The 144,179-nt window shown below is 37.1% G+C and overlaps 1 pseudogene; it reads left to right on the forward strand.

Moving 5' to 3' along the window:
• The first annotated feature begins 1,421 nt into the window (after positions 1-1,421).
• On the forward strand, positions 1,422-100,861 carry LOC149254320 (iron-sulfur cluster assembly SufBD family protein ycf24-like; annotated as a pseudogene).
• Positions 100,862-144,179: the final 43,318 nt, after the last annotated feature.

Genomic DNA, 144,179 nt, shown 5'->3' on the forward strand with positions numbered 1-144,179 from the left:
GAGTTATGAGTCATCTCGGCCACATCACTGCTATGGGCCACACCATTGTAAACAATGTAATGTAACGTGGAAGTCCAAGATACCCACATGTAAATCTGAAGAGTCATGTAAAGTTGAAGAGTCATGTAAGTCAAAAAGTCATGAGGGAATTCTAATAATCACAAGGGCTAGTTTTACCCTTGGCTATAAATACCCCTCATTTGTACATGCAAAAGACTTATCACCTTGGCTCCTCCCACATAGACTTGAGAGTCTATACTCTTTTCTTCGAGGAGTGAGCAATCACTCCAACACCCTGCTATCAGGGTTAGTGATGTATGGTGTACAAACGTATCATGGAAATTTTTCTTAATTTAGAAGCCTGATAAAAGGCCAACACATTTTCACACATGTATTGTATTTGTTTGTAAGACTATTCTTTCAACACTTGTAATGCATGTTTCTTTAATATGTGTTAAAATATTTGAACTATTTCAGTTTTTCTAATACATATTATTACGAAAATGTGTTTTATAAATTGTTAACATTGTCTTGCCCGTGTGGGTTATCTCGCCAAACACTTGACATAACCATTCCCATAAACTTGTTATAACGACGTTCACACTCATGTGGACTACTCCACTGGGTGACGTATGTGCTATCCGTTCACTGTGTGTTTGTGACTACCACATCCCTGTGGACTACTCTGATGGAAGTTGTACATGTCATGTTGTGTTTTGTATCTCTGATAGAGTTGGGACTATTCCCTTCCGACTTGAGACTTACTTCCACCCTATCCCTCTGTGGTGAAATAATCTTGACAAAAGTAACACGAAGCACTCACCAGGCATGCGAACCTCATTGTTTGAAGACAAACCATACCACTCTCATTTGCTAACAAGCAAGAGCTAGGGAAAAACTTTAAGATAATGGCAACTGGGCCATCGTACTAGATGGGACTCCTACACAAAATGGTGTGTGAGGTTTAGTTGGGAATTCATACTAGGGAGATCCCGTGAATGTTGGTGGGTGCAGCGCCGTCAACATTTCTAGCACTAGAAGGAGGGCTACTAGTTGTTTATGGTTGAATGTCCTCTCACCCCCACTCATCATCATCTAATAAAGGTAGTAACTCGCACTCCCTCTCACCTAAGTGCAACTCTAAAGTTGGTTATTCCTCACCTCCCAGACGTGAACACAAAGTTTTGTATCAACACCTCTACTCCATCAGTCCCATCACCCGTCAATTTACAAAAGAATTTAGACTAATCCTAGGAATATAACATCTCCCATACACATTAAGGAACCCAAAAGCCACTCCCACAGGAGTTGTTCTATCATCAGTGGAAGAAGGAGTTCTTTCCACACTTGAAGGTCTGGAAGAAGCTGTTGAGAACAGAGAGGAACCTCTGGTCTTCCAATAGGGAGAACGAGACACGCTCATGATCTTGGGCTCCTATTATGGTACAAGAGGTAGAGGGGAAGGAAGCAGACAAGGCGGGGGCATAGACAAACTGACAGACTTAGAGCTGGAACTGTTTTATTCTGAAGAAGAGGAGGAGGACGAAGAAGAAGAGGACATGGTTGACCAAAACTTAGAATGGATGACTCAGGGACCATTGGCTCTCCCAGGTTCTTTTTACGCGATACCAAAGCATTCAGAGAGAATGCTCACAGGGTATGACCCTGACAGCATAGTGAAGGCAGAATACCATTTAGACAAATTCTATCTACAACTATGGACACTCGAGGTACGATATGACAATGTTGCATGCATATTGTTTCCATGTACCTTGGATGGCCATGTAGAAGTATGGTATCATAACCTTCTTGTAAACTCCATCCTTAACTGGGATATGTTCAAATGCATGTTTCTGGAAAAGTTTGCTGATGACAAGACCCTAGCCATGCTACTCAAAGAGTTGGGAAGCCTGAAGATGGAGTCGAAACAAAAGGTAAAGGATTTCAATCAGACGATTTTTTTCATATTGAATAAGTCTGCATCGAACACAAAGCCTCATGAATCCATCACTTTTGACTACAAAACATCCATACTTCCATCCAACATTGCGCAGTTCATCAAGCAAGCTATGAAACCGACAATATTAGAAAACTGTGAAGAGGCAAACATTATAGAAAAGGAACTACACGCGATTGGATTCATCAAGGATGATGAACCATTGAAGGACTCTAGAGATGCAAGAAAGAATCCCTAGGATGTGATAAGTAAGGGTAAGGACAAGGAAGAAATCAATATTGAAACCCTTACTCTTTTTGTCAACAACTTGACAACAGAAATGTCCAAGCTCAAACAACGAACAATTGACACATCTGTGATTAGCTGACTGCCGAGACAAATACAATGAAGCATGTCATCAAGCAACATCGCTTCCGGGCTAAAACTTCTTATAGATCCAGCTCAATGTTCCTGATAGAACGATGCACAAATAAATATTTTTTCTCATTCCATGAAGATGATCACCCGGAAATGTCTTGCTTGGATTGGAAATGAGTTGCGGGCTTGGTGTGCAACCATATGCCAAACATAGTGAGTAGTACACAGTGTCAACTAAGAGACATAGATGACAATTAAGATGCTACACTTGATCAGGCACCCAACACTGGGTAGGTAATCAACACATATCAGTGCTCACAAGAAGCGTAGAAGACAAACACCGAGAAGTAGCCCCAAAAAAAAAATGGTCGTTACAATCTCAGGAGTCAAGGGGCTGCCCCTACACTTGGGAAAATGCAAGAAAGGCTTGAATTGTTGAGGAAGGTTGATCCACTAGCCGTCCAAAAGCAGAAAACAAAATGGAATCTTGGCAAAATAGTGGCGAACAAGAGTATGTTCATGAGCAGTAAACTGCAGAACACCCCGTCAGACAACACGAACACCAGTCTCACCCCAGACATCTCAGTGATTCTACCCACTTTGGATTACAATATCAGGGAAGACATGAAGAAAACATGCAAAAACATCATTTTGTTCGAGTTGGCTAAAATTCAGAGTCAGTGAGATATTCTGTTGCGTGCAATGGGGAAGACATCTATGGACAACAGAACCTCTACAAGAAAGGGAGCAATCACATCTCCTGGATCACCCACAAGTTTGCTCAACACACCTTGGATGGAAGAAGCAATTTCTTTTCCCTCCATCCCTGCTTTCATTTGAAATATTTAACTGTAATGTTCCCAAATGTTTGGTTGATTCTGGCACGTCAACCAACATCATGCCACTCTCCATTGCTAAGAAGATCAGTGCACAATGGAGCAAGACATTCGCGCATATCATCCAACTCGATCGGAAATGAGTACTAACCATTGGTGAACTCTGGGATGTGATCATCTGACTATCTCATGACAACCACATTCACCAATGCATAAATATTGTTGTTGTGGACATGTCAGAAGAATATGGCTTACTACTTAGTGGAGACTGGTCTAGCAAGTTGAATGGATACCTTACTACAGACTGGTCACACTTATGGCTTCTCTATAAAGGAAAAATCAATCAAATTTGGGTCTTATACGAGAGATACATGAGGCATAACATCACTCCCATCAATGCAAAGAACAAACAATTGGCCTTCGTAGAGCTCATGTTCGACAATTGCCTCTTGGACACAACGCTGGGGTGTTATCTCACATAGCGAGCTCCAACCCCACCAGACATGCAGTTGGGTATCCTTCCTTGCCCAACTAATGGAAATGAAACTTGTATATTGCATTGTAACACTAGTAGCAGTAGCAATAGCAGTAACAACAGTAGCAGTAGCAGTAACAACAGTAGCAGTAGTACAAACGTGTCGAATGGTCCGTGTACATATGAGTTGTGGACCATGTATTTTGACGAATCAAAGACAGAGGATGGCTTTGGAGTCGGGTGTGCCTTGATTGACCCAAAACACAAGAAACACTTGATCTTGAGTCACTTGGAGTTGTAGTGAATGAACAAAATTACTGAATATGAAGCACTCATGTTGCGCTTGCAAAAGGCCATTAGCCTTAAATTTGTTTCACTCAAAGTGTTAGGTGATGCAGAAATCGTGTTACGATAGGTACATAACACCATACAATGTTTATCACCTCATCTAAAAATTTACCAGTAATAGGTATGGTGGCTAATCTCTAACTTCCAAGAATTCAATATCATTATTGTGCTAAGAAATTGTAATGTAGATGCTGATACCTTAGTAAACGCAACTGCTAGCATGACACCACTTGGCGATAGATTTACTGTGGAAATTTTGTATAATCATTCTATCTTTGATAGCATAACTAATGTACACATTTTTTACGATGATCAATAGATACTACACTTCATTGATAGCGTTGATGCCTTCAAGGACACATTGACTGATGAAGATGAGCATGAGCAGTCCCTCCAAGATGCAGTTGATGATAACAAAGGAAACCTCATCCCCAAGGGTGCGGTTTCTCTCAAAAGGCTCTATGACTTGTAGGACAACTTTCAAGGATCAATAAATAGAAAAACCCATAGTTCCACAATGATGAACGAACAAATAAATCTCAAAACAAACCACAATCCAGAGTTCGTTAGTCTCAGTTCATTCTGCACACTGTAGGAGCGACAAATTTTTGACTGCTTATTCAAAACATATCAGGATGTGTCCACGTGGGAACATGATGGCCTGAGTACATATGACACACAAATAATCCAACACGTTATTTCAAACAAAGAAGGGGTCAAGCCATTACAGCAAAAACTAAGTAAAGTACATCTGTCACTTGAAAACCTTATACAGAAAGAATTGACTAAGTTGTTGGATACTCGGATCACTTATAGAGTTTGTTATTTTACATTGGTTTCTAGTTTAAGTTATGTACATAAACAATCTGGGGGAATCTACTTATGCATAGATTTGTGAAACTTGAATTGCTCCCAGAATAAAAACAACTACCCTGCGCCATCATAGTAACCTATGTTACCCGCAGTATCTGGAGTAGGAATCTTGTCTTTTCTTAATGGTGTTTCGGGATACCACCAGTTTCCAGTAGTGGAACCTAATAGTCTGATACTAGTTCAAGAGAAGCTTGGCCCACACACGTACCATCTACAATCACTCGATGGGAGGTTTGACAACCTTCTTATCAATGACCAAGATCTCAAACTTTGTTTTTAGTATGGTCGGGCCGCACCCCATGCCATGTACATAGTATGTTTACTGCTTGTTTTTTTGATTTGCTTACTATTTTCATTTGATTTGTTTTTCTTGTTTAGTATCCTCCTATTTTTGGTTTTGTAAATAATTTCTACCCTTTACTAATTTATGGCTTGTTAATGAGTATGTGGCTAAGATCAAAAGAGTCTTGTGATAGTGTAGCACTTGGATAGTCCTACGTCCATCTTCTCTGTGCTTGGGTGCAACCTTCGACTGATGAAGTCTTGACAAAAAATATGAGTTGTTTGCAAGGGAAGCTTGGGTCCAACCATGAACCCGTGTCCACAATGGGAAAACCCCATTCCTATTCTCAACCTTCTGCTCTGTGTGTTCAAGCTCATCCAACTAGTAGAAATGGAGAAGGGGAAAAATCTAAACGAGCAGACCTATGTCATAGGTCTTACATGATTCTATGAAGGAACAACCTCCTCTACTCTTAATAAGTTGGGATCCCTCCTCCACAGCAAAATAAATAAGTGCCCATGCATAGCCCTCTTTTGAAAAAAATATCTAAAGGCAAAAGAAGAGAAAGGCTTCCTACATAGAGAGGTGAAGCATGCAACCCGACCAGGGTACTGAATAGGCTCTCTGGCAGTAGAGAAATGTGTATATTCTGGCATGAATCCACCGGGGCATTGTCTAGGCCTAATGGTAATGGAGAAACACCATAGATGAAAGCTTATACTCTGAAAATTTTAGCTTTCAAATAAAACTACCGTTCCCGATTTCGAAACACTGTGATCAAGCTGAAACTTGTTGTTGTGTTTGACTGAGTTGGCAAAAGGTGAACCATGTTTGTCCATGGGGTAAGTCAGGAAGCCAAAGTGACCCACATAGTGATTCAATACTCCCTCAAAGACCAAGGTCTGTGCTGTCAATGGACCAAAACAGAGAATCTGGAGTTCAATGAGTTTGTCGCCAAGTGTTGTAGCGGCTACAACACCCTCCAAAATTTTGGATTTCATGTAATTTCGGAGCCTTCCTTCGGTTTTTCGTTGCTTTTTGCAATCACTTGTGCTCATCCCATGAGCCCATGTTGAGTCTTTGCACCCTCCTCTCTTGATCTTCATTGGACAAATTTTTGCATGTTGAGTCTTTGCACGCTCCTCGCTTGACCGTCATTGGACAAATTTTTGCCTGTTGGTCACAATGTCATGCTTGCAGTAATGTTCTTCCCATGCACAAGGCCTACCTTCATGTGTACATGCTGTGTCTACTGTCTAAGCATGTATCACGCTCACACACAAATTTTTATGCATTGGCGCGCAAGCGTCATCGTGGTCATTCAATGATTTATCATAAGTGTCGCGCTTGTCGCTCAAACCATCGGTCAGTTGCACTAACTGTATGTTTTCTTGATGGTTTAAGGTGTCTTGTCGTCAAGTCATGTTGAGTGTCTGTTCGCGAGGTCATGCATGTATGAAGTCACTCATTCACACACTTGGTAATTTTGACTGAAACTCTGTTGACAAGATCATCCTCCGACAATGGGACATCCGTTGAGCTGCATTGTGCAATTTCAACTCTTAGTGATCATGTATTATTGCCTAGAATTGCATAGAGCTTGAGTTTGCTTCTCAGGAAGTCTGCAGTGCGGAATACTGGAATCAACTTGACCGTTTGTCACCTAGAACAACGCAGAAGTTTCTGAGCAAGTCATCTCAAGCTGTGTTGCCTGCAAGCACATCAACCAAGCCTCCATCTAGTCAATTGGATGGTTTGACTAGGCAGTGACCCTACTCCTCACTCCAAAAAATTATGTAGAAGCTGCCAAGAATGCCCACCTATTTATACACCTCTCTAAAGGAACAACCTCTTCTCCTCTCAATAAGTTAGGATCCCTCTTCCACCTATAAAATAAATAAGTTCCTATGCATACTTCTCTTTAAAATAACAAAGACGAAAGAAGAGAAAGGATTCCTACGCAGAGAGGTGAAGTAGGAATCCTCACGGGGTGCTGGCCAGGCTCACTGGTAGTGGAGAAATTTTTGTGTTCCTGCGTGACCCTGTCAGGGTACTGTCTAGGCCTGCTGACAGCGGAGCAACACTAGAGATGAAAAATATACTCTGAAAATCATAAGCTCGTGAGCTAAACTACCCTTCCCAATTTGAAACATTGTGATTTGGCTAAACATTATGTTGTGTTCAAATGAGAAGGTGTCAAGGGATCCATGAATTTTATGGGGTAAGTGGAGAAACCAAAGTAATATGCATAGTGAACCAATACTTCCCGAAGGACCAAGGCCCTGCACTAAAAATGAACCAAGACAGAGAAGCTAGTGTTCAACCAATGTGTCACCAAGTGTTGTAGAGGTCACAAGACCCTCCAAAATTATGTCTTGCACTCAAATTTCAAAGCCTTCTTTAGTCTTTCCCTTCATTTTTGCAAGAACTCGAGCTCATTTCATGAGCTTTCTTAGAGTCTTTTCAACTCTTTTGCTTGCTTGAGTAATTGTCCTATTTTGGCATGTTGGAGTGTTTTATCATGCTTGTAGTCCTTTTCTGTTGAGTCTAAAGGTTTGTCTTTCTTTGTTTGATTTGTCCTAGCTATGTAAACATCAGTGACACTCATAAACAAAGTTTTAAGCATTTTCATACAAGTGTCATCATGGTAGTCCTAGGGCTATCTCAACTGTGGCACTAGTCGCTTTTTGTTCTAGACTGTCTCAGACATGGTAATGCTTTTACTTGTTATTTCGATGGTCTATGTTGTCGTGTTCTCAAATATGATAAGTTTGTGATCACAGTTTCAAGTCTTCACAAAGTTCACTTGCCTCCCACACTTAGCCGCTTTTCCAGAAATGCTCCTGACTAGGCAACTCTCTTTCACTCGACCCTGATTGAATTGCGCACTGCGTAGTCTTAGTCCTCTATGATGTAACTGTGCTGGCTAGAACTATGCAGTTCATAGTCACTATCCTCTGGGGCATTTTCACTGAGTAATTCAAGAGCTGAGAAAACTGCCTTCCTCCCCAGAATTGTGCAGTAGCTTCTTCAAGCCCAACCTGAACTGCACATTTTGCAAGATCAGTCACCAAGCTTCCTCCCTGCCTGTTGCAATTCCGCAATGCATGTATTATATATAAATATATATATATCCTATCACTATTACGTTTATACATGTATTATGCTAGTTTGGTGCTCTTGCAGATGAGGTATCCTCCCCAAATTATACGAAGGTATGTTGGTCTATTATGATTTGGTTTAGCTAACATATCATGCCTTGCAAGAAAGATATCAAAATAACTAGCAAGATGGTAGACTACAAATACTCTCCCTTTGAATCAGATGAGAAACATGTTGGGTACTATTCTAACTTAGAAGACACATTGAGAATCTTGAAGGAATAAATAAGGAGTTGTAAGGTGGAAAATGAAAAAATCATGCAGGAATAAGAGAAACAAGTAGATATTAAATGAATACTTCTTTAAAGTTTGTCAAAATTGTAGTGGCAAGGGCCGCTTCGGATCAGCCATGGATAGGAGGAAAAAACTAATGGGGCATATGGCAGTAGGTCTCGTTGTGGCCACAGGTCCAATAGAGATGACATAGTTAGAGATGAAGGATTAATGTTAGATACTCTGGATAGGAGAGGTGATAGATACATGTATTATTATAGTTATGATTCTGATATGAACCATGATTGTCATCATTATCATCCTTATAGGAGGAGTGATAGGGGATACTTTCCAAATGAGTTTAAAAAATCAAAGCCACCAACATTTGATGGAGATGTGAAGAAGGCAGAAGATGTAGAGGCTTGGATACCTGGGATGAAGAAGTTATTTGAGTTGCATGAGTATACAGATAATATGAAGGCCAAAATATATATCTTTAGCCTAAGAGGTAAAGAAGACATCAGGTGGGAAGATGTGAAGCGGGTTAGAGACATCAGGACATATTACTTGAATTGTAGTTCAAGAGTATTTTTAGGAAGAATTACTTGTTAGAAAGGTACTACGATAGTAAGGCCAAAGAATTCTATGAACTAAAGATGGGATTAATGAAAAATGAAGAGTACATGACTAAGTTTCTAGAGATATTTAGGTATTTACCATATCTTAAATATGATAAGGCTAAAGTTCAACGACTTATCAATGGCTTTCCATTAGAATTTAGAGATCGGATTGAGTATGATGAGCCTCGGTCACTTTAGGAAGTTATTGCGAAATTTAAGCATTTCTATGAACAGTCAAAGTGTAAGAATGAATATCAACAAGGATGGAAAGGGAAAGACAAAGGTAAAGGTAAATGGAAACCAAAAATAATAATGCCTTAGAACGCAGAAGAGAAAGAAAACAGGGCACCACAAAAGAGGTTCAATGCAGCTAGACAGGGACATGGGTCACAACAACAACATAGATGTGAGGGTACTAGTCGGTTGGAGTGTTGGACATGTGTTAAGGAGCACCTTAAGAGAGATTTCGATAGAATCAGGATGGCAGGCCTCCAATATATAGTGCACAGGAGGCACAAACTATTGGAGATGTTCGTAAGGGTGTTCCTCGTATCTATGCAACATTGAATAACAAATTGGTAGACCATCAGAAATCTATCATTGAGATGTACGATAAGCTTTGTGATCAATTTATTTATATTTTGATTGACCCTGGATCTAGCTATAGTTATGTTAGTCCTAACTTGATGGATAAGTGTGGTTTGAGTGAAGAAGTGCATGCAAAATCTTGGTTAGTGTAGTTGGCTATAGGTACAAAGAAGTGAGTTCATCAATGGATTGGAGATTGTGCATTTGATTTAAATGGTATGCCTACCACAACACATTTGAATGTATTACCCTTGAGATCATACATGATGTTGTTGGGCATGGATTGGTTATACCTTCATAGAACCAAGGTGGATTTTTATGACAAATCCATTGAGTGCTTTGATGGCAATGGGGAACCAAGAGTTTTGTGAGGTAAGAAGAAAACCACATCAGTTAGGATGGTGAAAGCTAAGTAGGAAAAGTGTAGTCGCAGAAAGGGGTGTGTGTTATTTGCAGTGCACATTTATAGTGACAAAGGTAAGGAAGCTGAGGATGCATATGTTTTGAGCATGTATCCATTTCTACAGTAGTTTCAAGATATATTTCCTGAGGAGATTTTAGAGTTTCCACCTCACAGGGAAGTAGACTTTTCTATTGATTTAGTGACAGGGGTAGCTCCAGCATCAAAATCACCTTGAGAACACCTCAGTTGTTAGAGTTGAATTTGCATTTGAAGGAAATGTTGGAGAAGGAATACATTAGGCCAAGTGCATCACCATGCGGCGCATTGATAATGTTTGTGAAGAAGAAAGATGGTACTCTCAGATTGTGCATTGACTATAGGTAGTTGAAAAAAGTGACCATCAAGAACATGTATTTGTTACCGAGGATTGATGACTTATTTGATTAGTTGAATGCAACAGCAATGTTCTCGAAGATTGATCTGAGATCCGGATATCACCAGGTACGCATCAAAGAGAATGACATTTACATGACAACTTTCTGGACCAGGCATGGGCATTATGAGTTTGTTGTAGTTCCATTTGGTTTGACTAATTCTCTAGCTAAATTTATGTGCTTGATGAATAGCGTGTTGCGTCCGTATTTGGATAAGTTTGTTATTGTTTTCATTGATGACATATGGTATATTCTAAAAATGAGAAATAGCATGCCTAGCATTTAGCAACAGTATTGAGGTTATTAAGAGAGCATCAATTGTATGTTAAACTCATCTATTGCACTTTCTTTTAGACTGAGGTACACTACTTGGGATGTGTTGTTTCCAACGAGGGAATAACACTGAATCCATAAAAGATAACGACCATCATGGAGTGGGTAGCTCCTAGAAATGTGGATGAGGTGAGATATTTCATGGGGTTTGCAAGCTATTATAGGAGGTTCATCAGGAACTTCTTGTAGATTTATTATCCTATCACATCATTGCAAATGAAATGTAAGAAGTTTTAATGGACAGAGGAGTGTGAGGCTAGTTTTGAGTAGCTTAAGTAGTTGTTGACACATGAAACGGTGCTACAGATTATAGATCCAGACAAAGAGTTTGTAGTATGTTCAGATGAATGCAAAAGAGGACTTGGTGGAGTCCTTATGTAGTATGGACATGTGGTATTCTATGAGTCATGACAAATAAATGAGCATGAGCAGAACTACCTGACACATGATTTTGAGTTAGAAGCTATCATACATGCATTGAAGACATGGAGGCACTATCTTCTTGGTAGGAGGTTTGTTCTAGAGTGATCACATTGGGTTGAGGTATTTGTTTGAGAAACCAAATATGAACATATGGTAGGCTAGATGGTTTTCCATGACCAATGAGTTTGACTTCAAGATTAGGTACATCAAAGGAAAGGAGAATAGGGTGGTAGATGCTATTAGCGGACAGATACAAGTAAATCATATAACGACTATTAGCTCCTATGGGACAGATTTATAGGATAGTATCTTGCAGGAAAGTCAACATGATCTTAGGTATATGGAGATTGTGCACAGGTTGCAACAGAGTACATGAATAGGTATAGTAGTACAAGTATAAGTACATGTGAAGGTGAACAAGATGTGGACTATTGTCCTACAGTAGATGGATTGGTTATATTTAGGGACATGTTATATGTGCCAAACAATAGTGAGCTCAAGAAGGTAATATAGAGGTATTTTCATGTGAAACCATATTCAGGCCATGCAGAATAATAGAATACATTGACCACGGTGAAGAAATTTTATTATTGGTTGAATCTGAAGGAGGGTGTACCAAAGTTTGTGGCTAAGTGTTTCGATTGTCAGCATGTGAAGGTAGAATGTAAGCATCCAGGTGGACAACTACAGCCAATTGTGATCCCAGAATGGAAATGGGAGGTCATTTCCATGGACTTTATCATAGGTTTTCCGAGGATAGTGAGACAACGCAATTCCATCATGGTTGTTATGGATAGGTTGAGAAACGTTTCAAAATTCATTCCAATGAATTATACATTATGAAATAGCGACATAGAACATGTATTCACTTGAGATGTGATAAGATTACATGGAATTCCAAAGAAGATTGTGTCAGAGAGGGATGAAAAGTTCACTTCCAAGTTTTGGAAGGGGTTTGAAGGTTTTGGCATAGAGCTGGTCTTCAGTACAACTTATCATCCACAGACAGATGGATAGGTTGAGAGGGTCAACAGGATATTGGAGGACATGTTGAGGATGTACACGATGCATCAACAATGAAAGTGGGAAGAGTATCTTCCACTGGTATAATTCACATACAACAATGGGTATCAGAAATATTTGAAGATGAGTCTATTTGAGGCGTTGTATGGGCAGAGTTGCAATACTCCCATCAGTTGGAGCGATGTAGTTAATACGGTGATGATTGGACCGAACATGTTGACAGACATGGAACAAGAAATGCAGGTTATAAAGAAGAATCTAAAGATAATGTTGGGTGTAGAGCATGATTATTTAGAGGTCTTTGTTTCAGCTAGATGTATACCTCAAGAATATTATACACCCCTCCACGCGGGGGGGTGCGGGGGGGACTTGTCCCCCCTGAGGGGCCAGCAATCCCCCGACGGGTGTTTCAAGGGTAGCGCCTCCGAAGCGAAAAACAGATGTAAAATTGCCTTGTAAAAGTATAGTAATTTCTAGTCAATCTGGCCGTTCATTAGGCAAATGATCTGACAGTAGAATTTATGTTTAGTTTAGGGTTTTTTGCCCTATAAGGAAACCCCCTCTCTTTGTATGAGGGTATTGTATTGAGGCTAGGTAATAGATGTGTATTCTTCGAGCGAGAAATGGAGAGGTGAGACTGTGAGAGAAAACAGAGGATATTACAGCGGATCTGTTGTAGGTTGTGTCTCTTCATTTTGATGGATAATAGAAAGGAAGGACTAGCTGTTCAGGGTGGATGTAGCCCAAACTGGGTGAACCACGTATATCTGTGTTTCTCTAGTTTTATTTGTTTTTGTTTTTCCACATATTATATGTCTTGCATTTCTCTATCATATATATAATTTTTCTAGCAGGCAACATAGGATAGGCATAAGAGCTATGCAAATCATAATAGGTTTTTCAAGGAGTTCCAGGTTGGGAAAAATGGGTGCTTGCGCATCAAACCAAGGAAGAGCTCATTACATATTCGATCATGTGCCAAGATGGCACCACGGTTTTGTGGACCCTTTAGTATTATTTAGAGGATTGGGAAAGTATCCAAACAACTTACACTGCCTCTGATAGTGAAATTCCATGATCTTTTCCATGTGTCATTGCTAAAGAAGTATGTTAAATATGTTGACCATGTGAGTGTCTGGTCTGTATTCCAGATGGAAGTAGATGGAGAATTCCACATGGAGCCTCAGTGTATATTGCGGAAAAAGGTGCTCAAGCTTCGGAAGTGAGCAATCGAGCAAGTTAAAGTGTAGTGGAAGAAATTTGGGCCTGATGAAGCTACATGGGAGATGGAGGATCATGTGCGTGATATGTATCCTTCATTGTTTGTTGGTTGAGGCAAAGCAATTTTGGTATGGTGTTTTGGTATATCTCGTTGGTATGTCTTTTGGTACATGTTTTGTGATGTTTTGATATATGTACATATGTTTATAGATTTAAATACCACCATGAGCTATGTTACAAAGCTCCAATAAGTGGTATGGGTGTCATGTCATTATGATTCTATGTTGTCATGTTGATTTGCTTTTCAACAGGGTGATCATTGTAAATACTGCATCAAACTATGTTATAAAGATCCATGGGTAGTATGTTTGTTTTTCAATGGTTTTGTTGCGTTATAGGTGTGGTTGAACATCGAGGATGGTGTCCCCCAAGGGGGATAGTTGTGTAACAACCCTCATGAAAATTCCATGTAATAAAACTTAATAAAAGAAAAAATAATAACCAAGATTGATGGGACACTTATTCCATGATGAATGTTGGGAAAAACATCCTAGTGGGTGCTCATTTGGTTTATTACGGCTAAGGAAATTGACAAAGGCAAAGGAAAAATGGCATTTTTGGCACATTTATTTATGAAAATAATGGAAATTAAGAGAAAAGGAAGGTGAAAGATCATAGGTTGCATGTGAGGAGGAAAATGAAGAAAATATGGGCCTAAGTGATAAAAAGGCTTATGAGGATCAGTTGGTACCTTTTGTGAGTTCATTTTTGGAGCTTTCTCATTATTCTCTCTCTCTCTCACTCTTGGATACATAGATTTTTCTTGGAGCAATTTGGCATTGGATCAAGAGAGGAAAAGAAGGCAAGAGGAAGGAAGGGGAAAGTAAGGAAGAGCAAGATCAAGCAACTACAATAGTATTCCTTGCAGGTATCGATTTGCATGTGTTTTTCCTTGCTAGATTTGGTATTCATGGTATTTTATGTGGTATTTTTCTATTATGGCATGGGTTTTTCTAGGTGTGACAATGTTTTCAGCCTAGCCTTGCCCTTTCCTGATAGCCATGTGTTGACGGTGCTGATCCTGCCAACATTCAGGGGATCTCCCCAGTATGAAGTCCTATTAGACCACATACCATTTGGTGTAGGAGACCCATCTGGTACGATGGCCCGGTTTCCATTATATTAAAGATCTACCTCAACTCTTGCTTGTCAGCATAGGAGAGTGGTTTGCTTTGTCTTTGAGAAGTAAGTTTGTGTGCCTAGTTAGTGTAAGTGTCACTTGTGTCAATGGTTCTTTCACTATTGAGGGAGAGGGTGAGAGTGAGTTCCAAGTCGATTGGGAGAAGTCCCAACACTGCTAGGAACACACAACACAACAGAACATGCACAACTTCCAGAGGATCAGTCAACATGGATGCAACAGTCACAACATACAAGGTAAGATAACACATACAACACTTAACGGATCAGTCCGAACGAGTGCGACGGTTGTTACAACAAGATTCATGCGAAAGGTCTCTTTGATGTCTTGGAGAATAGTCTACATGGGTGAGACAACATTAAAAACACATACAATGCATTTCCATTAATAGATTATGCATTACAACAAATGAAGCAGTTTAGATGTAGAACACAGGTTAAAGAAACATGCCTTACAAGTGTTAAAGATTAGTCTTATAATAGATACAATACATGTGTGAAAACGTGCTAGCCTATTAGCAGGCTTATGAATTAAGTGAAAGTTCCAAGACACATCGTTACACCATACATAACTAACATCGAGTGTGGGGCATTGGAGCCACTACTTTCTCCTCAAAGAAAAGGTTAGAGACTCTCTTGGCTATGTGGTTGGAGCTGAGGAGAAAAGTCCCTTACATGTACAAATGAGGGGGTATTTATAGCCAAGGGTGAAACTAACCCTTCTGGCTGTTCAGCTACCCTCATGACCGTTTGAATTCCATGACTTTTTGACTTACATGACTCAAGTTTGTTCAACAAGTGGGTCTCTTAGACTTCCACATTACATCACATTGATTGACAACAAGCCCATAGTGGAGATTTGGGCGACATGATTCATGATGTGACTTGTCATGACTTGACATGATAGTTCTAGTACATTCATGTTGCTGTTGAAGTGCATGTCGAGCTGCAATGCTACTAGGTGATGGATGTCTTCATGGTGTATTCAGAACTTCACCTTCGCATTGCGAAATTCACAGAGTCTTCGATGGTCCTTGGTTCACTTGATGAAGCTTTAACATGTTGTTCCTTTCTTGCATGTTGGAAGGCTTGACAAGCTCATTAGTTTGCGAAGGTGAACGTTAGTTGCATTTCTTTGTTTCACATGTATCATTTGGTCATCCGTTGGTGAACTTGTCCTTCTACATCTACTCCCTTTGTTCATCCTGTTCGTCGTCTTGCCATGTTTGTTGGTGTACCTGTACCTGCAGTCACTCATCATGAGACAACATGAAATCCAAAGCCTCCTAGTCTACCATGACACATGATCATTTCATATGCAGGTGACCGGGAGAGCCAACAAGGTTGTGTTGCGGTATGATGGTTCCAGGCATTGTTGATGAAAACTGCGCAAGAGTCATTGAGTGATGAAGAGAAGAAATCTGAGTTGACAGTGATTATCTGCGAGCTCTGACTCGGTTGGGAGACAAAATTGTGCAAAGTTTTGGAGGGACACTTTGGGCTACAGGAAGGCAAGATAGGTATTCTCTATGCATTTTTTGGAATGAATGGGAAGTAGGACTAGGCAACTTGATTTGCACAATTTTTGAGAGGAGCAAGCCGGGCTGCATGAAGGGTCAGCAAGCAAGGATTGCACAGTTTTTTGGGGGAACATCCCAAGAGACTACCAACAAAAATTTCCCAATTCCCAAAGGGAACTCGTAATTGTGGTCACTCGTAGCCAAAACATCACAATTCCAGGAGGGAACTAGTAGTTGGCTATTGGGGTCACTCGCAGCCAAAACTGTGCAATTCCTAGAGGGAACTAGTAGTTGGCTGGTCAGCAGAAACTATGCAATTCCTGGAGGTAACTGATAGTCTCCTGCTAGGAGCTATAGGCAGGGAAATTGGACTAAAACTAGGAAGCCAACCTACTAATCATCTTTGCGTAATTTCTAAGTTGAGCGGACTATTGGACAACAGAAGGCTTGCTCATGAAAACTGCACAATTTCTTGGATGAGCAGTTGGTCAACTGTTCGAATGACTGACTGGGAAAATTGCATAATTTTCTGAAGGAGACAGGGATGGGCACTTAGTGTCTGTATGGCCTGTCTACATAATTTCCTCATTTAGTTGAGCGAGTGAGGCAATGGCCTCTACGCAATTTTTGAAGGGAGTCAGTCCCAGGGTGACTGTCAGGTCTAACTATCTAGGTGGTCAACGTGGAAGTTTATTTGATTGCTTGCGAGCAGTGTAGCTTGAAAAAACTAGCTTGGTGCTTCTACACTATTCTTGTTGACAGTCGATCGAGTCGAAAGTTGGGTGAGGACCTGACTGTCAGAGGGGAGTCTGATCATAAGAACTTCAACAAAAATGACTAAGCGTGTGAACGATCGAAAGATACATAGGTGATCATAAAAACACACACTCACATGACATGACAATGAAACGACTCAAACCATCTAGATGCACATGTTCAACATGACTGACTAATGGTGCAAGTGACAAGAACGACAACGAATGTGACTTCGTGTGTGAGTGTGAAATATGCTTTGATAGTGAACATAACAAGCACATACAAAACAAGGACTTTGAGCATAACCAGAACATGGTCGCAAGCATGACTTAGACATTAGCATGCAGAAACTTGAATGTAATGAATAAAAAAGGTGGATGTAAATACTCACACAAGCTCATGGAGTGAACCCGAGTGTGTGTAGTCATACATTGAAACTCTTCAAGGGAGGCTCTAAAATTGGTGCAGGCCAAAATTTTGGAGGGTGGTTGTAGTCGCTACAACACTTGGCGACGCACTGGGAGTATTGAATCGTTGTGTGGGTTACTTTAGTTTCCCCACTTACCCAATGGGCATACGTGGTTCACACTTTGCCAACTCAGTCAAACATAATCAAAATTTCAGCTTATATCTCAGTGTTTCGAATTCAGGAAGGGTAGTTTAGCTCGCAAGTTGAATATTTTCAGAGTATAAGTTTTCATCTTTGGTGTTGCTCTGCTGCCAGCAGGCTTGGACAGTACCCCGATGGAGTCATGTAGGAACACATACATTCCTTCAATACCAGCGAGCTTGGTTAGTATCCCAGTGGAGTTGCATGATTCACCTCTCTATGCAGGAAGCCTTTCCCTTCTTTCACCTTTATATTTTTCAAGAGCACTGTGCATAAAAAATTATTTATTTTTTGGGTGGAAGAGGGATCCTGAATTATTGAGAGCAGAAGAGGTTGTTCCTTCAGAGAAGCATGTAACACCTTTAGCACAGGTTTTCTCGTTTAGATTTTCCCCTTCTCCATTTCTACTAGTTGGATGAGCTTGAATACACAGAGCAGAAGGTTGAGTATAGGCATGGGGCTTCCCAGTGTGGGCACAGGTTCACGGTTGGACCAGAACTTCCCTTGTAGATGGTTTGTATTTTCTGTCAAGTTTTCATCGGCTGAAAGATACAACCAAACAAAGATAAGGTGGACACAAGATTGGCCAAGTGCTAAAGTTTCACAAGTTTCTTACAACTTCAGCCACATACTCTATTCAAATTTGGAACATAGTAGTTGGCAACACTTATTTCCAGAAACAAAAATAGTAATATATCAAAAAAACAAAATGAACGTGAACAAAAAATAGTAAGCAGAATCAAACAATGTAAAAAAAAAGATAATAAGCATGATTGAAGCAAAAAATAGCAAGCAAACTATGTACAAGGCATAGGCATAGCCCGACCTACTAAAAATAATTCTTGAGATCTTGGACATTGGCAAGAAGGTTGTCAATCCTCCTGCCCAGTGACTGCAAATGACACGTGTGTGGGCCAAGCTTCTCGTGGACCAATGAAAGTTCACTGGGTTCTGCTACTTGGACCTGGTGGTATTCTAGAAGACCTTCAAGTGAAGACAACACCTCTGTTTGAGGTACTGCGTGCAACAAGGGATCAGATGATGGCATGGGGTAGTTGTTCTTATTCTGGTAAGGGTTCAAGTTTTTGAGGTCAATGTATAAGTGTATTTTCCCATATTTCTTATGTGTGAGATTTAAATTAGAAAACCAAGTATGATGAAAAACTTTGCAAGTAGTCCAATGACTTAAAATGTTAGTCAAATTTTTCTATAAAAGGAGTGCAAACAACATGTATGTGTCACCTGATCTTTGTTGTGATGGCTTGTCTCCTCATTTACCTGGAATCTCATTTTGGATTTCTCGTGAGCAGTGTGTACTCAGGTCATCATCAACCCGTGCAGACCTATCCTTGTACTGTTTGTTCAAGTGGCCAAAGATTTGTTGCTACTGTGGTGTGCAGTTTGCATTGAGATTGGCCATCTTTGAATCATGATAGGTTCACAAGATTCTTTGTTTGTTCATAGTGATGGTCCTTTTTATGTTCAACATGATAGCTTCATACTTAGCATTGTTGCTTTTGCATTCAAACTTCAAACAACTCGAAATCATGCATTTTCTGTTGTTTCGGATGACTGAGATACACTAGGTCCTTGAGCCATCATGTGTGTCAGATTTGTCAAGACTCATGGCCCACATCTCATTTGTAGATGGACCATTTGGAATTCTAGTACTATTTCTTATGTTGTTTCTACTACTACTGCTACTATCGGAAAAATAAACTATACAAGTTTCATTACCATCACTTGGGAAAGGAAGGAGTCCCAACTGCATGTCTAATGAGGTTGGGGCTAGCTGTGCAGGATAACACTCTAATATTGTTTCCAAGAGGAAGTTGCCAAACATGAGTTCTCTGAAGGCCAATGGTTCGTTCTCGCCGTTAATGGGAGTAACATTGTGTTTCATATACGTTTTGGTTAACATCCAGATTTGGTTTCATCTTCCCTTGTATGAAAGCCACATGTGAGACAAGTCTATAGAAAAATATCCATCTAGCTTGCTGGACCAATCTCTATTGAGTAGCAATCCATATGCTTCCAGTATGTCCACAACAAATATGTTGATGAATTGGTGGACTTGACTGTCATGAGATAGTTGGATGATCACGTCTCACAGTTCACCAATGGCTGCTATTGATGTTTGATCAAGTTGGATGATTCTCGCAGATGTTTTCCTCAATTGTGCATTGATATTCTTAGGAATGGAGAGCAGCATGACATTGGCTGCCATGGCAGAATCAACCAAGAAGTTATGGACATTGTAGTTGGAAAATTCAAATGAAAGAAGGAATAGGGGGCAACTTGGGTTCGTATCTTCCATCCGAAGTGTATTGAGCATAGTGGATAGTGATCCAGGAGGTGTGCATGCTCCCTTGCTAGTAGAGGTTGCGCTGTCTGTTTTCGTCTATCCCAACACATGCAATAGGATGTCTCAACTGAGTATAGACTTTGGCTAACTTGAACAAATTGATGTTTGCCTAAGTTTTCTTCATGTCCTCAACTATGTTGTAGTCCAGAGGTGGTAGACTCACCGAGGTGTCCATGGTGGAACAGGTGTTCGTGTTGTCTGGAGGAGTGTTTCGTAACTTGATGCTCATGGATGTACTCTTATCCACCATTATCTTCCTAGACTTGCTTTTTGTTTGTTCCTTTGAGGCGGCCGGTGGGTCAACCTTATTTATCAACTACCTCACCTTTTCTTGCATTTCCCCAAGTGTAAGGGGAGCCCCTCTACTCATAAGATTGTAACGATCATTTTTCTTTTGGGGCTACTTCTGAGTGTTCATCTTCGATATTACTTGCGAGCATTTGAAACACATTCACCACATACCCAAAACTTAGTGTTTCATCAGGTGAAACCTCTTTGTCATCATTAGTGTCTTCTGACTGCTCCTACATATCACCTTTTGCATTGAGTGTATGATTGCAGACAAAGCTAACAACTCACTTCCAATCTGAACAAAAGTTCTTAGGGCGGAACTCTTCGTGGAAGGAAAAGAAACTTAGGATCAGCGCACTGATTGAGTTGGAACACATGCTTCTCTAAAATTTTGGAAGAGAAACGGTTGTTGCTCGATGAGCTAGTTGATGATTTGTTTTCCTATCTCTGTCTGGGCAGATGAATTCTCACGAATGTATCCATTTTCCGTTGCTTGAGCTTGGACATTTTGGTGGTCAAGTTCTTGAAAATGTGAGTGAGGGTCTCAATATTAGTTGCTTCCTTGTCTCTGCCTTTTCTTTCCATTACTTGGGGCTTTCTACTTGCATCCTTGGAGTCTTTCATTGAGGATAAATCCTCACAGTGTAGGTGGATAAATCCAATGGCATTCATGCTTATTTTTCCTAGCGATCTAGTGGAGATCATGGTAAAGCATGTTATTACATGTTTATTATGTTGGCCTAGTGATCTGAGATGGATTACGGTAAAGCCTAGTTTCTATTGATGAGGGTGAGGTGGTTTAGCCTCAGGGTGCTCTGGTTGGTTCTTCTAGTTTGAGTCTGACATTCATGCTTGTAATATGGAACAGGGGTGAATGGCTAAAGAGAGATTTGGCTCAACCATTCTATGGTCGGGTGGAATGTGGTAGTCCCATCCCGAGTTTGGATTTTGCATCATCAATATGAGGTTTTTCCTCCTTGTATTTCTATGAGTATTATATTGGTTTATATGAGGATCATATGGTTGTGATTTCCTTGGTATTTTTTTTTCTATTATGTTGGTTATGTATATGTTTTATGACAGTGGCTATGTATAGCTCTCACCATGCTTTTACTTATAAATGAATAAACAATGTATTTATGAGCTAATAGATGTTAATGCAGCAAATGATATAAAGGAACAATGCTTCTTAGTGATTCTAAGATAAGTATGAGACCCTTATGCTTAAATATGTTGTTTACACCTGTAGATTATCTATTTGTGATATGTTTGATAAAATTCCTATCATAGCTAGTAGGGGTCGAGTTAAGGGTTTTTTCAAGTGTTCTAAGTTGCAACATCATTTCCTTGCTATCTTTCTGTTCTAAAGGTGTCATTCAATTTTGGGCAGTGACCTGCACTCAGGGCCTGAAACAGTGGCTCAAATCCTAGGGACATTGGCACAACATTGAACAAAATAGTCCCTGAACATTGGCATGCCTTGTTATGAGAATGTCCAAAGCCTCCTGGATGCTGTTAGGCCCATATCATGACAATGTCCAAGGGTCAAGTGGTCTAAAACCTCAGTGGGACCCAGGAGATGGTTACTACCAAGGTTGGGATGGTTCTTAGGAGTTCTGTTGATGATGTAGAAGGTATATATGATGTGTTTGCATTGATTCCACTTCCTTAAGGTCACATAGGAGGTTGAATCCAATCATAGTAGCTTTTCATCACATGTTTACCCTAGTTGGCCGGTTACTTGGGGAGGGTGTTACACAAAAATTTTATAGTTTTCATATTAGACACTACTGAGATTAGCCAAGATTTAGAAACTTTAAGATAAATTCCATCCTTAAAATTTTATGTAGTGTAAGAAATGCTCCTCTTGAACTCCCTTGAAGGGGGGAAATGATATGGAAGGTAAATTGTCCTTCCAAATATAAATTGTTCATGTGGTTCTAAAAACCAAGGTTGTTACTTGTGACAACTTTGCAAAAATGAGCTTTCATGACATAGGCTATTGTCCCTTGTGTAAGGCTGAATCAACATCAATCAAGCATATTTTCATACATTGATCTTCCTCAAAGGAATTATGCAAAAGAATTAAGCCAATTAGAAAACCAAAAATTCCTTTGGGATGTCGTTTTAGTTGAAGAAAATTTAAAAGGATGGTTTTAAGTCACAAAAACCCCAAAGCATAAAGTCCTCCCTCTTATGGTTGCTTGGAGAATTTGCCTCGAACAAAATCATGTCATTTTTGAAGACTAAAACCATATTTCCATCAGAGCAACCATAGTAGTTTTTCTATAGCTAGTTAATTAAAACATGATTCAAATGGAAAGGCCCATCCTCAAATGCAAGGAGTTTCCATACAATCTGATTTCCCTTGGTATTTTTTTGATTGTGCATCCCAAGATTCTCCCTTCGTGGGAGGGGCTGGTGGAATTTTTAATCTAAATCACAACTCATCCTTCGACGTATCAACAAACATAGGACCAACCACAAACAACTATGTAGAACTCTTTGCTTTAAAATTGATTTTTCAACTGGCAAGAGACCCGAGGATCTCAAAAGTTTATATATATGGGGACTCCCAAATAGTGATAAAATGGATGTTGGGAATAGCTCAACTGAAAAACTACTATACTTTACCTCTATTTCAAAAATTAAATTATCTAAAGGACATGTTCTTTGATATCTTGCTCGATATAGTTTACAAGTATTTTGAATCCCTTTGCAAAGTTAGACCACTGATTGAGGTGCATGTATGGTCACATAGAAATAGATAGGGCAGCTCCAAAAATATGTTCATAACCCTTGGCAATAATTGAAAATCTAGAAAATTTCACTTGATTCTTTTGCAATACTATGGTTTAAACATTGTTTTTTATATAAACATGGTATGAAAGTAAACAAACAATTCCTTGTTGGATGATAACTAGAGAGACATTTATGGTATAGATAAAAAGCTACTACATGGACTATGAAAAAGACACTTTTTGTTTTGTTTTATTGTAATGATAAAAAGAACCCACCTTTCTCATGGTATAAGCTATCTAATTACTAGATACCTTTTTAAATATAATTTAGTTTAGCACTAATAAATGAAATCACAATTTTTTCATTAAATTAAAAAAGAATAAATAATTTATTATATATCAGTAAAATCTATTATATATAATAGTTAACAATAATTTATCAATAAAAATAATTTTTAATTTTTAATTTTAAATAGGTTATGCCATTTAAAATTAATTGCATGACATATTCACACCCGGATTCACCCCTCGCATATTCTAATATATGTCATGTTTTCAGATTTATTATTTTCATATTATCATAATAACATTAAAAAGTTTCTTTATATTTTAATATGTTATTATGTTTCTTGATGTATTATTTATGTTATTATATTTGTTTATGTATTATTTTAGGATCTTTAATGACGAATGGTTGGATATTGGGCCCACTCTGAATGGTCACTTGATGCCAATTAGAGAAGGATGGGATTTAAAAACGCAACCCTTCAGTAAATTGCATGCAGTGTGTAATGACCTGCGTTCTCCCGGTTCGTGCGATGAGCGGTTCATCCCTCGGGCGCGTGTTTTGGTTGGAAGTGCGAGCTATTTTGAAGTGTGCGATGTCTTATGCGCATATGTGAGAGGGTGAGCTATGTTTATATGGCGTGGAGCATGTGTTAACATGTATGGAGGCCGACCTACATTGGTGAGGGAGCTGACGATGCGTTTGGAGACTTTGCGATGGCGTTTGGGGCGTTGGGTGAGTCGACTAGGCAGCTAGACTTCACCCTATGCTTGGATATATATTGTGGAGCGTTTGCTCTCCTTTGACAACGAACTCACTTGCTCTACATCTTCACTAAAGGGAGTAAAGGCGTAGGCTTGTGCGCAGATCTAAGGAGGAGGCATAGAAATAGTGATGCGCCCATTCTTGGGCTTGGTCGCACGGTGAAGGACTCAGTTACTCGATATTGGGTGAAGGTGCGGGTAGGAGCACCCGGCAGTTGGGTGAGGGCATGCACGGGTGTGTGGCGCCCGACAGATGATTGAGGCGTGCACGGGTGTGTGGCGCCCGGTTTGTGCGACGACTTGGCATGGGTGTCTTGGCGACTCGGGTGAGCGCTCGCCCGACGTGCAAGTGTGCACGACGACTTGGTGAAGTGTTGAGATTGTGAACAGAGGTGTGTCTCGGGTAGAGGTTCCCGTTTGTGGCGACTTGGAGATGCGCCCGAGTTGGGAAAACAACACGATCATGCGACAAGGTGAACGAAGGGTTGGAGAGTCGTGCGGGAGCCGTGCAGAGGTGCTAACGAGCTGGACAACCGACTTTGCCGAAGTTGTGAAAATTGGCTAAGTATAAATTTGGGGTTTCCCAAGGACTTAGTCTATACTTTGTAAAAGTGAAAATTATATAATATATTGATATTCAGGTAGACTCATATTGCAGGGAGTTGCCCCTCCCTTTATACTATTGTGCATTTCTATTGTATAATATTGTTTATGTGAATGTTATGGGCTTTCACTTGTATAAAGGAATATACATTAATAATACTTGGTTGTGAAACACAAACTAAGTAGGATAAGTGGAATGTTAGGCATAGTCCACGAACATAAGTATTGGTGAAAAGAAAATGTTCGGTGGTGTCGCACCTTGCTATAAGCGGTTGAAAGACTACAACAAGTGTAGGGGCGTGACAGGTGGTATTGGAGCTGATGATTAGGAAGCTGATCGTGTTGATGATGAAGTGCTGATCCCACTGCACTAATGTGACAGGTGGTATCAGAGCTGGTGAACTGAATCAAGGAGCTGATTCTACAAAGACCGAAGACTTGGCAGAGAGTTTAAGTTTTGCACGTGATAGGTGGAATATCAGGGTGAGTCAGGTGAATGGTGAAACAGGTTTAGTAGAGGTGAAGCATCGTGCTTAGACCAAGTTGAACAACAAGGCATGGTAGGTTTGGAAGAATGCGAAGGGAAGCTCTTTCTTACCATATACAGGTTGAAGTGGATGAAAGAAGAGAATCCCCGGATTCAAGAGAAGCTTGAAGTCTTGGAAAAGAATGTTGAAGACGAACTTCTTCAACTTGGTTGGACAATGGAGCAAGATGAAGTTGCAGATTGTGCTAACAAGGAAGAGGAAGCCGTGATGATTGACGATGTTGCAGACATGAAAACGATGGAGGATGAACTTGAGATTGATCAAGTTCGACCAGGATTGTACAGTTTGCAAACATGGATGAATGAGGATACTCATATGGAGGAGCCTCATGATGATGATTTAAGTATTGTTGACACTTGTGGTTCATTTGAGCATTTGGTAGATGGACCATATGCAGGGAAGGGCAAAGCCATTTTGCCGATGCTAGGGAGCATCTTACCATGGATATCTATGCTGAGACTTTGTATGGAGAAGCAAGGATTGTTGACTGTTCCAGGACTTGTTGGGGTTGTTTGTGACCTTATGGTAGAAGGTACAAAGGCCCGTGATAAGCGAGGAACATGATGATCGTTGTGGAGGATTGGGTCATGCTTTAGCCACATGGAGAATTGGGTAAGTGCCCAACATGACTCATGGACAGATTAGAGGGCACACACTTGAGGTATGATGATACTTGGGTGGACTTCTCATGGCCGAGAACAAGAGATAGTCTTGGTGGAACCTTCAGTGGGGTAGCTATGATGGAAGGGACTCGTGATGATGATGATGATATGGTTGGGTGACCGAGTTCACTAGACTGAAGATTGCAGACTTGGATGAGGATGACTGATTGTTGTGATGGGTCTACTTGGTTGGACTACATGGGCAACTTAGTCATGGACATCAGGTTGGAGACATGGAGCATGGCAGTCTTATGCAGGGACATTGTGCAGGAGAACTTATAGAGGTGTCACTTATGGACATCCAATGAGGAGTGACAAGGCAAGGATGTTGTGCAAGTGGATTTGCTGGTGTGACATGGAGACTTATTACTTATGAGCCGATGGAGAGGTTGTGCACTTATGTACAACAAGACCATGGACTTAGATGGAGTTGTCAGTAGACTATGGAGCATCCTATTACATGGAGAGCCGAGGAATCTTGCAGAGACCTTTGGGCTGAGACTTGTATGCTTGCTGAGATGTTGATTGGAGATGACTCATGGAGCTCATGATGACATGAGGTTGTGACTTCCAGGGAGACTTCATATATGGTGGGCTTGGAGGATTTGATGCATTGAGGAGTTGAGGTCAGAGACTTTGATGCAGGATGGGGTGCATACTTTCAAGTACATGTATGGGAATGGCTTGAAAGAGTGACTTGATGTGAAGGATCCATATGAGACACTTTGAAGTGATGGAGTTACAACGATGATGATTCCTTGGTGACTACACTTGGGCATGGGTTGAGTCGAGACTCAACTACTTTGGACACATGGGAGCTGATTGATCTATGATCATGGGCAGCAGATGGATAGATGAGGCAGGTGTATACTTGTTTCTATGGAAGACTTGAGGGATGGAACATTGCAGATATGATGGAGGTTGCTCCATGGACATGGATGTGGCACATCGAGAGTCGATTTGATGAGATGGTCTCTTCATATTGAAGAGATGGATGTCTTGCAGATGGATGATGATGTGGGGGTAGATGTGACTGATTTCATGCAGCACATTAGTACCAGACATCATGGACAACATGTTACAGATGGGATGAGGACAACTTCATGGACCTGGGCATGACTTACATTTATATGGAGATGGATTCTTGATCGAGTTGAGGATGTGACGGGATGTTCTGAGAAACGATTGATGGTAGAATGAGGATGCGCATTCTCATGGTTTGAGCATGACAGTTGGACTGATCACCCGACTAGCTCAAGACATGAGGGCTAGCAGTGTACGAAGATGTGTTAACATTGTTGGAGTATCATGGCAGCAGTTCACATGATGATGACACGTGATGAGGTCGACATGAGATGTTGCAGGAAGCATGTAGCTTGGATGGAAGGGCCAGCCTTCCACGGTGGGAGCAACATGTGGAGATTGTGACAAGGTGATCGATGGTCATGGATTGAGATGATTTCCGATATATAACATACCGACAGGTTGTATACCTTGGTATGGTGATCTTGGTGACAGATGGTTGCCAGGACGAGACATGATGGAGACGATGGTTCTACATATGTTGTAGAGATGTTTGCAGTATGTGGAGGAGTTGACATCATGGATGAGATAGTTGTTGATGATCTTGGTGGATGGCTACCAGGATGGTATGTTGTCGAGGATGATAATGATTTTAGGTGGAGGAGGATGTAACAACCTGCGTTCTCCCGGTTCGTGCGACGAGCGGTTCATCCCTTGGGCGCGCGTTTTGGTTGGAAGTGCGAGCTCTTTTGAAGTGTGCGATGTGTTATGCGCATATGTGAGAGGGCGAGCTATGTTTATATGGCATGGAGCATGTGTTAACATGTATGGAGGCTGACCTACATTGGTGAGGGAGCCGACGATGCGTTTGGAGACTTTGCGACGGCGTTTGGGGCATTGGGCGAGTCGGCTGGGCAGCCAGACTTCGCCCTACGCTTGGATATATATTGTGGAGCGTTTGTTCTCATTTGACAACGAACTCACTCGCTCTACATCTTCACTAAAGGGAGTAAAGGCGTAGTCTTGTGCGCAGATCTAAGAAGGAGGCACATAAATAGCGATGCGCCCATTCTTGGGCTTCGTCGCATGGTGAAGGACTTGGTTACCCAATATTGGGTGAAGGTGCGGGCAGGAGTGCCCGATGGTTGGGTGAGGGCATGCACGGGTGTGTGGCACTCGATAGACGGTTGAGGCGTGCATGGGTGTGTGGCGCCCGGTTTGTGCGACGACTTGGCGCGGGTGTCTTGGCGACTCGGGTGAGTGCCTGCCTGGTATGCAAGTGTGCACGGTGACTTGGTGAAGTGTTGAGATTGTGAACGGAGGTGTGTCTCGGGTAGAGGCGCCCGTGTGTGGCGACTTGGAGGCACGCATGAGTTGGGAAAACAGCACGATCGTGTGACGAGGTGAACGAAGGGTTGGAGAGTCATGCAGCGATTGTGCGGAGGTGCCGACGAGCTGGACAACTGAGTTTACCAAAGTTGTGAAAATTGGCTAAGTATAAATTTGGGGTTTCCCAAGGACTTAGTCTGTATGTTGTAAAAGTGAAAATTATATAATATATTGATATTCGGGCAGACTCATATTACTGCGAGTTGCCCCTCCCTTTATACTGTTGTGCATTTCTATTGTATAATGTTGTTTATGTGAAGGTTATACGCTTTCACTTGTATAAAGGAACGCACATTAATAATGCTTGGTTGCGAAACACAAACTAAGTAGGATAAGCGGAATGTTAGGCGTAGTCTACGAACATAAGCATTGGTGAAAAGAAAGTGTTCGGTGGTGCCGCACCTCGCTATAAGCGGTTGAAAGACTACCGCAGGTGTAGGGGCGTGACACAGTGGCAGTTGATTATTGTATTCAGCCGCCCATAGATGTATATTTTTTGTAAGCCTTGCTGCCACAATGATTCAATATAAAGCAACCGTGTTATGTATTTCGTCGTCAAGAATGGGAAAAAATTGCTTTTGCAGCGCTGCTTTCCAATTGCTCTCAGCAATTCTTCTCCCAGAAAACAACCGTGTTTTAAATTAAAATGGTTTGGAAATTTAGAAGAAAAACCAAAACAAAATAAAAAATTTGATGGTGAAATTCAATTGCAAGGCAGATATTGTTACATTTGGAATTTTAAATTAACTTAATCTTTCACAATGTTGATGATAAAATATTTCAAAGAAATAAAACAGTTTAACAACATTTGAAAAAACAATATTCAGAGGCATTTTTATGTCTATTACATATTCCATTGTGTACTGTTGATTCAATTGTTAATTTTTTAAGGCATTTTTATGTCTATTACATATTCAAGTGCATATTACATATTCAACTGCATATTGTAAATTTAATTGTTTGACTTCTCTTAGATTAATCAAATTTTAAGATATTTCCAGAATCTGTAACAAATATAAATTTAGCAAATAATAAAAAAGTAGTCTTTACATGTACTTTCTTTTCTTTAGCTAAACACAAAGACAAATATTTTTTTTTATTAACATTGAGAAACAAATCTGTTTCCTCAAATAGGACGAAATTGTCATGAATTATACACAACCTTGATAAAAATATGTTTCAGATAAATAAATTAATTTTCCAACGTTTAAGAAAACAATAATATTTCTTACTAATAACAAAGATAAAAAATAAATGTTTTCTGAATTTAGGTTTTCTTGATCTATAACTTGTATGCTAAAAAATATCTGGGTGAAAATCACATAAGAGAAATTTTTTGTTAAACTATAAGTGTGATTCATCTTTAGGACAAGATGGAGAACCAATTCTTGACATAAAATTAAATAAATGTTTAATAAACATTTTTTTTTATAACAATATAACACTAACTAAAAATTAAAGAATAATATGGTCAAAATAATAAAATAAATAATAAATTTAAAAATGAAATAAAATAAATAGAAATCATGAATTAAATTAATTTTATTATTATTATTATTATTATTTAAATAAAAAAGAAAGTCCTATCAAAATAACTAAAATTGAATAAGAATAATAAGACTTATTTAATTCATGTTTTCTGTTTATTTAATTTAAATTTGAATTTATTATTTAATTTTAGTTATTTCTATTTCAATTAAAATATTAATAATTATAATAATAGAATTAAAATAATTTAATTCATTATTTATAGCTATTGTCAACTATTATTTAAAAAAATTGTTTATTAATAAATTAGTACAAGCACATTAAAAATATTAATGTAGTTGATATAGGCAAAGGTTTCATAAATATAACAAAAAAACTATTGCAACTAGAAGAATGCCTTACCAGTGCATACATTTCTCTGATTAACCATGTCTAAAAAGGTTATGGGTCAATATATAAATGAATGTTACAAATAATAATGAGGAACTTATTATGGATGCGATTAACCATGTCTAAAAAGGTTATGGGTCAATATATAAATGAATGTTACAAATAATAATGAGGAACTTATTATGGATGCGCTTATTAGAATTGGAATAATCTGATATGCTTAGGAAATTGGTTGGCTGAAAGCCAACATGGCACGAATATAATTTTTAAAATTTATTAAAAGTGATGGACTATTTTGCTCAATAAAATTTGGTTAGTTATAAATAAATTTTATAAAGAATAATGAGGAACATATCATGAAAGGACTTATTAGAATTGGAATAAACTCAAATCTATGGGAAGGAATTGGTGAGAGGGGAGCTACATGGCAATAATCTAAATGTATTAATTTATTAAAAGCCAATACAACTTCACAGACTTTTTGACACTACAATCATTGGTAATAAACATGAAAAATATGCTGAACATATTCCTACCCATATTTTAAGCATATTCCCCTGAACCGTCCATTAAAAAAATAAATATTTAAATATTTTATTATCATCGTGAAATAAATATATTTGTGATTCTCCACGCCAGCCGGCCAATACAATAAAATAAGAAAAAATGCTCATGAATCATACACACAACCTCTTTTAAATAAATACATCATTATTTTACCATTTAAAAAAACAATAATACTGAAAACCTCAACTGTGCATGCACCTTTTAGATAAGTTTTTTAACATTCTGAAACAACCATATTTATGATTCTCCACGACAGCCAACGCGCCGATAATCAAATGAGAGAAAATCGTCATCAGTCACTTCAGAATCCATGTTTTCTGTAATTTTATTACCCCATGTCAAATTTTTAGTATGAAATTGAAATTCAATAATCAATAATAGATGTAATGCATTAAGGGGATTGAGAATAGTTTTGAACAGAGTTACAAATATATTTTATTAATATTTATTATCTTCCAATAATTTGCTTTATTGAAAATTGTTTTTTTTAGTAATTTTGTTGCGTTTGATATATATCACAATAATACATATCCCCATTTGATTGAGGAAAGGATCATGTTCCATCTCAGTTGTCATCCTCTATTACACACCGTTCCAGTTTTAAAAGTTTGTAAACTCATGCTTTATCTACGCAACAAAGAACTCATGCATGATCCGTGCAAGGAATACTTTTCTATTATTTAAGTAATTAAAAAACCCAAATGTGTTATTAGTGATCTGAACCTCATCTTCTTTCTTCATCCCAATCTTATCACATTATAACACTACTATACTAAGGGAAATAAATCTGAAAATCTGAAATAAATCTTGTCTTAAAGAGTTAGATTATTATTTTAATTATTTTAAATTAAAACTCATAATTATTTTCGTTTCCTTAAACATAAAATTTAAGACAAAATAACTGTGTGGATAGTTAGTTGCCTTTTAACCAGGACAGAGGTGCATATTTCTTAATAGATAGTGCCTAATTTTGGTTCTTATGAAATCTATGGTACGTGCTCAGTCGATGATTTCGAGGGTTGGTGCACCCCTAAAAAAGAAATCTGTCGCACCCCCATAAAGAGCCCGAGAATGGTTCCAGGTTCGTCTCTTCTATTTCCCGAAGATAAATTTTTAGCGTTGGTGTAAAAGAATGCCAACAGGCCTTACCTAGCGAGAGGGCTTTAGATTCGAGGATATGAATCTGAGCATGATTAGGGTTTAAGAGATGAATGTCTGAAGTTATCAATAGGTATAAGTGTCCATATTGACTTGTGAAGGGTTTCAACGGGAACACGCATTGCCAAATCATATCTTTGCATCATTTGTTAAGTCAATCAACAAGAAGTAACCCTCTTTGCCACGTATACGCAACAAATAATGTCACAGATAAGAAGGTAACATCCTCCTCTCTCTCACTTTATTCTCTTTGTTTTCAAATCGTTTTCTGGGTTTTAGAGGAGCTCCAGCAATGGCATCTCATTGATGTTTTTCATTTTATTTGTTGTGATTAGACAGAGGAAATAGTAAATGTAAATCCGAAAGCCAGGCTAGTGGCCGCTACAGAGCTCTACAGAGTAATAATAGATGTTGTTTGGGATGCATGCATCTAGTTTAGATCGTTGAAGAACTGTGCACATGAAAGTAACTTCATTGGCTACTACTGCAGTTATTTAGATGTTTATTTGTTTGAGGAGATGTATTGAGTGCGTGTTTTTTATGGCAGTTTTCAAGACACTGCAAAGGGGGTTAGCAGGCTTTGTTCTAATCGTAGTGGACACACAACGTTTGGACATTGTTCTCTATCTACCAACCTTGGCTAAAACTAAGGAAATATTATAGTTTTAATATTAATATGGGAATATGCTATTCTCTTTTGTAGACAGAAAGTATTGTATGTATTTGTGCCATCAAAACAAGAATTGGGCCATGCAGGTGGAGTAGTGTTTATTACTATGGTTTCTTGTGTTGTGAAATTGACAAATATAGGGAGTAAACTTGACTTCTAGATAAGCAAGATCAAGGTATGTAGTTGATCTAGGTAGATATTGGTAGCCATCTGCTTATTCTACTTGGACCTCAATATTGTTTCTTTCAGTTTCCTTAAATGTAGCACAATTTATTATTTTTGGTATTTTTTTGGGTCCTCAACTTCCAGAGACGTTTTAAGGCCCTAAACAACGTCTTTTTGGAAAATTGGCAAACTGATAGCCTCTGGTAAAACTATTTAGTCAAAAGTTGTACTACTCGGAATAGATATTTCTAACTAAGTATAGTATATGTCAAATGAAAATCACATGCCAAAGTTATAATGTTGTGAAGTTAATGTACCAATTTACTCCAAGAAGGCTCGCTTTTGCTACTTCATCTCGTAGGGTTAGGTTTTTGGATGTTTTGTGTTTTCCATTGTTTCTCAATAATAAATAAACCTTTGAGTCTCATTGTAATACAATTCATAAAGCATATAGCCACCAAATCTCTTTTCAAAGATAAGATACCATCACCGAAACTAGTTTATTTCCATTATGCATGTAACAATTTTCAGTATTTTGTTATTAATGAATTAAAGCTATGTTTTCGTTCTAGCTCTATATTGTTGTTTATATTTGTTTTTCATTTCATTTTTGCATAAATCCAAATTAGTGGTATGAAAGTGGTCTTCTTTTTCTCTATTTTTTTGTGCATGTCCCCAACAAGTTCGAGGTATAAGGTGTTGGGACCTGAATTGGTTGAACCCTTGAAAGACCATCCCCACTGACACTGATGACCACCCATGGGGTAAATATGATGGAGTAGGAGATATTATAAAGTTGCTACTAGAAGAATCCCTCAAGCGACAAAGGAATGAGATGATGGACAACTTTGCCTAGATCCTTTGGTGAATGCCAGCAGGTGACACATTTTCATCCAATAGTTACCTTGGAGGTGCCTCTCCCTTCATGGTACGCATTAACTTCTATATCCCTATACTTGAAGGTCAAATAGATGTAAATGTCATAGATAAATGGTTAAATATGTTGGAAAGTTAGTTTTTGGTTCATGATTTTTCCGATAGGGTAAAGAATACTTTTCCACTCTTGAAAGTCACCCCCCATGTCATGGACTAGATGGAAACCTTGTTAATTTTTGCAACTATTATCAAATTCAACATTGGACAACTCAAATGATCGAGATGATTCGTGCATTAAATTCCGCTTTTTGAGAGGACCAAAATCGACCTAAAGATCACCCTATTTGGTCAAGCGAAAGTTGATTTTTGAATGATTTTATTGATACATATATTATGGAATGGGTCGGTCCTAAGCACACGTGGAATTTGTTAGGTTGGCCTCAACCCCAAGTGGACACTTATGAAATCCTGTAAATAGAATCCACCTCAAGCTCACTTCATCACATTGATCAAATCACATTGATCAAACCATCTTCTGTTCTTCTCTTTTGTCTTGGTTTGCGTAGGTATGACAGAAGGAGTTCACACAAGGGTCCGAAATCATAGGAGTGAAGTTCGCACTCATCTAGAGTTTTTTTATTCCTGGATGTTGGAACATAGTTGTTAATTTTAGTCCCTTGAGGTTGGGATACAATGGTAAATATAACATCCAGAGATCCCTAGACGTTGAAACATAATCTTATGAGAGCATTTAGGGATTCGAAGGCATATCTAAAGGTGTCGGACCCCGGATTCTCACACATAGTGGTCTTGAGAGCGTCGAGGATGTCCCGAATGCACACATAGGAATTGGAAGAGAGAGTCTAAGAATTTTGGAGCAGATTTGGTGAGCTTGACCCAACACACACACAGGGTCTTCCTAAGAGTGTCTGAGCAGTTACAAACACCCTCACATAGTGGCAGAGAGAGCATCCAAGGTGTTCCGGATGCACACAATCAATTTTTCTTACAACGTCCAAGGTTTTCACTTTGGGTTTGACAATTGGCTTCAGTTGGCTTCAATGATATGATAGATTTTGGTTTCTCTCTGCTAGTATATAGATCTATAGATATACTCTACAAATATGTATTGGGATCATTCTACTCTCTGATGAAAACTTTTTATGACTATCTATTGAAGAAGAAGATTTGAAAGGGTTTCCCCCTTGTGGGGTTTTTCTCTAGTCTTTGACCAATCCGCTGTCTCTTATGGTTGTGTTGTTTTCTTCTTTGTCAGTGCATATATTGTTCTTTCTTCAGTTATGATTATGATTGGTTATATTGCTAATAATTGGATGCATTGTTAATGAAAAGGTAAATTGGGCTAAAGTAACTCATACAACATAAAACAATCATACAAAATTAACGTAGAATCAAAGCTACGGTAAAGGAAAGGCCGAAAAGAAGACAAACATTGAAGCCCTCATTTTTAGAAAGAAGATTTCCTAGTGAAGGTCAAGATGTCATCCTCTACCTTCAAGAAGCATGAAAAGTTGGGTGACGCATCAAAATTTGTTGCATGGAAATTCAAATTGGAGATCATAATTGACAACAATGATGTGCTGGAATACATCTAGGGAAGGATGCTCGAGCCTCCAAAAAATGCTTCCCCTTCGCTCAAGAACAGGCATAAGGAACGTGAGTCGAAAGCAAATCAAATTATAACTAATGTTTTATAAGATCATTTACTTACATATGTTGGGAATTTAATAAATTCTAAAGATATGTATGGCAAGATAATTGTCATGTATGAAATCAACAACTTGAATGAGATCATCACCTTGAAATATGAACTCAAGGAAACCAAGATGAACAAAGGATAAGTTGTTCAATCCTATATTATGATGATCTCTGGCATTAGAGATCAATTGTAGAGAGTTGGAAAAATGTGCCTTACAGGGAACTAGTAGTTGTGACTCTTAGAGGTCTCCCTCCTATATGGGAAGCCTTCATTACTACAATTAGAAATAACAATGTCCTTCCATCAATTGATGAAATTTATGGGAATCTTAATCAAGAAGAATCAAAGATGATAGCAAGAGGAAGGATTCAAAACCATGAAGAAGGAGAGCCTGCTACATATATCACTCATGAGAAAAGGAAGAAGGAAAAAGGAGGTCCATGAAGGAAGCCTCCTTATCAAAATACAAAAGGAAGGAATGATAGATCATTGTATCATATTGAATGCTTCAATTACCACAAGAAAGGTCATTATGCTCAAGACTATCCTGAGAAGAGAAAGAGACCACGTTACAACACCAAAAGAAATAACAATAACAAAAGAAGCAAAAACAATCAAAGGAATAACCTTGATAGAAGATATGAGAGAAGAAGAAGAGACTCCTCAAGTGACCATGAAGAAGATCATTCTCCTCAAAAGAAGTCAAGGGCTCTCAAGTATGAAAGTAATGATGTAAATAAATCTGAACACATTCTTATTTCTGCCCTTACTAGTTCTTCTCCACCTGATTCATGGGATAGTTGGTTGGTCGATAGTGGGACCACTCATCACTTGTCTAGATACAAGGAAGTCCTCTATAATCTATTAGAGATGGTGACTAAGTTGAAGATCATTCTTGGAGACAACTCCACTCATCTTGTGAAAGGATTTGGATCCATCAAATTTCAGCAGAATCCTAGGGAATCAGTTCTGTTGTATGTTGTTATGATGCACCAGGATTAATGAAGCATCTGGTATCTATATTCGCATTGGAAGATAAAGGGATTAGGGTTTCCTTCATAAAAGGAATTTTTTTGACTTGGTCTGCTGATTCACCTATGAGAGATGCATTCACATTAGTATCAAGATTTGAAGGACTCTATAGAGTCACTAGAAGACCTCTTCTAACATTGGTTTGTAATATTAATCATCTCAGCGAGTTATGGCACCACAAAATGGCTCATATACACTATGATGCACTTTTGAAATTGAAGAAATTGGTCTCATGTATCCCCAATGTTCAAGCTCATCATGATGGATTTTTTCGAGGTTGTGCAAGTGGAAAGAAAATACAGGGATCATTCTCCTCTAGTAAGAACAAGACAAATGATGTCCTCTATCTCATTCATTCCAATATATGTGGTTTGATGCCTGTGCATTCTAATGGTGGTCATCTATACTACAACACCTTCATTGAACACTTCTCAAGAAAAACATGGATATACTACCTTAAGCACAAATATGAAGACTTTCAAATGTTCAAGGAATTCAAAGCCTTTATTGGCAATCAAATAAGAAAGAGAATCAAAATATAAAAGTCTGACAATGTAGGGGAATACATGTCAAAAGGTGCCAAAGTTACTTTGGCCAGAAGCTACATCTACTGTTGTATATGTTCCAAATAGGGTGTCTCATCAAGTGGTAGAAAAAAGGACCCTCGAAGAAATATTCACAAGTGTCAAGCCAGCTACTAGCCATATTCGTGTATTCATCATGAATCACATGCCAACATCACAAACTAGAATCATATATCACATGACCCATCATAAATTAGAATCATAGATCACATCGATAATAAAACTAAAATAAAATACTGATACTTATCCTTTAATTGATCCTTCCCTTCTACCTTTATCCTTATCCTTTCTGTACGCACATCGGATCGGTTGCCACACCTAGAAAACACCAAGTGCCTTTTTCTTTTCTTCAATCACGTACACATACACACATTGTACATCACAGCATGTACATCCACACACAGCATACAATGCCACATAATGCATACACCTACACCTGATATACATCACAACACATTCACTTACACCCGGTGTACAACACAACACAATACATACTCCTACATATGGTGTACAACAAAATACACATACATACACATAGTACAACACAACGAATGCACATGTCATGATGCCATGACTACACAATGCACATAAATTGTATGACATGTACGACATGCACACAATACCACATGTACACTAGTACCACATTTACAACATGTACACATTACCACCTATACACATCATCACTTGGACAACATGTACACAATATCACATGTACATGACACCATCTGCACAACATGTACACAAAGCCACATGTACAACGCACCAGATGTACAACATCTACACAATACCACATGCATGACATGTACATGACACCACATGTACAAAATGCCACATGCAAGACATGTACACAACGCCACTTGCACAAAACACCACATCTAAAACATGTACACAACACTACATGCACACAACACCACATGTACAATCATACAGACAACACCATATGTACATAACACCACATGTAAAATATGCACACATCACCATATGTACATATAACTACATATAAAACATGTACATAGCGCCATATATACACAACACTGCATATCCAACATGCGCATAACACCATATGCACACAACACAGCATATCCATCATGCACACTATACAATATGTACACAACACCGCATATCCAAAATGTACATAACACCATCTATATCCGACACTGTATATGAGATATGCACACAACACCATATATACAACAGACACATAACAATATAGGTATAATCACTGAATATACAATATGCAGAACATATACACAATAGTAGCACTTCACATCTAAAACCACATTGTCTCTACCAAGAAACCTTTCTTCCAGTGTCTTCATGCAATCCATGCTTATCCTAGCATGCTATAGATCACATTGTTTACATTCCACTAATGTATCTCTTAGAATCACCTATCCATAATGTAAACATATGCACAGTATAAACACATAATATTAACTCATATCCACATCATACTAACCTCATAGATTGGTCGAGGCTACTCTTCCCACTTGATTCCCCATAATACTAGGAACCTCTTCATGCCATTCACTTGCATAAGCAATCATTTCTCCACAAGAATGATCACTCACAACCTTGTTAGACAATGACATAAATACTTAGATACACACACATATATTAGCATAAAAAAATCATGATCTTGGAGGACCTATCGGAAAACAGAATAAAAACACACACACACACACACACACACACACATATATATACACACATTATCCTAATCATGATCACAACATAATGATCAGATATCATAAGGTCAAGGTTAAAGAAACCTCTATTTATCCATGCACAACATGCACAATATTAAGAACAAATATTCTCCACTTAGCTAAGGAATCTGTCTCCTCCAATCCATTTACTTTACCTTTCTCATGACTTTCCTTCCACTATCCATTTACCCCAATGGACCCAACCAATCCAAATGACTATCATAACCTTGCCTTCAACTACCCTTATACATGCACTAATCTTCATCCAGATCTTACATTACCTACTGGACTGGATTAAACTCCCCTGATCTCCACTAACTTTCCTCTTTCCCAACCAAATCCCGAGACCCTCAAAACATAAAAGACAAGAAGAAGAAAGCCAACAAGAGGAAAATTATGAAAACCAATAGAAATATGACATCAGAAACAAAGTGGTATAGCCATACAGTAGACATAAACAAAACTGAAAAATAAGAAAAAACAAATCACAAAAGAAAAAAAATCACAAACAAACAACACCATGACTCAATCCCCATGGTTCCCAAGCTTCCAAGGGAAATCTCAACCTGAGCCTTCTTCAATATTTCATGGTAGTCTCTTGCCATGCAATCTCCTACATCATACTGCCATAAACACATAACTGTTGGCCCATAAATAAATATACAATATACCAGTTATATTACCTTTTTGTGCCAAACACGCTACCTTGTAATTGAACAAACATGTCAACCACATGTTCCAAAGATCAATACAACATATCTATCAACTTGAAATCACCCTTTACCAAGTCTAACAACCATGTCATAATAACCAATCAACCCACATTCATAAGTCATAATACATAATTCTACAATTATCACCTACTTACACTCAAGTACATATCAGATGTCTCAACACATATGTGTTAGTTAAACCATTTTAAAACAAGACCATTCATTCATACAATCTTACATACACACACTCATATCATGCAATTAATCGAACATTCAAACAACTTACAAACATGCCATGTTAAATAAATTCGTTAGATGACATAATCAAACACTCAAACACCAAATAGATGACATAATCAAACTCATACCTTAATGTATCACAGGGGAAGATATTTTGTCTACATAATCAATCTAGATTAGCACAATATAACTTCACATCACATCAATTAAAACATAAATAAGGTCATGATATGCGTAACAGTAACTAGATAACATGTTTACGTCATAAACTTATAAATAATTGACATTCATGCATAACAATCACATCTTGCACAGTCACTCTATATTAGTACAAAAAATATCGCAAATACGTCGGCTGATACCTGAATACCATAACCATGACCATATGTACAGGCCAATCGAGATCAACATGATACATATAACATCAAGATCTTAAATTAAATAACCCTAATCATCAAGTTAACGAACATATACTAACAACAACTTCACATATAACGTAGTCATCAACAACATATAACATAATCATTAAGTTAACTAACATAGAATAACAATAGGTTGCTACCACGCATGAATATCAGACGAATGTGCATATGACCATACTGATTCATAAGCATCTATCATATTCATAACCATAACAACAATAGATGACAACATGTATATAACCCTAATGCATGTAGCAATCCATTAACTAAAATACATGCATACCCAACATAGAAACCAATATGACAATATTCTCTTACCTCGAGGTCTAGTGCTGTAATCTCCCTCTGGTGATCTACATCTCCTACTCAATCTCAGAAAACACATCAACATCAAAACATGAAAATAGAATCATGATGAAAAAATAGAACAATAATGGCCATGCTAATGCATGCATAACAACATATAGACACTGACATACAAGAAAAATGCATATACAATCAATATGCATTCATGACAAACACATCCCAGCAACAACCTCAGAAAATTTGAGATGACCACACAACTGTAACAATGACCATCACCATGCATACATAACAAGGACATATACATCCATCATGCATGCATGTTAAACATATTATGCCCATCTAGTCCAACTGTTGAACCATGCTTTCATACAACTCTGTAAAACACTCCTCCCATATTTGCCCAAGTTAACCAGTCTGCTGAGGAAAACATGTGATGAGAGGCTACTATGATGTGCTTCAACTCCCAATGTATAGTTAACAAAGTGGAACTGGAAAAAAAAAAAGAAAAAAATCCCAATCTAGCCTTCCACACATACTACAAAACCTTTAGGAGCCAACCAACCCTTCGAGGTGACAAATGCCTAAGGTAACTTGAAATTTCATTAATATGGGCCCCTAATTGCTCCCTTAAAAATCCATGCATGCGAATGAGGCATTCAAGTCACTCCCCACTCCCACAACAAGGGCATGCCAATGACCATGGAATTTTTCAGTTAGATCTGATCCAACAACCTCAGATTCTATGCCATTTTTTCAGGGCCAGGACTCAAGCCACTGCCCATAACTTCATGAAACCTTCAAGAAATATAAAGGACATTGCAACAAACGTACAAATGAAAAATCTTTAACAATGACTTGACTGTGCCCCTACTGGCCATGACAGACTTTTCGTTAAACATGTCACAAGTATGCAATCTGCAGGTCACAACAATAGATCTAAGCATAGGGGTCTCATACTTAGCTAAGATTCGTAAGGAATCATTATTGCCATATCTCAATAGTTGAATTATCATCTATTATGTTAGATATTCACTATACTTTCAATTACTAATCAAAACATGATGAGATCCATACATCAAGTATGTCATAAAACATACCCATAACAAACATAAATAACAAGGATATAATAGCATATAAGCCATATATAACCCAATACATTTACACATCAAATACCAAGGAGAATAAACTATTATGAATGAATGCAAAAGCTAACCAGGTTTGGGGCTTCCGCGGACCACCTGACCATAGATTGGTTGAACCAAATATTTATTTTAGCCAATCACCCCCATGCCATATTCCAAGCATGAATGCGGGACTTAGAACCAAACCAAACCAGGTTTCCTCAAGCTTTACTGTAATCCCTAATAGATCACTAGGCCCTAAACAAGCCTGGATGCCACCATATTGCTTCACCTACACTGTGAGGAATTTTCTTGTCTCCTACTCTCTAGGATTCACTATATATCTTTCCATACAATGGTCGAGTATCCCTAGGCCTGATCAAGACTCCATGCTCCAGTCTTTACAGGATATCCTACCATTCACTAGTCTAGAAATCCTAGGCCTAATCGAGGGCACACACCTCTAGGATTTACCGTATATCCTGTCAGTCACTCGTCGAGGATTCCTAGGTCCACCAAGGCCACGAGGGCTTCACTGGGGGACCAATACCCTACCACGTGGGTTTATATTGGGGGATATATATTGAGGAAAATTTGACTTAATATATTGGGGGATATAAAGGGGGTAAAGTGTTTTTATATTGATGGGTATAAAAAATGGAGCTCAATGTTAATGAAAAAATATAAAGGGGTATAAAAAATGTTAATGAAAAAATGGATACCTACAATATCTAGTGAAAGTAGGGGTTTTTTAAATTGGGGAGGTGTATTGGGTTCATATTGGTAGGGGGTTAAATAATATGAGTTTTAGAGGTATTTTTCAATATGTAGTCAAATTAGGGGTGTTGTTCAGTATGCCATGAACGCACACGATATGTTAGATGTTCATTTAGCGAAGCCCCCGTGACTGAGGTGCACAAAATATATCTTTACCGTAATCCTAGTCTGGTTCAAGGATTGCTTGACATTGTGTTCTTTCTTTCAGATACGACCTCACTCAGTTTCGAAACCATCCAGAAATCTTGTTTAACCAAATACAAGAGAACACATCACACCGTGGCTATCCAGAAATGGCAAGGCAAGGTTGACGAACACTGTCACACCTAGAAAAAATCATGACAATGACAATAGGATAACCAAATACACACATGCATGTACCATACATGCCAAATTTATCAAGGAAGTCATAGATGTAAATGGATACCTACAAATAATCCCAATGTAGTTGTTAGATGTAGCTCTTCCTTGCTTGATCCTTGCTTTCCTTTGTCTTGTTTTTAGTTCCTTTCCTTTCCTTGATTCAATGCTAGAGTGCACCAATAATGTTCTAAGTGTCCAAGAGTGAGAGAGTGAGAGAGAGAGAATAGAGAGAGACTCCAAAACTAAATTGAAAAAAGGTTACCAACTGATCATCATAAGCCTTTTTATCAATGAGGCTTATAATTTCTTCAATTTTCCATTATTTTCCTTCATTTCCCCCTCACATGCAAATTTGTGACCATTCGTCTTCCTTTTCTTCTAATTTCGTTTATTGTCATAAATAAAATGCCAATTAATGTCTCTTTGCCTTTTAAAATCCTTTTCCATTTCCTTTGCCAATTTTCTTTAACCAACGAGGATCATTCGCCACTATGGCAAATAAGTTATATCACTATGGGAAATAAGTTATATAATATATTGTAGTTAGCCCCACCTACTGCTATCTCTTTGACCTTTATAAAGATATGTTTTAAGACATCTCCCAAACTGAGGAATTTTTTTTCTTTTTGATTCGCTCTCAAAGTAAGGGGAAGATCATGGCCACATCTATGGCCCCCAAGATGGGTTCCTCCACTGATCTGGATTTAAACAGGAATGTAACAAATTACAGATATAACCATACATATAGAGATGTAGCAGAAATAATACTTAATTACATTACTGTAAAATACTGAAATATGCTTACAAACATAAATAGAAATAAACTAGCTAGGGCAATGGTAGCTTATCTTTGAGAAGGGATGTGATAGCTACATGCCTCTAAACTATGTTACAATGAGGCTCGAAGCCCTATTTATTGTCAAGAAACAATGGAAAATCCTAAACATTCAAAAACCTAACCCTAGAAGATGAAATGCCAAAGTGTGGGCCCCGTTTAGGTAAATTGGTACATCAACTTCCCAAGGTTGTAAATTTGGCATATGATCTCCATTTGACGCGCACAATATCTTGTTAGAAAGATCTATCTGAGAACTACAACTTTGAGAGGAGAAACATTGGTCTATGGCCCCATGTTGCTCATGGTTTTCCCAAAATATGTTGTTTAGGGCCTTAAAACGGCTCCGCAAGTTCAAGACCTGAAAAACTGCTAAAAATAGTAAACTGTGCTACAGTTAAGGAAAATGAAAAGTTGAAAGAAACAATGGTGGGGGTCCAAGTAGACTTGGCGGGTGGCCACCAAAATCCACCTGGATCATTCCTCCCCCCTTAGGAAGAAATGGTCCCCATTGTGTTGAGTTCCTCCATGAGATGAGGAAACTTTTGCTGAACTTGGTCCCTAGTGAGCCACTTTCCCTGGTGAAGGAGTTGGCCTGCTTTGACCACTCGATACAGTTGGATATTCTGCTCACGAGTGTGCTTTATTTGTGTGTCCATGATCCGATCAGTTGTAGCTTGTTCCATGCAATCTGGATTTAACTTTGTGGGTGTGCACTGTTCTGCAATGTCGGATGTGTCTAGTAATGGTCGAAAGTATGGCCGAAGGCGGTCCGCATTGAACACTAGGTGCACACCAAGGAATGGGGGAATGTTGAGCTCAAATGCATTGTCTCCCACAACCTTGGTAATGGTGTAAGGACCATATCGGAGTGGTCTGAGTTTTCGATAGGCTCCGCTAAGGCATTCCTTTTGCACATGCAACCAGACTTTGTCGCCCACCTAAAACTTGCGTGGCACTCAATGTTGATCATGTCGCTACTTGTACTTGGCATTTGATTTCTCCAGAATGTCGTGGACCTGCGGGAGAATATGTTGGATGTGCTAAATGAAGTTGTTTGCCTTATCTGTTTCAGTCTAGACATGAGCCGAATCTGCGTGAGAAGCTACAAATGGCATGACAACATCAATGGGACATAATGGCTGGAATCCCAAGCCCACCTGAAAAGCGATGTGGCCAGTCGAGATGTGGAGAGCTCAATTGTAGCTGTGCTGAACATAGGGGATGCTCTCATCCCATGTGCATGGATGCTTTGAGTTGTACATGCATAGAATGTGTACGATCATCCTGTTGACAACCTCTGTCTAGCCATCAGTTTGAGGATGGAAGGCTATGGACTTAGTGAGTTTGGTGTCCAACATTGACCAGAGACTGGACCAAAATGTACTAAGGAACATGTTGTCCCAATCTGAGATGATATACTGTGGGATCCCAAAGTGTACCCACACTCATTCAAAGAAGAGTTTAGCACTGGCTTCTGCTGTGATATTCTTCTTGCAGGTCGCCATAATGGCCATCTTCGAGACCCTGTCGACGACCACAACAACACAGTCATTTCCATGCTTAGTAGAAGGAAGGCCCGACATTTAATCCATGGAGATGGATTCCCAAGGTCGACTAGTGGTAGGCAATGAGGTATAGAGGCCTTGCCTCTATAGGTTTTAACCCCGTATAGAAATTACCTGCATATGAATTCTAAAACACAAAAAATAAACAATGTGAGAGCATAACACATAAAACACATAGAAATAGATATTTTCCCCTATATCCCAAAAGTAGGACTACCAGCTTGATTTTTCATTATATTCCTTTCAATGTTACAATACATATTTATACATGCCGAAGCATCCAATACCATGGACCGAAAATTATCGTGTCCAAAACCATGGACCGAAAACCATCGCATCCAAAACCATGTGCGAAAAATCATGCATAAAAGCATAGTAGGTATGCCCAACCTAATATAGGGCCCAAAAACAAAATTTTCCGTGGCGCTACCCCAGACCCCATAGAGTGGGGTTATCTGCACCCCTCAAACCCCTAGTGACCCCCCCACTACGTAATCAGCGCAACGAAGGGGGGGCTTTGCCTCCCTTCTAACCCCCTGGTTAACTACGTGGGCTACTCATGGAAGGAATATAACACAACCCAACATTCTCCCACTTGTTGTTTTCTTTCCACAGGGGGCCACAAGAGAGCTTAGTCATTTATCCAACCCTACAATGTCCATTGTTTCTCTACACTAAGAGAACTTCTCAGAGCTCACAGATTTTGTCAATGCGTCTGCAGTATTCTTCAAAGTGTCCACCTTTACCAGCAACACCTTTCTTCCTTCTATCATATCCCTCACAAAGTGATAATGAACATCAATTTGCTTTGTCTTTGAATGATATGCAGGGTTCTTTGCCAAGAAAATTGCACTTTGGCTATCATAGTCTATCCTTATAGTGACTTGTACTAACCCCATACTTGAACACAATCTCTACAACCAAACTGCTTCCTTGCTTGCATGAGTGGCTGCCACGTGTTCTGCCTCTGTAATTGATAGTGCCACTACAGATTTTTTCTTACTCATCCAACTCACTGCACCTCCAAATAGGTTAAACACATACCCACTTGTAGATCTTCTTTGATCCAGATCTCCAGCCTAGTTCGCGCCAACAAAGCCACGGATATCCAATACTCTATCCAATCCTGGTCTTCCTTGGTAGCAGAAACCATAATCACTAGTGCCACACAAATACTTGAAAACTCGCTTCACTATTGTCTATTGCTCCTTCCCTGGTTTTGATATAAACCTTCTCAATACTCCCACTACATGTGCAATGTCTGGTCTAGTACAGATCAACGCATACATTAGGCTACCGACTGCACTTGCATATGGAACATGGGACATGTCCTCTTCCTCTTGTTGTGTCTTGGGACATTGTTCAGTAGATAACTTTACACCTATAGGAATAGGAACCTTAACCGGTTTACTGTCCTACATATTAAACCTCTTCAATATTGTCTCAACATACTTCCTTTGGTTTAACCAGAGCTTCCTCTTTTTCTGATCTCTTTTAATTTCCATGCCCAAAATATAGTTTGCAGCACCAAGATATTTCTTGTCGAATTTGGAGGACAAATGGGTCTTCAAATCCTGGATAATTTCTTTGTCATTTCCAACCAGCAACATATCATCCACATAAAAGACTAGATAAATAACACGGTCACCAATTAATTTAAAATACACACAGTGATCTGCTTTGCTTCTGGTGAAGCCAAGTCCCCGTATAAATGTATCAAATTTCTTATACCAGATCCTTGGCAACTATTTTAGCCCATACAGAGACTTCTTTAACTTGCATACCAGTTCTTTCTTACCCTTCACTACAAAACCTTCAGGTTGCTTCATGTAGATCTCCTCTTCCATATCCCTGTGAAGAAATGTTGTCTTCACATCCATCTGTTCTCCCTCAAAATCAAAAGTAGGAGCAACAGATACAAGTAATATAATAGAAGTTACCTTGGCAACAGGAGAAAAAATATTACCAAAATAAATTCCCAGCACCTGGGAATAACCTTTTGCTACCAATTGAGCTTTTTATTTCTCCACCTTTCCTTCTGCATTTGTCTTCTTCTTGAACACCCATTTGCTACTAATCGGTTTCCTTCCAATTGGAAACTCCACCATATTCCAAGCCTAATTTTTGTGCAAAGATGCCATTTCATTAACCATGGCCTTTTTCCATAGTTTTCCATCTTCTGAATCTACTGCTTCCTTCACAGTTCTAGGATCATCATCAATAATAAATAAAGCAAAATTTGAACAGAAAGAAGATAGACTATACCTTTCTGGATGCCTTCTTTCTCAAACTGATCTTCTCACACCCAGAGTTTGTGGCTCTTCATCTTCTGATTCCTCCTCTGCTGTAGATCTGATTCTTCCTCTGTTAGCTCAAACTATATCTTCTCAGGTTCCTTTGGTTGGAATTCATGTTTAATAACATATTTCACCTCTCTGAACACCACATCTCAACTATACACAACCTTCCTTGTTACTTGGTTCGAAAGCTTATAGCCCTTTAAACCATCCTTATACCCAATAAAGATGCACTTTTCAGATTTACTATCCAACTTGGTTCTTTTCTCCTTTGGAACATGTACATATGCATCACATCCAAATACCCTCAAATGTGAAAGAGAAGGTTTCTTACCAGTCCATACCTGTTGTGGAGTCTTATCTTCCAATGCTGATGAAGGTGATCTGTTGACCAGGTAACATGTAATCTCCACCGCCTCTGCCTAGAATTCTTGTCGTAACCCGACACCACTAAGCATGCTTCTTTCCCTTTCCATCAACGTCTTGTTCATTCTTTCTGCAACTCCATTTTTATGAGGTGTATATGGAGTGGTCTTCTATTGTGCTATACAACACTTCTTATAGAATTCTTCAAATTCCTTATTGCAAAACTCTCCACCATTATTTGTCCTCAGCACCTTTATCTTCTTCTCTGTCTAGTTTTCCACCTTTGCCTTAAATTCTTTAAACCTATCAAAGACTTTAGATTTCTTCTTAAGGAAATAAATCCATGTATTCCTTGAGAAGTCATGTATAAATGATACATAGTACACAGACTTACCCAGTAATGGGACCTTCACAGGTCCAAACACATCACTGCACACAAGCTCTAATATATGTTTCACCCTCTTACCACTAGAGGGGAAACTCACCAAATTCTGTTTCCCATATACAGAATTTTCACAAAAATCAAAATCCAGAGAGCTATTACTCATACCTCCTACCATACCTTTACCATGAAGTATTTGAAGGCCCTTCTCTCCAATATATCCAACCCTTTGATGCCACAACATGGTCTTCTCTCCAGAGACCACTAGATTTTCCGCTCCACTTTTAGGAACCATAGAACTATTGCACCCATCAATAATAATGCTACCTTGTAGCTTGTACAATGTTCCAATCTGAACTCCCCGCATCAAAACCAGTGCTCCCTAAACCATTTTGCATGTATCCTTCTCGAACACTATTTTTACGCCTACATCATCCAGCTTGCTTACAGAAATCAGATTTCTGGCCAATGCAGGAATATGCAGAACACCCATAAGTGTTCTAACCCTTCCACCTTGCAACTTCATGTTTACTTTTCTACAACCAACGATTCTAGCCCTCCTGTCATCCCCCAAGAAGACATCACCACCATCATATTTCTCATACTCGCAGAACCACTCTTTATGGGGAGTAAAGTGAAAGGATGCACCTGATTCAATCAACCATGCCTCATGATCTACATGTGTACTTGAAGAAGTCAAGTACACATCTCCACCTTCATTTGAGGTGGTTTTTGCCTCTACAGAAGGAGCATCGTCAAATCCCTTTCCTTTGTCAGGAGATTTAGATTTACAATCCCTTTTGTAGTGCCCTTCATTTCTGCATTTGCAGCGCACCACCTTTACAGGTTTTCCTGGAGATTTAGATCTCCCACTCGATGAATTATTATTTTATTTATTTATTTTTTTTTTTTAATTTTTAATTTTTAATTTTTAATTATTTATTTTTATTTATTTATTTTTTATTTTATTTATTTATTTATTTATTTTTTTTGGGACCATCCTCGTACAAAAAAGGTATCACCATTTTGGCTCTCCATATTTTTCCGTCTCATCTCCTCTGTGAGCAAGGATGTGACTATTTCATCAAACTGCAAGGCAGTTGCATTGCTACATATTGCAATAACCAGAATATCCCACGAATCTGGTAGAGAACACAACAAACTAATGCACTTATCTTCATCTAAAATTTTAATATCAACAAACAATAACTGACTTACCATAGTATTAAATGTGTTTAAATGCTCTCTCACCAAGTCTCCATCTTTCATCCTCAGGTTATACAACTTTTTCCATAGGAACAGTTTATTCACCAAAGACTTAGAGTGCTACAAAGTCCCTAACTTGTCCCACAAAGCCTTCGTCGTAGCTTCCCCTGATGCATTCAGTAATATTGAATCTGAGACACAGAATTGTATTGTGCTATTAGCCTTCCGATCAAACTTCTTCCATTCTTCATCGGACACTACTATTGGTTTAGTACCTGGATCTACCACAACCCACAAATCTTTATCCACCAATAGATCCTCCATCTTGAGCTTCCGTAACTCAAAACTCTGACCATTAAATTTCTTGATCTCTATATTTCTACTGCTCGCCATCCTATTTCACCACCAGAATTAATCTCGTAGATCTCCCTCTAAATAGAGTCTACCACAGGCCCGAGCGAAACCCCTCAGCAGCAAAGGCATCCCCTTGAAGCCAAAACGGCTCCGATACCAAATGTAGGTTTTAACCCTGTATAGAAATTACCTGCATACAAATTCTAAAACACAGAAAATAAACAATGTGAGAGCATAACACATAAAACACATATACCTAGATATTTTTCCCTGGATCCCAAAACCAGGACTACCAACTTGATTTTTCATTATATTCCTTCAAATGTTACACTACATATTTATACATGCCGAAGCATCCAATACCATGGAACGAAAACCATCGCGTCCAAAACCATGTGAGAAAAATCATGCACAAAACCACAGGTAGGTCCGCCCAACCTAATATAGGATCCAAAAACAAAATTTTCGGGGGTGCTACCTCAGACCCCATAGAGTGGGGTTACCTGCACCCCTCAAACCCCAGGTGCACCCCCCCGGCTACGCAATCAGCGTAACGAAGGGGGGGCTCTAGCCCCCTTATAACCCCTGGTTAACTACATGGGCTAGTCATGGAAAGAATATAATACAACCCAACAGCTTCTTGATGGTCGGTTTGGCCATGGTGTAGGAAGTGCATGATATGATGCACTTCTTGACATCCTGTCAAAGATTCGGCCAATAGAAATACTTCTGTAGTACTGCCACATTTTCTCGACCCCAAAATGCCTAGTAGCTCGACTAGCATGTGCTTCCCAAATCATCTTGCCACGCTTGCTTGAAGGAACACAAAGGTGACCCAGGTGGCATAACAGGGCATCTTGGAGGTGAAAATTTGGAACATGCTGACCCTCCAAGAGTGTCTAGTATGTGTGGCTGAATTCTGGGTTGCTTTTGTAGAGATGTGGCCAATCAGAAGTTTCGTGCCCACAAGAGTTGAGCACGGTGGTAACGCCATGATCGATGGTCGACTAAGGCAATCTGCAACATTATTGGTGTTGCCCTCCTTATACTTGATATTCAAATGGAACTGTTGCAGGTATGTGGACCACTTCTGATGGCAATAATTCTACAATATCCCTTGGGTTTGTATGAACTACCGGGGTTGGTGGTATGTGTGGATGATCATTTCCTTTGCCAAAATGTAATGCTTCCATTGTCGGCAGGCTTACACAATGGAATACATCCTTTTGCCATAAGTGGAATACTTTCAGACTGTCTGAAAGTGTCTCATTGTGATATGCCAGTGGATGCCTGTGTTGAGTAAGGACTGCCGTAATAGCATAATCAGAGGCATCTGTCTCGACCTCAAATGGTTGTTGCAAGTCTGGTAATGTGAGCACTAGTGCTGAGAAGAGGCGACCTTTCAACTCTCTAAATGCCTTCTATTGAAATTCAGACCAAAATAATTTTACTTTCGCTCCTCCCTTGGTGACTTGACACAAGGGCCAAGTGATATGAGGAAATCCCAACATGAAGCTGCGGTAGAAGTTGGCAAGACCTAGAAAGCTGTGGAGCTCTGTCAGAGTGGTTAGAGATGGCCAATCTAGAATGACTTGGATCTTGGCTGGATCAACATGCACCTCCCGTTCATCATTAATGTATCCTATATATTAAACCTGGGTCATGCAAAAACTGCATTTCTCCAAATTTGCACATAACTTGTGTTGCTGCAGTGTTTGGAGAACCAGTCAGATGTGGTGGAGGTGCTCTTCCCAACCCTAGCTGAAGATCATGATATCATCCAAATATACCACTACAAATGAGTTGGTGAATGACCACAATATGTAATCCATTAGCCTCATGAAGGTTGTAGGAGCATTCATCAATTTGAAGGGCATAACCAACCATTCAAAAAGGCCCTCCTTGGATTGTAAGGCAATCTTCCACACATTGGAGGGTTCGATGGGTACCTGGTGATATCGTAACTTCAAATCGATCTTGCTGAAATATTTTTCCCACTTCAGTTGGTCCAGGAGGTCATAAATCCATGGGATCGGTTACTTATTATGGACAGTGATCTTGTTCAACACTCGATAGTCAATACAAAGTCTCCAAGTCCCATCCTTCTTTTATACCAACACGATCGGGTTCCCACAAGGCGATGAACTTGGACCTATGTGACCTTTCTGCAACAGAGCCTAAATATTCCTCTTGATTTCATCATTCTCCAAAACGGAGTGTCGGTAGATTGATCCATTGGGAAGCGACGCACCTAGGGTTAGATCGATGGAGCGCTTGACCTGACAGTGTAGAGGAACCCCTGCAAGGGAGGTTAAGATGTCCTCATACTCCTCCACGACCTTGTCCATCTGTAGTTATCGCACGGAGGTCCCTATCTGGAGGTCGTGGTTGTTGCCTTCTTCTTTCCTTGAGGGCGTATCATTAGGAAAACAAATTTCTCAGTTTTGGAAATGAGCTTACTGCATTTTTGCGGTAACCAAAGAGATGATGGTAGGTGGTGCTACCTCCGGTATCCTGTACAAATTATTTCCCAAATTAACAATAATAGCATGGGGCCTTGATTCATACATAGCATGTCGCTTCCACAAGTATGGTTGTCTTAATAATACATCGCAAACATGAAGGGGAGCAACGTTACACAATACCTCATCTGTGAAGGGCTTGATGTTGTATGGAAGGTGACACTGCTGGCTCACGGGAAGATCTCATCCTTGGTGAAGCCACCTAATGGTGTACGGTTGTGGATGTGCTCTAGTCGATAAGCCCAACCACTTCACAACCTCTGCCAAAATGAGGTTCTTTTGGCTCTCGCTATCAACAATGAGTTGTAGCGGGGAGCCCTTTACCCACATATGGGAGTGGAAGAGATGCTCCTCCTCCTCTGGATCTTTTGGTTCCTCCTTCTGGTTCTTCATGGTGGCAATGGTGGCGTTGGGCTCTGCATCGATAATCTGCTTCCCTTTGTCATTCCCCTTGTCGGGTTCTGACTTAGAGTCAGAACATGCATCTGATTCTGAAACCTTTAGCTCAGCCACTAGTGATTGCTTGGCCTAACACTCACTTGTGCTGTGAGTGGAGCTCCTATAGACCTCACACCACTTTCTCATGTCCCTTTTCAGCTTTGCAGCGTTGTTCTTTACTTGCAGCTTTGACTGGATGTCTTGGGCTGCCTCGCCTTGGATTCATTCTTTGTTATGTGGTTATGGGGCACCTTTCCCTTGTTTCGGATTCGCAGATCCAAAGCATTGCTTCTTCTGTTTAAACTTTTGCTCAATCTTGACGGCATATCAGTATGCTATGTTGTGCGAGGAGATGTTCAGTAATTCTATTTCTTCTTAGATGTACTTGTGCAGGTAGCCGTGGTATTTGAGTACCAAATACTACTTCGAATAATTGATGCCCAACTTCGTGCGAAGGGTATTGAAAATATTGGTAAACTCTGGCATGTCTTTGTCCCTTCCCTACCACAACGTGGTCCACTTTATGTATTGATCCTCATAGCTTCTGATAGGGTAGTACTACTCCTTGAAGGTAGTCCAGAATGAATTCCAAGTGGATGCGGCCAAAAATAGTGAGGCTCTACTTTCACCCTTCTGCTCGTAGTAGGTTTCCCACCAATCCTTGATGTGGAGGCGGCTTTGAGAAGAGCGAACGTAATCTTTTCCCAGCTGGAAAAATCATGAACAGAAAAGTACCCTTCTACCAGATTTATCCATTTATGTACGACGTCTGCATCTACCTGACCCTCAAATATGGGAATGTCAAAGTTAACCTGTACCTTAAAGGGTGTGGCGCTTCCAAAGTAGCTACTGGAAGTAGATGGGTCGCCCCTGGGTAGCCACTGAAGGATGTGGGAAATCGAATTCCTTTGTCACTCGAGGGCCTCCTCGAGTAAGGTTTTGATAGGATCTCCTACCCCCTCATCTTTATTTTCATCCGCCATGGGAGGTTATTGGGATTTGTGAGGCTGGTATTGCAAAGGTTCGATCGGTTCAAGCCCTAAATCCTTATATCCTGACCTAGTTGGGGACATGCAAAAAAAGACAGAGAAAGAGCAGATCGCTCTAATACCATTAATCCAGATTTAAATAGGAACGCAACAAATTAAAGATATAACCATACATATAGAGATGAAGTAGAAATAATACTTCATTGCATTACTGTAAAATACTGAAATATGCTTACAAACATAAATGGAAATAAACTGGCTAGGGTGATGGTAGCTTATCTCTGAGAAGAGATGTGGCGGCTACATGCCTCTGAACTATGTTACAATGAGGCTCAAAGGCCTATTTATTATTGAGAAACAATGGAAAACCATAAACATCCAAATACCTAACCCTAAAAGATGAAATTCCAAACTGTGGGCCCTGTTTGGGTAAATTGGTACATTGAATTCGCGGGGTCGTAACTTTGGCATACGATCTTTGTTTGACATGCACAATATCTCGCTAGAAATATCTATTTGAGAACTACAGCTTTGGGAAGAGTAACATAGAAACATCGGTGCATGGACCCATGTTGCTCCTATTTTTCCAAAAAAACGTTTTTTAGGCCCTCAAAACCTTTCCGGAAGTTCACGACCTGAAAAACTGTTAAAAATAGTAAACTATGCTACAATTAAGGAAACAGAAAAGCTAAAAGAAACAATGGTGGGGGTCCAAATGGAGCTGGCAGGTGGTCACCAAAATCCACTTGGATCATTCCTCCCCCCTTAGGAAGCAATGTTCCCCATTGCATTGAGTTCCTCCATGAGATGAGGAAACTTCTGCTAAACTTGCTCCCTAGTAAGCCACTTGCCCTGGTGAAAGAGTTGCCCTGCTTTGACCACTTGATACAGATGGACATTCTGTTCATGAGTGTCCTTGATCTATGTGTCCATGATGTGATTAGTTGCAACTTGTTCCATGAAATCCGGATCTAACATTGTGGGTGTGAGCTATTCTGCAATGTTGGATGTGTCTAGTAATGGTGGAAAGTATGGCCGAAGGTGTTCCACATTGAACTCTAAGTGTAGGCCAAGGAATGGGGGAATGTTGAGCTCAAACGCATTGTCTCCCACAACCTCAGTAATGTTGTAAGGACCATATCCGAGTGGTCTAAGTTTCTGATAGGCTCCGATAAGGCGTTCCTTTTGCAAATGCAACCAGACTTTGTTGCCCCCAGTGAAACTTGTGTGGCACCTGATTTTGATCACGTCGTTGCTTGTACCTTACATTTGATTGCTCCAAAATGTCGTGGAATTGCTGGTGAATATGTTGGATATGCTCAATGAAATTGTTTGCCTTATTTTTTTCGGACTGGACATGAGCCGAATCTACATGAGTAGTTGCATATGGCATGGCCACATCAATGGGACATAGTGGTTGGATTCCCAAACCCACCTGAAAAGGATTGTGGCTAGTCAAGCTGTGGAGAGCCTTGTTGTAGCTGTGCTAAACATAAGGGAGGCTCTCATCCCATGTGCATGGATGCTTTGAGTTGTACATGCACAGAATGTGTACGATCATCCTGTTGACAACCTCTGTCTAGCCATCAGTTTGAGGATGGAAGGCTGTGGACATAGTGAGTTTGGTGTCCATCATCGACTAGATACTAGACCAAAATGTATTGAGGAACCTATTGTCCCGATCTAAGATGATAGACTGTGGGATCCCAAAGTGTACCCACACTTGTTTAAAGTAGAGTTTAGCAGTGGCTTGTGGTATGATATTCTTCTTAAAGCCCACCATAATGGCCATCTTCGAGAACCTATCGATGACCACAAAAGCACAATCATTTCCATGCTTAGTAGAAGGAAGGCCCGACATGTAATCCATGGAGATGGATGTTGGGTCGTTAATATACCATTATGATTGTCACTTTTGAACACTTATTCCACCCATTTCTACCATTCTTCATCATGTCATTTATCATAATTTATCATATAATTCTATTTTACAATGATTTATGCTCTTATGTAAAAATATTATTTATTCTCTTTTATTTCTAATAAATTGATGATTATGCATGATTTTATCAATGAAAGTTTAATAAATTGGTTATAACATTATTCACCATTTTTAGCCTTCAAGATAATTTCCAGATTGAAGATTTGATCATTAAAAGTGCCAACTCAGAAATGCGTTGGAATAAGACGTGACAGTTTTGCGGTTGAGATTCTGAGCAAATGAAGCAGAATTTGGAAAATCTGGAAGATGGGTTTTGTCGCGAATGGACCCAATTAACTTTAGTGAAGAATAATTTGCCCAAACTCGGCTTTTACTGAGAGAAACGCAGGGTTCTTTGAGCACAATTTTCTCATATTTGTTGTTGCGGTCATCCTCCAAATCTCAGCTGCAAAGCCAAATTCGTCTTGCTCTTGTTGAAAGATGGATGGAAATATATCTTCTTGTTGATCAATTGGTTGGAAACAATCTAATTTTGTAATAGAAATTATGTTGTACTTATCTTTATTGTAACTTCTCTCTGATCTCTCTCTATTTAAATGAAAATAGAGATCAGAGATGGGGATGATTTGGGGATGGAAAAATGATGGAATTGAGGATTTAGAATTAGAGATTTAGAATTAAGGATTCATGATAGGATAGGAGGAAGAAAGGATTGTTTCAGGCTGTAAGTTTCAAAGCTGCTGTTGTTGTAATGATTTTACCATTTAATGATTAATACCTGATTTGGGAGTTGTTGTTCATTCTTTTCATCTGAAGTAGCCCAGCAGCATCCGCTGGCGGCTAAGGGCCCAGCCTCTGGTGGAGTATGCTGTTGTTGTATTTTATCTTTCCGATTTCTGCCGTGTGATGGTTTGGTTTCCTTCTCATTTCTTCAAATTGTGTTATTCAGCAATCTTTTGTTTATGAACATTTTGCAGAATTGTGAAATCATAATTGGATTGCGTAGTGAAAAAATTATTAATTATAACTTGAATTGTCCTGCTCTTAATTCTAATCTAATACTATGCTGTCTGATTAGGACTGTCATTCATTTAATTGCTATTCATTTGTAATTGCAATTTTTATTCAATTATGTTACTATTCAATTATAACTGCAATTATTGTTGCTTCAATAACTGCGATTAAAGTTCATGCTGCTGGGTTAAGGTTGCTGATTCAATTACATCTGTAGTTGCTGCGTATTTTTATTTCATTAGCTTTGTTGTTCAGTTTTCCAATAGATTTAGTTGTTGTTCCTTTTCCGCAAGGATTTGTTTTTTCCTTTTAAATGTTATTACAACAAGTGTGTTTATTCCATTTCTGTTAGCAGCATTATTGATTTATCATTTTCAATTTATTGCTTTAGTATGGTGTGAGAGATCAACAACTGTAAAGGACATTGGCTATCGCTGCCTAAGTTCTCAGATTGTGGATCTTATTTATGCTTGATTTAATTTATATCAGTTAAACAAGGATAGAGTTTTGTTGTTCAATCCTATTTATAAAAGTAGACGATGTTCCATTTCTTGTTATTCGCATTATCTTTGCTTTGGTGTGCAGAAGGTCTGAGACTGTAGTGAACATTGACATATGTTGTCTAGTTCCCAGTTTGATGATCTTTCTTTTGAGTGCCTTTTCAATTGCATCAATCTCTAGAGGAATGAGTTATTGCTACTGTATCCTCAATTGATGTTTGCTGAGTGAATAGTTGGATTTTAGAGCATTTGAGTTTATGTTATTGTTAGATTTCTTTTTCAAGCTTTCATTTACTTTTGGATTTTAAGCACTATACTGCAAAACATTACTCTTGAGTAAATAGCCGCCTTAGACTGAGTACACTCTTTAAATAAAAATTCGTCCCTAGGTTGATAATTAATGTGAAGGTAATTAGGAGTTAAAAAGACACCTTTTTATCGCTCGACATTTTGGCACCGTTTCCAGGGAAAGTGTAGCCATTTTTAAAAGAGTAGCGTTCATCCGATGAGTGTCTGTTAGGAAAGAATTGGGTATTAGAAATGGAAGGTAAGAACCTACATACGAAGCATGTAAAAGCCCTGCTCCCCCGCCCGCTTTTCAACAGAACTGTTAAAGAACTTAGAGTAGAAATAGATGTTTGAATTTTTGTGTGAATGACTAGGAAAAAAATAGAAATTCTGAAAAATAATCACATGATTTCACTGAAGTGGTGATGCAAGCACCACCCATTTCACTAACTAATTGAAAGGAACATTTGAAGAAGGAGCCTCGAAGAAACACATGAAGAACATCTTCTATTATGGTAAGAAATGGCTCACATTTTTACTTTTGAATTTCCTATCAAAGATCTAGGAGGAGTGACAAAAATGCACATAATTCCCCCATCTTTTCCAAATTTTCATGGTTTAGCAAATGAAGATCCAGATACATTCTTATTTGAGTTCGAAATACTTTGTAGAGGATATGATTATTTTACTAATGATCAAAGATTGAAAGTGTTTCCTCTTACTCTAAAAGGAGCAGCTCTCCGATGGTTCATGAGCCTAGGTGGGAATTGCATCCAATCATGGGAGGAAATGAAGAACATATTCTTGAAGAAGTACCAAGACTATTGAAAATCCAATGAAGATATTTTCAGTATGATACAAAGGGAAGATGAAAGTTTGGAGGACTATGTAGATCGATTTCAATACAACCTTCAAAAATCAAAATATAAGCATTTGGAAAAAGAGATCTTAAAAACACTCATTCTTAAAGGAATCAAAGATAAATTTTTAGAACTCTTAAAACTGAGAGGAAAAGGTGATGTTTTTCAATTGTCATATGATGATGTTTGTGAATTGTGCATAAGGTATTCAAGAGGAATCTCCAAGGCTGGTAAGAATTCTAGAGATGTTTGTTCTTTCTTTTCCAAATCTGCTACAAGAATAGGAGACATAAGAGCTTAAATCAATGATTTACTTGAACATTTTAAAGTTGACTTTATTACCTCTCTAAGTTCAATATTGGATGCTTTGTAGGTTCATAAAAATCAAGAATTTGATGAAGTGTTTTTCACTCATGACCGAAAGGAGCATACCATAGATGGTTACTCTTCCTTATCTAGGGCGGAAGTATCATATCAAAGAGGTGAGGAAACTGCAACAAGGTCAAAACCATGGAAATCATGGCCTATAGGTATGGTTCAAAACACTTCTTCTCCATTCTATTACTTGCATAATCCATTATGGAATACTCATGTTCTAGGGCAGCCATGTCAATTTCAATATAACCACCAATCTTATCTACAAGTTTGGCATGGTTCACCTTATGATTGCATGACTACTCTCCCTCATCTTGTAGCACAAGCACATTCTCCATATTCTCCACTAGCTCTTCCACAACATCCTGCTTGCATATCAAATTTATCCACTCAACCCAACCAACCACATTATCACAATGCTCCATTCCTTACACATTTTCCTGCTCAACTAATTCCACACCCTCACCACAATAAACCAGTACAACATGCTTACAATGTTGAACTGCCAAATTTACCCTCCATTGGAAGTACTCATATACGTAGTCATATTCATTTTTCAAATCAAAATAGGTTAGTGTAGAAAATAAAATAAATAAGGGAATAAATAAATGCATTTTGTTTTTCCATGTAAAACTAGTGTTTTTTGTTGCAACATGCTATGCAAATCAACATTGGTGATAATTTTTTAATTCATTTGTGTATGCAGATGACTTATAATGGAAATAATAGCTCTACAAACACTTATATTCACTTTTATCACCAATTTAAAAAAATGCATGAATATCATATTTCTTTTTTGGGCTTGTGGGCTTGATGGAATTTCTGCAAAAACAGTCGGGAAAGTCATGTTTTGAGGGACCAAAAGGAAATATTTTTAAAACTTATTTCTATCCTAATTAGCCCTTTATGTCTACTTTCCAACCCAATTTGAATCACTCAATTTTGATTTGAAACAAGAAAGTTAGAACCAAAAGATTGACCGGATGTCTAGCGGGCAGCTCAGGAACAGAGTTGGGACAATCAGTTTTTGGAGGTCTAAATGAATGAATTTTTAAAACCTGTTTCTATGATAGATTCCCCTATGAATCTAGTTTACAATGAAATTGAAATCACTCATTTTTGATATCGTATGGGGAAGTTATGATCAAAATACTGACTGTCTATCGTAAATCAGCACTCTTAAAACTTTGTCTTTTTGGCTGTTCCTTACAATATTTGACCTATCAATTCTTCTTGTATTCAAAATTTGTTTCTATTGGAGATAAATAAATGAATCTATTTTCATTTCCAATTTGAATCATTCGAATCTAACATCAAACGAAAAAGTTACACTTGAAATATCAACTGTTGGTCTAAGCTAGGTAATCGACAATGACTCTATTATGCAGGTTGTTCTAACTAAAATTGACATATCATATCATTGAATATTTAAAATGTGTTTCTACTGGAGATAAAACTTTTAATTACCTCTCATTTGGATTTGGAATCACTCAATTTCGACGAAAAACAAAGAAGTTGTGATTAAAACACTGCAGGTTAGCATGATTGGCCACTGCTCTCCCGCAGGTAACAAATAAATTTTACTTTGTTATTTTCTCCATGGATTTGTTCTAAAGAGTAACTAATTTTTAGTTTTTTTGCATAACTCTTGGATTAGGGGAGCCCGCGCACCTCTCTTTCTCCATGATTTAATGTTTTATTGCAGGTAGATACCCATTTTTTGCAGGTCTTGGGAAAATAAAGAAGGTCAATTTATGGACGAGTGATTTTTGAAAGAAATTTTAAATGAAACAAAGGAATTTCATCCAACTTATTACCCAACAGATTCATAATAGAAGAAATGAAGAACTGATTTCCATTTGAAGATTTATGTCTTGTCACTGTTGCCAAAACATTTTTCAAAGAGATCATTTTTTTTTACATAACATCATAGTTGTTGTAACTTAATTTACTTATTTACACACTGTTTTTTTAAATAAAATGTTTTTTCCTTTCTGATTTCTCTTATATTTTATGTTTCAGGTGTTGCTTCATTCAAATTGTAACATATCTTCAGCATCAATTTCGTGAACAACTAATTTGTTTTTTTGCATGTTTGCATTTTATGATTGTCCATTTTGTTGTTCCTTTTTCACATTTTGTTGTTCATTTTCGAAATAGAGCAGCACGTTTTGTTGTTCCTTTTCGAAATGGAACAACACTTCTGCACTTTCACGTTTTGCTGTTCCTTTTCGAATGGAACAACACTTCTGCACTTTTCATTTTTGCTGTTCCTTTTCCAAAGGAACGACACTTGCGTTTTTTGTTGTTCCTTTTCCAAAGGAACAACACTTTTCATTTTTGCTATTCCTTTTCCAAAGGAACGACACTTGTGTTTTTGCTGTTCCTTTTCCAAAGGAACAACACTTTTCATTTTTGCTGTTCCTTTTCCAAAGGAACGACACTTGCATTTTTGTTGTTCCTTTTCCAAAGGAACGACACTTTTCATTTTTTCTATTCCTTTTGCAAAGGAACGACACTTGCGTTTTTTGTTGTTCCTTTTCCAAAGGAACAACACTTTTGATTTTTGTTGTTCCTTTTTCAAAGGAACAACACTTGCATTTTTGCTGTTCCTTTTCCAAAGGAACGACACTTTTCATTTTTTCTGTTCCTTTTCCAAAGGAACGACACTTGCATTTTTTCTATTCCTTTTTTAAAGGAACGACACTTTTAGTTTTTGCAGTTCCTTTTTCCAAAGGAAAGACATTTGCATTTTCACACTTTTTTATGTGTATTTTTGCTTTTTGGTGTGCATTTTCTTTGTTGTTCCCTACACGGAACACTACTTTTTGAGTTTTTTTGCTGTTCCTTCAAAAGAGCAACCCTTTAGGAGTATTTTTGAGAGCAACCTTTTCTTCCTCTTGTGGGATTATTCCTAGCTCATCTCAACCACATTTTACTGATTCCCCTTCATGGCATGAAGTACACTATTTTTATGAGGACGCGAATTATGGATTCTATTGAAGCGAGTTAATATTATTCATGTTATGATCTTTAACAGGACAGCTCCTTGATGATAGATTATTTTCAAAAGGGACACAATTATTTATATACTACTTTACTGCATTGTTTTCTGTTGAACATGATATTGATTGACCATCTTAATACCATGCTGGTTCCACCCTTCTAGATTATAATCTTCTCTGTCTGTAATAAATGAGATTATGGGTATATTCTTCTATTGACATGTTCAACTTCTTCCACCATCCCTGCTCTTAAGGAGTACTGAGCCTCCCTCTTTTTATCATAAAAATGTGTAATAATAACAAAATTTTGTTCACAGATGGAGGATAGGGGGTCTCATTACAAGCCAGCCTACCATGTTCATAAGGTTATAACAAAGTGACATTCCAATTATGGCCACCACACTAGGGTTATGATCCATTGGATAGCCAAATATCCTTGGAACAGGAGGTCCCATCACGAGCCGGCCTGATCACTTTTGCTACATCCCAGTGAATGGCAGTGTGGTTATCTGGTTACCACGCCAGCACATTGATATCTTCTGTATAACAACACTGTAACTCTCCATTTATAAATTGAGGATCCTAGCTCATATGGGTTAAAAAGAAACCCTGCCGAGGCTATGGACGCCTACTGGCAGCAGAGGCTCTGCTTATGGTATTGAAGTTATATCTTATCGTCAATTATTACTATAATACCCTTTTCTTATTTTTTCTTTTTATCAGAGAAGTTATTTCCTTAATTTTCCCTGTTTTGAACCTTTATGCATGAGAAATTATTTTCAGATCAATCGCATCATTTTCAGCTAGAATGCTATCAATCAAGCATCTTTTTGGCATATTTCTATTCTTTTTCTCTTTTTCATAACTTATCATCAATCCAAAGCGTCCTATCTCTTATTCATAATTATCTTTACACACTCTACTCTCACTATAACCATAACTCCTGCTGTCCTATCATTGATATGTGTACTCTGCTTCATTTACTGTTGTATTGTTCATTCCCTTGCCTTGTCATCAACACAATACCTTTCATATGCTTTATGGTCATGGGATCCCTTTTTCAATTGGAGGGGGGAATGTATGCATTATGGTATTGCATGCAATATGATTACTGCACTCTGCGATAACTTGTTGATTTGAAAAACTATCAGTATTGCATGTATACAAAAGTTTTTCTGATTGAAATTTTTGCATGCATCTTATCTGTTGCTATTCAAAACTAACACTATGGATTCAAGAACATTGTATGCCAAATAGTGTTTTGTTTACAGGAAAACAACAAGTATGGGCGAAATTCTATTCATAGCATGACCACACTATTGCACTTAACAGAAGAGACTCACGAATGTGAACAATTCTTTAGACATGATGTGCTTACCTGGATTCCACCTTTTGCATCACTTTCAGCACCAACTCTGCCTACATCAGCTTCAACAAATGCCAATCCATATATGCCATTCCACATTTTTGGAGGTAAAACTTGAGGTAAAATCGCATAATTTTCTGATTTATTACGAATTTAGGAGAATTTCATAAAAATCCATTTTGAGCATTATTTATCATCATTCAGTCCACATATGTACCACTTTCCATTTTTCAGCGGCATATCATCTTTCAGTTTGGGGGAGTGTTTCTTTCATTCATTTCCTTCTTATGACCATGTCATTCATATTCTTTATCATCCTTTGCTATTCTTATTCCTTCTCAACACGTCCCTTATTCCATGTTGTTTTACACCAAGCATAGAATTCAACAGCTCGTAGCAACCACCTCTATTTGTCTTCTAGCATTGCATGAGGACATGCTAATTCTTCAGAGAGGGGGAGGAAGTGCTGTGCATGATGGATGTTTTCTACTTTCTTCCTCATTTACGGCATATAATTTCATTTTTCCACAGTGCAGAAATTGATTTCCATAATATGAACTCAATTCTTGTGATTTTTGGAAAACACAGATGTATCATTAATACAAATCCAAACAATTTCAAGATAAATTAGTTCATAAAATTTCGAAAATCATGCACTCTCACCTACAACCATTTTGTTTATATCTCATGATCCGTGCATCAAAACGATCTGATTTTTGGATCATAGAGGCATTCATATATTGTAAATTTACTCGCAACATTTCAACAAAATCTGACTTGTAGTTTTTGAGAAAATGGTTAATGAAGTTTGTTGTTATCTATATCATATTTTGCTGCAACTTCATTCATATAGTTGAATGTCAATGTGAAAATTGTTATGCCTTCATCAAGATTGCTAAAATTGAATATTCATTAATTAAGGAAGCATTCATTTGTTCTCAAATTTTTATGGCTTGGTTAACACATGGGTTTTGTCTTTGGGTTGCATGAGGACATGCACATATTGAGTGTGGGGGTATGTTGGGTCGTTAATATACCATTATTATTGTCACTTTTGAATGCTTATTCCACCCATTCTACCATTCTTCATCACGTCATTTATCATAATTTATCATATAATTCTATTTTACAATGATTTATGCTCTTATGTAAAAATATTATTTATTCTCCTTTATTTCTAATAAATTGATGATTATGCATGATTTTATTAATGAAAGTTTAATAAATTGGTTATAACATTATTCACCATTTTTAGCATTCAAGATAATTTCCAGATTGAAGATTTGATCATTAAAAGTGCCAACTCAGAAATGTGCTGGAATAAGATGTGACCGTTTTGCGGTTGCGATTCTGAGAAAATGAAGCAAAATTTGGAAAATCTGCAACATGAGTTTTGTCCAGAACGGACCCAATTAACTTTTGGAAAGATCAGTTTTCCCAAATTCGACATGTAATGAGAGAAACGCAGGGTTCTTTGAGCACAATTTTCTCAGATTTGTTGTTGCGGCCATCCTCCAAATCTCAGCTGCAAAGCCAAATTTGTCTTGCTCTTGTTGAAAGATGGATGGAAATATATCTTCTTGTTGATCAAATGGTTGGAAATAATCTAATTTTGTAATAGAAATTATGTTGTACTTATCTTTATTGTAACTTCTCTCTGATCTCTCTCTATTTAAATGAAAACAGAGATCAGAGATGGGGATGATTTGGGGATGGAAAAATGATGGAATTGAGGATTTAGAATTAGAGATTTAGAATTAAGAATTCATGATAGGATAGGAGGAAGAAAGGATTGTTTCAGGCTGTAAGTCTCAAAGTTGTTGCTGTTGTAATGATTTTACCATTTAATGATTAATACGTGATTTGGGAGTTATTGTTCATTCTTTTCATCTGAAGTAGCCCAGCAGCATCCGCTGGTGGCTAAGGGCCCAGCCTCTGGTGGAGTATGCTGCTGCTGTATTTTATCTTTCCGATTTCTGCCGTGTGATGGTTTGGTTTCCTTCTCATTTCTTCAAATTGTGATATTCAACAATATTTTGTTTATGAACATTTTGCAGAATTATGAAATCATAATTGAATTGCGTAGTGTCATGCGGAAAGAGTCGTTAGTGCGGACACAACCGACCTCCCTAGAAGCAAAATCTTTCTAGTGACAAACAAGACAAATAAAGCTACCTTTCTCTAAACATGCATTGCAAATACAAGTAATCAGGGGATCTTTAACATACCTTTAGTCCAACGCTTTGTAGTAGTCTAGCCTCGCCAATCCGGATGAGCTCCTCCTTCTCTTCGAAACCTGCATTCACTAACAAGCCAAAAGATTAAATAGCACCTAATAAACTCATAAAACAATACATATCTATCATATAGACCAAGGAGTATATGAAACAAACCATGAATAACAATCTGTTGAGAAAAATAAGTTCATTTGCATTAAAAGGTAACAAGAGGAACCATTACAACCTGAGCCTTGGTGTTGTGCAAGTCCCTCCTAGGGTCCAGCAAGAGTTTTACTTTACTTTGATCAGCTCACCCACTCTCAAATAAAGCTAGGAAAGGATGGGAATCTCTCCTCTCAAGCTTTACAAGGGAGTCCTAATTCCAGCAGCATCTACCCTTAGGAATGTTCAGCTTTCAACCTCCCCTCCCTTTGGCCAAATGCCTGTATTTATAGTGCTCTAGAGGAAGTTATTCAGGTCCACCATCAATGGGATAAGCCCCTCTTTGGATGGGATAGCTCCCCTGTTGATGGGATAAGTTCCTCTTTGGTAGGGATACATGAACCATCTGGAGGCGCTTCATACACGTCAAACAAGATTCTAGAAGGCTCTAGAAATGACCACAAGTAACTTTTTTGGAGTGAAACTTGTGCCTTTTGACCTTTACAGGAGTATGCACCCGTTGCTTTACATACAGAGCGTACAAGTACGCAGGTATTGTGGACTTGGAGTGCGTACACGCAGGTAAGGCTAAGAGAAACTGCGTACACAGAGATATATAGATTTTAAATGACTTTCTCTCTTTCTTGAAGTTTGACATGGAGAGCAGAGGTATGAGGCTTGCCAAGGAGGATAGTATGACAGTTGATGGAGCCATACTAACTGCAAATAGTCATGGTGACAAATTTTAGTGTAACAGATTGCCCCCTAAAGTGCGAAGCCTATAGTAGATAAGGGTTTCATATTTTCTAGGAAGGGTGAAGTACTTTATCATTTCAAGGATTATCTTGTGGAGAGCCCAGTCGGAACCTGCAAGTATTCAACACAAAATACATATATATGATCATATCATCGCTGAGGTAGGCATTCCCATACTCAGATTGAAAACTTTAACTAATTGACTATCTACTGCTCTGATACAGGAATGATTCTGCAGTACATCATAATCATAGACTTTTGTAGGCACAGTATGGACGCAGCCATCTGTTTATGATTAGTCTACTGTATAATGAATACAAAACTCCTTGCAGCCTGGATGGTAGAAACTAGATCCAGGGTCTTCATTTCTACTTCCCTAACAGGTACGATTCTATCCATGCGAATAAATGAGTTGATGTCGAACATGGTAGAAACCACTTGATTACCAGTCAATGATGCAAACTGTTAACAAGCGTGAGAGAGACCACCAATGATGTCAATGGTTCTCAAAGTACCCAGTACAATCCATGAGATGTGAATGAATGAGTTGATGTCGAACATTTCACGGAATCCTTCGATCGAAATTCAATGATGTAAACTGATGTCAAAGGCGAGAAACCTGCCATTGATGCATGCAGACTTCAAGGTACTGACGATTCCTAGGTCATCTTTCTAGATAATGTGCTGATGTCAATAGAAAGCGACCCGTTGCAGGCAAGCCCATAACACGAAATCATAGATCAAGTTGAAGAAATGTAGTTGTAAGGACAGACTCAGGGATGGTCAAAATGGATGACGAGTATTTTGTAGATGAATTTTTATTGGAGAGACCTCTTGAACACATAACGACACGACAGATGGCTTGGTGACATTTGACCCAAAGTTAATACCCGGCTAAAGAATTTCAATGTGGCTTGATCAACTGTGAGGCAAAGGATTTCCCAACCCAGGTGAATGAAAGTGTCGTGTTCAAGAGTGGTAATAAGGCTTCTTTTGAGATAAAGGATAACAAATGGACTCATTTTTCTCTCTTTTCCCCCACCATTCCTGGCAAGTACCTATTTATTTTTTACAAGCTTGAGGAGGATAACATATGCTTGATTATAAGCTCATCCTTCGGATGAGTCCAACTTAGTTTTGATTCGAACCCTAAGAAGGAGTGGTCCGTTCCTGTTTGTAATCGAACAGGTCCTTTACCTTGAAATTTTAACGAGTCCAGTATAGGAGAAACTTGGCGTTTTTCATTTTTAGAGAGTCTGAAAAAACTAAAGAAGACTCCAGGTTGAAATTTTTCGTAAAGTTGTGTCTCCCAAGCCCGAAAAAGTATAAAATAATACCTGAGAGAACCGCTTAGTCTTGCAACCAAGGAGTACTTTCATGATTAGTGCCTCTAACCTGAAAAGTAAAAAGCGATCAAGGAAACGTCGTTTTATTTCCATATCGAGTTTGAAACGACAAAAACCCGGCAATCTTTTCCTGTTTTTACGGTCAGAAAAGAGCTATAAGGGGACCTTCTTTTAATTCTGTTTTAACGAGTGTAAAAGAAACACTCGGCAATCTTTTCATGTTTTAGGAGTGAGAAAAGGGCTTAAAAGATGACTCTGAGGTTTCACTTTTTCGTAAGTTTTAACGAGTTCGAAAAAATGATAAAAATGTACTCATGGTTTTCATTTTTTCGTAAGTTTTAATGAGTTCGAAAAAATGATAAAAATGTACTCATATGGTCGACTTTCAATTTAATTTACGAGCAAGAAAAGACGGAAAGAACTCGACATTTTTCATTTGTTTTACGAGAATGAAAGATAGCAAAATAATCTCGGGATTTTCATGATTTTTACGAAAGCTTGAAACAGAGAAAAACTATGCTTTAAAGTAGTTTCATTTTTACACAAGCTTGAAACAGAGAGGAAACTGTGCTTGATGCCCCCCAAGCATAACTGCTAGAGCGCATGCCCCCGGGCCGAGTGAGGGTTACATGTAATAAATTCGATACCCCATTTAGCAAAAGGACCAATGACAATTATAGGGTAGAGAGGAGTAGGTGGTGCGCACATCTTGCGATCAAACACTTGACAGTTGTGGCATTTTCGGACCGCAATGATACAATCTTTAAACATGGACGACCAGAGGTAGCCAACACGCAACACCTTCTGAGCTATGGCATACCCAGACATATGACCGCCACATGCTCCAGAATGACAGTCATTCATAACCCTTTCTGCCTCTTCATGAGTTAAACAACGATGAAAAACTAAATCCGCCCCACGACGATAAAGAGTATCTCCAATAATTTTGTACTGTTGGGACTGGAATCGAATTTTTCGGCGTTCCAACTTTGAAGCTTCGGACCGAAAGGATTGGGTTTGGAGATAGACAATTATATCTCCATACCACGGATCTAAAGTGCTGATGAGAAACAGAGATTCGTTTGCAATGGGTTCCTCTACCATAGTTTCCGTGTCAGCACGCGGGAAGTCACACATTATTTCCGCAAAAACTAAAGATTTCTTAGACTTAGATTTTTCAAACTCCTAGTCGAACTCTTGCAAGATAACAATCCATTTAGAGTACTTGCCCCCCAGCAATTGTTTAGTCAAAATATAGATCATAGGGTTGCAATCCGAAATGACTGTAGTTTTATGGAGAAGAATGTAATGACGAAAACGCTGGACAGCCTGAACAGCTGCCAGGGCCAATTTCTCCACATGCGAATATTTTAGCTCAGTGGGATTTAACGTCCTACTAAGATAATAGATCACATGTTCCGTGTCGAATTCATCTTCCTGTACTAAGACCATTCCAATAGTGGAATGAGCGGCGGCGAGGTACAAAAAGTAATCCTGGTTGTAGTTGGGAGGATGCAGCAAAGGTGGATGGGTCAACGCGTGCTTTAGCGCATCAAAATATTTCTGAGCTATCTCATCCCAAGAGAATTGAGCATTTTGTTTCAACAACCGGGTAAAACCCTTGGTGATCTCGGCGTAGTTAGGAATGAATTGGCGTAAAAAGTTTGCTTTTCCTTGCAAACTTTGGAGTTGGCGCAAACTCGAAGGAGGAGGCAATTTGATGATAGCTTCGACCTTCGAGGGATCGACACGAATGCCGGCTTTTAAAACTACAAATCCCAGCAATCGTCCCACTTCGATGTAGAAGACACATTTGTGTGGGTTTAAACGTATACGATAATGCCTACACCTCATAAAAATTGCTCGTAAATGGACAAGGTGATCGGCTTGACGTAAAGAGTGAGCGGGCAAGTCATCGAGATATGGTTGCACAATGTGATTGATGTCATGAAATGCATAAGACATTGCCCTTTGAAAAGTGGCTCTGGCATTCTTAAGCCCAAAAGGTAGTTTGCAATAAGCAAATGTCCCCCATGGACAAATGAAAGCCGTTTTTGGTTGATTGGCAGGTAGAATATTGATTTGGTTGTAACCGGAAAAACCGTCCATAAAGGAAAATATTTCACTGTCGGCACAATCATCAATTATTTGATCGATATAGAGCATTGGATAGTTGTCCTTGGGACAAGCACGATTGATATCCCTATAGTCGATACATATTCTTATTGTTCCCTGCTTTTTAGTAACCAGAACAATATTCGATACCCAATCCGTTAACGGGATCGGATAAATGAAACCTACTTTCAACAACTTCTCAACTTCTGCTTTGATTGTAGCCGCTTTCCGAGGGTGTATTTGACGCAGACGTTGCCGAACGGGTTTAGCGTCCGGGTAAGTCTTGATCTCATGAACAACAATGGAGGGATCAATTCCTGGCATTTCCTCATAGGACCAGGCAAACACGTCACAAAATTCTTGAAATAGGGCCTTGCATGTTTGAATTTCGTCATCTGAACACGAGGCACCTATATGAATGTGTTCAACAATTCCAAGCTTCACTGAAATGTCAATGGGAATAGTGCGAGAAACATTTCCCAAATTCAGCTGTAAAAATTGATGAGAAATCGTTTTCAAAACGATCATCCTCAGGTAAAAACGACGATCTATGATGAAGATCGTCCCATGGTAAATCGTCTACACATAGGACTTCACAAAGTTGTTCGTCAGATGAGATAACTTCGGGAAACGTTATTAACTCCGAGGTTGATGCGAAAAGGGATTCCTCATGGACCACATTCATTTGGTCAATTTGGGTTGAACTCGGGTTGGAAAAAGACTACACGGCCTCATAAGCAATTTCATATGGACTCAAAGGCATTGCATCACCGAATGAGTCTATCTTAGATTCAGATGGGACAATCCAAGGATCATCGTAAATAATAGTGTCTGAAGTAATCATATGAATGGATGCGAATGAAGGGTCTGCGTTGATCGGAGGAAAAGGAAAAGTTCCCAATAAACCGGAATCTTTAACTAATCCTACGCCAACATCCTTATAAGGGATAATCGTTTTACCGACATGCTGAATACTCTTTGAAGAGGCTGGGTCGGATGAGAAATAAGCCAGCTGGTCTATGGTCACGATCTTGCCATTATGTGGAAACTTTATCTCTGAAGACCGATGAAACGACCGCTGTCATAGCGTAAGACCAACTTCGACCCAACAGAAGGTTGTAGTCTAGAGGGGCATCAACCACCTCCACGTCTAGACTAACGGTTTTTCCTTCAACCCTTATAGGCAAATCCTGTAAAATGCCAAACGGATGGAACCCACGGCCATCAAAGGCCTTAAGAATAGTCGGGGATTGGTTCAGCGAAGGAGAACCAAGCGATCTCCAACACTGAATCGACATAATACACGTAGAAGCTCCTTCATTAGTTATAGTCCGATGAATGGGTCTGTTTTTTACTATCACTGGAATCTGGAAAGCCATCTGATGAGGGAGACGTGGTGTACTATTTTCTAGATCAAAGATTATCAGGTTCAGGTCCTGAACATCAACAGCTCCTATAGCCGACAAAAGTAATTTTCGCTGTGTTGGGCATGATTGCAGCACTTCTAAAGCCGACATTGCTGAGGGTGAAACAACTAAATCCTCAACAATGTTGTAATTCTGGGCCGCTGTCGCATGTGGATTGAAAGCAGACCTTCGACGTACACCCTTGGCGGGCGATTTTATTACTAAGTCAGGGTTAGGTTTCTCGATTTGTACTGGATCAGAACCAGGAGCTGAGGTTGATGGATTTGAACGAGAAGATTCTGCTTCTTTCGATCCATCAACAGGACTTTTACTACCATAATCATGAGATCGAGTCACAACCCTTACATGAGACAACATCAATATGGGTTATTCAGTGGCACTCGAGGAAGAACCTATCATCTTACTCTCCTGCTTTGGAAATGGATCTTTCAAAACAGCAGGAGTTGAGGAACCTTTGACAATTTTCACAACCTCGGCCCGATGGGGGCAATCTCTTGTAAAATGATCCTCTTCACAAATTAGACAAGGATATCGAGGTTTGCGCTTTTCGTCATTGGATTCCGACTTTTCTGTTTTCTCCTTTGGAGTCTTGTCTGCTTTACCCTTCTTCTTACCCTTCTTCTTCCCACCATTTTTTGATTTAGCCGTAGATGACTCTACAACGTGAATATCGGCGGAAATTTCAGGAGAAGATTCTCCTGTCGGGGAATCTAGTAAGGTTATAATGGGCGAAGAATTCTTTGAAGATTTCTTCTTGCTTTTAGTATTTACCGAACCAATCATGCCATCAGCAGCATGAGATCCCGAAGGAGCAGCAGCGATTTGATTTGACTTTGGAAGATCTGGGATCTTTTCATGTAACGTACCTGACTGAGTGTAAACTAAGTCAAGGTACTGCGCCTGAGCAATTACTTGCTCTTCAGTAACTACTTTGGCCTTAGCTACATCTTCAGTAATCTTCGGTAATAATGATTTAACAAACCATTCAGCTAAGATTTGGTCCGGAATAAAAACTTTCACTAATCGCCGTCGACGTCTCCATTCATGGATATGATTGGAAATATAAGTGGACGTCGATTGTTTTAGTGAAGTTAGTAGCTCCATGCCGTTATCGTATCTGACCGGCAACTGAAAATGAATTAGGAACGAGGTAGCTAACTGACTAAAATTGTAAAAAGAGGCCCGTGGTAACTCAATGTACCACTTGGCCGCGAGGCCAATGAGCGTACGCTGAAAAAGACGTAAGTGGATCGAATCATCTGAGATGGAATTTGAAGCACACCAGAGGTGGTAAGTCATCACATGATTGGACGGATCCTCTCCAGACTTACCTTCGAACTTGGGTATATCACTGGGCAACTTATTTGGCATTGGCGGCCAGAACGGGAGATATTGTATTGGATCGTTCGTTAGGCGCGTCAAGTCTGGTAAATCCAAAGTTGCGATAAACGGTAATTGCCGATTAGGATCCCTAAAACTTTGGGTCACAAGACCAGTCCTAGGAGGAGGATATCCAGGATAACTTGGAACAGGAATCGCATTCAGGATATTATATCCTCCTGGAAAACCAGGATTAACCGGACCGTACTGGGGTTGCTGAGGTTGTTGATAAGTGTACCTAGGATACGGTTGATACTGGTAAACCGGCTGTTGGACACCAGGCCCGTATTGGTACTATCCCTGGTACAGTTGATAAACGAATTATGGTTGACTAGTGACAACCGTACTTAAACCAAGTTGTCCTGCAAGCATCTGAACCGTAGTTTGAATCGTAGATCCAGACAATGGTAAAGATGTCTGAGGAGTAGTTGCAGAGATAGTAGGAACCGGAGCTGTCGATACTCCAGAAGCAAGTGTGGTGGAAGGAGCAGATGTTGCAGTAGTTGCAGCAGCCGTTTGAGATGGAGTACTAGGTGCAATTAGCGGCTGAGTAACTACCGAAGTTACAGAAGTTTGAACATTAGACTGGACTGGTTGCTGAGATGGACCAACAACTAAAGGTTGTCCAGCTTGAGATGACAATTGTATACTTGGCTGCAATACCTATTGAACTTGTGATGGATCCCACACTATGTTCATTCCGGGGTATTGACCCATGACAGGTTGAGGATAGGATTGATAACTGAAAGGCATAGTTCCCGTACCTTGAACATATGATTGACCTTGAGGTGGTTGATAACCTTGACTCGAGTATTGACCTTGAGGTTGATAACCTTGGGGTAAATACCGATACTGGGGTTGACCTTGACCTTGAGGTTAATACCCTTGAGGTAAATACTGATACTGAGGTTGACCCTGGGGTACATATTGAGGCTGGGGTTGACCTTGAGGAATGTATTGTACTATGGGTACATACTGTCCTTGAGGTTTCCCCCCAGACACAATTTGTGTACCTTGAGGTTGCCCCCCAGGCGTTAATTGAGGCTGCCCCCCAGGCAGTAATTGACCACCTAGAGGTTGAGAACCGGGAACTAAACCTGACATCATGTAAATGTCTCCTACACCCAATGGTTTATTACCATTGTTTCCAGCTAATAACCCATGTTCAATGGGTTGAGGAGATGCTCCCATAAAAGTACCAGAAAGTGACTGATACTCGGAGGGAACAAAAGGACCGCCGTACAAGAAAGATTCAGGAGATTGAGTGAACACGGACGACTGACCAGACATATTTACAGGAGTATAAATACCTCCAGGTGGAAAAGGAGTTCGAGGTGGAGAAACACTTATCCCTGAGTTGTCTAAATAATTGGTTAACGAAAGGTACCAAGTAGTACTTCTAGGAGGACTATAAAAGATAGGTTCACGCTCCCTTAGATCAATAGTAGGTTGATCTTCAAGGATAGATACACCTAATTCTTCCTCTGGAGCAAGTTCTTCAATAGCTATCAAACCAGCAGGAAGATTTTCGGTGATGACTCTTTCTACCCTAGGTGAATCTGGTGCACTAGAAGTTGGAGTAACAGGTTCAGATACTTCAGGTTCTTCGCCTATATCACTAGTAGATGAAAAACTACCAGCAAGCTCGGAAACTGCAACTGCTTCAGGATTATAACCTGTTCCTAGACCTTGGTAATCTGGATGGACTACCAACGACGATTCTCCTTCTTCAGGTGAACCTACTTTACTGCCACTAGGAGTTACAAGGACCTTTAAACCTTCGTAATGACTTGGGACGTCTTGAGGAGGCTCACCCTGAAGTCTACGAGACTTCCTCAACAATTCGGCCGCGGAAACAGTCTCAAGAGACTTGCCCCGAAGTCGATGGGACTGTCTCGGTAATTCCACCACAGTTAAAATTTTTTTAACTACTGCACACACAAACAAGGTAAAATCTCAAAGAAAACCACCTAAAGTCTCTAAAGAACCAAACAAATTTGAATCACACGCCTAAAGAATCTAGGGCGTCAAACCATGCACAAATAGTAGCCTTCCAGACCAAAAACACTAGTTGGAGATGAAACCCGACATCGTCAAATTCAGTACAGAAGTGGAGGGTGGAACAGTTACCCCAGCAACCTGCTTAATGAATAGACCGGCACAAGTTCCTCCACTTTAACCGTCTCGAGTGAAGTGAACCCCCCGGAAAATCCAAATGAGTCTAGCCGACGTCTGCTCCAGGTACAGTGGGATCTTCCCTCCACCGTCACCTCGGTAGAATCCTAAAGATAATGGTCACTAAGGTTACCAACAGCAACAAATGCACCTGGGGGAATAGTCTACACTCTGACAGCACGCAAGGGCAGAGTATCAAGCTCAATCCCCTTGCCGGCTCCTTGACAATAATCCAAGGTTTACTGACAAGTGACCCCTGGCTCCTCGATAATGGTTAATCCGAGGTTTACCGTTTGTAATACGTGCGTGTCTGGCGTCATTCCCAACGAGGGAGGATTGATCCCCTCACTGGTTTGGACACGAGCTCGTGCTTCTCCTTTAAGAGGAGCTTTCCCAGAGTACAAATGAAACAATTGGATTTATCCTACCACAAGATGAGCTACTTGTTTGGTTTTACTGTCTTGGAGAGTTAATTACTCTCCTACTCCAAGACACTAGCCCGATCTATATTGGTGTTTCAGAACCCTAGTAAATAAAAGTTACTAAGTTGATTTTACTTTAAGCGTTAATTTTATGGCTTTTTTAAGACAAAAGGTAGTGGAGATGAAACTGATGGTGTGTAGACTCGACCAAAATCCACTAAAAAGATGCACTTAGGATGATTTACACTAATTTTTCCTTTTTCAATGAATTTCCTAGCTAAGAGAGTTGGAGAATGCAAATTCGAAATAAAAACAACTTTATTGGCTATGAAAACAAAGAAACAAACTCTTTTTCTTTTCAAAACATACAACACATGACCACTATTCACTTCATGAAAATTCCTTTTCTTTCAAAGACACAAATGCTACCAAAGCAAACTTTCCTTCAAAAGATATTTTTGTATTTTTTCCTAATTAATAAAGCATGCAAAACTCACTTTAACAAAAATCAAAGTTAAAAAGCTATGGCAATCAAATCAACTCAATTTCACTCAAAAGCAAATCTAAGAGAAATAAATATAAAAGTAAACCTAACGAGTCAAAAGCTTACTAAAGATGATTCCTGGATTTTTTACTCAGTCAAAATGTAACTAAGGACTAGTGAATGCAGAACCAAAAACTAGTCAAAACAACAATCGAAATCTTTTTGTTCTTTTCTCAAGAATAGAATTCAAAGTTCAAACAACAAACTTTTCGAGATTTGCAAAGAGAAGACACAAAGGTAGGTCTCTCAAAAGGGTGAATTCTATGATAGGCCCGACTCCTAAGAGGACTGAACAAAACCAAGGAGATCCAAAGTTTGACAACCTCTAACGCCAAAGTCACTATAGGACCAGTTAAAAATCAAACCCTAAGGCAAAATCCCTATGAATTTTACTAAAACCCTCGACACTAACGGAACAAGCCTAGGTGAAGATTTATGGCAGAAAACTAATGGATCTGGGCATAAAAACAAATTAAAAACAAAAAGTAAAAGGAAAAAAAGAAGGAAAATGAAATTTTCTTAGTTTTGACAGGGGTACGCAGGCGACCTGTTTGCACAGGTGCGGGTACGCTCTGTGAACAAAGCGACAGTGCGTACAGGTATGCATTGTGCTCAACTCAGAGGCTGCGTACTTTGAGAAAAACAAAGAAAAACTAAAATCTAATTTAACCCTAAGCTAGCCCACCCAAACACACAGTCAGACAGCCAAAAACCAGAAAATAAATAACTTTTCTCAGATCAAAAGTTCATACAAAGGAAAAAACATTCACATTAATGGATTCCCCAGCGGAGTCGCCATTTTTTCATGCGGAAAGAGTCGTTAGTGCGGACACAACTGACCTCCCTAGAAGCAAAAGCTTTCTAGTGACAAACAAGACAAATAAAGCTACCTTTCTCTAAACATGCATTGCAAATACAAGTAATCAGGGGATCTTTAACATACCTTTAGTCCAACGCTTTGTAGTAGTCCAGCCTCGCCGATCCGGATGAGCTCCTCCTTCTCTTCGAAACCTGCATTCACTAACAAGCCAAAAGATTAAATAGCACCTGATAAACTCATAAAACAATACATATATATCATATAGACCAAGGAGTATATGAAACAAACCATGAATAACAATTTGTTGAGAAAAATAAGTTCATTTGCATTAAAAGGTAACAAGAGGAACCATTACAACCTGAGCCTTGGTGTTGTGCAAGTCCCTCCTAGGGTCCAGCAAGAGTTTTACTTTACTTTGATTAGCTCACCCACTCTCAAATAAAGCTAGGAAAGGATGGGAATCTCTCCTCTCAAGCTTTACAAGGGAGTCCTAATTCCAGCAGCATCTACCCTTAGGAATGTTCAGCTTTCAACCTCCCCTCCCTTTGGCCCAATGCCTGTATTTATAGTGCTCTAAAGAAAGTTATTCAGGTCCACCATCAATGGGATAAGCCCATCTTTGGATGGGATAGCTCCCCTCTTGATGGGATAAGTTCCTCTTTGGTAGGGATACATGAACCATCTGGAGGCGCTTCATACACGTCAAACAAGCTTCTAGAAGGCTCTAGAAATGACCACAAGTTACTTTTTTGGAGTGAAACTTGCGCCTTTTGACCTTTACAGGAGTACGCACCCATTGCTTTACATACAGAGCGTACAAGTACGCAGGTATTGTGAACTTGGATTGCGTACACGCAGGTAAGGCTAAGAGAAATTGCGTACCCAGAGATATATAGATTTTAAATGACTTTCTCTCTTTCTTGAAGTTTGACATGGAGAGTAGAGGCATGAGGCTTGCCAAGGAGGATAGTATGACAGTTGATGGAGCCGTACTAACTGCAAATAGTCATGGTGACAAATTTTAGTGTAACACGTAGTGACAAAATTATTAATTATAACTTGAATTGTCCTGCTCTTAATTCTAATCTAATACTACGCTATCTGATTAAGACTGTGATTCATTTAATTGCTATTCATTTGTAATTGCAATTGTTGTTCAATTATGTTACTATTCAATTATAACTGCAATTTTTGTTGCTTCAATAACTGCGATTAAAGTTCATGTTGCTGTGTTAAGGTTGCTGATTCAATTACATCTATAGTTGTTGCATGTTTTTATTTCATTAGCTTTGCTCTTCAGCTTTCCAATAGATTTAGTTATTGTTCCTTTTCCGCAAGGATTTGTTTTTGCCTTTTAAATGTTATTACAACAAGTGTGTTTATTCCATTTCTGTTAGCAGCATTATTGATTTATCATTTTCAATTTATTGCTTTAGTATGGTGTGAGAGATCAACAACTGTAAAGGACATTGGCTATCGCTGCCTAAGTTCTCAGATTGTGGATCTTATTTATGCTTGATTTAATTTATATCAGTTAAACAAGGATAGAGTTTTGTTGTTCAATCCTATTTATAAAAGTAGACGATGTTCCATTTCTTGTTATTTGCATTATCTTTGCTTTGGTGTGCAGAAGGTCTGAGACTATAGTGAACATTGACATATGTTGTCTAGTTCCCAGTTTGATGATCTTTCTTTTGAGTGCCTTTTCAATTGCATCAATCTCTAGAGGAATGAGTTATTGCTACTGTATCCTCAATTGATGTTTTCTGAGTGAATACTTGGATTTCAGAGCATTTGAGTTTATGTTATTGTTAGATTTCTTTTTAAAGCTTTCATTTACTTTTGGATTTTAAGCACTATACTGAAAAACATTAATCTTGAGTAAATAGCCGCCTCAGACTAAGTACACTCTTGAAATAAAAAGTTGTCCCTGGGTTGATAATTAATGTGAAGGTAATTAGGAGTTAAAAAGACACCTTCTTATCGCTCGACAATGGATTCCCATGGTCAACTAGGGGTAGGTAGCGGGGTATAGAGGCCTTACTTCTTGATGGTCGGTTTGGCAATGGCATAGGCAATGCATGCTCTGATGTACTTCCTAACATCCTGTCAAAGATTCAGCCAATAGAAATAATTCTGCAATACTGCCACCATTTTCTCGACCCCGAAATGCCAAGCATCCCAACTATTGTGTGCTTCCAAAACCATCTTGGCAAGCTCACTTGATGGAACACAAAGGTGACCCAGGCGGCATAACAGAGCATCCTAGAGGTGAAAATCTGGAACATGTTGACTCTCCAAGAGAGTCTGGTATGTGTGGCTGAAGTTTAGGTCTCTTTTGTAGAGAAGTGGCTATTCAGAAGTCTCATGCCCACAAGAGTTGATCACGGTGGATAATGCCATGATCGGTGGTGGACTGAGGAAATCTGCAACATTATTGGTGCTTCCCTTCTTATACTTGATATTCAAATGGAAATGTGTAGGTATGTGGACCACTTCTAATGGCGATCATTCTCCAATTTCCCTTGGGTTTGTATGAACTATAGGGGTCGGTGGCCTATGTGGATGATCATTTCCTTCCCCAAAATGTAATGCTTCCATTATCGGCAAGCCTGCACAATGAAATACATCTCTTTGTCATAAGTGGGATAATTCCATATTGTGTTTGAAACTATGTCACTGTGATATGCCACTAGATGCCTGTGTTCAGTAAGGACTGCCCAATAGCATAGTCAGAGGCATTTGTCTTGACCTAAAATGGTTGTCGCAAGTTTGGTAATGCGATCGCTGGTGCCGAGCAGAGGTGACCTTTCAACTCTATGAATGCCTTTTATTGAGATTCAGACCAAAAGAAATTTTCTTTTGCTCCTCCCTTGGTGACTTGACTCAAGGGCGAAGTGATATGAGAAAATCCCAACACGAACCTGTGGTAGAAGTTGGCAAGACCTAGAAAGTTGCAGAGCTCTATCAGAGTGGTTGGAGATGACGAATCCTAAATTACTTGGATCTTGGCTAGATCCACATGCACTGCCCGTTCATTAATAATGTATCCCAAATACTGAACTTGGGTCATGCCAAAAATGCATTTCTCCAAATTGGCCCGTAACTTGTGTTGCCACAGTGTTTGGAGAACCTGTTGGATATTGTGGAGGTGCTCTTCCCAACTCTGGATGAATATCAAGATGTCATCCAAGTATACCACTACAAATGAGTTGGTGAATGGCCGCAAGATATCATCCATTAGCCTCATGAAGGTTGCAAGAGAATTCGTCAATCCGAAGGGCATAACCAACCATTCGAAAAGACCATCCTTGGCTTTGAAGGCAGTCTTCCACACATTATAGGGCTCGATTGGTACCTAGTGATATCCTAACTTCAAATCAATCTTGCTGAGATATTTTACCCCCTTCATTTGGTCCATGAGGTCATCAATCTGTGGGATTGGGTGCTATTACGAAAAGTGATCTTGTTCAGCGTCTGATAATTAATACAGAGTCTCCAAGTCCTATCCTTCTTTTGTACCAACATGATCAGGCTCCCACAGGGTGATGAACTCTGACGGATGTGACCTTTCTGCAACATCTCATGAATTTAACGCGTGATTTCATCATTCTCCAGAATGGAGGGCCGATAGATTGGTCCACTAGTCAGTAGAGCACCTGGGGTCAGATCGATGAAGTGCTTGACCTCACAGTGTAGAGGAACCCCTGTGGGGGAGGTGAAGATGTCCTCATACTCGTCCATGACCTTGTTCATCTGTAGTTGTCATGTGGAGGGGCCTGTCTGGAGGTCGTGGTCACCGTATTCTTCTTTCCTTGAGGGCATATCATTAGGAAAACAAATTTCCCGATTTTGGGAATGAGCTTACTGCATTGTTTTGTAGTAACCAAGGAGATGGTGGTGGGCGGTGCTACCTCTGTTATCCTGTACAACTTATTTACCAAAGTAACAATAAAAACACAAGGCCTTGATTCATACACATTGTGCCACTTCCACAAGTATGGTTGTCCTAATAATACATCACAAACATGAAGGGGAGAAACGTCACACAATACCTCATCCATGAAGGGCTTGATGTTGTATGGAAGGTGACATTGCTGGCTCACGTGAAGATCCCGTCCTTGGTGAAGCCACCTGATGGTGTACGGCTTTGGATGTGATGTGGTCCGTAAGCCTAATCACTTCATGACCTCTGCTGAAATGAGGTTCTTTTGGCTCCCACTATCGACAATGAACTGTAGCAATGAGCCCTTTACCCACATCTGGGAGTGGAATAGATGCTCCTCCTCCTCTGGATCTTCAGGTTCCTCATTCTGGATCTTCGTGGTGGCAATGGTTGTGTTAGGCTCTGCATCGATAATCTTTTTCCCTTTGTCATTCCCCTTGTAGGGTTCTGAATTAGAGTCGGAACATGCATTTGATTTTGAAACCTTTAGCTCGGCCACCAGTGACTACTTGACCCGACACTCACTTGTGTTGTGAGTGGAGTTCTTATGGAACTCACACCACTTTCCTGTGTCCTTTTTCGACTTTGCAGTGATGTTCTTTGCTTGCAGCTTTGGTAGGTTGTCTTGGGCCACCCTGCCTTGGCTTTGTCCTTTGTTCTATGATTTGGGGGCACCTTTCCCTTGCTTCGGATTCGCAGATCCAAGGTCTCGCTTCTTCTTTTTAAACTTATGCTTGATCATGATGGCACATCGGTATGCTGTGCCAAGAGAGGAGATGTTCAGGAATTCTATTTCTTCTTGGATGTACTTGTGTAGGTAGCCATGGTATTTAAGTACCAAATGTTGCTCCAAATCCTTCATACGCAAGTTTGTGTGAAGGGTATGGAAAATATTTGTGAACTCCGACATGTCTTGGTACCTTCCCTACTGCAACGTGGTCCACTCTATGTATTGATCCTCATAGCTTCCGATAGGGTAGTACTACTCCTTGATGGTAGTCCGGAATGAATTCCAAGTGGGTCTAGCTAAAAATAGTCAGGCCGTACTTTAATCCTTCTACTTGAAGTAGGTTTCCCACCAGTCCTTGACCTGGGGGTAGCTTTGAGAAGAGTGAAAGTAATCGTTTCCCGGCTGGAAAAATCATGAACAAAAAAATACCCTTCTAGTAGATTTAACCATTTATATACGACGTCTACATCTATTTGAACCTCAAATATGGGAATGTTAAATTTAGATTGTACCTTAAAAGGTCTGGCACTTCCAGAGTAGTTGCTGGAAGTAGATGTGTCACCCCTGGGTAGGCGCTGAAGGACCTAGGAAAATTTGTCCATCATTGTGTTCCTTTGTTGCTCAAGGGCCTCTTTGAGCAATATTTTGATAGGATATCCTACCCCCTCATCTTTCTTTTCATCCGCCATCGGGGGTCATCGGATTTGCGAGGTTGGTCTTGCAAAGGTTCGACGAGTTCAAGCCCTAACTCCTTATATCCTGACCTCGTTGGGGACATGCAAAGAAAGACAGAGAAAGAGCAGACCGCTTTGATACCACTGATCCAGATTTAAACAAGAACGCAACAAATTACATATATAACCATACATATAGAGATGTATAAAAAATAATACTTCATTTCATTACTGTAAAATACTGAAGTATGCTTACAAACAGAAATGGAAATAAAGTAGTTAGGGCGATGGTAGCTTATCTCTGAGAAGAGATGTGGCGGCTACATGACTCAGAACTATGTTAAAATGAGGCTCAAAGGCCTATTTATTGTTGAAAAACAATGGAAAACCCTAAGCATCCAAAAACCTAACCCTAGAAGATGAAACGCCAAACTGTGGGCCCCATTTGGGTAAATTGGTACATCAACTTCCCGGGGTCGTAACTTTGGCATACGGTCTCCATTTAACACGCACAATATATCGTTAGAAAGATCTATTTGAGAACTACAACCTTGGGAAGAAAAAAATTGGTCCATGGACATGTTTCTCTTGTTTTTCCTAAAACATGTCATTTAGGGCCTCAAAATGGCTCTCGAAGTTCATGACTCGAAAAACTGCTAAAAATAGTAAACTGTGCTACAATTAAGGAAACTTTAAAACTGAAAGAAAAAATGGTGGGGGTCCAAGTGAACTTGGTGGGTGGCCACCAAAATATGCCTGGATTATCCACGTAGTAGACGCAAGTGGATAAGGTCATGGAAGAATACAGGGAGAACTTCTCCTCACTCACAGGAGTACCCTTGCACTATCATTTCAAGCATTCAATCTATCTTACTCTCATAGAACCTCTACCAAATGGGATGATATATAAACATTTGATTTTGAAAAATGAAGAGATCAAGTGGCATATCCATAAGTTGATACAGAAAGGGCACATCTCACCAAGTTCCTCACCTTTAGGAGATTTATTGTACCTGTATAGAAAAAGGATGGGACCTAAAGGCTCTGCATTGATTATTAGGCACTAAACAAAATCATTGTCAGGAATAGGTCTCCAATCCAATAGATTGATGACCTTCTCGACTAACTCAAGGGGGCCAACTATTTCATCAATATTGATTTGAAGTCTAGCTATCACTAGGTTCCAACAGAACCCATAGATGTATGGAAGACAACCTTGAAATCCAAGGAAGGCATTTTTGAATTGCTCATCATGCCTTTCAGGTTGAAAAATTCCCCTGCAACTCTTATAAGGTTGATGGATGACATCTTGGGGCCCTTCACAAACTAGTTTCTAGTTGTTTATCTAGAGGAAAACCTCATCTTCAACAAGAGTTGGGAAGACCACTTGCAACACATTCGTTATGTCCTTAAAACCTTGTGGCAACACAAACTAAGTGCCAACTTGTAGAATTGCATGTTTGGCACAAGTTAGGTCCAATATATGGGTTACACAATAGATGAGAATGGTGTGCATGTGGATCTAGCTAAGATCCTAATCATTCGGGATTGGCTAGCCACGACCACTCTTACAGAGCTTCGAAGATTTTTGGGCCTCACCATTTTTTATCAAAGGTTCATGTTGTGATTCTCCCATATCACTTGGTCCTTGAGTCAGATTACCAAGGGTGGAGCGAAATAAAAGTTTTCTTGGTCCAAGTTCCAACATAAGATTTTCGTTGAGCTGAAGCACCACCTTTTCTCTACCCCTGTGCTCACATTACCAGACCTCCAACAACCATTTGAAATTGATACAGACGCCTTTCAAAATTCTATTGGTGCAATCCCCACTCAACATGGTCATCTGATGGCCTATCATAGTGAGGCACTTTCCGATACAATTCAAAAGTACCCACATATGATATAGATATATATTATGTCGTGTAGGCTTTCCAACAATGGAAACATTACATTCTAGGGAAGGAGACAGTCATACACAATGATCACCGACCTCTTCAGTTTATACAGACATAAGGGAATTTTCTGAACAATTTCCATCAAAAGTGATCCACATATTTGTAACGATTAAACTTGACCATTAAATAAAAAAAGGGAAGTACCAATCATATTGCATATTATGTCAGTCAGTCGTTAGTTGTAGCACTGACTACTATTCTCAAATCTTGTGGCAATGAGACATATAAATAGTGAAAACTATATAAAAAGGATCAAGAGCTCCCCACCACATACCAAATGCTAGTGGATGGCAAGAAAGTTCCATATTTCCACCTCTAGGACAAATTATTATGTTACTTGAGCCACCTTTGTGTTCCTTCAAGAAAGCATGCCAACTTGATTTGGCAGGTACACTACAGTTGGGTTGTTAGACACTTTAGTGTAGAGAAAAATGTGGTCGCACTACAAAAGTATTTTTATTGGCCAAAACTCCTGTAGGGTTTTGGAAAAGATATCAAATACTACACTGCTTGTACTATCGCCAAGCCAACCATGAAAAAGGAAGACATGTACACTCCTCTTCCTACACCCATCTAACGTTGGGAATCCATCTCTATTGACTATCTATCTGGCCTCCCTTCTACCAAGCATGGTAATAGCTATTTATTTGTGGTTGTAGATAAATTTTATAGGATGGCTATGTTAGCGACTGACAAGAAGAGTTTCACAGCAAAGGAAACTACAAAAATCTTCCTTGAATGGGCGTGGGTACATTTTGGGATCTCTCATACCATTATATAAGATCGATATAGCAAGTTCGTAAGCATATTTTTGTCAAGCCTATGGACAATATTGGACACCAAGCCCACTAAGTTGCCTACATTCCATCGCTAGACTGATGGCCAGACAAAGATTGTAAACAAGATGATAGCCACTAGTACAAAATGACTAATTATTTACTAAAAAAACAACTGAAATTTGCATATAAACGACCATTTTTTGGTCGAGGACCAATAGTAGCTAATTTACAGTATCTTATAACACGACCAACTTTTAGTCATTTTTAGCTTAGTCATTAATTGGCTTCCTCAATTTTACCATCTAGTAGTATATTTAGTCATAAGTTTGGTCATAAATTTTTCATTGGTTTAGTCATTAATTGTCGCAATTAATGACTAAATATTAAAAAAATATATTACTATATGAATCCTCTAGAAAGCCAATTAATGACCAAAGAAATATGACCAAAATGTTGGTCATGTTGTAAGATATTTTAAATTAACTATTAATAGGTGTATATATATATATATATGTATGTATGTATGTATGTATGTATGTATGCATGCATGCATGCATGCATGCATGCATGCATACATACATACATACATACATACATACATACACACACACATATATATATATATATATATATATATATATATATATATATATATATATATATATATATATATATATGCAAATTTTAGTAATCATTTGAAATCAATTAATGACTAAAGAAGTATGACTAAATTTTAGTCGTGTTATAAGACACTATAAATTAACTACTACTAGTCATATATATGCAAAATTTAGTCATCATTTTAATTAAAAATGTATCATTTGCACTAGTCATTTATCTTTTTTTGGTATTTTCAAATTCATTATACAAACGACTAATTTAGTAGTTTCTATTCATTTCATTTAATTTCATTCATAATCATTGTAAGCAACTAATTTAGTTATATATTCATTTTATTTGTGTTCATCATTAATTAACATAAACTACTAATCTATCATTTTTAGATTGATTTTATGTGTTCATTATTAATCAACATAAATTAATTAGTATGATTTTGCGACTAAATTTTAAAATAATTCCATATAGTGTGCATGTTTATCTAATATGGTAACACAAATTTACATATGTTAATTACAAGACTAAATAATATCAAGTGCAAATAAAAATAGGTTCAACATATAAAATATCAGTGGGACTACAATTTACACATGAAATATTGTTTAATCATTTCAAAACATTATCGATGTGTTTCCAAAGAATTGCAAGTGAGTTCACCAACTTTGAAGGCTTGACCATCAGTCTCTGTGAGTGTGTCTTATGCAAGATATTTGCTCTAAGGGTATCACTAGACAAATTCTCTTCTCTCTCTCATTTTACATTTGTCGCTCTAGTGTTATTGTTCTCCTCTTTCTTCAATTGCTACTTCTTACCATCAATATTGAGTTCCTCTCCTGAAAATTAAAGAAGATACAATGCAGAGTATAAGACATGAAAGACGATGAATACTTGAATATAAAGTAAATTAGACTATAAAATATTTATACGACATATACCTCAACATTCGATAATGGCCACTATGCGACTAGATGACTTGTATAAACAAAGAAAATAAAATGTCATGATAGAAAATAACACCTTAGGAACTTAGTATTCAACGTTCAACAAAACCTTAGGCAAAATCATACCAACTAAGTTCATGTTAGAAATATCAGGCAATATATAACTTTTGAGAACAAATGAAAAAAAATATCAGTGTAAAAAATATCCTTACTGCTTTTAATAAGAGAGTCACAGTCCTTAAACTTGGATATTCCTTTGCCCATAGTAAAATTTCCTCGCTATTATGACCTATGTTTTTAGGATCATGAGATTGATCCAACATCATATTGGATTGTGGAGACAAAATGATTCAACTTTCCAAGATGACTACCTCACTTGGTTGAATGAAGGTGCTAGCTATGAGTAGTGTCAAAACCTAGGGAAGCAGAACACTAAGGCCTAAGAAAATATATCACGACTTGTCCACTGAAAGAAAAAATTTCAATCCCACAATGGCCTCTAGGAGTACATTTCGTTCGATGGATATCACACCCTGAGAGATGATTGTATAATACAATGAGAAGTGTACATATATTGTCACAATGCCCCTCATAGTCAGACCCTATAGTTGTGTCCTATAATGTTAAATCTGATACTTTGCGATCCATATTGTAAATAAATGTCTTTTGGATTAATCACATCATTAGGATTTGGTCGATGTTTCGAACCAACTAATGTGGTTCATCCTCAAGACAAGGTGAAAAAATCATCCAATCTTCATGTATAAATAACAAGGATGCATCATGGCCCAAGGTTAGTTGATGAAAACTATCTGTTGGAAATTAGTCAAATCAGTAAATAATTTATTTTTATTAGATTTAATTTAGTTATAAATTATTAAATAATCTAAATGGTTGAAAAATAGATGTTATGAGTACTAATAATAGTAATAAATATATTGATAAGAAAATTAATCAGCTGGTTTAAGAATAATTTGTTAATAAAAATAGTGTTTATTAAATAATAATAAAGCTATAAGTTATGGATACTAGCAAAAGTTGTTATGCAATATTAATCGGCGGGGTTAAGAATAATTTATTAATAGAAATATTGTTTATTAAATAATGATAAAGTTATAAGTTATAGATACTAGAAAAAGTTGTTAATTATAGATTATGAATATCAGATAATTATTAGTTTGAATAATTAGTCTGAAATGGTGTTTTTAGTATTCCTGTATACATGAAAATATTCAGAAAAAAAAATGTACTTTTTGTGACTAGTCAATTTTGAGTGAATCTAAATACACAAGAAATTATGGTGTCTTGGTGTTTCTCTAGCAGTTATCCGCTCATTGCACCAATTTCTCCCATGTCCTCTACTTATTTTGGTGAATTCCTCTTTGATGATGTTGAATGCTAATGCAATGGACATTTATCCTCGATGTTTTTCTGAACCAATGGGAATCTCCACAAGTAACAACCAAAAATTAGCCTCAAATATACTATTGGGGGCCAAAATGCAATAATTATATGACAAGCCAAAAAAAATTGCACACTAATCACCTTCCCTTTAATATTGATGAATAATTTCTATGCATGATCATGTAATACTAAAATGTCAAGTAGGGACATTTAAAGTTAGTCATTGATCAATATCACCTTTGAGAGTGCTTACTAGTTAATACTTCCTATTACACACAATAGATCACCAACTTCAAGGATAGCAATATAAACACAACACAAATGAAATTAAAAGAAATTATAGGAAGTCAAATGTGACTAATCTTGAGTCAAGAAAATACCAAGCCCTTCACATTAGCAAGGAATTCTTAGGAACTAAAACAGAAAATCCTTCCATTGCATCATTTTTACCTTTTCTTTAGTTTCTTTAATTGAGAATATAACTTTCAGAAGAAAAAAAAATTCATTGAAAAGGTCTCAAAATCCTAACAAATTTTCAAGTGATTGTCGTATCAATTAAACAGAAAGGAAATCATTTGATATGCTTGTAACTTGCGGAATATATTGAAGAATATGAAGCTTTCTCATCCCTTTTTCCTAATAAAATTGTAATCTGTGGGTTCCAATCAAGTAATCAATTTCCCTCCAAGGTCGTTAAGAGATCACTTTGGAGAATGACTTCTAAAAGCATGGGGATAGTAGAAATGGAATTAGCTAGGAGGAAAATGAAGCACCTTAGTGGGTGATCCAAAATATTTGAATGCAACTGAAAATGAATTTATACACCCTCCACACATTTCAAAACAAAAACCATTCAGCTGCATCTCATATATTTTCCATCTTTCTATAATATGTAATTCTTTGAGAAAGAATAGAGCGTTCATAAATATTGTCATGAAAGAGGAATCTTCATAATCGTAATAAGTTGGGCTCTAACAAATAAAAAATTTCATGTATTTAATAAATCTTACATTGTATATTTTAGTGATTAAAATGAAAACTTTATTTTTGAGACAAACATAGATAAATTCAAGGGTACATACATGTTTTCTTATCTGAGACAAAATTTGAACACATTCTGAGATTACATAGAAATATAATGATATGATTTACCTGTAGGACATGAGAAAGCTATCTATATCTAGCACCCATCACTAGATAATAGTGTTATTTAGACACCATCTCATGGCATTAGAATCAGGTAGATAGATGGTGTTATAGAGGTACCTTGGAACATCTATTCAACACTACCTTCAAGCTTCAAATTTATCAATTGATTGACTTTAGTAGAAAATTCTAGTGGGATTTCATTAAATACAACCTGACAAAAGCCATTTATGATAGTTGTCATTTCCTTCTCTAAATCTATCCCCCTCTGGAAATAGAATAACTGGTATTCCTTAGTTTTTGAGGTACTTGCTTCATGTGCTATTGGGTTCTTCATGTTGAAAAGGTTGCAAATATTAGATGTATAATGGAAACAAGCATGCAATTCAAGGTTTCCCCTAAAGTCTCTTGGGTGAATTATATAAACCATCTACTTAAAACATGATATATGGTAGTAATAAAAACCTACCCAAGATCCCACTCAAGAATTCAAAATGTTGCAAATATGAGATGTCTTAAACAATATCAACTATTTAATTGCATAATCACACTAAAATAGACAAATCTTTAAAATGTTGAAACGTGTGAAAAAAATGGAGTTGGAATATTATAGTTACGTCAAGGTAGATATAGCTACGTGAAATGTAACTTCTATATAACATTCTAAATATCATTTTTCAGCCATTTAAGAGACTAATTTTTTCTATCTTCAGTTATTTACTTAATAGTCCCCCAAAAATAGCATTGAATTAGTTCTTCACCAACCAAGGGGAAATTTTAAACGAGTGTGTGAAAATGCTTACTCATTCCCCTGCCATATTTATGATATTTTATTTGTGTGTGGATTTAAGCTAGTGTAAAGTAACTTCTACATATTTAATAATTTAAATGTAAAAAATTTCCCAAATTGAAGTTATACAATTAACATATGCACAATAAGATATAATATGCATGAGTTATAAGTAATATGACGTTTACATTTTATATCAAGGCAAAATTTTTCTCATCTCATTAACTCTTATCTTATATTTGGTGATGGATATAGCCTTTAAAAATATGAGCCGTCATTGTCATATCTTATATTTAATGATGGATATAGCTTTTAAAAGCATCAACCTTGTTTGTTATTTTATCTATGGTTAATTTAAATGGAAGTGCTCATAATTTTATTCAATATCATCTTCTACAAGTGGAAATAAAATGATGTGGGGGTGGTGTTTCTAGTGATTTTCAAACTTGTCTTAATTACCTAAATTTAGCCTATTTAAAGTAAATAGTTGCACTGACCATCTTATTTTCAAGTCAGTAACTTTGCTTGAGGGCATCTTCATGACATCCACCATCTCTGAAAATTATGAAATATTAGTAGTATCTTGCACTAAATAGACAATGTTTCCATTGAATCTTTTCTTGTGTTTTTTACTCCATGTCAGAAAGAGGGCATCTTCATGAAATCCACCATCTTTGAAAATGATGAAATATTAGTAGTATCTTGCACTAAATAGACAATATTGGCATAGAATATTTTATTGCGTTTTTTTACTCCATGTCACAAATATATTGATATTTTATGATTCTTGGTTTTGATTTCCATGCTAAGGTTGGATTCGTCATGCCTGCTAGGATTTTTAGTTGTGCACACCTCATATTACTCACTTCTAATTGTATAAAAAACAAAGAGTATGCACAACGACATGTAGTGACACGTGGGTGTCTATTTTACTGAATATATGCTTGATTTTTAACCCATTCCAATCCTACCACAATGGAATTAAGAGAGACAATGACACAAGAAGGAATATCAATAAATGAAATTAGAGACTTTAGAATGCAACTCAAATTGTACCTAAATGTAACGATAAGTATTTGTAGCTTCCTGGTCATCAAAGACCATCAAATCACACTGTGAAAAATTCCTTGCATTATGAGAATTGGGTTGCACTTGCACTAATCCTCTGTAGTAGTTCCTTGACTTGCCTATAGATATAATTATAGAAATAATCCTACTCCTACAATTCTTCCCTATATGGATCACCTTTGTCCCCCCTATTGATAGTTATTTTGCAACGCAGCATAATAGAACTCTCCAATTGCACCATTGCCTTTCAAAACAATGCTTGAGTATTTCCATGTGATTGTCGAACAAATCTCTACTCAGGTCCACAAAATCCTTGATTTGTCTCCATGGCACAAACCTCTTTTTGCAATAAAATTATAAATCCCATGTTTGCATTCCTCGTGCCCGACATACCAATTATTTACAGTGGAATACTTTATCGTTGCTCCCTCAGTGCAATAGAGATGTACTATTGTGGCATGGAGATGATTCGTGTCATAAAATGGTGCAGTGCATCCTTTAATATATGTCACAGATTTCTTCTCAGCTCACACAACTCCTCTAATCTACAACAATAAGATTCCTCTCAAACTGCCTAGTATCCATCTCATTCATCCTAAAATAAGTGGATATTTCCATGGGTGACAAAGTGTTCTTGGGGATTTAATAGAAGGAGCTATCACTAAAAAAATAAAAATACAATGCAACATAATAGTTATTTGCAGGAGGAACATCCCTATCAAGCTACTTCCTAAGTAGATCAATATACTCCCAAATTACCTCTTATAATGAACAAAAGATAACCTTAACTGCCTATAGAGTCTACCTATGCATGGTAGCAATGAAAACAATCTAAAAAGCAACCTATAACAATGTTGGTCAATCTCTTCTTCTAGTCAAGGGCATGCCGAACTTTTGAAAAGTATCAAGCAGGCCAGGGTCCACCTCATCCAAGCTTCTCTTCTTCTTCTACTCTATCTCTTTAGGTTCAGAATAATAACAAAGGTCTTAGAAATTGATGGGTGGGTAAAAGTTATCAAACCATTTGGGTTCTTCCATTTTTAATCATTGCCTATAAGGATTGAGTCTAAATTGCAAAATCCATTCATGTTCCTTCTTTTTAGCTAAAATTAACCTAAGCTTTAGAGAGTTGTAAGGTTTAATGGATCTAAGTATATTCTACTCAAAATATAGTAACATGGTTTAAAACTGTAGGCATTGAGATTATAATCTAAGGATGAAACATAAAATATTTTATGTTCATGATTACAAGAAATTTTAATTTCATGTAACAAAGTTTGAGGAAGGTCTAGTATTTGCATCCTACCAAAAAATTTGCTTACATCGCTTGATCCCTTTGAATTTGGGCATGGTAGAGTCCATTACACAAGCAATCAACAACTAAAAAAAGGTGAAAAATAAAAATAAAATTTCATGCATTTTGACCCTAGAAAAGTTAGGGAGGCGTGAACTGATTAGTATAATAAGGACATGTAAGATTCTTACTTGTCCATTGTTTTTTGATGAATTTTTGGCCACAATCAAGATCTGCATTATCATAATCATTAAACCCTTTGTACAATAAGGACATTCAAAATTCTTACTTGTGCAATGTATTTTCATGAATATCATAATCATTAAACCCTTTGTACAATAAGGACATTCAAAATGCTTACTTTTGCATTGTCTTTTCATGAATTGTTGGCCACAATCAAGATCTCCATTATCATAATCATTAAACCATCAACTCTAGATGAAATTTATGCTTTTATCATATAAACCCTCGAAATTGTTTACCCATAAGAGAAAAAATCATCTTTAGTAAAAAGGAAGAAATCTCCAGAGTCGAAATTCATACCCATGTACAAATGGCCAAAATCTCCACGCCCAATAACCTTGCCCTTCCTCCATCTAATCATTGATTCTCTCCTAAGGTGTTTCCCATGCAAACTCCATATAAGGTTTTAATCCCATGAAATCCATAGATCTTCCTCCTTCTAACATTTCCACACACATATCAACAAGGCAAAGAAAAATGCAGTGCTACAATGTGATGTTTTAATTTGTGAATATTTTATTTGAACCTAGCGCTAAAGTAGAAATGAAAAATAAAAGAATTATTTATAGTGGAAAAAACAAAATAAATATTTATAATATAAAATAAAATATATAAATTGCAATTGGGTTAAATGATTTATTTTTAATAAGAATTTGTTATTTTTGCTTAAGACCCTAAATTAAAAAGAAGAATAAGAAGTCAAAAATGATGTTGGGATGATTATAAACATTTAAATATGGACTCAATTAATAATAAAAAGTTACATTAGTAAAAATAATAAAATTCAATTTGTTATATTTTAATTTTGTTATTAACTTGTGAATAAGCTTTGTTACAATACCATGGCCAATACCACAGCTTATCAATACTAGAAGTCCAAAAACCATAACTTATTTCAGAACCCAAATATTTTATAACAATATGACAAGATTCTTAACCGTGAATATTCACCCCTACATTATGATAGATATTATTAACTTGTAAAAAATAGCGTTTGTTATGATACCATGGGTAAATACCATGGATTATCCATACCAGATGCCCAAAAAACATAAATTATTTCACAATCAAACTATTTTATAACAATATGAGAAGATTGTTAACCATTGATATTCACCCATGGATATTATTAACTTGTAAAAATTAACCTGTGTTACAATACCATGGGTTAATACCATGGATTATCAATACCACTTTCCCAAAAATCATAAATTATTTCACAATCAAAACTTTTTTATAACAATAAGACAAGATTGTTAACCATGGACATTCACCCTCACTTTATCATGGATATTAACATGTAAATAGGCTTTGTTACAATACCATGGGCCGATGCCATGGCTTATCAATACCACATGCCAAAAAACCATAAGTCATTTCATAGTAAAAAAAAATTATTTTAATTTAATTTTACAACTTTTTTTTAATTGAATATAAGAGGGAAAATGTTACAATTTGAGATATTTCTAAACCCTCTATCGTCACGACTACTAAAAATATTCCCATAGAAATTAAATTAAGGTTTTAATAAAATTAAGCTAAGATGGATCTATGTCGGTTCTTTATATATACATCTATATATATATATATATATATATATATATATATATATATATATATATATATATATATATATATATAACCGGCATAGATCCATCCAAGGGATGAGAGAAAGAAAATTGACAAATTATAATAGATTAAATATAGTGCATGATTTTTTAAAGTTTTTCATTATATTATTTTTTTGACATGATTGATCCAAAATATATGTTTAATATTTTACAACCAATTAAGTTTTTTTAATCTAGATAATTTCTTAAACATAATACAATGTGATGAGATTCAAGAGAGAGTGATGTGGGAGAAAGGGAGCGAGAGGAAAGGAGAGAGGGAGCGAGAGGAAGGAAGAGAGAGGGGAGAGAGAGGGATGAAAGAACAAAGACATAGAAAGATAGAGGTGGAGAGAGAGAGGGGTGAGAAGGGAGAGATGGAGAGAGAGTGAGGGAGAGAGGAGAGAAGGGAAGAGAAAGAATAGGAGAGAATAGATAAAGGGAGATAAGGGGAAGGGAGATAGATGGAGACATAGAGGTGGAGAAGGACAAGGAGGGGGGTGATAGTGATAGAGTTGGATGGGAGAGAGAGAGAGGGAGAGTGATTTGGGGGAAGAGATAGAGGGAAGTGGCAGATAAGGAATAGAGAGGAGGAGAGAGAGATGGAATTGGAGGGGGTAGGAGCGGGAGGGAACAAGAAAAACATAGAGGGAGAAAGGTGGAGAGAGAGGTGGTGACAAGGGAGTCATAGAGAGAGAGTCAAGGGGAGAGGAGAGTGGGAGGGAATAGAGGGAAGGATATATATCATTAGTAGAAAATGAGCAATTAGTGACCAAGTGACTAAAAAATTTAGTCACCACAACTTTTCCAAGTGAAATACTACCAACAATGAGAAATATTAAGTGACCGAACTAAAAACAACTAACATAAATCACTAGTTTAGTCGTGGGTTTAAGTATGTAACTAGATAATAAGTAATACAACTAAAAATTACTAACATGAATGAATAATTTAGTCTAAGAAAAAAAATACAACTACCTAACAAGTACTATAATAATATGAATCAATTTTTTATACTAGTCATTTTAATTGTGTCAAGCAATCTAAACTTACAAGTGATATGAGATTAAAAGGTTGTTAAATATTGGCTGAAAGCTTATCCTTCCTTAAACAATTCTTCATCCTCACATGGTGTAGAGGTGAGCCAAATTTGCATTACTTATCTCTAATAATTTGTAATTTTAAAAATAATTTTCTTAATAAAAAAATTATTTTATGGATTTAAAAAAAATCTATTCATTGAATCTAATTGGATCTAGTTCCAATTTGAAATTAATTTGAAGGGAAATTTTAATTTTTAAGACTATAATATAAAATAAAAACTACTTTAATTTCATATTAACCAACCTAGATCCATCTTAACTCCGAATCTATAAAGCGTCGAGAGGTGTCCAATCTCTCGTGGTGCAAACTTTATTTTCTAGTTCAAAACTTGAGGAAATGTTTGCACCTTGAGAGATTGGATCCCTCTCGGCACTTGATATTTATAGGATTAATATGGATATAGATTGGTTACATAATACTATAAAATATCTATATTTATAGTTGTGTGTATTTATTATTCCCTCTCTATATCTCACCCCCCAAACATACACACACACTCTCTCCCTCTCTTCCCCTTCTATCCCTCTATATCTATATCATTCTCTCTATTCCCTCCTGCTTTCCTCTCTCCCTCACGCTCTCTCCATGACTCCCTTGTCACCCCCTCTCTCTCTCTGCCTTTATCCCTCTATGTTTTTTTTGTTCCCTCCCTCTCCTACCCCCTCCAATTCCATCTCTCTCTCCTCATCTCTATCTTCCTTCCTCTCTATCCCTTATCTCCCACCTCCCTCTATCTCCCCCCCAAATCACTCTACCTCTCTCTCTCTCTTTCTTCTGTTCAACTCTATCACTATCTCCCCTCCTCCCTTTCCTTCTCCATATCTATGTCTCCATGTCTCTCCCTTCCCCTTCTCTCCCTATCTCTATCCTCTCCTCTTCTTTCTCTTCCCTCCTCTCCTCTCTCCCTCACTCTCTCTCCATCTATCCCTTCTCACTCCTCCCTCTCTCCACCTCTATATCTCTATGTCTTTGTCCTTTCCTCCCTCTCTCTCCCACTCCAACTCCATCTCTACCTCTCTCTCCTCTCTCTTCCTTCCTCTTTCTCCCTCTCTCCACCTCACTCTCTCTCCCCCCATCATTCTCTATTTCTCTCTCTCTCTCTCTATCCTACAACTTTTTCACTATCTCCCTCCCTCTCTCTACCCCCTCACCAACTCTCTCTTAAATTTGATCACATTGTATTGTGTTTAATAAATTATCTAAATTAAAAAAAAATTTAATTGGTTGTAAAATATTAAACCTATATTCTGGATCAATCATTGCAAAGAAAATAAAATAATGAAAAAATTTTAAAAATCATGTACTATACCTAATATATTATAATTATTCAATTTTCTTGCTCTCATTCCTTCGATCCTTAGCTAATATGGATCTATGCCGATTCTTTATCTCTCTATTCAATTTTCTTTCTCTCATCCCTTGGATCCTTAGCTAATATGGATCTATGTTGGTTCTCTCTCTCTCTCTCTCTCTCTCTCTCTCTCTCTCTCTCTCTCTCTCTCTCTATATATATATATATATATATTTGCTTAATTTTATTAAAATGTTAATTTAATTTATATGAGAATATTTTTAGTAGTCGTGGCGATAGATGTTTTAGATATATCTCAAATTGTAACATTTTCCATTTTTGATTCAAATAAAACAATGCTAGATCTAAGACTTTTGTGATCCATAATATAGATATAAGTATTTCAAATTAATCACATAGTTAGGATTTGGTCAACGTTTCGAACCCACTAATGTTGTTCATGGTCAGGACCAACTAAAATAAAATAAATTTACTATGAAATAAGTTATGGCTTTTTGGCATGTGGTATTGGTAAGCAATGGTATTGTGGGTATAGATATATCTCAAATTTTAGCATTTTCCCTTTTAGATTAATTTAAAATAAAATATTTTTACTATGAAATAAGTTATGTTTTTTGGAATGTGGTATTGATAATCCATGGTATTGGCCCATGGTATTGTAACAAAGCCCATTTACAAGTTAGTATCCATGGTAAAGTGAGGGTGAATATCCATGGTTAACAATCTTGTCATATTGTTATAAAATATTTTGATTTGGAAATAATTTATGTTTTTTTGGGCATGTGGTATAGATAATCCATTGTATTGACCCATGGTATTGTAAAAAAGGCTATTTTTTACAAGTTAATAATATCCACCGAATGTCATGCACAGTTAAGAATTTTGTCGTATTGTTATAAAATATTTTGGTTGTGAAATAAGTTATGGTATTGGCCCATGGTATTGTAACAAAGCCTATTCACAAGTTAATAACAAAATCAAAATATAAAAAAATGAATTTTATTATTTTTATTATTAATTGAGGTCATATTTAAATGTTTACATTCATCCCAATATCATTTTTATCTTCTTCTTCTTTTTAATATAGCGTCTTATGTAAAAATAACAAATTCTTATTAAAAATAAATCATTTAACCCAATTGAAATTTATATATTTTATTTTATATTATAAATATTTCTTTTCTTTTTCTTTTCCAATTTAGCGTTGGGTTGAAATAATAAAATATTCACAGATTACAACATCAGATTGTAGCAGTGCATTTTTCTCTACCTTGTCTATATCTGTGTGGAAATACTAGATGAAGGAAGACCATCAATGTGCTCTATGGATTTCATGGGATTCTAACCACAAATGGAGTTTGCATGGGAAACACCATAGGAGAGCATCAACGATTAGATGGAGGAAGGGTAAGGTCATTGGTCATGGAGATTTTTGTAGTTTGTACATGGGTATGAATTTGGACTCTCGAGAGTTTTTCCTTTTTACTAAAGATGAATTTTGTTCGTATGGCTAAACAATTTCGAGGGTTTATATGATAAAAGCTTAAATTTTATTTAGTGTTGAGGGTTTAATGATTATGGTAATGAAGATCTTTATTGTAGCCAACAATTCATCAAAAGAAAATGCACAAGTAATAATTTTGCATGTCCTTATTGTACAAAGGGTTTAATGATTATGATAATGAAGATCTTGATTGTGGCCAATAATTAATCAAAAGACAATGGACATAGAAGAATTTTGCATGTCCTTATTGTACAGATCAGTTCGCTCCTCCCTAACTTTTCTAGGGTCAAAATGCATGATTTTTTTTGTTTTCACCTTTTTTTTAGTGGTTGATTGTTTATTGTAATGGACTCTAGCATTCCCAAATTCAAACGGCTTGAGTGATGCAATAAAATTTTCTAGTAGGATGCAAATGCTAGACCTTTTTCAAACTTTGTTACATGAAATTAAAATTTCTTGTAATCATGAACATAAAATCTTTTCTCTTTCATCTTTAGATTTTGATCTCAATGCCTACATTTTTAAACCATGTTACTATATTTTAAGTAGAATATATTTAGATCCATTAAACCTTACAACTCTCAAAATCTTAGGTTAATTTCAGCTAAAAAGAAGGAAATGGAATGGCTTTTGCAATTTATATTCAATGCTTACAGACAATGATTAAAAATGGAAGAACCCAAATGGTTTGATAACTTTTACCCACCCATAAATTTCCAAGACCTTTGTTATTATTCTGAACCTAAATAGGGAATGTAGAAGAAGAAGAGGATCCTTGATGAGGTTGACCCTGACCTACTTGATACTTTTCAAAAGTTGGGCATGCCCTTGACTAGAAGAAGAGATTGACCAACATTGTTGTAGATGTTGTTTTTGACAGTTTATTCATTGCTACCATGCATAGGTAGACTCTATAGGAAGTTGAGGTTATCCTTTGTTCGTAATAAGAGGTAATTCGGGAGTATCTTTATCTAGTTAGGAAGTAGATTAGCATGGTTTTTCCTCCTGTTGATAACTATTATGCTGCATTGCATTTTTTTTAGTGATAGCTCCTTTGATTAAATCCCCAAGCACACTTTGTCATCCATGGAAATATCCAATTATTTTATGATGAATGAGATGGAGACTAGTCAGTTTGAGAGGACTCATATTTTTGTAGATGAGAGGAGTTTTGTGACATATATTGATGGATGCACTGCACCAGTTTATGACACCAATCATCTCCATGCCAAAGTAGTGGATCTCTATTGTACCGAGGGAGTAACAATAAAGTATTCCACTATAAATAATTGGTATGTTGGGGACGTGGAATGCAGACGTGGGATTTATAATTTTATTACTGAAAGAGGTTTGTGTGATGGAGACAAATCAAGGATTTCGTGGACCTGAGTAGAGATTGGTTCAACAATCAACTGGAAATACTCAAGAATTATTTTGAAAGGTGATGATTCAATTGGAGAGTTCTATTCTGTTGCCTTGAAAAATAATTATCAATAGGGAACGAAAAATATGATCCATACATTGAATATTTGCAGGAGTAGGATTGTTTCTAAAATTATATCTATAGGCAAGTCAAGGAAATACTACAGAGGATTAATGCAGGTGCAACCAAATTCTCATAACTCAAGGATTTTTTCATAGTGTGATTCGATGCTCATCGATGCCTAGAAAGCTGCAAATACTTATCATTATATTCAAGTACAATTGAGTTGCATTCTAAAGTCTCTAATTTCATTTATTGATAGTCCTTCTTGTGTCCTTGTTTCTCTTAATTTCATTGTGGTAGGTTTGGAATGGGTTAAAAAATCAAGCATATCATTGAGCAAAATAGACACCCACATGTCACTACATGTCATTGTGCATACTCTCTGTGTTTTATACAATTAGAAGTGAGAAATATGTTATGTGCACAACTAAAGATCCTATTAGGCATGATGAATCTAGTCCTAGCATGGAAATGGAAACCAAGAATCATAAAGTATCAATAAATTTGTGACATGGAGTAAAAAAACACAATAAAAGATTCTATGCCAATTTTTTCTATTTAGTGCAAGATACTACTAATATTTCATAATTTTCAGAGATGGTGGATGTCATGAAGATGCCCTCAAGCAAAGTTACTGACTTGAAGATAAGATGGCCAGTGCAACTATTTACTTTAAATAGGCTAAATTTAGGTAATTAAAACAAGTTTGAAAGTCACTAGAAACACCACCACTGCTTATGTTAAATAGCTTGATTTTAAGTAATTAAAACGACATTGAAAATCACTAGAAACACCATCCCCACATCATTTTATTTCTAGTTGTACAAGATCATATTGAATGAAATTATGAGCACTTATATTTAAATTGACCGTACATAAAATAAAAACCAAGGTTGGTGTTTTTAAAAGTTATATCCATCATTAAATATAAGATATGACAAAGATGGCTCATAATTTGAAAGGGTATATCCATCACCAACTATAAGATAAGAGTTAATGAGATGAGAAATTTTTTGTCTTGATATAACATATAAACGCCATATTACTTATAAATCATGCATATTGTATCTTATTGTGCATATGTTAATTGTATAACTTCAGTCTGGGTAATTTTTTGCATTTAAATTGTCAAATATGTAGAAGTTACATTACACTAGCTTAAATCCACATAGAAATAAATTATCAGAAATATGGCAGGGGAATGAGTAAGAATTTTCACACTATTTTAAATTTCCCCCTTGGTTGGTGAAGAGCCAATTCAATGCTATTTTTGGTGGAGTATTAAGTTATTAACCAAAGATAAAAAATATTAGTCCCAAATGACTAAAAAAGGATACTGAGAATGTTATATAGAAGTTACATTTCACGTAACTATATCTACCCTAACTTAACTATAATATTCCAACTCCATTTTTTTATAGAAGTTACATTTACATGTTTTATATAGAAGTTACATTTGACATAGCTATATCTATCGTGACATAACTATAATATTCCAACTCCATTTTTTTCACACTTTTCAACATTTTAAAAATTTGCCTATTTTAGTGTGATTATGCAATTAAATAGTTGATATTATTTAAGAAATCTTATATTTCCAACATTTTGAATTCTAAAGTGGGATATTGGGTAGTTTTTTGTTACTACCATATATCATGTTTTAAGTACATGGTGTTTTATAATTCACCCAAAAGACTTTAGGATCAGCCTTGAATTGCATGCTTTTTTCCATATACATCTAATATTTGCAACCTTTTCCATGTGAAGAACCCAATAGCCCATGTTGAACATGAAGCAAGTACCTCAAAAATTGGGGAATATCAGTTATTCTATTTCCAAATAGGGATAGATCGAGAGAAGAAAACGATAACTATGATAAATGGCTTTTGTCGGGTTGTATTTAATGAAATCCCACTAGAATTTGCTACTAAAGTAAATCAATTGTTGAATTTGAAGCTTGAAGGTAGTGTTGAATAGGTGTTGCAAGGTATCTCTATAACACTATCTATCTACATGATTCTAATGGCATGAGATGGTGTCTCAATAACACTATTGTCCAGTGACAGGTGCTAGATGTAGATAGATTTCTCATGTCCTAGAGGTAAATCGTATCATTATATTTCTATGAAATCTCATAATGTGTTCAAAGTTTGTCTCAGATAATGAAATATGTATCTACTCTTCAATTTATCTATGTTACAATAATATCAAGAATAAATTTGTTATTGCAAATAATTGGGATCTACCATGTAAGGCTACTTTACTACATGGAATTCTTGATTTGTTAGATCCAAACTAGTTAGGGTTGAATTTATTTTTGTTGTAATGAGATTAGGAATAAAATTGTCATTTTAATCATTGAAATCTACCATGGAATATTTATTCACTACGTGAAATTGTTTATTTGTTATAGCCCAACTTATTAGGATTATGAAGAGTCCTCTTTCATGACAATATTTATGAATGCTCTATTCTTGCTCAAATAATTACATATTACTGAAAGGTGGAAAATAAATGAGATGCAATTGAATGGTTTATGTTTTAAAATGTGCGGAGGGAGTATAAAATCTTTTTGAGTTGCATTCAAATATTTTGGAGCACCCACTAAAGTGCTTCATTTTCCTCCTAGTTAATTCCATTGCTACTATCTGAATTCTTCTAGAAGTCCTTCTCCAAAGTGGTCTCTTAACTATCTTGGAGGGAAATTGATTATTTGATTGGAAACCAATGATTATAATTTGATTAGGATCAAGGGATGAGAAAGCTTCATATTCTTCAATATATTCCGCAAGTTAAAAGCATAGTGAATGATTTCCTTTCTGTTTAATTGATATGACAATTACTCGAGCATTTGTTAGGATTTTGAGAGCTTTTTCAATGATTTTTTTTCTTCTAAAAGTTATGTTCTCAATTAAAGAAATTAAAGAAAGGGTGAAAATGATGCAATGGAAGGATCTTTTGTTTTAGTGTCGAAGAATGCCTTGCTAATGTGAAGGGCTTGGTATTTTCTTGACTCAAGATTAGTCACATTTGACTTCCTAGAATTTATTTTAATTTCATTTTTCTTGTCTTTATATTGCTATCCTTGAAGTTGGTGATGTACTCTGTCTGTAATAGGAAGTATTAAATACTAAGAACTCTCAAAGGTGATATTGATGGATGAATGGCTTTAAATGTCCCTACTTGACACTTTAGTATTACATGATCATGCAAAGAAATTATTAATCAATATTAAAGGGAATATGACTAATGTGTAGTGTTTCTTGGCTTGTCATATAATTACTGCATTTTGGACCCAAATAATATATTTGAGGCTACTTTTTGTCTGTTACTTGTGGATTTTCCCTTTGGCTGAGAAAAACATCGAGGATAAATGCCCGCTGCATTGGCATTGGACATCATCAAAGAGGATTTCACCAAAAGAAATAGAGGACATGAGAGCAATTGGTACAATGAGCCGATAACCGTTAGAGAAACACAGAGGCACCATAATTTCTTATGTATTTAGATTCACTTGAAATTAAATAGTCACAAAAGTACCATTTTTGTTCTGAATATTTTCATGTATACATAAATACTAAAAACACAATTTCAGACTAATTATTCAAATTAATAATTATTTGATAGTCATAACTTATAATTAAATAGTACAATATGATTAACATTATAGGACACAACTATAGGCTTTGATTGTGAGGGGCATTGTGACAATATATGTACAATTTTCATTGTATTATAAAATCATCTCTCAAAGTGTGATATCCATCCAACGAAATTGACTCCCAGAGCCCATTATGGGATTGAATTTTTTTCTTTCAGTGGACAAGTGGTGATATATATACTAGGCCTTAGTGTTCTTCCTCCCTAAGGTTTTAAACTACTCACAACTAGCACCTTCATTCAGCCAAGTGAGGTACTGATCTTGTAAAGTTGAATCATTTTGTCTCCACAATCCAATATGATGTTGGATCAATCTCATGATCCTAAAAACATAGGTCAGTGAGGAACATTTACCATGGGAAAAAAAAATCCAACTTTAAGGAACATGACTCTTTTAGAACAAGCAATAAGGATATTTTTTACATTGAATCTTTTCTTTTTTCCATTTGTTTTCACATGTTATCTATTGTCTGATATTCGTAACACGTAACTTAGTTGGTATGATTGTGCCTAAGGTTTTGTTGAAGGTTGAATACTAAGTTCCTAACGTGTTATTTTCTATGGTGACATTTTATTTGATTTGTTTATACAAGTCATCTAGCCATATAGTGGCCACTCTCAAATGTTGAGTTATATCTCATATAAATAGTTTATAGTCTACTTTATTTTATATTCAAGTATTCATTGTCTTTCATGTCTTATACTTTGCATTGTATCTTCTTTCATTTTGAGGAGAGGAACTCAATATTGATCGTAAGAAGCAGTAATCAAAGAAAGAGGAGAACAATAACACTGGAGCCAGAAATGAAAAATGAGAGAGAGAAGAGAATCTGTCTAGTGATACCCTTAGATCCAATATCTTTCATAAGACACAGTCATAGAGATTGATGGTCAAGCCTTTAGAGTTGGTGAATTCACTTGCAATGCTTTGGAAACACTGATAATGTTTTGAAATGATCAAACAATATTTCATGTGTAAATTGTAGTCCAACCGATATTAAGTTGAAAACTCATATTGTAATACTTGATATTTTATATAATAAAATTTATATGGTTGAACTTATTTTTATTTTCACTTGATATTATTTAGGCTTGTAATTAACATATGTAACTTTCCATTATCATATTAGATAAATATGCACATTGTATGACATTTTTTTGAAGTTTAGTAGCAAAATCATACTAATTAATTTATATTGATTAATAATAAACACATAAAATCAATCTAAGACTACTAAATTAGTAGTTTATATTAATTAGTCATGATCACAAATAAAATGAATATATGACTAAATTAATTGTTTATAATGATTATGAATGAAATGAATAGAAACTACTAAATCAATGGCTTATATAATGAATATGAAAATACCAAAAAAAGATAAATGACTATTGCAAATGATATTTTTTTATTAAAATGACGACTAAATTTTTAATATATATTACTATTAGTATCTAATTTATAGTATCTTATAACATGACTAAAATTTAGACATATTTCTTTGGTCATTAATTGTTTATAAATGATTACTAAAATTTACATATATATGACTATTAGTAGCTAATTTACAATATCTTATAACACGACCAACATTTTTGTCGTATTTCTTTGGTAATTAGTTGGTTTTCTCAAGGATTCATGTTGTCATATATTTTGTTGTATATTTATTAATTAATTGTGACAATTAATGACTAAACCAATAAAAAATTAATGACCAAATTTATGACTAAATATACTTCTAGATGGTAAAATTGAGGAAACCAATTAATGACTAAGCTAAAAATTACTAAAAGTTGGCCACGTTATAAGATATTATAAATTTTCTACTATTGGTCGCCGACTAAAAAATGGTCGTTTATATAAAAATTTTAGTTGTTTTCTTCATAACTAATTAGTCATTTTGTACTAGCAGATAGAGAGGGAGAGAATGGAAAGAGAGAAATAGACAGAGAAGGGGAAGAGAGGGAGAGATAGTGTGTATGTTTGGGGGGTGAGATAGAGAGAAGAAATAACAAGGAGAAACAAATACAAATATAGATATTATATAGTATTATATAATTATCCTAGATCCATATTAACCCTATAACTATCAAGTTCCGATAGGGATCCAATCTCTCGAGGTGCAAACATTTCTTCAAGTTTTGCACTAGAAAAAAAAGTTTGCACCTTGAGATATTGGATCCCTCTCGACGCTTGATAAATCTGGGGTTAAGATGGATCTAAGTTGGTTAATATGAAATTAAATTAGTTTTTGTTCAATATTATAGTCTTAAAATTTAAAATTTCTATTCAAATTAACTTCAAATTGTAACTAGATCAAATTAGATTCAATGAATAGATTTTTAAAAAATACATAAAATATCTTTTTTGGTTAAAAAATGTATTTTTAAGATTACAAATTATTAGAGATAAATATTGCAAATTTGGCTCAAATATACACCATTTGAGGTTGAAGAAGTGTTTAATGAAGGATAACCTTTCAACCAATCTTTAAAATCCTTTCAATCCCCTATCACTTGTAAGTTTAGATTGCTTAACATAATTAAGATGACGAACATAAAAAAATCGATTCAGATTATTGTTTTACTTGTTAGGTAGTTGTAATTTTGTTCTTAGACTAAATTAGTCATTCATGTTAGTCATTCTTAGTTGTATTACTTATTATGTAGTAGCATATTTTAACTTGTGACTAAATTAGTTATTTATGTTTATCATTTTTAGTTTGGTCACTTAACACTACAACACAAATGGGGGTTTTAAGACAATATTGAAGAAAACGTTTTTGTAAATTGTCTTAACTCGAGACAAAAGAAAACTTGTGTATTATCTTAAATATTGTCTTTAACCAGGTGTCTCAAATTAAATCGTGTTGAAATTAAATTATCTTAAAATATTGTCTCTATAAATACAATATATAACACAAGCATTTTTGTCTCTCTATAGACATACAATTTCATTTTTGTCTCTCCAAAAGACAATTTCATTTTTTTCTCTTTAGAGACAATAGTTGGGATTAAGGACATATTATCTTTAAAGAGACACTGTCTTTGCTCCTAACTATTGTCTCTCTAGAGACAATAAAAAATTACATTCAAAGATAATACAACATCACTTTTGTCTCTTTAGAGACAATATAAAATAATGAATTTACAAAAATATCTCACCATGGAAATAAACCAATATTAAAAGTATTTAATTAAAAATAAACTACAATATTAATTTATATTCATATTAGGACACAGTGGAATCAAACAACCAACCTCCTGCTTATAAAGTAGGTGCTCTTCCATTAAGATAGCACCCTTTAAAAAATTATGTGAGAGTTATTAAATAGTTAAAATAAAAATACATCCAAATTAAAATCAAAACAACTGAAATTATATCAGTAAATTGAAAATAATACTTTTGAATGGAATGGTTGAAAACACAATAGCTAGATTTACATTAAAGTTGGACACAAAATAATAAAACAATAAAATACCTTGCAACACAAATATGCAAAATACAATAGCTAGATTTACATTAAAGTTGGACCCAAAATAATAAAACAATAAAAATCCCTGCAACACAAATATGCAAAACACAATAGCTAGATTTACACTAAAGTTGGACCCAATAACTTTGAAAATAATATAGGCATGATGATCCTTTATTTTTGGGGGCTCCTTTTCGCTAATGGTGAATAAAAACATCATCAACGTCTAAAACCTAACTCAATATGGAAGAGAATAATACCTACTCTTGCTACTAGGTATTTGGCATCACCATGCCCTTCATGCTAGCTTTCAAATCCATCCAAGTCTCCTCTTGGATATAATCATCCTGCATATTTTCAATGTGAGGAAGGTTCTCATGATCACAACACCTTTGAAAAATGGTTCCCATGAAGCTAGGAATCCATTTAGTGCCATGTTCACTCACTTTAAGGTAACTATTGATAACTATTGACTAGTTTGATTAGGTCATCTCTATGGATCTAAGATTGTTTCACAATATCACCTTCTTATTTATGTTCTCACTCTCCTAGAGGCCCACTAGGGCATAAAACATATCCTTTATTGTTTTCTTCTCGTATACAGAGGGATCAAATGATCCTTTACAACATCTATGATCATCCACTTGGACTTAACTTCCGTCCTCGTGTGCACTGCCAACCACTGCAGATCTATAGGTGAAGGCACGATATCCAAGATATCAACCTTTTAATAAGAGCATAACCCTTAGTTTCTATAACAAAAAAATGAGGCACCATCAAGTATATCCTCGAATCTGAAGCTAGATAACACCATCTTTGAGATCCAATATGCAAACTCCTAGATCTGAAAATTAGTCCTTCAAATAAATATGGAAACCATCTAACTACAACTACTAGTCTATCATTCTGACAATTGTTTAACTATAAATGTTGGAGACTTTAAATTAGAAAAAGAGCTATGATACCATGTAAATTTTTCAAGCCTATGTGATTATTATCCTAATGTTCTCACACTCAATAATTGAAAACAAATTTGATTTAACAGTAGAAAATTAAATTTCTGAACATTTCATGAATCACACAATAGCTGAAAAAATGAAGAGTGGAAGAAATAAAAACACATATATAGAAATTTCTCATTCAAATCGACTTTTCATTCCTTTGATCAAAGCTTACAATGTGACCTCTGCACACTACTTTGAACCAACAATTATACCAATGGGATCCTAGTTTCAATAGTAGCCAATGGGATTCATAGATCTTATTTTCAAATTATATATATTTGCAGTATTAGAACTGGAAGAAGTTTTCTATTAGAATATGCATCCTATTGCATAATCTTTATTTTTTCCTCGATTGAATCCTTTCAAGGCAGTCAAATTTCATAAGATTCCTCTAGGTGAAAAGTAAACATATGTTATCATAATCCATTAAAAACTAATACGAATACCTGTCCTCAAAAACTCTAGTGGTATGTATGCCAAGTTTGTGCTATAGCTCTATCCATCTCTGTTGTTTTTCATCATGCCAAAGCTTGAAAGTCTGGGATCCCCATCGTAAGAAACAAAATAGAAACAACTAATGAATCTCAAATTTAAATACAATGTGAGTTAGCAATCAAGAAGTGCTGAAGTGCTTTAGGCCATTCAATATCATCAACAACAATTGTCACCTTATGCACAACTATTGGAGAAACTATAGCACAAGGTCAAAGAGACCAAATTAACTTAATATTTTTTAGGAACATTCCCATCAATAAAGAAACAAATGAAACACTCTCTAAAATAGTAATTTTTGGTTGGAGTTAGATTGCTAACAATAGCCTTTTACGAGTAAATAGAAATTGCAAGCGAGATGTTACCCATTATCTTCAATATGGTACAACTACATAGTACATGGAAATGTAAGGCTAATTTCTCATACTTTTATATGCAATACGATATAAGTGCAGAATATCATGATCCAGGTAACTTATTTGTGAATATCATTTGGCATTTTGCCTAAAAATGCTACATTTTGGAGTTTTGGCCGAATTTAGGTAAAAACAAATTGGTGAAGTATTAGTTTTGTGTTGGCATTATGATGTATGTGTTGTACTTGATGGCAACCCACTTGTAGCAAAACAACTCACTTATACATGATAACTAGATGAATCTAAAGAAGATATGTCATATGTGACAAAATGCGTGGCAGTAGTATTTATAGATGTGATGAAATGCAGGGCAGCTTCAAGGAATCAGTTCAAAAGCCAAGTAACTCAGATGAATGTTCACAGTATAGCAAGTAAACAACAAAGAATTACAGATCAGTCTTCAACGAATGAAGAAAGAGGGGTATATGCAGGTTCACCTTGACCAAGTTGCGTATACATGTAGGTTAACAGAACAAAGGGAGCATATAGCATACACATGCACTTTCACAGAAGGAAAAGTGTGTATACCTTGGAAAACTAAGTTTTTGGTCTGAAGTATTTGGTCCATGGTATTTTAATCCATGGTATTTCTCCAAGGTATCTGGTCTAAGGTATTGACCCTAAGTATTTGGTCCAAGGTATTTGTCCTAAGTGGTTGTGGTCCATGGTATTGAGAAAGGCCTACAAACTATAAAAGGAGAAGATGATTAGGCCAAGGTGTGCAAGTATTGAATATCTGATGAAGTGTGAGATCTAATATGTAGGTTATTAGCTTATGGTGTTGTTCTTGATCTTAACCAAGGATGAACCTTAGCATTCGATAAGATCTAATGATGTATCAGGATCTCAAGGCTTGAAGTGAATTATCTTTATGTGGTTTGATCATGTATCTGAATAATTGACGCATGTTGTAGTCTGTAAATATGATGATATGGGCATGACTAAAGTCTCAAATAGTTGTAATGTTTAAATCATCATTTACAAATACGTACGCAGGTTCACTTTAGAAAAGGAGTGTATACATGTTGGTACTGCATATCAAAGCCACATATACATCATAAATTTGATTTGCAGATCTGTACACTGGTTCACCTTGAGGAAAGCACGTATGCACGTAGATTCAACACATCCAAGTAGCATATACCTTATAAAATATGTTTTAGTTGCTTTTGTTTGCTATTGCAGTGTTCTGGGTTCTTGCTTGGGTTTTGGTTACTGTATTCTAGTGACAGCATTCTGAATGATCAGATTGATGGAGTGATTGATTGATTCGGTTGTTGTTGTGGTAGGTTCAAAAGGAAATTGGTTGATGCATGTATATTTGATGAGTGAATGATGTTGTTTATGGATCCAGTTTGAAAATTTATGAAACGTGGTCCCTTGAAGAAAAGAGAAGGTTGTAGACTTCTGTAGGCTGACACCTACGTACTAGTAAACATATCAGCTAGTACAAGAGCTAGGTGGTTGTAGCTCCCTTCTAGTAGAAGATGGAGAACAAGAGAAGGTTGTAGCCTTTTACAGGTAGAAGCCTACATACTGGTATAAGATTGTACCAATACAAAAATTGTAAATAGAATTCTCTTATTGTTTAAAGAAGACAGAGACGATTGCAACAGGTGGTTTTCACCCACATTGGGTTTCCACCTTATATCTTGGTGTTCATGTGTGTTACTTATGTGTGATGATTTATTATGTTTTTGCTGCACTATCTAATGAATTCCTCATATACTGGTTAAAGTTCAATGCATGATAATTTGGGTAAATCAAAAGATCTCTGCATATACGCTGGTTGCATTAAGTACAATTGCGTATACATGCTAGTTCACTAAGCTGAAGTAGCGTATACAAATCAGGTTTGAAAATTAAATTATTGATCTAATAATACTGATTCACCCCCCTCTCAGTATCATTTCCATTTTTTGTTTGTTTAAAATGACTTTTAACTACATATATGGATTCAACACCCTAAAAAACCCATGGGCCACTCGGATTGTGGAAATATTACAATTCAAACTTGTGATTATATGAAATCCTTACTAGATTCTGGACAAATTAGACCAGAAAATGTGCCAAAAAACCCTCCTAAACAAAAAACAGATAGACTAGCCTAATAATTGTTAGGTTGGTGCCATATGATGAGAAGCCCTATATTCACATACCACACAACCCTAAGAATTGTGTTGATAGAAAGGTAAGATATCATCAAGAAATGCTTCTCAAACTTGATAACAAACTTATCCAACTGAGTTTCTATAGATTCTACTACCTACTTTTGTTGTTTCTTCCACTTACACTTCTTCTAATCTAGATTCTAGACATTGTGATGCATAATGACCATGCATATGAGGAATGAAGCACTTATTTTTACTCAAGTCCTTTCCTAACTATGACGCTGACTTCTTACTTTTTTCCTTACCCTTGCTAGGTCCTTTACCTTTTCCCTTATTTGTCTAACCAAATAGAACAAGGTTTTCATAAATTCCCTTATTGTTAGCTTTCAACTCCATCCAAGTCTCCACTTGGATACAATCACCAACATTTTTTCAATGTGAGAAAGGTTCTCCTGATCACAAACGGCTTTGAGAAATGGTTCCCATGAAGATAGGAATCCATTTAGTGTCATGTTCACTTGGTTTACATCTACAACCTTCTCCCCAACTTTTACATGTTGACCATGAACTTGTGTGCCCTATATAAGGTAACTATTGTCTAAGTCTGATTAGGTCATCTCTATGGACCTAAGATTGTTTCATAGTATCACCTTCCTATTTATGTTCTCACTCTGCTAGAGGCCCACTAGAGCATAAAAGATATCCTTTATTGTTTTCTTCTCGTATACAGAGGGATCAAATGATCCTTTACGACATGCATGATCATCCACTTGGACTTAACTTCCATCCTTGTGTGCATTGCCAACCACTACAGATCTATAGGTGAAGGCACAATATCTGAGATATTAGTCTTTTAATAAGAGCATAACCCTTAGTTTCTATAACAAAAAAATGAGGCACCATCAAGTCTATCCTCGAATCTGAAGCTAGATAACACCATCTTTGAGATCCAATATGCAAACTCCTAGATCTGAAAATTAGTCCTTCAAATAAATATGGAAACCATCTAACTTCTGGTCCATCCTTCTAACAATTGTTTTACCACTATAAATGCTGGAGAATTTCAATTAGAAAAGGAGTTATGATACCATATAAATTTTTCAAGCCTGTGTGATTATTATCCTAATGTTATCACGCTCAATAGTTGAGAACAATGTTGATTTAACAGTAGAAAAATAAATTTCTGAACATTGCATGAATCACATAATAGATGAGAAAATGAAGAATGGAAGAAATAAAAACACATATACATAAATTTCTCGTTCAAATCAACTTTTCATTCCTTTGATCAAAGCTTACAATGTGACCTCTGCATCCTGCTTTGAACCAACAATTATACTATTGGGATCCTAGTTTCAATAGAAGCCAATGGGATTCATAGATCCTATTTTCAAATTTTATTTATTTGCAGTATTAGAAGTGGAAGAGGTTTTCTATTAGAATATGCATCCTACTGCATAATATTTATTTATTCCTCGATTAAATACTTTCAAGGTAGTAAAATTTCATAAGATTCCTCTAGGCATGAAGTAAACATAGGTTTTCATAATCCATTAAAAACTAATATGAATACCTTTCCTCAGAAACTTTGGTGGTAGGTATGCCAAGTTTGTGCTATAACTCTTTCCATCTCTGTTGGTTTTCATCATGCCAAAGCTTGAAAGTCTGGGATCCCCATCCTAAGAAACAAAATAGAAACAACTGATGAATCTCAAATTGAAATACAAAGTAAGTTAGCAGTCAAGAAGTGCTCAAGTGCTTTAGGCTATTCAATATCATCAACAACAATGGTCATCTTATGCAAAACTATTCGACAAACTATAGCACCAAAGTTAAAGAGACCAAACAAAATTAATGTTTTTTAGGAACAGTCCCATCAATAAAGAAACAAATGAAACTCTTTCTAAAAACAATCATTTTTGGTGGGAGTTAGATTGCTAACAATAGCCTTTTACAAGTAAATAGAAATTGCAAGTGAGATGTTACCCATTATCTTGAATATGGTACAATTGCAAACTACATGGAAATGAAAGGCTAAATTTCTCCTACTTTTATATGAAATATTATATAAGTGCAAAATATCATGATCTAGGTAACTTATTTGTGAATATCATTTGGCATTGTCTAAAAATGCTACATTTTGGAGTTTTGGCTGAATTCTGGCAAAATAAAAAATGGCGGAGTATTAATTTTGTTGTTTAAAATGGATTTTTAACTGCATATATGGATTCAACACCCTAAAAAACCCATGGGGCACTCAGATTGTGGAAATTTTACAATTCAAACTTGTGATTATATGAAATCCGTGCTAGATTCTGGACAAATTAGACCAGAAAATATGCCAGAAAACCCTCCTAAACAAAGAACAGATAGACTAGCCTAATAATTGTCAGGTTGGTGCCATATGATGAGAAGCCCCATATTCACATACCACACATCCCTAAGAATTGTGTTGATAGAAAGGCAAGATACCATCAAGAAATCCTTCTCAAACTTGGTAATGAACTTATGCGACTAAGTTTCTATAGATTCTACTACCTACTTTTGTTGTTTCTTCCACTTACCCTTCTTCTAATATAGATTCTAGACATTGTGATGCATAATGACGATGCTTATGAGGAATGAAGCACTTATTTTTACTCGAGTCCTTTCCTAACTATGACATTAACTCCTCACTTTTTCCCTTACCCTTGCTAGTTCCCTTGTCTTTTCCCTTATTTGTCTAATCAAATAGAACAAGGTTCTCGTAAATGCCCTTATTGTTAGCTTTCAACTCCATCCAAGTCTCCTCTTGGATACAATCAGCCTACATCTTCTCAATGTAAGGAAGGTTCTCATGATGACAAACACCTTTGACAAATGGTTCCCATGAAGTTAGGAATCCATTTAGTTGCATGTTCACTCGCTTTAAATATACAACCTTCTCCTGAACTTTTACAAATTGACCATGAAATTGTGTGCCCTACAAAAGGTAACTATTGACTAAGTTTGATTAGGTCATCTCTATGGACCTAAGATTGTTTCACAATATCAACTTCCTATTTATGTTCTCACTCTGCTAGAGGCCCACTAGGGCATAAAACATATCCTTTATTGTTTTCTTCTCATATACAGAGGGATCAAATGATCCTTTATGACATGCATGATCATCCACTTGGACTTAACTTCCGTCCTGATGTGCATTGCCAACCACTGCAGATCTATAGGTGAAGGAATGATATCTGAGATATCAGTCTTTTAATAAGAGCATAACTCTTAGTTTCTATAACAAAAAAATGAGGCAGCAACAAGTCTATCCTCGAATCTGAAGCTAGATAACACCATCTTTGAGATCCAATATGCAAACTCCTAGATCTAAAAATTAGTCCTTCAAATAAATATGGAAACCATCTAACTACTCGTCCATCCTTCTAACAATTGTTTTACCACTATAAATGCTGGAGAATTTCAATTAGAAAAAGAGCTATGATACCATGTAAATTTTTCAAGCCTATGTGATTATTATCCTAATGTTCTCACACTCAATAACTGAAAACAATACTGATTTAACAGTAGAAAATTAAATTTCTAAACATTTCATGAATCACACAATAGATGAAAAAATGAAGAGTGGAAGAAATAAAAACACATATACATAAATTTCTCATTCAAATCGACTTTTCATTCCTTTGATCAAAGCTTACAACATGACCTCTACACCCTGCTTTGAACCAGCAATTATACCAATGGGATCCTAGTTTCAATAGAAGACAATGGGATTCATAGGTCCTATTTTCAAATTTTATTTATTTGCAGTATTAGAAGTGGAAGTAGTTTTCTATTATAATATGCGCCCTACTGCATAATCTTGGTTTATTCCTTGTCAAATTTCATAAGATTACTATAGGTGCAAAGTAAACAGAGGTTACCATAATCCGCTAAAAACTAATACACATACCTGTCCTGAGAAACTCTGGTGGTGTGTATTCCAAGTTTGTGCTATAGCTCTTTCTATCTCTTTTGTTTTTCATCAGGCCAAAGCTTGAAAGTTTGGGATCCACATCCTAAGAAACAAAATAGAAACAACTGATGAATCTCAAATTGAAATACAAAGTAAGTTAGCAGTCAAGAAGTGCTCAAGCGCTTTAGGCTATTCAATATCATCAACAACAATGGTCATCTTATGCATAACTATTGGACAAACTATAGCACCAAAGTTAAAGAGACCAAACAAAATTAATGTTTTTTAAGGAACAATCCCATCAATAAAGAAACAAATGAAACACTATCTAAAAACAATCATTTTTGGTTGGAGTTAGATTGCTAACAATAGCCTTTTACGAGTAAATAGAAATTGCAAGTGAGATGTTACCCATTATCTTCAATATGGTACAACTACAGAGTACATGGAAATTAAAGGCTAAATTTCTCCTACTTTTATATGAAATATGATATAAGTGCAGAATATCATGATCCACGTAACTTATTTGTGAATATCATTTAACATTGTCTAAAAATGCTACATTTTGGAGTTTTGGCTGAAATTTGGAAAAAAAAAATGGTCAATTATTAATTTTATTGTTTAAAATGGCTTTTTAACTACATTTATGTATTCAGCGCCCCAAAAAAATCCATGGGGCACTTGGATTGTGGAAAATTTACAATTCAAACTTATGATTATACGAAATCCCTATTAGATTCTTGACAAATTAGACCGGAAAATATGCTAGAAAACCCTCCTAAAAAAAGAACAGTTAGACTAGCCTAATAATTATCAGGTTGGTGCCATATGGTGGGAAGCCCCATACTAACATACCACACATCCCTAAGAATTGTGTTGATAGAAAGGAAATATACCATCGAGAAATCCTTCTCAAACTTGCTAACAAACTTATCCAACTAAGTTTCTATAGATTCTACTACCTACTTTTTTTGTTTCTTCCACTTACCCTTCTTCTAATCTTGATTCTAGACATTTTGATGCACAATGACCATTCTTACGAGTAATGAAGCACACATTTTTACTCAAGACCTTTGCTAGCTATGATGCTGTCTCCTCATTTTTTCCCTTACCCTTGCTAGGTCCTTTACCTTTGCCCATATTTGTATAACCAAATAGAACAAGGTTCTCATCAATGCCCTTCTTACTAGCTTTCAACTCCATCCAAGTCTCCTCTTGGATACAACCACTCTGCATATTTTCAATGTGAGGAAGTTTCTCATGATCACAAATGCCTTTGAAAAATGGTTCGCATGAAGCTAGCAATCGATTTAGTGCCATGTTCACTCGCTTTAAATCTACAACCTTCTCCCCAACTATTACAAGTTGACCATGAACTTGTGTGCCCTACATAAGGTAACTATTGACTATGTATGATTAGGTCATCTCTATGGACCTAAGATTGTTTCACAATATCACCTTCCTATTTATGTTTTCACTTTGCTAGAGACCCACTAGGGCATAAAAAATATCCTTTATTATTTTCTTCTAGTATACAGAGGGATCAAATTATCCTTTACGACATCCATGATCATCCAATTGGACTTAACTTTTGTCCTTGACTGCATTGCCATCCATTGCAGATCTATACGTGAAGGCACGATATTTGAGATATCAGTCTCTTAATAAGAGCACAACCCTTAGTTTCTACAACAAAAAAATGAGGCACGAACAAGTCTATCCTTGAATATGAAGCTAGATAACACTATCTTTGAGATCCAATATGCAAACTCCTAGATCTTAAAATTAGTCCTTCAAATAAATATGGAAACCATCTAACTACTGGTCCATCCTTCTGACAATTTCTTTACCACTATAAATGCTAGAGAATTTCAATTAGAAAATGAGTTATGATACCATGTAAACTTTTCAAGCCTATGTGATTATTATCATAATTTTCTCATGCTCAATAAGTGAAAACAACATTGATTAAACAGTAGAAAATTAAATTTCAAAACATTTCATGAATCACACAATAGATGAAAAATGAAGAGTGGATGAAATAAAAACACATACATAAGTTTCTCGTTCAAATCGACTTTTCATTCCTTTGATCAAAGCTTACAACGTGACCTCTACACCTTGCCTTGAACTAGCAATTATACCAATGGGATCCTAGTTTCAATAGAAGCCAATGGGATTGACAGATCCTATTTTCAAATTTTATTTATTTGCAGTATTAGAAGTGGAAGTAGTTTTCTATTAGAATATGCATCCTACTTCATAATCCTGATTTATTCCTCGATTGAATCCTTTCAAGGCAGTCAAATTTCATAAGATTCCTCTAGGTGCGAAGTAAACATAGGTTTTCATAATCCATTAAAAACTAATACGAATACCTGTCCTCAGAAACTCTGGTGGTATGTATGCAAAGTTTTTGCTATAGCTCTTTCCATCTCTATTGTTTTTCATCATGCCAAAGCTTGAAAGTTTGGGATGCCCATCCTAAGAAACAAAATAGAAACAATTGATTAATCTCAAGTTGAAATACAAAGTAAGTTAGCAGTCAAGAAGTGCTCAAGTGCTTTAGGCTATTCAATATCATCAATAGTAGTGGTCATCTTATGCAGAACTATTCGACAAACTATAGCACCAAAGTTAAAGAGACCAAACTAAATTAATGTTTTTTAGGAATAGTCCCATCAATAAAGAAACAAATGAAACGCTCTCTAAAAACAATCATTTTTGGTTGGAGTTAGATTTCTAAAAATAGCCTTTTACAAGTAAATAGAAATTGCAAGCGAGATGTTACCCATTATCTTCAATATGGTACAACTACAGAGTACATGGAAATTAAAAGCTAAATTTCTCCTACTTTTATATGCAATCTGATATAAGTGCAGAATATCATGATCCACATAACTTATTTGTGAATATCATTTGGAATTGTCAAAAAATGCAACATTTTGGAGTTTTGACCGAATTCTGGAAAAAAAAAATTGGCGAAGTATTAATTTTATTGTTTAAAATGGATTTTTAACTGCATATATGGATTCAACACCGTGAAAACCCATGCGGCACTCAGATTATGGAAAATTTACAATTCAAAATTATGATTATACGAAATCCTTACTAAATTCTGGACAAATTAGAGGAGAAAATATGCTAGAAAACCCTCCAAAACAAAGAACATATAGACTAGCCTAATAATTGTCAGGTTGGTGCCATATGATGAGAAGCCCCATATTCACATACCACACATCCCTAAGAATTGTGTTGATAGAAAGGCAAGATACCATCAAGAAATCCTTCTCAAACTTGCTAACAAACTTATCCAACTAAGTTTCTATAGATTCTACTACCTACTTTTGTTGTTTCTTCCACTTACCCTTCTTCTAATATAGATTCTAGACATTGTGATGCATAATGACCATGCTTATGAGGAATGAAGCACTTATTTTTACTCAAGTCCTTTCCTAACTATGACGTTGACTCCTCACTTTTTCCCTTACCCTTGCTAGGTCCTTTACCTTTGCCCTTATTTGTCTAACCAAATAGAACAAGGTTCTCGTAAATGCCCTTATTGTTAGCTTTCAAATCCATCCAAGTCTCCTCTTGGATACAATCACCCTGCATCTTTTCAATGTGAGGAAGGTTCTCATGATCACAAACACCTTTGACAAATGGTTCCCATGAAGCTAGGAATCCATTTAGTGTCATTTTCACTCACTTTAAATCTACAACCTTCTCCCCTATTTTTACAAGTTTACCATGAACAAGTATCCCTACATAAGGTAACTATTGACTAAGTCTGATTAGGTCATCTCTATGGACCTAAGATTGTTTCACAATATCACCTTCCTATTTATGTTCTCACTCTGCTAGAGGCCCACTAGGGCATAAAACATATCCTTTATTGTTTTCTTCTCGTATACAAAGGGATAAAATGATCCTTTACGACATGCATGATCATCCACTTGGACTTAACTTTCGTCCTCGTGTGAATTGCCAACCACTGCAGATCTATAGGTGAAGGCACGATATTTGAGATATCAGTCTTTTAATAAGAGAATCACCCTTAGTTTCTATAACAAAAAAATGAGGCACCATCAAGTCTATCCTCGAATCTAAAGCTAGATAAAACCATCTTTGAGATCCAATATGCAAACTCCTAGATCTAAAAATTAGTCCTTCAAATAAATATGGAAACCATCTAACTACTGGTCCATCCTTCTGACAATTGTTTTACCACTATAAATTCTGGAGAATTTCAATTAGAAAAAGAGCTATGATACCATGTAAATTTTTCGAGCCTATGTTATTATTATCCTAATGTTCTCATGCTCAATAACTGAAAACAATGCTGATTTAATAGTAGAAAATTAAATTTCTGATCATTTCATGAATCACACAATAGATGAAAAAATGAAGAGTGGAAGAAATAAAAACACATATACATAAATTTTTCATTCTAATCAACTTTTCCTTCATTTGATGAAAGCTTACAAGGTGACCTCTACACCCTGCTTTGAATCAATAATTATACCAGTGGGATCCTAGTTTCAATAGAAGCCAATGGGATTCATAGATCCTATTTTCAAATTTTATTTATTTGTAGTATTAGAAGTGGAAGTAGTTTTCTATTAGAATATGCATCCTACTGCATAATATTGATTTATTCCTTGATTGAATCCTTTCAAGGCTGTTAAATTTCATAAGATTCCTCTAGGTGCAAAGTAAATAGAGGTTATCATAATCCATTAAAAACTAATACAAATACCTGTCTTGAAAACTCTGGTGGTGTGTATTCCAAGTTTGTGCTATAGCTCTTTCTATCTCTTTTGTTTTTCATCAGGCCAAAGCTTGAAAGTCTAGGATCCACATCCTAAGAAACAAAATAGAAACAACTCATGAATCTCAAATTGAAATACAAAGTAAGTTGGCAGTCAAGAAGTGCTCAAATGCTTTAGGCTATTTAATATCATCAACAACAATGGTCATCTTATGCATAACTATTGGACAAACTATAGCACCAAAATACATTAATCATTAAACAACAAAATACATATATATAGAATATTAGTAATAAACACTCATATATAAATATTAATAAGTTATTAATGTTTTAAAACTATTAAAATTAATCATTAAAAAAGGCGTTTATAGATAATATTAACAATAAACATTCATATATAAATATTGATATTAAGCATAATTAATAGTTCTCTCATTTAAAAAAAAATTAATTAAAAATTAATTTTAAATAATAACAAGTTATTGGTTAATCATTAAACAACAACCAAACATTTATATATAATATTAATAATAAACTAGACATTTATATATAACAATTTAATAAACCAGAAATCAAAATCAAGCATACTTAAATTAATTGTTAAATGATAATCAATTAAAATAAAAAGACGACAAATAAAAATCATTAAACTATCAACTATTAACTATTAATTGCTCCAAGCATTCACGCTCTCTCTTCTCAAAATGCAGATTACAGCCCTGATGATGGACTCACTTAGTTAGTCCAAAATGTTAGTTATTAAATAATAACAGGTTTTTTCCACAAATATTTTGAAATCAACCAACCTGTATGGAGTCACTCTTTAACACCAAGTAATATCAATTTTACATAACAATAAAACATGTTTTATCAAAATTGTTTAAAATGAACACACAAGGTGAGGTAATATATTTTATGTAAAGTGTATCACTCCAACTAATTTAGCTCAGGTTTCACATGAAGCTAACATTCTAGGTCAACTTGCATTTTAAAGTGCAAATCACATACCAATAATATACCTTAGGTAAATTAGGGGTGGCATGTGTGGGGGATCATACTATATCCCATTGGAGATCTTCAGCTATAATTTCCTTGGTGTCTAAAAAATCCACAAACAATCAAACTAAGGCCTATGCTCTTTATCAAAATCTTCTCTTGGAAAATAAAATCAAAACAGAGCCTTTGATAGTCGATTATCATAGGAGACTCAACCATAATTGTCAAGTTGATGGCCTTAAAATCAACCCCACTCAATAGAAAACTTGCTTCAATTATAGCCAAAATCGCAAAGGAGGTCTGCAACCTGCACCAGGTCTAAAAAAAACACAACTATCAGGCTGATTCTCCGGCCAGCGAGGCCATCAGACTTGAAATAAGTGCACTTTGAAAAAATAGGCAATGCCAGTTTCATGCAATAAATTAAGCCTCTTGGGTTATGGGTATAGAAACATGTAGTAACATAAATACAAGTAATCATGATTTATCACATAGCCACTGTCAAGCAAGGAGATCAGAGTTTATAGGACTAGCCCACCCCTCTCTCACATGCTTGAAATTAACCCTAGTCTATCTCTTGAATTCCTCTACAAGGGTCTTCATTGGCAAGGAGTGATAACGAGTCACTAAGAGGGTGAAGCTAGCAGCATCAAATGCAGAAAGGTTATTCAACCAATAACTATCCTAGTAAGAGCCCCTCTCAGTTTTTAGGTATCCTATACTTTTTATTTTTTGGGCCTAGTAACAAGGCATGTTCAATGTGCATTCCTTTATTTTGGCCCCCAAAATCCAAGAGTGCATAGTGTGTGTTTCCACCGTTCTATTTTTTCATCTATTTTTCAATACCTTTCCACTCATGGATTTTTATTTCAGACATGCCTTTTTGGTTCTCTAGATTTTACTTCTCACTAGTCGTTAATTCTTGGTGTCCTGGACTCTCTCCACTAGGGGTATAGTTCTCCCCTTCTTAGTGGGCACTGCTCACTCTGATATTATCAATTTTGGCTTTAGAAAGCTCTATTCTCCTGACACCTTAAGTGTTTTGTTGTGTGATTTGCAAAGCAGGGAGCTCTCTTTCATGTGTTTGAATCAAGGTTACATCTGGACAATTTGTGTGCAACAACTTGAGCTGCAAAAACCACTGTCAGGGGTCGGCATCAAGGTTTCTTTATTGAGTGCCACACTAATGGATTATACTGAAGCCCAAGAGTTTAAAAGGGTTCTTCAAAGACATGAAAAGTCCATATAATGCAACATATATTTTTTTTCAGTGACTTCTAGAGTACATGAAAATGAACACCAGTTCACTACACAAAATATTATACTTATGAATATTGTGGCTCGTCAAACATATAAAATCAATGTCTTTGAGGTAGAATTTAATATCTTGATGAATATGGTTATAAGTCTTAGTAAAGGCTCTCACTTTGCAGCTTCCAACCACCAAATGTCAACAAATTCAATGCAAACACGTTTTAAGAGGAAGAAACATTTCATTAAATGATGGAAGGCAATGATTTTGGAAAACCAAACTCCTGTCCTTCCAAAAATGGGCAGGTAGAAGTCAACAGTCATAATGTCTTTCGCTAAATATCTATGTTTAGTAAATTAATTAGGAATTTAGGTGGTTTTAAGTTGTATACGCAAGGAATTCTGGGATGTACAACTTTGAATCTCTGAAAGTTTTTCTTTGCAGCATATGAGACCTGCTTATTTCAGTTGAATACACTAGACAACAGTATTTTGTACTTTTTCTACAACATTTATGATATAAAGTTTCCCAGTTTTGGTTTCTCAACAAAATATTAAATCATACATCAAGTAAATTCTCTGGCATATGTGAATTTCAAGGCTTTAATAGTAAAATAATATTTTAGTCGAGGAAGTTTTAGGACAATTTACTATAACCCAATGGAATATAATAAATAAAAATAATACTTTGGTAAAATACATAAACAAAGTTCCAATCAAACATAGGTTCTCATAAGATATTATCCTTTTCAGCCAAGTAAAATACTTCCTTCAAATAAATTTAGCCCCTATTCACTTTCTTTCAAAGATTTCCATATTAAATACGATGTTACATATCTAGTTAGAAGAGAGCAAAAAACAAGACTGAAATTTTTGAATTCACGGGATCCTAGGAGAAAGAATGTGTTAGCAAAAATTATTGCCAACAAAAGTATTTTCTCCAGTAAATCTTGGAAAACTTTGTCACTGATAAGCAGAAGTTACAAATATGCTTAACATGTGAATGATTGTTGTCTCCAATGTTTTAAGTAGAAAATAAATCCAACTTAAAGAATTCAAGATTTAGGTCAAGATAAAATTTTCCAAGTGAATCAATAGATCAATGTAATGCATAATATCGCACAAGTAACATACATAAGGTAAAATACCTTGTTCATACACATTTCAAAGCTTCCACAATAAAAGTATCATCTTAATTAGGGTAATTCCGAGACAGCTAAACAAAATAACTTCAAACAAACTGTGGCATGGATCTTATTACACAAAAATTAGTAAGAAGATCATTTCTGGTAGAAAAAATTCTTCTTTCAAAGTACACTAGTGCATGGTAAGCTTCATTTAAGGATTTTTGGGGTTGTGAAGAAATCTAGGTCATAAGGAAAATAGGAATAAGGACTAAAAATGCAGAATATAAAGGCTTCAAACATGGATTAATTGCAATTGTTTTTTGTTACAAGACACATGTACACACAGAAAACTAACAAAAATATAAAAATAAAAAAGCATCATTTAAAACCTAGTGAACTTGCAAGAAGACTGTGAATCGAGATAATGTACAATAAACATTTAGGATATTATTATCATTATCATGTGTTCATAGTAGGGTAGGTCAATGGCAGAGCTGGAGGAAGGGCAGTGAGGTTTGCACCGAAGCGACGAAGTATAAAAGGGCAGATATTTGCTTCCATGGCCACATCAATACTCCTCGCCCTCAAAAGTATCAAATCTTTGGTCGAAACCATTCATTTTGGAGCCCTATAAAGGCCACATCCTACGCCTCTGTGATGGATTTATTGCCAGCACTAAGGCCATGATTTTTAGCCAATGTGGCTAGGATTTGAGTATAAAGTGAATCATTGCCTTTTCCCCATTTTTTAGCTCTTTACTCCAGTAGCTTAACTCTGAAGAATGAGAAATGTTATTGCTGACACTAAGGTCATGATTTTCAGCCAATCTAGAAAGATTTGAGTATAAAGACAATCATTGCCCTTTCCCCTTTTTGAGCTCTTTGCTCTAACAACTTAGTTTTGTAAAAGACCAGTTAGTGGCAACTGAAAGAAGGTGCAAAAAGAGAAACAACATGAGATGATTTTCCCAACCGCGTTAGTTCTTTCCACTACGAGACCGGCTAAAAGGACATGTGAGGGCCTTGGTATGAAGGCACGTTTGGACAATCTCAGTTTTACTAAGACTTTGGCACACATAAAGGTTGTTGTTGGTGCAAATAGTGTGGGGAAGAAATTTTCCAGCTATCTCTTTAATGAACGCAAGGTGGTTTCTCAATGTCAACTTAAGTTATAGAGGTGGTCATTCGCAAGCATTACATTGTTGACTGGAGGTGGGAGTATAATATACATTTCCTTTGATTATTTATTATTCTGAATTGTTCACTCTCGGATTGACTAGCCTGCATGATCTTTTCTATCTATCTTGCTGAGATATACATGCTTAGGATATGGGGTTAATATTTCGGTATTTGGCTGGGGTCTGCATTTTCTAACCTGGATCTAGAATGCCCATTGTTTACCTAGATGACCTACTCTCCATATTACAATCTGAGGTTATACACATTCTAATGATTTTCTTTATTTCCATCTATATCCTAATTTGCATGATTAGGAACCATATTCCTCCCTCTATCAAGTTTCCAAATGCCTATCTGGACTGATATCCTTACTCTTGCCTGCCCACACTACAACCAGAGGGAGGGATCTTGTCTGAGTCCTAAAAATTACTATGCGCTCTGGCAACGTTGGGTTAATTCTTTCATCATTTCTAGGCCATGCAAGGAATTTGGGTTTAGACTTTGTAACAGGTGGTGGACTTATTTGGGGTGTTGTTGTTGTTGTTGCTGTGAAGGACAAACGTCTTGGATCTTCCTTCTTTGGCTATGGTTGGAGGCTGGGTTGCTTGGATGTTCTTCTATGGGCACTGGTCCACTGTGATTGACAGGGATATTCCAGCTACTAGTTATATTTTTTCCGGCGAAATTTCAATATTCAGAAGGGGGTGTTGGGACTACACTTAATTGAAAGGACTTGGGCCACTATCCACATTATTCTTTGACAAGTTGTTTCTGACATTTTGGGTATTGGTAACTGAGTGTTGTAGGTCCAAATTGGGCAACCAATTTTTTATATGCACTCATCTGATTCTTTCCCCTTTCGGACTGCGATTTGATGGAGGTGACCCTTGATTGGCAGTATACGGGTATAATGTTGCATGGGTTATTACATTGTGCCTGATGACTGGGGATCCCTAGACATTACTGCTGGGATTTTCTACAGGTTACACCTATTAATTGACCTACCACCCTTATGTGCTTTTATGACTATATTTAATCCTCTATTTTCGCAACCCCTACATTCGATATTGCATGGTGTCTATGATGGATGCTTTTGAGTTAGACACATTGACACACAAGGCTTTCATTCATGCCACACTAGAGGCTTAACCAAGTTATTGATTATTTTCTGGGTTAGAGTGGGATAGTGGGCCTTTATGCAATAATACTTGGTGCTCGATGGGTGCCCCGATGGACTTGCCAGATCGTGGACATGCAATCCCTGATTCACATGGGGAGATACACGACGACAGAGGAATACGATCCCAGAAACAACATCGATCTATCAAAATCTCCACTTTGGCGCCTGTTCTCTGTTTTGGCCATGATGTTCTGATAGACCAAGTTAACAAATTGCAGAAGAGGGCGCTTGTTAGTAAATGGTATTTTACTGAATTGGGTGAAGTCAAGATGAGGCATTGGGTTGAAACAAAATGGAAGTCTCTTTTGGGTTATATGCCTTCAATGGTGTGTTTGATGAATGAATGGTACAGTTTCCATTTCCTTAGCCAGGACGATTTATTCAAAATCAAGGCACTTCCATGGATTAAAGGGAGGGGTTTCTTGGCTCTGCATTCTTGGTATGTCAGATTCAATCCCCTTAAGGAGACGGCTAAAAATAAGTTGATATGGGTTAAATTTCCTGGCTTGTTGATCGAATTCTGGACTCAGAAAGTATTCATGGACATAGGCAATGCGATTGGAAAATTTGTTTACGTCAACCCACAGTATTTGGGAGCATGGGATAAAAGAATTGCTTGGATCTTGATTGAGAAGGAATACAGTGGAGGCTTCCTGGACCACATCAAACTTCAATGTGAGGGCACACATCTGGTGTAAAGGCTTGAATTTTAGGGTGTTCCCCTCTGTTGTCTCATATGCCATCACACAAGGCATCTTATGGCTCAGTGTCCACGCCGGATGGGTGGACGATGTATGACACAAAGGTGGAATTTCTTTGGTGTGAGAGATAAGGTTAGTGGATGTTCTACAAAACCAATGGCTGGCTATGGGGTGACAAATCCTCCGGGTGGTGCACATCACTCGTTTGGTACACTGTATTATTCTATTCCATTCCCATCCTCTGATATACATCCTATGAATTGTGTTGATTCCACTCCTATTATGTGTAATGCCCCTTAGTGAAAAGTAACTATTTAGGTTACTTTTACTACAGTGACTGGGTAAACCATGGGCTATGTGGAAAGCCCAATGGGAAATTTAAATGTTTTAAGTTATTTTAATTTTATTTAAAAGTTGGTTATGGCAAGCCATGGAATTTACAGGGCAAGGCACTGAGTAAAAAGTTTTCATATACCAGACAGTTAGGACAATAAAAAGTACCATGATAATAGTGTTTGAGCTATTCCCCGACATCAAATAAATATGGAAGCATATTGGAACAGTAGTTCTAATGTCTAGAAATATATCATCTTTACATGAAAATTGAGTAAAAATAAAGTAAGTACTATTAGAGTCAATTTCAAAAGAATGATTTTTTTTAGGGAACGTAATGGCTCCTAAAATATAGAAAAGGAATCCAGATTTTGTGAGTTATAAACTTGCAAAACAGAATCATAGAAGGATTCGCTAAACAATTTAGTTTATAATTGTTTCGCAGTTGGGGAGGTTTAAGTATGATCGAGAACAGGAATAAAAGTGTGTTGAAATTCATGGACAATTTAGTAGGACTGTAGAAAATTATATATGAACATAAATCTAATAAACTAAATGATACAGTTGAAAACTACTATAAGGAAACTCTTAACCAGATCCTTGCTGATCTAATGCTTTTCTTTAAATATTTTGGCTAACAATATAATATGAAAAGAATAACATATATATATATATATATATATATATATATATATATATATATATATATATAAGTTAAATACACTCAACAATGAATGTGTATACTTCTTAGAGCCATTTCTTTAACATGGATTAAAGAATGGATATGGATATAGATAGAAGGTGCTAGGAAATCAGTAGGTGGCCAAATAAGGTAACCAAAGAAAATGTGGCAAACAATTTTACAAAAACTAAATTTGTGATCAAGAAGATATTGGTATCATACCAACATAAGATCTACTTATACTTATTGTTAGGTGATGTTCTAACATGAACGATGCAGCATGTCACCAAACGAGTACCTTAAGGAACTTAACATGACTTCTGTAGGCATAAGTGAAGTCACAAAATTAGCATATTTTCACAAATCACTATGTCAAGATAACCACACTAACGAGATGTGATGAGGAAGCTAACAAGTACGAAAATGTAAAGGGAAAAGAACCCCATAGCTAATGTATCCAATACAAAACAAGGGACACATGTAATCCTCAGACATGTTAATTGATAATTTTCAGAATAGAAAGGGATGCAATCCTAAGAGGAGAACTATGTGAAACTCATAAGTGAGGCGTGTTGGAAAGCATGGTTACAAGACTTGGTGACAATTTTCTTTATTCTTTTATGAATTTAAGCATGTTAATTTAAGACTTGGTAATAGAGAAGTTAGGGAGGACTCTGCTTGATATTGGGTTATATTTTGGGTCCATCTGACATACTCAGCAACTGAGACCTGTCACTAAGTCATCTAATAGTTATGGGAAGTCAAAAAAGGGAAATATAAATTCATTAATAATAGAAAACGAATGCACAAATGTTGGGTTCAAGAAATATTTTAGAATCAAACTTTATCAGTCCTTGTATTTTTAATAGAGGAAAATGGTACAAAAGTATGTAAATATATACATTCACCCGATAGACTCAAAGCAATACTAATTTTTAATAGGGTCACATAAACTATGTGATACAAACAAAACTGTAATCAAATCCTCGGAAGAGGAAACCCTTTGCAGGAAACGAACTCAATGACACCAGAGTACATATTTACATGCATGTTAACAAATTTTAATAAAACAACACATATATAACTCTTGAGGAGATGATAGGCCTAAAAGAAATTTCGGCAATCATCCTCAACAATGACTGTTCGTTAACCATTTACAATACTAAAGAGGAATTTTGAAGTCCAGTCTCGGAAAAATAATATCTTAAGTCCACAACATTGGTTTAGTGATGTGTACATTGGAAATTTGATCTTGGCAAGACCCGGTAAAAGACTTATAACCCTAATGTGAGAAACTGTAAGTCGGGTTGAGGCCCGGCAGTCTAACCCTGCAATTAGAACAACTAAAATTTCAACAAGAATCTGGAGTGTGTATCTGCTCCAAGATGGAAATAGAAAACCATAGCCCAAATGTAGGAAAAGCTATCTGACAACAGCCAAGGAATGTTCATCAGTTAGCGAAGTAAAAAAATATATATATATATTAAGATTTTGTGGGGAAGAGAAGACTCACCTAGTCAACAAAATACCAGGTTCAAACTCTGTCCCTATAAACAAAATAGCAAATAATGGAAGAGAAAAATTATTATTCTATAGAAATTGATGAATATAAATAGTGTGTTACCTAGTTCACTGGTAGAAAGTCGAAGGTGCTCCAGCTAAAGCCGAGAAGAACTACAATGGGACATTGACTCGTCTAAACGCTGGTCGAGCTTACCTAGGTGCCAAAGTTCAAAGAGAATAGGATTAAAATGAAAGTGACCATAACTGAAAAGGTTAAAAGAATTTCTTATAAAATATTGTCTATGTAAAGAATGAAGAGAACTTGTGCTAGAATTCACTAAACGTGACCTGGAAATAAAGGGAACAAGTATGGAGATCCATTGTTGCTCTGTTGTGGTAGAGAATTCAGTTATCAAACAAAGAATGATGCAGGGTTGCAGTGGAGAAGGTTGCAGATCTCACTTGGAAGGTGGGGAAGTGAGAATGAGGGTGATACAGCATGATAGCGAGGCGGAGGAATGATGCAGGGTTGCAGTGGAGAAGGTTGTAGATCTCACTTGGAAGGCGGGGAAGTGAGAATGAGGGTGATACAACACAACAAGGAGGGGTAGCTCTCCATAACTCCCTGGTGATGATAGTTGTCATCGATTCCTTCCCTTAGTCCTGAAAATCATTGATCTAATGACACCTCAGTAGTGCGAAACTCGATGACGTGACTAACACCATGTATTCCAGCTAGTAGCCTCTAGAGTTTTCGGGAGAGGGACCACGGGTATTATCATGGAGAAATTGCATTGTTACCAAAGGTAAAGGTGTAACGACCCTCTATACTGAATCTATAATTAAATATGATCACCATGTTAACTTAGGACCGAAGCCACAACTAGGATGGTTAATCACGTCGTCATATGATGTGCTTCGGAATACCACTTATTCTACATAAGGATGTCATGATGCTTGAAGAAATCTAAGTATTGTAAATATGGACATGAGATTAAGTTTGATGCTAGAATAGGAGGAATTGAATTGGAACTTAGTAAGATTATTAATTTTGGGAGTCTTTGAATGTAATTATTATAGAAAGTTAACTTCTATATGTAAAAGATATGATCGCAAGTACTTTTTCAGTGATAAAATAATAATAATGCCAAAAAATTCTAGTGAAAATAGTTCTAGGACAAATAAAATACCTTAAAAAAAATGATGTGTTCACCTTAATAGTGTGTTTATTGGTGTTTTTTTAGGAAGGGTATGTTACATTATGGTTCCTTCTTCCCCCTATACTTCTGATGGTTCTAGTACACTTGTGGCTGATGACACTTCATTATGTCAATGAAAATTAGATTTCACACTTCTCCAGGAATCAATCAAAATCATTTACACATACCAATCAAAGGCATTCAATAGATGGCTAAAGTAGTGGTTGGAAGGAGTTCATTGTCAAATCCATCCAAGGGTTTCCAAACTAGAGAAACAAGGGCATGTGTTTGATTTATGGGCAAACGTTTCAAAGATTGCTACAAGGAGAGGAGTTGGTGGGAGTCATTCTTATGGAAAGCCCTTGCACCTCTTCCTTTATTTCTTAAAGTAGGCATGAAATAAGTGATTATAGATATATGATACATATAATATGCAAAGAACTTACAACACAACATTATTGAACATTTGCATGAGACATAACTTAATTTATTTTCAATATAATTTTACTTTAAAAAAGGCAAGATATGCTACCATGATGCAATACAATGATTCACCAACATTGGGAACCAAACAAATGACTTGGACCATGGATGTTATGTAGTATGACAATCATTCACAATAAGCTATGATTATTAGCCACTCTGACACCCCTCATTTATCATTACTCATTGAACTTGCTCATGAAATTTGAGATCACTGGACATGGTTAACATGCTTTGGTTAACACAATCTACTATGGTGTGAGGGTCTTGCCTACAATGCAAGCTTTCTAACACCCTTTACAACAAAATTTCTTCACGAAAGGCATTTGACATTGCTTCGCAATTTTTCCTTTGTATATGAGAAAGAAACTAAATGTTACTTCTCCCTTATCCAATATAGTTCTCTTGATTACAAATTGAACAATGTGTCTTGACAATGCCTTTCTCTCTTCGTGTGAACTTGCTCAATTAGCATCTAGATACCTTGTGAGATAAAACTCAATGTATGTATTGTAATTGGTATTGTGTCAATTATTAATTTTTTATGTCTTAATATTGTGTTAATTTCCTTCCAATGCATGGTTATTCTTGAATTAAAATTTTGAAATGGAAAATCCCAATTTTGAAATTTTGGCAATCAGAGGCACAATACAGGGACATTGTGTATCCATCTTGGTGGACAATGGGGCAACCCAAAATTTTATTGATGCACAGTTTGTGGAGTGTAGAGGCATTCACAGATTGATATATATCTTGAACAATGTGGGCGAGAGAGGATGCCCATGCTTCACCTTAGTTGTCTTCTTGATTGATGGTTTGATATGTTGAGGATATGGTTGATGGGACAAATGTTAAGGATATGGTTGATGGTTCGATATTGAAGTCAAAATCCTTCCTTAACCATTTAGCCAAAGAGGTGTCTCCTCAAGTATCTCCAGTAATATAATATGAAGAGTCATAACATTCAACTTAGAATTATGGCCCACCATGATCATCTAATAATTAATTGAAATAGCACTAGACCCCAATTTAGGGATTGGGTGGATCATATGTTTGGACTATGCTAGTGGGAACCCTAAATAAGTGACTTGAAAAGCACTTGATTTTCTACCTTGATGGTATTCATCTCCCAAATTTCTTGTTGGATACAGAAGTCCTAGAAAACATGACAAGGAAGATGAGAGGGAGTTGAAAAGGACATTAGGTTGTCATAGAACATCATAAAGTGCGTCCACATGGATGAATATGGAATGGGAATTAAGGTCATAAAGTAGAATAGAGTGTTAGAGAAATAGGATGCATCAAAATATTTTTGGAGTGTCTCAAAGGGAAATATACAATTCTTGTCTCCTCTAAAATACAATATACATTTATTGTGGTGATAGTAACCACAATATTATTATAACTAGTGTTATATTGTTTGGTCATGAATGAATATGTGGTAAAGAAATCTAAAGCTTTTGACTCACTGGCATAAAATAGATCATGGGGTTAAATCAAAATTTCAAGGGACATGTCAAGGATCTCTAGTAAAATAGGGTTAGTAGCCAAAGGATACCTTCCAAATAATTTAAGGATAGTAGGGCATATTTAAAGGAGGCCAACTCGAGAAACCATAAACAAGAAAAGGGGGAAAGTATCTAACAAATATGGATAGATTACTTATCAAAATCCCCATCCTTGAATGAAATGTTGGTTTACACAGGCCTCGTGAGAGAATATGGGATGGAGGGTAGATTGGCATGGTAAGAAAATGAGAAAAGGGTTTTATATACTAAAGGAATATGGGATGGAGGTTATGTCTAAGTTCAAGGAGGATTTTAGCTTTTTTGATAACGATGGAGGTGGATGTATCACAAGAAAGGAGCTTGGGACAATAATGCTTTTTTTGGGTCAAAACCCCAATGTATATTGGAAGTGGTCCAAATGTTTTATATTCAATAATCTAGTCTCGAATACAATCAACCACAAAAGAGTAGTTCTAATCTACCTATAAATGCAACATATTAAATACACCATTCCAAATTGATTTTGCTAAGGAGAAGCAAAGAAATAGATGAGTCTGGTCATCCATCGCCTCCATACAGAGTAAACAACAACGAGGTCCACTTTGTCCTTTATGACACAAATTGTCTCATGCCAAGATGAAGCCAGAAAGATACATTTACTGATATTCTTAGGCAAAGCGAAAATATGAAGCCAATATATAGAGATGCTCTGAAGGACTGCTTGAACTAGAGTCAACTTGCCTCTTAGGGAGAGCCACCTCTGTGCCCATGATAAAATTTTACAGTGGATTTTCTCTATAAGTCAGCTTCAATCCTTAATTCCATAACAATTAGGTTCGATCATAAATCTAAGATATTTAAAATCTGCATCCAATGCATTGGAGATAACACCAAAGATATGATAAATCTCCAGTACCAATGCATCATTTGGTAAGAAGAAACCATATGAGATTTAATATTATTCATAAGGAGTCCAGATACCAATTAGAAGAGGTCAATCTACCAAATAGTAACACATCATCGACAAAAATGAAAGGAATAACTGTGACTTTTCTACCTACAAACCTATAGCCAAAATTACATTTAATACATCTACCTCCACACCTACAACCAAAATTATGGCCCTTGTGAATTTTGTGACTAATTCTTCCACAATCCAATCTTTGATCCTCAATGTCTTCTTCTCGTAAAAGTTGTCATAGATATTTTGAAGTAGGCATGTTGTCTACTAACGAATATTCCATAATTTGCCTCCACCATCCTTGTAGAAATTATGGTGTAGAGTTGCAACTACTCATTAGGTTTCAATCAAAATCACAAGACACAAACCTACTTTACTGCTCTTCGGAAGTTAATTCACAATTTAGAACAAAATTTTCATACATGCAAGAAGAAATAGCACACATGCACACGGAATTTTTCCTGGGGAAAGCAATATACTAAAAGCCCCAATGTTTGCTTGCACTGATATGATGAATAGAAATGTGCTGCAATTTATTTTCTCAACTGAGCACAACCTGCAAGTGAATAACCTATCTCTCTACTCACTAAGCAGCTCTAACCTAGACTTAGTAAATTTCTATATCTGCTTGAACAGATATTTCCTTGCGCAATTCCTTAAGAAATTAGGCCCTTACTATTTAGGAATTTTTACAAAATGGATTGCGAAATTCCCAAGGTTGATTATTTGACTGCATGCAACACCTGTACACTCAAGGCTAGTCTACAATTGATGTTACACTGCCTTGGAATCTCCACCACAACTGGGGAACTCAAATTCTCCACGCACTAGATATTTTGGGTTGATTGATCAGTTAACTAGATGATCACTAAGTTTGACTGAAGTCCCACTGCAAAATTGGCCTTCCACTAGTTCCTCAAGCAGTTGGAACTAGTTTAACTGAAAACAACTTGAGATAAATGACTTTGATTGCTACAAATTAGAAATCATACATGCTTAAATGAACTCTAACTCCTCCAACTCGAATTTACTAAGTAAACTAGGTGACACAAGCCATGTCACACAAGTTAATTACATCCAAGTTGTCTGTTGATGTGGAAATTCAAATTTTCTCAATTTATTCAATGAAAAATCAAATTGAGAATTTCTTGCTGCATTTTTCAAGGCTCCCACTCTGCAATAAAGGGATTATAAACAACCCTATCCTGCACCTATGGAATTTGAACTTCCCTCTTGACAATGCTTTTGTCAAAATTATCAACATCTTACTCCTCTATCAAAATGGAGTGTAGCAACATCATCTGCCTCTAGACACCGTCCTGTAAATGGTGATATTAGATATCTATATGCTTGTATTGATAGTGAAATATAGGATTCTCAGAGATATTGATGCAACTTTGATTATCATGATTGGATCCATCATCTGACCAAATAGTCCAACAAGTATATTTCTCATCCATATCACCTCCTGTGTTACTTGACTTGCAGCCATGTATTATGATTTTGTCTAGCTAAGCACCACATATCTTTGCTTCCCTTCATTCCAAGAAACAACTTCAGACACAACACTAAAAATTCCACTTGATGTACTCTTTCGGTCTAATGGACTTTGTGCCTAATCTGCATTTGTGAATCCGCACAACTTCACTCCCTCTGCTCCTCTGTACCATACTCAAAACTGGGTAGTTCCTGTGAGGTACTGTAAAACATGCTTAGTTTCCTTCCAAAATAGTTTGGTTGACCTAACCATAGCTTGACTTAGTTGGTTGACTTCACAACACATATCTAGTCATGTGTTCACAAGATACATGAGTGGACCCACTAGTTGCTGATAAATGGTAGCATCCACTTCACCTAAAGTGGCATCCTCCTTCCTCTAGTTGTTCGTTAGAGGTGTTTCCATGGGTTTACAACTCTCCATGTGGAATCTCTACAGCATCTCATTTGCATACTTTCCTTGAAAGAAAAACAATTCCGCATCACCTTATCATACTTCCAACCCGAGAAGGTAGTGCATGAGACTGATGTCCTTCATTTCAAATTCCCTTGCAAGGTCCTCCTTGCAAGATAACATCAACAACTCATCACCAGTTGAAATAAAATTATCAACATATAAGGCAATAATAAGGAATTTACCTTCTATCCATATGTGATGAGGTTTACATCCTCTTCACTTATGGTGAAGCCAAAACCAGTGAGATAACTATTGATCTTGGTGTACCAAGGATGAGGTGCTTTCTTGAGATTGTACAATGCTCACTTGAGTCTGCACACATGAGACTCTTGATCAAATGTCTCAAAACCTTTTTTTTACTCTATGTACACCTCCTCCTTAATAACCCCATTCAAAAATGTTGTTTTTACACCCATCTAGTGGATATTCCACCCCATCTATGTAGCTAGACCAAAAATTGATATAATGGATGAGTACCTTGCTACAAGAGAAAAGGTCTCCTTATATTCAATTACCTCAACTTGGGAGTACCCTTTGGCCACAAATCTAGCCTGATACTTCCCTATGCTTCCATCTGTTGCCTGCTTCACCTTGAAGATCCATCTCAAACCCACTATTTATTTATATGCTAGTCTTGGGACCTTTTCCCAAACACGGTTCTTTGCAATGGATTCATATTCCTCCTCCATTGCATCAACCCATACAGGTTTCTCTACTTCTTCCTCAAAATAGGATGGCTCAATCTCTATAAGCTCAATCATAAGAGTGATGTCGCTAGTGTACCTCTCAGGTGACCTCCTTTGCTTACAAAAATTTGAAGGATATCCCACATTCTCCCTCTTATCCTGCGCAAGTCTATCAACTTCCTTACTTATTTTTTTTCCTTCTCTGGAGGTTTTGCTTTAGTGAATGTCTCCACTCTCTACTCCACAATTTGTGGTTGCTCTACAACTTCCCGAGGTTCCTCTTTTGGAGCTAAAATATTATGTTTTGGTTGGATCTAAAGCTCCCTCTCAAGAGAGCACCACATATATTTCTCCTCATCAAAATTTACATCCATTCAAACAACTATCATTATGAGTGATGGCAAGTACACATGTTAGTTGTGGGGAGATTCTATGTAACCCACAAACCCCATTTTTGCAGTCGACTAAAGCTTATTCCTTGATTCTTTGGAGACATGGTAGTAAATAGAGGCTCCAAAAATCTTGAAGTGTGACACATCCAACTTTCTTCCCGAGAAAGCCTCCTCCAATGTAATCATGCCAAGAATCTGATGAGGACTTCGGTTCTGCAAACAGACTATTGTATTTCATGCCTCAACCCACAAATGTAGAGGTAGGCCTTGGTCATGAAACATCACCCTCATTGCTCCCAAAATGCTATGGATATTTCACTCAACCACCCCATTTTGATGTGGGTTGTGGGGTCTTGTCAACTCTCTTCGAATGCCTTCCTTCACACATAACTTTTTAAATTCATTCAACACATAATCACCTCCATTATTTCTCCTGAGAGCCTTCACCTTCTTTCTGGTTTCTTTCTCAACCAGTGTCTTGAATTCTACGAACTTGGAGAATGTCTCATCTTTCTTCCGCATGAGGAGATCAAAAACTTATGTGAGAAGTCATCAATAAAAAGGACAAAATATTTGTGTCTGGTAGTGGAGGCTATCAAGAAAGGTCCACAGACATCAAAGTGGATCCTTTCTTGGACTACATGCGCTTTGTTGTCCTGATACATCCTTTGCATACATCCTGCTGCTCAAGTGCTCCATTAGGGAAGCTAGTGGCTATTTGTTGTATAATATTTGAGGTGCCATGATGCAAATGGCCAAGTCTTATGTTCTAAAGTTTACCTACATTTATCTGGATTTAAATAGGAATGCAACAAAATACATAGATAACCATATACACAAATATGCATCAGAAATAATAATTCATTTCATTAATGGAAAATATTGAAATACACTTACAAATAGAAATGGAAATAAACCAGCTAGGGTGATGGTAGCTTATCTCTGAGAAGCGATGTGGAGGCTACATGCCTTTGAACTGTGTTACAATGAGGCTCAAAGGCCTATTTACTGTTGATAAACAATGGAAAACCCTTCACATCCCAAAACCTAACCCTAGAACATGGAATGCCAAATTGTGGGCTCGTTTGCATAAATTGGTATATAAATTTCCTAAGATCATAACTTTGGCATACGATCTCCGTTTGACATGTACAATATCTCGTTAGAAAGATATATCCGAGAAATACAACTTTGGGAAGAGAAACATTGGTCCACAGACCCATTTTTCTCCCAAATTTCCAAAAAAAGGTCATTTAGGGCCTCAAAACAACTTTCGAAGTTTGAGACCTGAAAAACTACTAAAATAGTAAATTTGGCTACAATTATGGAAACCAAAAAACTGAAAGAGATAGTTGTTGGGGTCCAAATGGGATAGGTGGGTGGCCACAAACATCAACCTGGATCATTACTCCCCCCTTAGGAAGCAATGGTCCCCATTATGTTGAGTTCCTCCATCTGCTAAACTTGTTCTGCAATCTCTGATGTGTCCGGTAATGATGGGAAGCATCATTGATGACGGTCCATATGGAACACTTGTTGCAGGCGAAGGAATGGAGGAATGTTGTGCTCCAAATCATTGCTCCCCAAAGCCTTGGTACTGCTGTAAGGACCATGTTGGAGTGGTCTGAGCTTCTGATGGGCTCTTGAAGGTGTTCTTTCTGTAGATGTAACCCTATGGGTGAGGAGAAGTTGTTCATGTGTTCTTCCATGACTGTTTCCCTATGCCATTGCTGCTATGTGAAGGAACCCTTTGCAGGGGTCATGGATGTGGTGACGATCTTCCCCTTACTTTGGGAGCGAACCAGACAAATGAATTTTCTACTTTAGGAGATGAGCTTGCTACCTTTCTTAGTAAAGATAAAAGAGGTGGTAGTAGGTGGGACTATCACCGATATCATGTATAATGAATTATTCAAAGAAATAATGACAGCACGAGGCCTTGACTCGTACATAGCATGTCACCTCCACAAGTATGACTGGCCTAATAGTACATCACAAACATCCAGAGGTGTAACATCACACAATAGCTCATCTGTGAAGGGATTGATGCTGTAGGGAAGGTGACATTGCCGATGAAATTTGAGATCTCATCCTTCATGAAGCTACCTGATACTCTATGGCTGTAGGTGTGGTGTAGTCGGAAGGTCCAACTGCTTCACGACCTATGCTGAAATGAAGTTCTATTGGCTGCCACTGTCGACAATGAATTACCGTGGTGAACCCTTCACCCACATCTATGAATGGAAAAGACACTCCCCCTCCTCTGGATCTTCAGGTTCATTCTTTTGGATCTTGGCAGTGGCAACAGTGGTGTTGGGCTCCGCATCAATGATCTACTTCCCTTTGTGATTTCCCTTGTCAGGTTTTGGCTTAGGGTTGGAACATGCATCTAATTTGGAAAGCTTCAACTTAGCCACCAGCGACTGCTTGGTCTGACACCCACTTGTGTTATGAGTGGGACTGTTGTGGAGCTCACACCACTTTCCTATGTCCTTCTTCAGCTTCGTGGTGTTGTTCATTTCTTGCGGCTTTGAAGGGTTGTCTTGGGTCACCCAGCCTTGGCTTTGTCCTTTGGGCTTCAGATCTGCAGACCCAAAGTTTCGCTTCTTCTATTTAAACTTTTGCTCAATTTTGACAGTGTATCAGTACGTCGTGCTATGCGAAGAGATGTTCAGGAACTCCAACTCTTCCTAGATGTATCTATGTAGGTAGTCGTGGTATTTCAGTACCAAATGCAGATCAGAATCTTTGATACCCAACTGTGTGCGAAGGGTATGAAAAATATTTGTGAACTATAGCACATCTTGGTCCCTTCCCTGCCGTAGCGTGGTCCACTTTATGTATTTGTCCTCGTAGCTTTTGACAGGGTAGTACTAATCCTTGATGGCATTCCAGAATGAATCCCAAGTGGGTGTAGCTGAAAATAGTGAGCCTGTATTTAATTCTTTTGTTCGCAATAGGTTTCCCACCAGTGCTTGACATGGGGGGCTTCTTTGAGAAGAGTGAAAACAATCTTTTCTCGACTCGAAAATTCATGAGTAGAAAAATACCCTTCTAGCAGACTTAACCATTTATCTACAACATCCTCATCTATTTAACCCTAGAATATGGGGATTTCAAAATTAATGTGTACCTTAAATGGTGTGGCATTTCCAGAGTAGCTATTGGAAGCCGATGCATCGTCTCTGGGTAGCCATTGAAGGATCTACGCAAAGCTATCCATCATCACGTTCCTTTTCCACTTGAGGGCTTCATCGAGAAAAATTTTGATAGGATCTCCTGCCCCCTCATCCTTCTTTTCATTTGCCATGGAAGGCCATCAGGATTTGTGAGGTTGGTCTTGCAAAGGTTCAACCAATTCAAGCCCTAACTCCTTATATCTTGACCTCATTGGGGACATGCAAAGAAAAACAGAGAAAAAGCATACCGCTCTGATACCAATGATCCAGATTTAAACAGGAACACAATGAAATATAGAGATAACCATATAAACAAACATGCAGTGGAAATAATACTTCATTTCATTAATGGAAAATACTGAAATATGCTACAAATAGAAATGGAGATAAACCAACTAGGGCGATGGTAGCTTAGCTCTGAGAAGAGATGTGGCGGCTACATGCCTCTCAACTGTGTTACAATGATGTTCATAGGCCTAATTATTGTTGAGAAACAGTGGAAAACCCTTCACATACCAAATCCTAACCCTAAAATATGAAACACCAAATTGTGGGCCCCGTTTGGTTAAATTGGTACATCAATTTCCTGGGGTCGTAACTCTGGCATACGATCTTCGTTTGACACGTACAATTGCTCGTTAGAAATATCTATCTAAGAAATACAACTTTGGGAAAATCTCCCAGATTTCCCAAAAAACGTCGTTTAGGGCCTCAAAACGGCTCCCGAATTTTAGGACCCGAAAAACTGTTAAAATAGTAAATTGTGCTACAATTACAAAAACTGAAAAACTAAAAGAGATATTTGTGGCAGTCCAAATGGGATAGGTGGGTGGCCACCAAGATCCACCTAGATCATTCCTCCCCCCTTATGAAGCAACAGTCCCCATTACGTTGAGTTCCTCCATCTGCTAAACTTGTTCTGCAATCTTTTATGTGTCTAGTAATGGTGGGAAGCATGGTCGACGATGGTCCATATTGAACACTTGTCGCAGGAAAAGGAATGGAGGAATGTTTTTCTCTAAAGCATTGTTCCCCACAGCCCTGGTACTGTTGTAGGGACCATGTCAGAGTCGTTTAGGCTTCCGATGGGCTCTTGTAAGGCCTTCTTTCTTCAAATGTAACTAAACTTTGTCGCCCACCTGAAACTTGTGTGGTACCCCTATGGGTGAGGAGAAATCATTCATGTGTTCTTTCATGACCGTGTGCCTTTGTTGATGTTGTTGCATGGAGGAACCCTTCATGGGGGTCACAGATGTGGTGAAAATCTTTCCCTTACTTTGGGAGCGAACCAGAAAGATGAATTTCCTAGACTCGTAGATGAGCTTGCTGCCCTTCTTAGTAGAGATCAAAGAGGTGGCAGTAGGTAGGGCTACCTCTAGTATCCTATATAATGAATTATTCAAATAAATAATGATAGCACGAGACCTTAACTCATACATAGCATGTTGCCTCCATAGGTATAGTTGGCCTAATAGTACATCACAAACATCCAGAGGTGTAACATCACACAATACTTTGTCTGTGAAGGGCTTGATGCTGTAGGGAAGGCGACACTGGTGGCGAAATTTGAGATCTCGTCCTTCATGAAGCCACCCAATACTGTATGGATGTGGGTGTAGTGTAGTTGGTAGGCCCAACTTCTTCTTGACCTCTGCTGAAATGAGGTTCTTTTGGCTACCACTGTCGACAATTAATTGCAGTGGCAAACCCTTCACCCACATCTGCGAGTGAAAAAGACGCTCCCCATCCTCTGGATCTTCGAGTTCATTCTTCTAGATCCTAGTGGTGGCAATAGTGGTGCTAGGCTCTGCATCAATGATCTGCTTCCCTTTGCCATTCCCCTTGTCAGGTTCTGGTTCATAGTGAGAACATGCATCTAATTCGGAAGCCTTCAACGCAGCCAACAGCGACTACTTGGTCTTACACTCACTTGTGTTATGAGTAGGACTCTTGTGGAACTCACACCACTTTCTTGTGTCCTTATTTGGAATCATGGTGTTGTTATTTTCTTATGGCTTCGATGGGTTGTCTTGGGTCACCTCGCCTTGGCTTTTTCCGTTGGGCTTCAGAATTGTAGATCCAAAGTCTCACTTCTTTTGTTTGAACTTTTGGTCGATTTTGACGAAGTATCGATACGTCGTGCCGAGAAAGGAAATGTTCAGGAACTCCATCTCTTCTTGGATGTATCTGTGTACGTAGCCAAGGTATTTGAGTACTACATGCAGATTAGAATCTTTGATAACCAACTATGTGCGAATGGTATAAAAAATTTTTGTCAACTCTGGCACATCTTGGTCCATTCCCTACCGCAGCGTGGTCCACTTTATGTATTTGTCCTCATAGCTTTTAACAGGGTAGTACTACTCTTTGATGGCATCATGGAATGAATCCCAAGTGGGTGTGGCTAAAAATAGTGAGCCTGTGCTTTCATTCTTCTACTTGCAATAGGCTTCCCACCAGTCCTTGACATGGGGTACTGCTTTGAGAAGAGCGAAAACAATATTTTCTTGACTTGAAAATTATGAACAGAAAAATACCCTTCTAGCATATCTAACCATTTATCTACAGCATCCACATCTATTTGACCATTGAAGATGGGGATTTAAAAATTAACTTGTACCTTAAATAGTGTGGCATTTCCAGAGTAGCTGTTGGAGGCCGATGCGTCACCTCTGGGTAGTTGTTGAAAGATCTGCGCAAAGCTATCCATCATCGCATTCCTTTGCTTCTCTAGGGCTTCTTCAAGAAAAATTTTGAGAAGATCTCCTACCCCCTCATCTTTCTTTTCATCTACCTGTTGAGGGCCCTGAAATCGGGTCAACAACAAGGGGGATACCCACCCGGTCGGGAACCTGGTTGGCGGCTCCATGCCCGTTTGGTGTAGCGGGTCCGACTGGGGATAACGGGACCAGCTTCCCGTTCTAAGGGGTCTGTGTGTGTGTAGAATATGATAACGAAAATCTAGAATTATTTCTAAGCTAATTTAATTCTAAACTCTCAGACTGAATTTTATACTACTTTAATCTATCAAGAACATCACATCTAATCTACGCTAACCCGGGATAGAACTTTTTTCCATTATGCGATCTAGAAATATTTCACACAATAACTGGTAATGAAGATTATTCAGCTATTATGAGAATGTAAATCAATTAAGATGAACCATCCTGCATAAAAAGTTAAGCAAAACGGTTGTGAACAACATATCACATAATCAGTTATTCATGTATTAAGCACAAATCACTGACTCCACCGTACAAAAGTGCCAAATGGTAGTCCACTCATTCATACATTAACATATAAACAACATCAGCTGTATATTACTCTAAGAATGCAAGCAGAAATTCGTCAAGAGATAAAAGTACCATTTATGACTGATTTTATACTCACAGACCTTAAGCAATAACGATCTATTTCTACTTACTTCTAATGCCTACTAAGAGTATAGAAGTGCAACATCAGTAGCAGGTATTAAAATGCAAACATAAATAAATCTCGATCCGTCCATTCATCAAAAACCCCCTCCGAGGGTGCAAAAGTGCATGTTCTGAGGACAAGTTTTTTGACAAATTTCCGGACCGTTCTCCAATGCAACGAGAAGGGTTAAATACTACTAACCGGCTAATTTTAATTACACAAATTTAGGGAACGGCTTCAAATGACCGCCCTTTTACTAAAACAAATTTATTTCTAAAAACTGAATCTAATTTCTAACCATTTCTGTATCTGCTCCTTAGTGTTGTAAGCGATGCGCTGTTCGCAGTGAAAGAGTCGGCTGCTTGTCCTTTCCTTTTTTTCAAGCTTGCAAATTAGAAATAACAAGAGCTGGCACCTCTTTCTGACAAACTAGAAGATATTTTTGAAAGTGTTCTTCTGGAGGAGTGTCTTCACGGCGTGTATACTTAGTACAACTCAGATTTCTTTCAAACTGATTGTGTTGTTGCTATTTTGGTTTCCGGCTGTGCGAATGACTCAATGAGCTAGGGATTTTGTTGCCTAAACGATTTTCTCACTTGAAACTTGTTTCCATTCTTTGTTCCAGGCTTTTCTGAGACGTCTTTCCCCTTAAGCGTTTTTTTTTTTGCTTTACCCAATTTGGGACTCAGGATCTTTCATAAACGCTTTGCTTTTGTGCGCCTTTGAATCTGAGTCCTGGATAGCCTATTTCCATCAGCATTTGTTGAGTGATACTCTGGAATCCACGGCCCTGCTATATGCAGTATCCATCTGCAAAGTCATCTCCTCTCTGTTCTTCTAGCTCTGGCGCTTTTCCTTAGATGTTTCCTGCATATAGATTTATATCAGTTGCTGACTTACAGTTCACGTAAATGAAAAGAGATAGAAGAAAAGATTGACATGAAAGCAATTAAGTTCCGATGAATGCGTAATCATGTCACCCATTATGACTTGACTCTTCGAAAAACGCAACATAATCATCTTTGGATACACAGGCGTACAATCATTAATTTCTCGTAAGGTGCGCGCCTAATATTGAGCTCACAAATCATGCCGAGGAATGCCTGCGACGAATGGCTTCTGCGATTTGCATCACAGCGTCGAATATTGCGATGTAAATAAGTGGTATCGCAGCAATTGATGGTCTCATTCGTCGCAAACCATAGATCGCAGGTCGTATCTTTGCATGGTCGCGAATCGCATATCGCAAGATCGCAAGGTCGCAAGGTTTTCGCTTTGTCACTTTGTGCTACTTATGCGACATTGCGACGTGCGACGTCGCATATCGGCCGTCGGTGGTTCTTTAGGTTTTCCCTTTTTGAGCGCTTTTAATGCATGCGGTGCGATGAGTTCTCGCATCGCTCCCTTTCAGTGTATTTATGCGCTTTGGGAGAGCGCTTCTTTTTGCCTTTGCGACGCGATATAGATGTTAGGGAGTTAATACAAAAGATTTTTCAAACAAAAATATCTTTTGGATTTTTGGTTAAGGGTCCCCCTTTGCTTGATGTTATTACTAATATTAAACAAAGAGGGGGGTTGTTGCTGACCACAACAATGGCGATTCACTGTGAAGAACCAGTTATCTCTACATTTCTATTGACGCTTTTAAAAACTTCTGAAAAATTTAAAAATTTTGAACTTTATTATAAAAAGATAAGACAAATGAGACTTCAAACTGCCTATGATGTTTCGTTTCAAACTCTTTCCGTTTTAATTATTTGTACACCCAGTTCGTCTTTGCATTTAAATCAGCTGTTACTTGGTCTTTGTAAAACATAAAATAAAGTCTTCTCTGTTTATCAGTCCTTTAGTATGCTCCTTAGTCGCAGGTAGAGCCTATGCTGCCAACAGGCGTCCATAGCCTCGACAGGGTTACCTTTTAACTAGCAATGATCCTTTATCCTGCTTGAGGTTACTCGCAACATTCCAGAGAAAAATCCTTTTTGACACAATTTTTCTTTTTTAATTCTCTAAAGAACAATGTCTTGGTTTGGTTGCCAAATTACGACACAGTCATTCACTTGATTTACACTTTTGCTGAACAAGCCGGCTCGTGATGAGACCTCTTGTCTTTTGATTGCAACAATCTTAAGTCGTTGCCCTGTTTTGATATACAGTATTGGCAAAGTCAGCAAGTTATAATATCTGTGATCATGATAAGCCGGCTCGTGATGAGACCTCTTATTCTTTGAGATATAGTGTTTTCCTTGGGTTGTTTCTCTGAATGCTGTAATTTCCTTTTAGCAGGGAGGAAGTCATTGTTTTTCCTTAAGAAAGTTCTGGACGACAATGATAGGGCCGATTTTTTTTAATAAAGGCTGTTTTGACAGAGAATACTTATCTTAAAATTGATACCTTTCATTGTGCTGACTTAAAACAAATCCTATACTGAGAGAGCTTTCTTTAAAATTTTGGAGTTTGAAACTATCATCATATATGGGTTGAAGTTCTAATGATAATAAAGATCAAATTTTTTTTTTAAAAGATTCGCTGTTGATAGTAGCAGAAGTTCCAAATTTTCAACAGAGACAAGGTATCTTCAGTAAATGTCAAATGTCATTGAACCAGAACAAACATTATTATGGAGGAAATTAAAAAGGAATGATAGGAAAATATTTTCTGAGGTTATGGAGAGAATATGTATAGCTTTGCC

The sequence above is a fragment of the Pinus tabuliformis genome, chromosome 7, assembly GCF_031772625.1.
Source record: "Pinus tabuliformis cultivar Carrire ecotype Pingquan chromosome 7, CPIR1, whole genome shotgun sequence".
NCBI lineage: Eukaryota > Viridiplantae > Streptophyta > Pinopsida > Pinales > Pinaceae > Pinus > Pinus tabuliformis.